Source organism: Vitis riparia, chromosome 13, assembly GCF_004353265.1.
Source record: "Vitis riparia cultivar Riparia Gloire de Montpellier isolate 1030 chromosome 13, EGFV_Vit.rip_1.0, whole genome shotgun sequence".
In the NCBI taxonomy this organism is placed as follows: domain Eukaryota; kingdom Viridiplantae; phylum Streptophyta; class Magnoliopsida; order Vitales; family Vitaceae; genus Vitis; species Vitis riparia.
This window is the reverse complement of record NC_048443.1, coordinates 24,306,091-24,427,986: the sequence shown is the minus strand read 5'-3', so window position 1 is coordinate 24,427,986 and position 121,896 is coordinate 24,306,091. Positions and strand designations below refer to the sequence as shown.

Genomic DNA, 121,896 nt, shown 5'->3' with positions numbered 1-121,896 from the left:
GGCACGTGGTGTAGATCGAGAATACTTAGACGTGGCTCACATCCGTTGGGCCTTCAGACTTCTTAGGTGAACTAGAAAAATGTTCCAAAGGGATGAAAAAGCTCCAGCGAAATAAAGCACTTTTAGTTTATTGGTAATTATTTATTATTTATTTTATTTTATTTATTATTTTGTGAGAGCTCTAAAGGCGACCAACCTGGTGTCACACTACGTCTCACATCACTCTTTCTCTTTCCTCTTTCTCTCTCTAAACCCCAAACCCTCGAAAGATCTTCGTTTTCAGGAGATCTAAACCAGGTACGCAAATCGAAATCGCCTACTGCCTTCTATACAACGCAGAATAGTGGGTTTCTTTCTAGATTTTGTACTCTTTTCACATGATCGTTGGTTTTTTTTTTTTTTTTTTAAATTGATTTGTGTAGTTAGGTTTTCCTGTGGGTCTTGAATTAGGGTTTATTATGTTGGGTGGATTTACTTTCCAGAGGACACTGTTTTGATGGACTGGGTGTGAGCTCAGATACTTCTGCTATGGATGAGAGTAAAGATGTGGGTGGGAGTAGGGTTTTGGAGTCTGCAGTGACTGTGAGTGCACCAGGGCGTGGTGAGATCCTGGTGGAGGATTTGGGGGATGAAACCCTAATTGAGGATTCTTTCTCTGAGGGAGGGGGGGAGGAGGGTAATGGTGAGGATATAATGGTGGAGGTGGTGGGTTCCGATGTTTTTGTTGATGGGGTTGGTGGGAATTCGAATGATGAATCGGGTTGGGGTGGATTGGTTGTCGAGCCAGGGTTGGAGAAAGATATGAAGTTTTTGGATGGTGGAGGTGCAGCTCATGATTTAGCTTCACAGGAAGTTGGGGACTTGGATAGTGAGGTTTGGGATCGGGGAATAGGAACTGGGGTTGGTGAGTCTTCTGCGGTTGCAAGTTCACTTGGTGGAGAAGCCCAGGTTGCTGTTGCAGAGGAAGTTCTGGCAGGGGTGGTGGGTGAGGAGGATATGGAGGGAGGCAGGGAATTGGTTGATGGTAGTGTTAGTGTAGCTGGTGGTGAGGGTGATAAAGCCCAGAATCTAGGAACTGGAACTGAGGCCGAAGGTTCCTTAGCAGTTCAGGAATCAGCTGGTGAAGATACCAAAGTTGTCGAGAAGGAAGTTGCATTGAGGGTTAGTGAGGAGATAACTGACAGAGGATTGGTTGGGAAGGGTGTGGAGAGAGTTATGGCACCTGTTGATGAAGGGGAGGAGGCAATTGATGGTTTGGTATCGCGAAAAGTAGGTGTTTTGGATAAAGTATGGAATCCTGGCATTGAAACTGCTGTTGCATCTTCTTCAGTGATTGCAAAACCCTTGAGTGTGGGAGGCCAAGTTGTTGTTAATGAAGCTGCAGTGATGCCTCATGAGGAGGGTTTGAATCCTAAACATGAAGTTCGAGGTGCTGATGCTTTGGCAAGAGTTTTACCATGTTCAGAAACAAGTCTAATCTCCACTGGAGAGGGGGTTTCTGGAGGCACAGAAAAAGATGGTGGTGTTTGTGCAAGCTCTGTTCTCTCTGATGAACAAACCCAAGTCGTGGTTGGAGGGGAAATTTCAGAAGAGATATTGTGTTCCAAAGTTGAAGTTATGGAAACTGATGCTTTTCATGAGAGTTTACAATGTGCCGTAGAAGAACAGCAGTTGGAGGCCAAGATTGTGGTTGAGACCACTGAAAGTCACAGTGGTGCAACTGCAGATTTGATGTCCTTGTCTCAGTCGACTGAAGTTGGTGGTGGTGAAGCTGCTACGGTTGGCAACAGGGTTCTTTTAAACCCCAAAAATGGTGCTCCTAACACAAAAGGTTTGAGTGAAATTGTGCCTTCTTCAGAAAATGATCAAAATTTGAAGGTTGAGGCAGATCATGGAAGCACAGAAAATGTTGCCTGTAGTGGTGGAATTTGCCACATGAACACCAAGGAAGTTATGAATTCCAAAGATAGTGTTATGGGAGCTGATGCTTTTGATGGGAGTTTACAATATTCATCCAAAGATAAAAAATTGATGGACAAGACGGTGGAGAGTGGCACCAGAGACCATAATGACACATGTGTGAGTCCCGATGAAGGAACCCAGGTTGCTGAAAGAGGGAAAGCTTCACCTGTGCACAATGAGAAGATATTGGACTCAAAAATTGAAGTTGTGGGAAGTGATGATGCAGATGGGAAATGCTGTTCTCCTGAAAAAGATCAAGATATGGAGGTTGTTGGGGGGAGTGGGAACACCAATATTGATGTTGGTGTATGTGTAGATCCAGTATCCTCCAGAGACCAAATCCCAGTTGGTACTGAAATTTCACAGTTGAACAATAAAGAGATTTCCAGTTCTCCAATTGAAGTTTCAAATACTGATTCTTTGGATAGGATTTCAGCTTTTTCAGAAAATAATCAGAACTTGCAAGCTGAAACTGCTTCTGAAGGCATGGTAGACAATAGTGTAAGACTTGCTGATTCAGAAGCCTTGGATGGACATACCCTCCTTGCTAATGGAGAGGAAGTTGCAGCAATGGACATCAAGGAAGCAGCACCAAATGAAGTTGAATTGTCTGGGAATGATGCTTTGGTGGGGAATTTGTGTTTGGTCAAGGATCAGGAGCTAGTTGGTGCAAACGCTGAAAATTTTGTAGAGGCTGATGGTGACCTAGTGAATATTGCTGCAGAAGGTGATATTGCAGGAGTAGACCCCATGGATGTCTCAAATCCTGAAATAGATGCCCCGAACGGAAATTTAGCTTGTCCAGAATCTGTTCCATGTGCAGATCCTGAATCGAATGGTGAACAGACCTGTAAGATTGCTGTTGGTGAAGACACAGTTATAGGTGATGAGACTGTCTTGGACGTTCCAAAGACTGATGTCCTGGATGGTAATTTATCCTTCACAGAAAATCAGAACTCAAAGGTTGAGACAGATAGTGGAAGCACAGAAAAGAGGCTTTCCCAGGCAGATGCTGTATCCTTCTCTGAAGGAACTCAGGTTGCTCTTGGAGGGGAAGTTGCTGCCATGGATGCTGAGGCAGTTTTAGATTCCAAACCAGAAGATAGGGGAGTGAATGTTTTGGATGGGGATCTGTGTGGTCCAGATGAAGTTAATGCTCCGCAGGTGGACCCTGAATTCAGTTGCAAACAAAGCCTAGTTGTTCAAGGAGACTCTATAACAGTGGAGGATGTAAAAAATTCATATTCCAAAGCTGAAGTTCCTGAGTGTGATGCTTTGAACAAGGATTTATCACTTTCAGAAAAAGATCAAGAGTTGAAGACAGAGTCAGCACTTGGGAGCACAAAAATGGAGGCTGGCGCTCATGTAGGTCCATCTGGTCTTGGAACGGTTTCAGATAGTTTGGAAGAGCATACTTCTGTGCAACATGAGAAATTGGAGATGGTTGTCCAGTCAGATAAAATTTTGGCTCATGAGCTAGATGGAGATCAGAGTGTGAATCCATCTACTGTAGAAAAAATGTCTGACCAAGTGTCTTGTGTTACAGCTATTTCAAATTCAGTTGTTGAGGTAGCTGTTGGATCTCAAGGTGCAGTTAGCATTTTCTCTTTTCATGATGAGAGTGATACACTCTCCTCTTGCACTGCTGATATCATCTGTGATTTTCCAGGTGGAAATCAAGGACCAGAAGTTCATATTGTCAGCAATTATGATTCTTTACCTGATGGAGATGATAGTATGCATAGTCATGCCCATGATTTGGTAATTTCTCCTGAAATTGCAAAACAGGCTGTGGAAGCAAAAGACCAATCCTTTAATATAGATGAAGATAATATTATAGATTCTGATGTTCCTGATACTAAGGTTTCTGAATTTGGTGACAATGATGGCATTGTGGGCAGCTTGGTAGTAGATTTGGATGCTGGTCCCAGAAGGGATGGAAATTGGAATCTACATGGTGAAATTTCCAAGAAAAACATTCCTTCTCTGGATGAATCTCACCATGAAGAAGCTGATTTTCAAGGAACAGTGGACAACTTAGGTTTTGAGATGTCAGAATGCTTAGAAGAGTCCACAGCTTTTGATGATGCCCAGGTTATTTCAGATGTAGGGCAAGAAACTGAAGCTGAAGGACAAGTTACTGATGCTGAACAGGTTTGTTTACAAGGAGGGCAAGAAATAGGAGCTGAAGAACAGGGTACTGATAATGAGCAGCAGAAAAGCTTAGAGGAGAAAACGGTGAAACGTGCTACTCTGAAGCCTGGAAGCCTGATAAGAGGACATCAAGCTACTTATCAGCTGCCACCAGAAAGTGAAGGTGAATTTTCTGTCTCTGATTTAGTTGGGGTAAAGTTAGGAGCCATCCCTGGTGGCCTGGACAGATATTTGATCCTTCAGATGCATCAGAGAAGGCAATGAAATATCACAAAAAGGATTGCTTTTTGGTAGCCTATTTTGGGGATCGGACATTTGCTTGGAACGAGGCATCACTTTTAAAACCTTTTCGGACACATTTCTCTCAGATAGTGAAGCAAAGTAATTCTGAGGTGTTCCATAATGCTGTTGATTGTGCTTTAGATGAGGTCTCCAGACGGGTGGAGTTAGGGTTGGCTTGCTCTTGCATACCAAAAGATGACTATGACGAGATCAAATGTCAGATTGTTGAAAACACTGGGATCCGGCCTGAATCAAGTAGAAGAGATGGTGTGGACAAATCTGCAACTATGAGTTTGTTGGAACCTGATACATTTGTAGAGTACATAAAAGCATTAGCTCAGTTCCCTTCTGGTGGGGCTGATCAACTGGAACTTGTGATTGCTAAGGCTCAACTGTTAGCTTTTTCCCGTTTAAAGGGCTATCATAGGCTGCCTGAGTTTCAGTATTGTGGAGGACTGCAAGAAAATGATGCAGATATTTCATGCTTCAATGAAATGATGGAGCATGAAACTGATGTTTTGATGGGTGATGATGGGAAGTTCAAAATCCAAAACAGCTCTTCTCATAAACGCAAACACAATTTAAAGGATAGTGCATATCCTAGAAAAAAAGAAAGAAGCTTGTCAGAATTAATGAGTGGGATGGCATACTCCCCAGATGATGAAAACGATTCAGATGGGAAAGCTACAAGTAAACCGGTTTCATCTTCTGGAAGGAAAAGGAAAGTTGTTGATTCGTTTGGTAATGACTCGGAGGTGCAAGATAGGACTGAAAGTATTTTCGTTGCAAAAGTTTCTAATACTTCAGCTCCAAGTCCAAGGCAGTCTTTTAAGGTTGGTGACTGCATTCGGAGAGCTGCGAGCCAACTGACTGGCTCTCCTTCAATTTTGAAGTGTAGTGGTGAAAGACCTCAGAAGGTAGTAGATGGAAGCATTGGCAAACTTGGAGGGCCTGGATCTGATGTTTCATTAATGAGTCCTGAGGACCCTCAAAGGATGATCATTCCTATGGAATATCCATCTCTAGATGAGATGTTGTCGCAACTTCGCTTGGCTGCACGAGATCCAATGAAAGGTTACAGTTTCCTGGATACCATTGTAAGTTTCTTCTCCGAATTTAGGAATTCAATACTTCTAGGCCGGTATTCTGGAAGGGAGAGTTTGACCATGGACAAAGTAGCTGGTAATAGAAGAAAGAAATCATCCCAACCTATTGGATCTCCTGAAGAGTTTGAATTTGAAGATATGAATGACACTTATTGGACAGATAGGGTTATCCAGAACACTTCTGAAGAGCAACCAGAGCAACCAGAGCAACCACCTCGCAGTGCTCGAAAGAGAAAAGAACCTCAGTTTGGCAGCACTGACCCTGAAAAATCCCCTCAATTAGGACGTAGGTCATATTCTAGGAAGCGATATTCTGATGGCAATCATGAACTGGCAGTGGAGAAACCAGCCAACTATGTTGATGAGAAAGAGCGAGAATTGTTGCCAGCTGAACTTATACTGAACTTTCCTGAAGTAGATTCTGTTCCTTCAGAAATGATTCTGAATAAAATGTTCAGGCGTTTTGGGCCTCTGAAGGAATCTGAGACAGAAGTTGATAGGGTGACCAGCCGTGCTAGAGTGGTTTTTAAGAGGTGTTCTGATGCAGAAGTTGCTTTTAGTAGTGCTGGAATGATCAACATTTTTGGACCAACGCATGTTAATTACCAGCTCAATTATTCTCCCTCAACGCTATTTACACCTTTGCCCATTGCAATAGAACAAGACCAGGATGTTGAAAGTTGACGTCTCACTCTGGGAATTAATCTGGTGTAGATGTTTCAGGTGATTATTTGCACTTGGACTAAAGTTTATTGTTTCATTGATGTCAGAATTTTGTTGATTTGGGAATTATGGTTAAAACATATTAGATTACTATGGGAGATTCCAACATGGAAGAGTTGTTTTGATTGATAATTTATTAATGGTCCATTTTTTAAATTATACTAATGAGAATGCGAGTTGGCATGAGTTGGAAGGTATTAGAAATGGGAGCTGCAGAAAACATGTTGCAAAACTTTTATCACAGCATGGTTTTACTGTTGCATTATGCCATTGTTTTCACATATTTCACCTTGCAAAGAGAACCTAGCTTTTCCAGGTTGATGCTTATCTAGTTCTAATAGGCATTATGTGGTGAACTATAGGATAGGGGGTTGAACTATGTGCTGTCATGATGGCTTTTTGGTACTTTTGTAGTGCATCAGACATAACCTTTCATTTCTTTTTTTGTTTTTTTCTTTTCATTGTTTTGCTTAATTTTGATCTATATGATTTTATATTTATCCTCTGTTGGCTGAAACTGTAGGTGAGAGCCAATGGTATAAGATAGTGGCAAGATACAACGCCAGATGATGAAAGCTATAGCAGCATGCAACTGACTGAGCTGCTGAAGAAGGTAACAGCATTTTTGTTCATCTTGTTATGTATTTATTTATTTTGTTGTTCTTTCTGTTTCATATTTAACCAAGAAGCATGATGTTACATCATGTCATGAAATCTCACTTGTATGCTTAGTGCCTTGTATACTAATGGCAATGTACTATGTAGTTTCTAAATTCAACCGTGGAAGCATGATTCCTAATACTGTTGGTGCTAAATAGCATGCATGTCGTCTAAGGATATTAATATGTATGTTTTAATCATAGTGAAGTTCCACTTTGTCCTTCAGCTGGTTTTTTCAAGCATAAGCTATTTAACATTGGAAATGAAAACATTTGTTGATGAATGAGGATTACATTCAAGTAAGGCCCTTTATTAGTTTTTTCATGTGATATGTCTTTATGAGCATTACAATCATGCAAGAAGGTAGCACCGAACTTCCTCACCTGGCATGGATAGGTTTTCTCTTTCTTCACTCTTTTGGAGTGCTTGATATTTCACAGAGGGAGAGAGAGAGAGGGCATCGGATTATTACCAAGCTCTACTGGTTGATTTCACTTCAGAAATGGGGAAAACTATGGAATATACAAAAGATCATAACCATTAGTGCTTCAAGGCTCAATGTGGTTATTAGACAGAAATGGGAGCAGGGAGGGGGCAGAATTTTAAAGATGGCTCCATTCCATAAACATTTTTATACATGTTCCCTTTTCCTTTTCTTTGTTCTAGATGTGAAAGAAATGGAGAGCAGGGCTAATAGTTAATTCAAAGATACTATTAGACAGAATGATAAGACATAGTTAAAAAACTTGAAAGGTGTATGTGAAGTTTACGCAGCCATAACATGTTCCAGTTTTTATTGCTGTTATATGCACGTCACTGAATCTTCAGCACACAGGGCCAACTGTTTATTTATAAATGATGTGTCTACGAAATAAATTTTACATTGTTAAAGTAATACTACTCTCTGTGTGGTCATGTCTTTTAAGCATCGAGCCCTTTGCTTAGCTTTCACAGGGACATTGGTGGTCATGTATGATAGATAATAGTAATAATAAATAATTGTTTACCATTTTGGTTTATATGTTATTCCAATTTCTTTCTCTGAGGTGAAATCAGAAGACTCCAGTTGTTATCTGTGGTGATTACTGTTACATAATCAGTACCTTTTGGAACTTGGCAGGTGTTGTATATTGGGCTCAAGGGTGGGGGCTGAGATGGGAGTTGTTGGATTTGTAAAATGATCGTAACCTTTGTATTCTACCTTTTGTGTTTCAGATTTAGGGTTGTAATTTTAGTTGTGGCAAAAACCAACCTGGTGGTTGGTACTCATCCTACTATCTATATGATATGAAAGGTTGTCTCGCAACTTTGAAACTGGCCATAATAATGCTCTTTTAGTTTCAAAATCTGGGAGGTGAAGTTCAGCATCCCCAATTCTTGGACGAGTTGTTGATGGGGTCTGTCTTAATTGTTCACTGTGGTGCCCCACAACCAAATGTCATTCATTCCTGTAATAGACCATTGAAACCCTGCATGCTTTCTCAAGTGGTATTTTGAATTTTTGAGGCTTGGGCTATATTTTATGCTCGATATTCATGCAACTCTACCTTCATCCACTCTTGTAACTTGCTGATTCTCTGTATGTCTCGATTTAATTAGGTTTTGGGGGCAGGGCCATGTTTCATCTGCAACCTCAAAATCTACCTGTAGAGAGGGAGGAGGGAGAAGGGAGGAACTGCACTTTGGGACTCATTTTTCATTTCACCTACAAAGTCAAATTTCATTCTATTGAATATTTAAAAACCTACTACTTTTAAAAATGAAAGAGAGAGAGTAGAAAATATCAAACATTTGTTATATTGCTACTTTTTATAATTAAAATAAAATGTTTTTTAATTTAATATTTGGATAAAAACAAGTAATTTTGTGTATTTTTAAATATTACAAAATATCCAAATGGGTTAGTAGAAAAATTTTAATGTTTGGTTATGTAATTAGTTAAAAAAAAAAAAAACCAGTAATTGGGTATTAATGAAGGTCTAGTTTGGATGAAACTTTCTATTCTTAAGTTTTAGTCTTTTGCCTTTCTAAAAAAAAGGTCCAAACAAGGCCTTAGTGAAGGGGATAAATTTTTGAATTAACAATTTCTTAAAGCAATTTAAAAATAAAAATAAAAAGAAAGAAAAAGGAAAAAAGGGCAAAAAGGGGAAGGAAGCCCGCAAAGTGGGTGTACAAATCCAAACTTTCCCGCTCAAACGTGCTTACGGACGGTTTCATTCATCAAGAGCAGCGATTCGTTCATCAACAATGCACCTAAGCCAACTGACTCGACTCTTATTATTGGCTACTATTTCGTGACGTGCATCTCAAAATATGTCTTCATTGGCCGGTCATGAACATACGTCACCGCCAATGCTAAACCCCATTTCTCCTTGCCTTTTTTCTATTACGGGAGAATAAAATCTTCTCCCTGGCTCTTGATCCCATATTAATACTAATTAATTAGTTAGGGAATTAATGTATTCTCAAAATTCAAAAATTTCCCTCTGCTTCTCTCCATTCTTCTTCTGTTCTTCTGTTTCATTCTGAAATTCTACCGTTTTACTTTCTCTCCATCATGTATGCGTGTAATGTTATCTGTCTGTTTGACTGAAATTTATGGAAATGGACGGTCTTGATGATCAGAAGAAGAATCTGGAAGAGGGAAAGATTCGATTTTCAGGTTTTCTCTCTATACTCGCATATGCAATTCATTTTTGAGTTTGATTGCATGGAATCGACAACGCTTTTATCTTGATTTTCTTTTCTTTTCTTTTTTTTTTTTTTTAGTTTTTTAAGAAACCCTTACTGGTTGCGGAGAAAACCAAGGGAAAATTGAAAGGGGAGAGACTTTCTCATGATTATGCGTCGTCTTTTCTTCTGCTTTTCTGAAAATTAAAATTTCCCCTCAACTAACTTGAAGTGATCGTAATAGGTTTAATTGAGTGGATGAACGATTTGGCATTCAAGATTTTGATTATTATTATTATCTTATTATTATTGTTATTATTTTGGTTTTTCTTATGTTTTCTTGGTGTCCAAACAAGGTTTTAGGGTTTCAGGATTCCTTTCACATGAATTGGCTGATGATTGATTCTTGCGGGGTGTATGTTGTGGGTGCTATTGTAGTCGAATTGTGTGTTTAATTCTTTGTTTCTGGTATTTTTGTAAATGAATGCACTGGATGACCATCTATGAATTAGTTGGTATGCTATTGTGTTGCAACTTATATGGTTTTAATCTGGATATATACGCAGGCCATGTAAAAGTAGAAAATTCAATGGCTAGAGTTTAATGCTATACTAGTTGAGTTGTGCAAACTCATTTTAGAATTTCTGGAAAGAAAGGTAGAAAATTTGATGTAGTATTTACTGCAAGTTTGCTAGTATTTATTGTCTTGGGTCATTCTATTTATCTAGTTTCAGGTCAACTCTCCTTAGAAAAGAACACTGGCACAAGCATTTATATGCATATCTTCTATTTCATTCATTTGCTCCCATTTGTGATCCACCACCACCATAATCATCATTTCTTTCTCATCAGTTTAGTTTTAAGGCTTGAATGATCGAGATTACTGATAGAAAGCTGAGCAAATTTGAAGCGAAATTAGTTGTAAGTTAAAATGCTTTGATGGGTTCCTCTTTACTTGCAGCAGGGAGTAATTTGAGTCTGACCCTGAATACCGTCAGGGGGATTAAAAAAATAGTTTATTTTTATAGGCATTAAAAAAATAAATAATAATATAAACAAGCAGATATGATGTCAAGTTGTCTTTTCTTTTTTCTTGGTGGGGGTGGGGGGGTTAGTTTGTTTTCTAGTTTGGTTGTCTCTGAATATTATTTTGTGCGAGGATCTTGAAGTCGATATATCAATATTGTTATTCTACTTGCTAAAAGCTTAGTTTGAGGGTTTCAGCTTAAATTGTTAGAATGATTCACAGTTAATTTTGGAGATGAAAATTCTTTATGCTTCCCTCTTTCTATTTTATATTGCTATATAACCAAGTTCTGCTTGAAATCAATTTGACAGTAACTTTGGAGAACCGATATGACAGTTTAGAGCTTTCCGACAAAAGGAATCCTCAGGAAGTAGAAAATGCTGCTGATATACCTGGGCAAAGCAAACAGGAGCCTTCACTCTCAGATTCTCTGGAACCAGAAAGACCAAGAGGAACTGGCAATTACAATTTGCGCAAAAGTTTAGCTTGGGATAGCGCCTTTTTCACTAGTAAAGGTCTGCCAATGTGTACTTAAAAAACCCATACTTAAATGCCTTCTATCAACACTATTTCATTGTATGTTAACTTTACAATTTCTTCTTTTGTACATGTTCAGGAGTTCTGGATCCTGAGAATGATGATTTTGAGCTGTTTGACACTGGGAATTCTCTGGAATTGGAGAATGCAGCTGACATATTTGGACAGAGAGAACACGAATATTTGCCATCTGATTCTTTGGAACCAGAAATTCCAAGTAGAGATGGAAAGTTTAATATGCGCCAAAGTTTAGCTTGGGATAGTGCCTTTTTCACAAGTGAAGGTTTGGTCTCATATGCTCAAGAGACCCATATTTTTAAGTGTCTATCAATGTTACCTTGTATATATCTTCCAAGTTACAGATTTATATCATAACTACTCTACATGTTCAGGAGTTCTGGATCCTGAGGAACTCTTTATGATAAACAAAGGATTCAAGAAGGCTAAAACACGTCTACTACCTGGGATTAAAGAAGAACTTCAGAGATCTGCCGAGTCGAATTCTACAATAGATAGTGATCGGTTCTCTTTAGAAAGCCTTGAGATTGATCTGTTTGAAGATATTAGAGCATCCATCCAGAAATCAAGTAAGGAATCCAATTTGGCGATTTCAAGCCACCAAATGGGATTAGGAGTAGGCCTGCAAAGTATTTGCTTTAAGTATACTGCTTTTTCAGTTCTTGAAAGAGGCACTTTTCCTGCATTCTTATTTGTATAAGTTTTAGTGTGGGTGTAGGTCAGGATTCTCCAAAGAGGTTTTCTGGTTTAAAAGGGTCCATTGGAATAGGAAACATTAAGATTTGATTAAATGCTTAGGCTCATTACCTTTATACATATCTCATTTATCAAATCCCATGTGGGGCCTGATAAGGCAAAAATTCATGTTTTTAGGTAATGCTTATTGTGATAACTAGTCAATATTGTTTAGTAGGACATGTTTGATCTTATATTTATTTCTATTTTTTCCTTTTGTGCATCTGCTATGGCTGAATTTATCCTCGATTGATGCTGTTTCAGCCTCAGAGAAATTGGATGCTGCCTGTCAAACTAGGGTAAGTGCTTGTCATGGTGGTCATTTTTGGAAACTGCCCCTATGTTCCTTGAGAGTGAACTTCTCTAAATTTGAAATTTCAGATGAAAACGACGCCAGCTATCACAAGGCAAACTATTAATGTGCATGGATCACAGAGAACTGCAAAGGAGATTTCAATTCATACACGAGTGCAGGCATGTAATAATTGAGCTGAATGAAATATTGTTTCTTTTATGTTATAGTGCATGCACTTCTCGGCTATGTATCATCTAGGCTGCTCAGATTTTAAATATGCATTTGTCCATTCACAAGCACAGAGGAGTTAGTAGAGTAAAATCAAATTATCACTTTTTTTTTTGTACTATTTCATGTACTTTTCATTTATGCATTTTTAATTAAATAAAGCAGGCTACTGGAAGCAGAGAGTCAATTCCCTTGCCTCTCAAGCCACCAAAGATGTTAGGCCAGAGTAACTCCATTTCAGCAGCTCCAACCAAAAGGGTTCCTTTGGGTGCAAACCATGTCGAAGTGGAAAATAGGAATGCTAAGACTACACTTGGTGAGAAGAATCCCCTTGAATATAGATCAATTTCAAAGACAATCAAAAGTCCTTTTGATTGGCTTTTAACTGAAATTTGCCTTAATGCATTACAGGGAAACGTTTGGTAGTGACCCGGCAACCATGTTTGGTCAACTCTTGCAGTATCATCCCTAGCTCTACACCCTCCCCAAGATCATCTTCAGGTTCTGCCACCGCTACCAACAAATCAACGGTTTCTTGTTCCCCATATGATAGGTCTGATAGTGCTTCATCTGATGCAACTGGTAAATCTCCCTCAAACTCTTTGAGAAGAAAAATTGATTCAAGGAGTATTAATCTGGCAACCTCTGTCTCTACCCTCAAAACGCCTCTTCGATGCTCAACAAAAACTAAAAATGATGTTAGAAATTCTGGTCACTCTTCTAGTCGGTTCTCTAGTTCATTGTCTGCACAGAAGCCTTCCTCTTGCACATCATCTACAAGCTCCTTTGATGGATGGTCATCGGAATCATCATCATCAACTGTCAACCAAAGATCCAATGGTTCAAAAGCAAGTCTGGATGGTGCTCCTTACCGAGGGTTTTCCTTTGACAATGACATCATTCAAGCATCAGATATTGAGAGCCATCCACCGAATCAATCCTCTGTTGGATCCAAAAGTCACAGAACAAGATTGCCCAATCAATACATCAAGAAATGTTCAATGGTTAATGGTCCTGTTTCTCCAAATGTTTCAGGAAACTCCAAACCTTCAAGTCTTCGAATGCCATCCCCAAAGATTGGGTTTTTTGATGTGGTTAGTTTTTGCTCTCTTTCCTTTTCTTTTTCGTTTTCATTTTAGGTTGATCAAATCTTATTTTGACTTCAGCTTTTGATCTCAATGTCTTTAATGTATGATTTATTAAACTACCATATTGATAGCTTGAATGTTGATTTTCACTCATGTCAGGAAAAATCTATGCCCGCTGGACTGAATGGGAGTTTCCAGTTTCATTCTGGTGCACAACGTACATTGGCTAAAAGCGGGACTAGAATCAGTAATCTCAGTGGGGCTGCCAATAGAGCAAGGCGGGGTAAGCTTCAGCCAGCAAGAATTTCAATAGGGACTCAGAATGTGAAGCGAGGTTCTCACCAAACTGAAGTTTCATGTCCTGATTCAGGAATGAATCCTGCATATCCTGTGCAGTTTCACAATGTTGAAGATGCTTCTAAGAAAGGGTCTGGCTTGTTGAGAACCACAAGAAGTCATCTTGGGATGACTCTAAAGAATCAGAATGTTTCATCTACCAAAGTTAGTAGAGAAAATTGCTCAAAAACTCCAGAAGTGGGCTCTAGTTCAAAGGCTGAAAATAAAGGGGCTCAAGCAGTTTTGAAGGATAGAATGAGAAGGGAGAGCAAGGGAACGGTCCATGTAAAAGCCAACAAGACTCTTGCCAAGGAAGGTAGACCCCATCATTCTCGTGAGAATATGAATCTCCAAAGAAAAGAGCACGAGGAGGTCAGCCAAAACTGTCCTCAAGATAATCAGTCTCTACTACACATGAATGAAAAGGAAAACTATTTTGAAGATCAAGTTGATGGTTTAAGCAGACAGGTCAGTGTCATTGATCTCAGCAGGGATGTGGTGGTTGAGCCTAGAGGGAATGTCTTGTTCCAACCTTATTGTCAATAATTCTGGAGCTTGTTATTAGCCCATTTCTCACGAATGGCTTCTTCATGGGGAAAAGGGCCCCCACCTTTCCCAGAGTAGGTCTTTTTATATTGTTGCTGAAACCTGTGCAGATGTTCAGAGATTGGAGTGAAAGTTCAAAAGGTAACAGGGTCTGTTCTGTTATTCAGTTTCACGTTGAAGCCTTTTTTTTAAGACATAGCATCAAACGCGATGTAATGTGATGCGATTTGATATGATTGTGTTGAATGTTATGTTACTTCTCAAATGGTAATGAATTCATTTCTTTTGTGCCTGTGGTCGTCTCACCTAAATTCCCTCCAAACTCAATCCCCCCAGCTCACTGGTGACAACCATTCTGGGACTGCGACCCACCATCCTCGAAATCATTCCTAGCGTCAAATGGCCGGAAATGACCATTTCCTTATAAAAGCCGGATCCGAAACCCTTAAACACTAGGTATTTGTATTACTTATTTGAATTTCTTCCCCTCCCTCACACTTCACAGAGAGTTCTAACATGGCTGTTTGCTGTGTCTTCGTAAACCCGGCCTCGGAATTGATTGCCTTGCTCCACTTGGTCTTGGTCTTTGGGCTTTCCATTAGCCCATTTTCATCCCAACTGAAAAATCCTAGCTTCATGAATCATCATGCTGATAATTTAAATTAACCTCTAGTTTGATTACTCCTAGAGTGTTAACTTTAGTCACTTAGTTTTTATTTCTTTTAATCCCAACTTCAATTTTTTTTCTAAAATATCACATTGTATTTGTTCTTATAAATTTGTTTGTTAAGCTTAAAATAAATTAAATTAATGGAAAATAAGTAAGAATCTACTTTAGCTTGAGCATCTCTTCCCCTTTTTCCTTTCTTTTTTTCTTTTTTTTTGGGATTGGTGCCATGCTTTGCCAATTTCCCACATCCTATTCATATGGAGGGAAGTATTTTTCTTTTTGTAAGAAAAAGCAAGTCTTGGGGTTGTTCTTTGGTCCCACTCTTCATTTTGGGTACCTACTCACATTTGACCCCATTAATAAAATGATATGTGTAAAGTATATATCATTAAAAAATTTACAAAAACTTATCAAACGGGTAAAGATGACTTGATGGTGAGAAATAATCACATGCATTTCATACATATCTAAATATTACAACTTTTTTATAATTTATTATTAAATATCAAATATAATTTGTTATTTAATGCATTACCTAACTCTATCTAAAAAAAGAAAATCTTACCTACTACTTTTATACTCTCATTATTCATATATAAAAAAAATGATAGTAATTTAATATGAAAATTATATAATTTCAACTACCAAATTACAAAATATGTAAGATGTATTTTGATGAATCAAATTTCAAGATCAAGTTTAAAACTTTTTGAGAGAGAAAATTTAAAATTTGTATTATATGAAGAAGATGAAGGATTTCAAGTGATTACAAGTGTCAAAGGTAATATTTGATATTTTTTTATCCAAATATAATTGTTGTAGGAAGAAATGTGATGTTAAATAATGATTTTAGAATTTTTTATGAGTTTATTATAAAATTTTGTTCTCAAATTGTTATTAATATTTTTATATATATATATTTTTTTGTTCATAGATTAAATTTGAAGATGAAGCTTTATATGTCTTGAAGGATGTCAAGTGATTACAAGTGTTAAAAGGTAACATTTGGTTTTTTTTCCATTTACATATAACTATTGTAGGTAGAAATGTCATGTTAAATGACATTTAAATATGTAATGATTTATAATATCTAGATTTTTTAATTTTTTTTCTGAGTTATTTTTAATCAAATTGAGAGCATTTAGTAATTTGTTATGAAATTGTCATCAATATTTTGTAAAAGATGGTACGAACTTTGTAAGAGATGGTACGAACTTTTTATGAGAGGGTACGAACTTTCTAAGAATGAGTACGAACTTTCTAAGAGTAGGTACGAACTTTCTAAGAGTTGGTACAAACTTTCTAAGAGAATGTACGAACTTTCTAAGGCAGGGTACTAACATTCTAAGACAGGGTACGAACTTTATAAGAGATGGTACGAACTTTCTAAAACTTTCTAATAATGAGTACGAACTTTCTAAGAGAGGGTACGAGCTTTCTAAGAAAGAGTATGAACTTTCTAAGAATGGGTACGAACTTTCTAAGAGAGGGTATGAACTTTCTAAGAGAGGGTACGAAGTTTCTAAGAGTGGGTACGAACTTTCTAAGACAGGGTACAAACTTTCTAAGACATGGTACGAACTTTCTAAAAGATGGTACGAACTTTCTAAGAGTGGGTGCAAACTTTCTAAGACAGTGTGTGAACTTTCTAAAAGAGGGTGCGAACTTTCTAAGAAAGGGTGCGAACTTTCTAAGAGAGGGTGCGAACTTTCTAAGAGATGGTACGAACTTTCTAAGAATGGGTACGAACTTTCTAAGAGAGGGTACGAACTTTCTAAGAGTAAGTACGGACTTTCTAAGAGAGGGTACGAACTTTCTAAGAGAGGGTATGAACTTTCTAAGAGTGGGTACGAACTTTCTAAGAGTGGGTATGAACTTTCTAAGAGATGGTACGAACTTTCTAAGAGAGGGTACGAACTTTCTAAGAGTGGGTACGAACTTTCTAAGAGATGGTACGAACTTACGAACTTTGTAAGAGAGAGTACAATCTTTCTAAGAGAGGGTACAGACTTTCTAAGAGAGAGTACGAACTTTGTGAGAGAGGGTACAAACTTTGTGAGAGAGGGTACGAACTTTGTGAGAGAGGGTACGAACTTTGTGAGAGGGGGTACGAACTTTGTGAGATGGGGTACGAACTTCCATAATTTCTTTAAGAGTAATTTTTTAAATTTCTTTTAATAGTAATTTCCATCATTTCTAAGCTTAATTAGTATCAATAAATAATATTATTGTATTTCCATGTGGAAATTTTTTTTGAAAAGTTTGAAAATTTGTAAAATTTTCAAGGGTAAAGAGAATGTGACGAAGGGTGCTAAGAATATGAGGAATCCTCACATTCTTTATACAATTCCTCACATTATTCGTACCTTCTACAATTACTTAGTGTTTTAATTTTTTAATTTTCTTAAAAGTAATATTCATCGTTTCTAAGCTTGATTAATATCAATAAACAATATTATTTATATTTTTAAGTGGAAAAAAAATCGAAAATTTATTCAATTTTAGGGTACGGAGAATGTGAGGTAAGGTATGAAGAATGTGAGGATTTCTCATAATCTTCATACCTTTTCTCACATTTTTCATATCCTCTCTAATTTTTTAGTGTTTTAATTTTTTAATTTTTTAGGATAATTTACATTATTTCCAATTTAAATTTTTTTTAATGCTTAATTTTTTTTTAACAATTCTATCAATAATAACTCAAAATAATATTATTAAACTATGTTATTGTTATTTCAAGTTAAAAAGTAAATCTAAAATTTTAAAAATATAAATAATTTAGGGTATGAAAAATATGAGAATGGTATGAAAAATGTGATAAATACATGTTTGGTACTTTTATCACATTTTTCATATTGATTTTTAGTTTTAAAATTTTTGAAATTACAAATTTATTTTCGAAAATACTATCATTAGTAACTTAAAAGAGTATTAGTAATTTATTTTATTGTAATTTAACTTTAAAAACCTTAAATTCAAAAAATGTAAAATTTGGAGAGTACGGAAAAAAATTAGGACGATATAATTACCTAAACTTTACATATGATTACCAAAATGTTGAATTTTTATGAAAATACTCATTTCATATTAAAATATTACCATATTCATTTTTATGTTGAATTTAAATGTTTAATAATTTGTTAAAAATAAAATAATGTAATTATGATATATGATGATTTTTTTTTGTTAATAAATATGTTTTCAAATTTTATATCATTTTATTTTTTATTTTTTTCTAATTCTATTTTTATCTAATATTTATTTTATTTAAACCCAAAATTGTTGAGAATGGAGGAAGAAAGAATGCCACAACCGGTTCTTCCCTTAACTAGTTAAGTGGAATTTTTATTTCAAATTTAAAATGGATGGCCAAGATGTAATCTTGGACATCCAATGGCTTGAAAAGCTTTTTGGGTAGGTACCGAAGAGGTACCTAGAATTTTCCTTTTCTTTTTGTAAGAAAAAGCAAGTCTCAATTTGGGGTTGTTCTTTGGTACCACTCTTCATTTTGGGTACCTACCCACATTTGACCCATTAATAAAATGATATCTGTAAAATACATATATTAAAAAATTTATAAAAACTTATCAAACTGGTAAAGATGACTTGTTGATGAGAAATAATCACATGCATTTCATACATATCTAAATATTACAACTTTTTTATAATTTATTATTAAATATCAAATATAATTTGTTATTTAATGAATTACCTAACTCTATTTAAAAAAAGAAAATCCTACCAACTACTCTTATACTCTTATTATTCATATATATAAAAAAGGATAGTAATTTAATATGAAAATTAAATAATTTCAACTACCAAATTACAAAATATGTAAAATGTATTTTGATGAATCAAATTTCAATATCAAGTTTAAAACTTTTTGAAAGAGAAAATTTAAAATTTGTATTATATGAAGAAAATGAAGGATTTCAAGTGATTACAAGTGTCAAAAGTAATATTTGATAATTTTTTTTATCCAAATATAATTTTTGTAGGAAGAAATGTGATGTTAAATAACGATTTTAGAATTTTTTATGAGTTTATTATAAAATTTTGTTATCAAATTGTTATTAATATTTTTAGATCATTTTTTTTTTTCATAGATTAAATTTGAAGATGAAATTTTATATGTCTTGAAGAAGACATTATACGAAGGATGTCAAGTGATTACAAGTGTTAAAATATAACATTTGATTTTTTTTTTCCATTTACATATAACTGTTGTAGGTAGAAATGTCATGTTAAATGACATTTAAATATGTAATGATTTATAACATTTAGATTTTTTAATTTTTTATGAGTTATTATTAATAAAATAGAGAGCATTTAGTCATTTGTCATGAAATTATCATCGATATTTTTATATTATTATTTTGTGTATTCATAGACTAAATTTGAAGATGAAGTTTTATATATTGAGAGGAGGTACGAAAATTGTGAGAGAGAGTACAAACTTTGTAAGAGAGTGTACGAATTTTATAAGAGATGTGACTACCCTTATAAAAGAGGGTACGAACTTTGTGAGAGATGGTACGAACTTTGTGAGAGATGATACGATCATTGTGAAAGAGGGTACGAACATTGTGAGAGGGTACGAACATTGTGAGAGATGGTACGAACTTTGTAAGAAATGGTACTAACTTTGTGAAAGATAATACGAACTTTGTGAAAGATAGTACGAACTTTGTGAGAGATGGTACGATGAGAGATTGTACAAACATTGTGAGATATGGTATGAACTTTGTAAAAGAAGGTACGAACTTTGAAAATATAATATTTTATATTTATAGTTATTTATATTAAATATCTTTAGAGAATTAGAGAAAAGTCCAAGAATTGTTTAGATAAGCCTAAAAGTGTTTTTAAAAATAAAAATTAAGGACATGTTGGGTAACTATTTTCAAAAATAATTTTTAAAAATTACATTTTCTCTAATATTTTTTAGAATAGAAGTATGTTTGAAAATTTAAAATATTTTAACCTATTTTTAATATTTTAAATATGTTTTAAAATAATTTTTATATCTCATGTTTTATTTTTAATCATTCCTTGTATTTGTATAATTATTTTTTAAAATAATTATTAGAAAACAAGTGAAAATAATAAAAATAATAATTTAAAAATATTATTTAAAAACATCCTATTTTTTATTATTAAAAACAAAAAATAAAAAATAAAAAACCTTTTTTTAATTTATTTTTTTTGTCAAACATGTTTTTTTTTTAATTTTTTTGTTCTAGAGAATAGAAAATTATTCTCGAAAACAATTATCAAACACGTCCTAAGTATTTAATAAAATTTAAGAAACATTTAAAAAAAAAAAATCACTTATAATGTTACAAAAAAATTTATAAAATTTTTCAAAGAAATATTTTATAAGTGATTATTCTAAAATATACTTTAGAAAAGAAAAAAAAAATATTTATGAACTTTGTAAGAGATGGTACACACTTTGTCAGAGATGGTACGAACTTTATTAGAGAGGGTACGAATATTGTAAGAGAGTGTACGAACATTGTAAGAGATGGTACGAATATTGTAAGAGATTGTACGAACTTTGTAAGAAATGGTACGAACTTTGTAAGAAATGGTACGAACATTGTAAGAGAGGGTACAAACTTTGTAAGAGATTATACGAACATTATAAGAGATGGTACGAACTTTGTAAAAGATTGTACGAACTTTGTAAGAGAGTGTACGAACTTTGTAAGAGAGGATACGAACTTTGTAAGAGAGGGTACGAGCTTTGTCGGAGATGGTACGAACTTTGTAAGAGAGGGTATGAACTTTGTCAGAAATGGTACGAACTTTGTCAGAAAGTGTACGAAACATTGTAAGAGATGGTACGAGCATTGTAAGAGATGGTACGAACTTTGTAAAAGATGGTACGAACTTTGTTAGAAATGGTACGAACTTTGTCAGAAAGTGTACGAACATTGTAAGAGAGTATAGAACATTATAAGAGATGGTACGAACTTTGTAAGAAATAGTACGAACTTTGTAAGAGAGAGTACGAACTTTATAAGAGAGTGTACGAAACTTTGTAAGAGAATGTATGAACTTTGTAAAAGATGGTACAAACTTTGAAAATATAATATTTTACAATTACGTAGTTTTTTAATTTTTTAATTTTCTTGAAAATAATTTTCATCATTTCTAAGCTTGATTAGTATCAATAAACAATATTATTTGTATTTTTAGGTGGAAAAAATAAAAATAAAAATTAAATTTTAGGATATGGAGAATATGAGGTAGGGTATGAAGAATGTGAGGATTTCTCATAATCTTCATACATTTTCTCACATTTTTCGTATCCTCTCTAATTTTTTAGTGTTTTAATTTTCTAATTTTTTTTAAGGATAATTTACATTATTTCCAATTTTAAAATTTTAAAATTCTTTTTTTTTTTTTAACAATTCTATCAATAATAACTCAAAATAATATTATTAAACTATGTTATTGTTATTTCAAGTTAAAAAGTAAATATGAAATTTAAAATATATAAATAATTTAGGGTACGAAAAATATGAGAACGGTACCAAAAATATGATAAATACATGTTTGGTACTTTCATCACATTTTTCATATTGATTTTTAGTTTTAAAATTTTTGAAATTGCAAATTTATTTTTGAAAATACTATCATTAGTAACTCAAAAGAGTATCAGTAATTTATTTTATTCTAATTTAACTTTTAAAACCTTAAATTCAAAAAATGTAAAATTTAAAGAGTACGAAAAAAAATTAAGACGATCTAATTACCTAAGCTTTACATATGATTATCAAAATGTTAAATTTTAATGAAAATACTTATTTCATATTAAAATATTATCATATTCATTTTTATGTTTTATTTAAATACAAATAAAATAATGTAATTATGATATGTGATGATTTTTTTTTTGTTAATAAATATGTTTTCAAATTTTATATCATTTTTATTTTTATTTTTTTCCAATTCTATTTTTATCTCATATTTATTTTATTTAAACGCAAAATTGTTGAGAAGGGAGGAAGAAAGAAGGCCACCCGGTTCTTCCCTTAATATTTCAAATTTAAAATGGATAACCAAGATGTAATCTTGAACATCGCTTAGAAAAACTTTTCGGTAGGTACCCAAGAGGTACCCTAGAATTTTCCCTCAATTTGATGAAAGAGAAAGCATTGAGAGCATAAATCTAATATCCCAAGCCATGACAAGGAAACCCAAGAAAACCTGTGGAAATGGCTCTACCACCAGACTACTTAACAGTTACGAAATCCCCCCATTTCAGCACTGGAGTCACGAGATCAGAATACTTGTTTATAAGATGCAACAACTGCAATCTTCAATTGATCATGGCAAAATAACAGTGGATACCAAATTAAGTGGTCCATTAAACAACAATGATTCTAAAGTTTCCAAAATTTTGTTCTATAAGACTAATAGCACTAAGATTTAAATCAACACCAAGGTAAATTCCATCACAAAATCATCACATCATTTCCATCAAGAATCAAGGAGGAAAGGAAGAGTGGACAGGGAAGATAGAGCTCAATCTCTCTATAAACCTAAGACCTAGGCTTTTCCTTTTTCTCTTTAAAGAGAGCCAGAAGGGACACACCAGATACCTTCACAACCTTGAATCGGACTCCAGGAATATCTCCCACAGCATGCCCCTTCCGTCCAAATCCTGCAATCAAGACCTCATCCTGTAACCAAAACAAATTATGTACCCATTAAGCAGTGAGTACAAATGATAAACACATTAATAAAGCTAAACTAGCTCTATAATCCTGAACAACCTTTGAACATCAATTTAACAATTCTATGAAATCATCGTGTGCCCGCACCCCTAGCCTCTCACAATTTAGAAAAGAATTAATAAAGAGGATCGGAGATTGCGGTTGGGTGCAGGCTACATCTTTGGGAAACTTCCCACTTCTATGTCTATAGAACTTACATTTTCCTCAATGTAGTTTAAGCAACCGTCATTGGGTACAAATGCAGCAATCTTCTTGCCATTTTTAATCAGCTGAACACGAGCACACTTTCGGATAGCAGAGTTTGGCTGCTTAGCCTCAATTCCACTGTACAAGGCCAGCAATAAGTCATTCAAATCCAAACTGATGCAGTCAATACTAATGAAAAATGAGAGGCAATATAAGTCTGTCCTTACATCTTTTCAAGGACGATGCCCTTTGCATGGGATGACCCAGCAAATGGCTTTTTCCACTCGTTCCCAAGGTTAGACTTCTTGTATGCCTTATCAGCCCACCTCTGCCTTATGCGGTGGGACTTCAGCTTGCGACCAGCTCCCATTCCACGAGTCTTCCTGCACAATGCTCACATCATTGGGATCATGAGTCCATTTGACCACACCAAAACACAAAACAAAAGACATGCAACTCTAAAATTGGAACCTACAAGAGATATACAATAAAATGGCAGTACAAGTTTATGACTATGCAACCAAATCACTCAAACAAATCTACTCCCCCTCCTCTCTCACACATAGAGATGCACATGTAAACCCTTTTTCCTACAAGGGAAATAATTCATCGAATCTTTCCATCAAATGAATACCCAAAAACTTAGAAAGACATAAGAGTCGATAGAAACTACATCTTCCATACCTTCCAAAGCTCTTAGTTGAATCGCAACAAGTTGATTCATGACAAATCCAATCAATCTACTAATCTTAGTAAAAACACTTACTCCTTTAAAGAACACCAAGATCATTAAAATCATTCAAGCAACCAGTTGCCCTTGTGTGGCAGAATTGTTTCTAGCTGATTATGTCAGTAAATAGCTTTCTTTGAAGCATGTCATCAATAAGCGAGAACAAATTTATTTTTCATGTTCATATTTCCACTGAAAGATCACTTCAAGATTGCCCAACTAAGAAATAAAGCTTGGGGAATGACAATGCAAGACAGTCCAAACTTTATTTTGCTTAGAAATGAAATCACAATTTCATAGTTCAAATTTCATCATGTGCAATCACCTCTCCAAGGAGCCCAAAACAATTATTTGGCATAATTATACTTCTTTTATTTGAAAAGACAAAAGGGCTTAAACAATAAATTTTAGGATTTTACTTTTAGCAAGAGACAACCAGTGTTAGTGAAAAATAAGAGAGAACTTAGTCACGCTACATTAAAACAATCTCAAATAAGAATATCCAAGCAACTCCATTGGGATTTGATTCGGAACACTATGTTTACCATTATATTTGGTTTCTGAGAAAACATAGTAAAGCAAAAATAGTATAGCTTCTTTAACACGGATTTTTCACGATTCCCTCCTGCTTCCCACCCTCCCACCCAACAAAAAGATAAAAAACATCAACTAATCCAAGCACAACTATGATTTTAGTTGAGGTCAGCTTTTTCATTTTTGGAGACGAAAACAGTAATCACGTAGATTTAAAAAAAAAACTTATTTCATTTTACTCGATTTTCACAGCAATGAAACAGTGGTTAATGAACAATAATAGAAAACAGACCCATCAGATAAAAACTGCTTTGTTTAGTTCCTGCTAAACGTAGGTAAAGCCCAAAAAGGAAAAATCAAACTACAAACCCCTAGAAGATTGAATTTTTCGGATCCGATGCTTACATTACCATCCACCCTAGCTAGTTAATTGAATTCATATTCCCATTTCATTTTCTCGCCAGTTTCTCAGAAACCAAACAGAGTGTAAGAGGTAGAGAAAAAAAAAAAAAGGATGAATTCAACACAAGAGATCAGCCATGAATCTCTGGACCATGTATCAGACAGAGAAAAAAAAAACAGAAAAAGTAAAAGTGTTCTTACCCCATGGCTGCTGAAAGACGAGACTCGGCTGATGAAACCCTAGCCCAGAACCCTAAAACTGTTCTTCAGGGGTAACGATGTATGGATAAATAAGGTACTGTTTGGCTGCAAAGACGGAAATAGTGTGATCTTTTCATCATATTACGACTCTGTCCCTGAGAAATTTACAGTCTCCTTGGTATCCACGTGGCAGCTGTTAGTGAAAAAATGTCATGGTAATCGTTGTGATCTACAGCTTACGACCCCATTGTTCAAGGTTTGACTGTTGACTAATTGCATAAATGTATCAGACATAGATTAAAAAAATAAGGTTTAATATATAAAAAATAAACGTAAAAGAAATTGACATCTAAGTAAAAAATATATATATATTATTTATATAATAAAAACCAACAAAAGTTTTTTATAAGATGATAATTCATTAAATTGCAATTGAATAACAATGTTTGTAAACAATTTGAGTTACTGTAAATCATCTTAGGATACGTTTGACAACTATTTTTAAGAACAACTTTCCATTCTTAAAAAAGAAAAATCCGTGAAAACTTATTTTTTGAAAATAAAAAGCTATTTTTTGTTTCAAGGTATTTTTAGAAAATATTTTTTAATTATTTTATATTATTTTTACTTATTTCATAAAAACTGTTTTAAAATATAATTATATAAATATGTATAATGATTAAAAATAAAATATTAAATATATAAATTATTTTTAAAATTTTTTGTTCTATAAAATATTAAAAAATTATTTTTAAAAATTATTTTATACCAAGCCCTTAGATTTTTATTTGTTATCTATCAAAACATTTATTTTACACTCAAACATATTATGAAATAAAATATCAAAAACTATATATCTTAATACAATAAACTAGATAGTGAGCTACTGCTTTAACATAAATAATTATTTAATATTTAATCATCAAAATATTTTAAAAATTAAATAAAATAAATAAATTTTTAGTCTAATATAATTAAAAAAAATGTTTAAAGTATTTTTTATATTTTAATAAAATAATATATTATATAATTAAAATTTAAAAAATAAATAATAATATTTGAGTTTAACTTCTAATGGATTGCTTATACCTTCAACACCCATTAATCATATTAATCCATTCAAAATAGTCGGTTGAAAATCTCTCAAAGAGCCATCCATATTGAACCAAAATCCAGTAAGTTTGAACCCATAACATTTTGATATTATGTTGAACAAATAAATTTTTCAAAAACTTATTTATTTCCCCTATTTGTTAATTTTCTCAAAAATTTATTTGTTTTCCCCATTTATTTCTTCTCTTCCTCGCAATTTTTTATATCTCTTCTTCACGCGCCATATATTGAACGTAGATCCTACAAATTTAATTTTATCGGGCATAAAGGAAGATGCTAAAAAGTATAATATATATTGAACAAAAAATGAATGATTTGACCTGATATCAAAATTTGATTTGAGAGCAGAAAAACTTGGACGGTTATAAGTTATGTTCAGAAAAGCAAGATCAAAATGATCTTATAAACACTAATCCATAAATAGCATTTCAAAGTTATTTTTCAGGTCTAAATATAAAAGCCCTTCTTCCCTTAAATTCTTTTTAAAAAAATGAAATTATTATTATTATTATTATTTTTAAAAATGACAAGGAGGCTAGTGGATATGATATTAGATAATATTCAATATTGCTTTTAACAGCGGAAAAACACAACCCAACAACAAATTTTGTTTATTGGAATAAAAGTGGGATTGAAAAAAAATAAAATAAAATGATGATCTACCAAATATTTAAATACAATTTAATTCAAGTAATGGTTGATTGAAGTTAAATAATAACAAGAACCAACCTGGATCGGGTCTAATTTTCTCTCCATATGTGGTTTGATTGAATTGAATGAGAGATTTTTTGTTACTAGGGGTGAGCCATGAGCAAAAAAATTGCATTAGAAAAGGAAGAAACTAAGGAAGAAAGAGAAGAAATGGTGATTAAATTAAGACAAAAGGATAAACAAATCATAGTGGTCTGATATCTGCTAGATTAGAACAACAAAAGAGAAGGGGGGACACGCCCAAATGTAGCTACATATAATCTTTGTAAACATTCATCTTCCACTACCCAACCAACACATAAATTGCGTATATAATCCCAGGTATATATCCCAAGATTGTCAGCAACAAGTCTATCCAGAACTCTATCTGCAAATCCACAAGAAGCGAATGAATATATATAAATCTCAAATGATAAAAAAGGGGAGGAAATGGGAAGAAAATATATAATTACTCCACAGCCATAGCGGAGGAAGACGCCGACAGGAGGGAGGAGGATGGCGAGGATGATTTCTAGGAATGTCTCTGAACCCATTATGATTGTAGCTTGTAGGTTAAAATGTCGGTCGGTTGGAATGGAATTGAGGATTTGAGATTGAAGGGGGATGGAGGGCATGGGAAGAAGACAGTTATTGAGGGAGGACAGGTGTTTGATAGTGAGGGGGTTCAGGAATCGGTGAGGACACGTAAGGGAGGTGTCTTGACACCTGCACGTCCTGCCTCCTGCTTTCTCTTCCTCTTGACTCGCGTTCTTTGAATTCTCCCTCAATCTTCACACATCATTTGGAAAATATTTGGCGGTCTCTGTCATGGGTCCATTTCCCACCAACCAGACAAATACCATTTTGTTTTTACTTATTTATTCTCCTTATCGCAAAAAATAAAAAAATAAAAAAGGCAAAATATACCAATCCTGTCGTGCCTTCATATCATGAAATAAATAAATAAAGATTAAAACTAAATATAAAATATAAAAATAAAATAATGGCTTCCTTAATTTATCATTTTTTTACTATTATTTTTTTCTTGTACACATGAAATTATTGGATCTATTGCTTCAAATCTTACTTTTTATTTTTGTTAGTTATAATAAGATAAGGTGTCTTATTAGAAATATTAGATTATTGAAGTATTATTAACCACTTTAAAGGGAGGTTAAGAGAAGATTTTTACAGACTTTTCTGCTTAAAGTGATCTGCAACTTATTTTACCCCTTATAAAAAAAAATTGTCTGATACCTTTGTTCATATCTCCTTGCTTATCAGAGTGCTCCTCCTTTCTCTAGACTTCCGCTGGATAAGTAATAGAGACCCTAAAGCATGACAGAGATGGAGATATGGTTCAGGTACCTAAGGTTTTTCACCAATATGATGAATTTGAGGGCATCTGAGAATGCATGAATGCTAAAATATTTGCCTAAAAAAGGTGATTACAGAAATCTAAAGATCAACATGTATATCAATTCATTGAGGTGAAACCTGGAAACTTCACCAGTAAGTTTTCCACCAATTGTTGCCAATTCTAAGGGCTGCATGGTTCTTTATGTCTGACGGAGAAATTATCTGGGGTAAAAAAAATTGATAGATTTAGAGGGATGGAAGCTGACACTCAAGCTGAGAAATTGTATTTTGGAACTCCAGGATGACTCTCTCATCTTGAAGCCAACCATATTTAATTGGACTGAATTACCTACAAGAAAGAGCACACCATGGAAGTTGCAAGCATCAAGTAAAAATCAAGTAATCGTTTCTGCTGAGTGCTGATATGCCTTTCAAGAGCCAACATGCAACTTATAACAAAGGGGAGAATTCAGAAAGCACACGATAATTTATTTCATTCCTTTTCTCCAACAATGGGCTTCATTTGTCTGTCAAGGCTGTAAGGGAAAAATTTTTGGAATCTAACTTCCACCACACCAACCACAAAATGTCCCAAGTTTCCAAATTATTTTTTGTCTACATTCCAAGAAACCTAATAGAGAGCGTTAGGTAACTCGAGACCCTGTTCCCAGAGAGCTACACAATTCAGAGGATGGATGATGGAATCATGGAACTGAAGAAAGAAAATACATGTGCTAAAAACAATTACCAGGACAAAAAACAGGAACCTATTCATTCCTCTCTCCAATATTTTACTGCATCAGTGACAATTTTTTTACCAAATTTGTGAGATTAAGCGCATGAAACCTACCACCTAATCAAGGCTGATAAACCTCTGGAAGCTGAAGACCCACACTTGAAGCAGATTTTCCAAGAATTCTCTTCATTTCATCTGATCTATCCACAGCAATGTTATAAGAGAGCAGTAACTCCTGCACAACCACCATCAGTTCAAAATTAGAAATTAAGGTTGAGGTGGCCACCGGTTCTTGGAATATTTCCTTTCACAAAAATCGCTTAAACTATTTATTATTAAATAACAAACAATCATGCACTTGTGAGAGACACATGGACAAAAAAACAAAGTGATAGCTATATTTATTGTTATGCAAAGGTAAGACAACCATGAATGGACTAAAAATATGGCAGTATGCCCATTTCTAAAATTTGCCATCCATTTGTAGCATTTCAATAATTTTAATACATTGAAACCAGACAATAAAAAACATAATTCTTAAATTAGGTACTTGGATGTCCTTTGATCTTGAGCAATGAAAGGTTGTAAGGGCCAATTTGGGGTAGGATCCAAGTCTTTTGAAATCTAAGTAGAGGTTGTCAAAGGTAGGGGAAGGTATAGTTCTAGAAAAGGGGTCGTGGGTTCTCTAGTTGGATTAATTTCCCCAAACTCTTTTGGCTTTCCTTTTCTTTTTTCTTTTTTCTTTTATATTTTTTTTGGATAAGTAAATGTAGTTGTATTAAGTCTTAGAACCAAATGGGTTTATTATAACTTTTGGTAGCTTTGTTAGGACTTTGTGAAGAGTGAAGTGTTGGGATTCTTTGAGCAAGGCCCTTTTGAAGGAAGTTTAAATACCACTTTCTTGGTCTTAATCCCTAAAAAAAGGGTAGAGTAGAAAATTTAAAGGATTTTAAGCTCATCAGTTTGGTGAGAGCCTGTACAAGTTAGAAGGAAAGATGTTGACAATCAAACTTAAGAAAGTTGTGGAAGAAGTGGTCTCTAATTCTAAAAGTGCCTTTCTAGAGGGTAGACAAATTTTAGGTGTCGTTCTTATTGCAAATGAGGCCATTGATTCAATGATGAAGAGCTTCTATAACATTTTTTTTTTTTTTTAATTTTTATTTTATTTAATGGAAACTTGACATTGAGAAGGACTATGACTATGGTACACCTGTCAACTTCTTTCAAAGTTCAAGGGGTTGAGGTAAAGGGATCCTCTTTCTCCCTATTTATTCGTTTTGGTGATGAATACTCTTAGTTATCCTTTAAAGAGAGTTAGGGAGGAGGGTTTCATCTTTGGTTTTAAAGTGGGAGATAAGGACAATGAGGGGGTGGAAGTGTCTCACATGTTGTTTGCCAACAGCATTCTTACTTTTTGTGATACAAAGATCAAATGTTACATCTTAGTTAGACTTTCAACATGGTTTGAGACAATTTTTGTGCTAAAAATCAACCTAGGAAAAAGTGAGTTAATTCCAATTAGGGGTATTACTAAGGTAGGGCAATTGTTTTGATAGTTGTATTAAGGTGTAGACTAGGGGATGCTCCCTCACATGTATCAGATCTCCCTTTGAGAGCTTCATACAAATCATCAACAATTTAGGATGTGGTGGAAGAGAGGTTTTACAAAAGACTTGCAATGTGGAAATGACAACAGCCTGTCAAAAAGAAAGAAAGAAAAAAAAAGGTTTAATAAAAAAAAATGCCCTGCCTAGCCTCCTAATTTATTTCATGTCCTTATTTTCATTCCAAGAAGGGTGAGTATGGGATTGGAAAATATTCAAAGGGATTTTCTGTGAGAAGGGGGAACACTTGAAAAAGTTCACTTAGTGAAATGGTCAAATATTTGTATGGAAAAGAAAGAAAGTGGGGTTGGGTATTCGTGACTTTTATGTTTTCCATAAGGCTCTTTTTAGGAAGTGGAATTAGAGGTTTGTATTGGCAAGGGAACCTCTATGGGAGCAGGTTATCACACGAAAATTCAGGAAAGAAGAGGGGAGATGATGTTCTCTAGAGGTGAATAGGGGTTTGGGGTAGGGTAATGGAAGGCAATAAGGAGAAGATGGAGATTTCGAAAGTAAAATCTATTTCTTTATGGGCAACAAAAGGAGAGTAAAATTTTGTAAGGATACATGGTGTACTGATACACCTTTGAGTACTTCTTTCCCTTCATTGAATGTATATGGTGTTGATACGTTCCTTTTGAGAATGCAAGGAAAATCAATAAAGAAGGGTGATGAACATAGGGTGACTTTGATGGTTTCAAAGAGTGGCAACTTCTCAATTAAATTCTATTACTCTTAGATGGTACCGAGATCATAGTCTTCTTCTGTGGATGTTATTTTGAATTCATGGGTTTCAACAAAAGTGAGCTTTTTTTTTTCCTAGGAAGTGGTTTGGAAACGAATTTCAACTGTGGATGAGTTAAAAAGGAAAGGATGGACTTTGCTGAATATATGTTCTATGAGCAAAGGAGAGGAAGAATCTGTTAAACTCTCTATCATTATGCCAAAGAAAGAATCCTATGGCAGCTAGTCTTCTCCTCATTTGGAAAAGTATGGTGCTAAATTCTTTAGTGTAAACAATACTTCTAAGTTGACATAGATCCTTTATCTGAAAGAGGCAGAAGAAAGCATGGAAAGTTGCTCCTTTGATTTTGTTTTGGACCACTTGGAAAGAGAGAAATTGAAGGTTTTTGACAATGTGGAGCTTTCAGATCAAGAACTAAAAAACCTATTTTATTTGTAATTTTTTGGAGAAAGTAAAAGGGGGTCATTGAGGAGTTGTCTATGTCTATGGTAGAGTTTGTTGATTGGTTAGGTTGCTAGTAAGGGGTGGGAGTGTTTTTTGTTACTCTCTTCTTGTTTTGCTTGCTTGTTAAATATATATATATATATATATATATATATATATATATATATATTGTGTGTGTGTTCTTCTCATATAGATAGGGTATGGCCCCTTTCCTTGGCACTCTTTTAATAGATGCCCAGTTTGCTTATCAAATAACAATAATTCTTAAATTTTTTAATCTGTTCAGCCAATATTGAAAGAGCAGATGCAATTTTTTATCCATCATGCCATAAGACTACAACATGTACCTCAAATGTGGTAAAGAGAATATCCTAAGATTGAATTCTCAAAGGATCAAACTTGGACCAAATGTATTCACTTTAAGTTCAACTGAGTTATAATGTAATGAATGAGATTTCACTTCAAAATCATGCAGGTCTCATTTGCAAAATCAGCAATCTGAAATCAAATCTACTAAACCATCTAAGAGTATCTGATCAAAGATCCACATGTTGAAAAGAATATCTAATAAGATAGCATACTCCCCTTGTAAGTAACAAAGTCCAATGCCCAAGAATTTTAAGGCTCTATTTGGTTCTTAGAATTTATGAAGGAAAATGAAATAGAAAAAGGATAGGAAAATAAAGTATAAGTTTAAACCCAATTAATTTTCCTCCACTACATCCCCAACTTTCTTCATTTCTTTCAAGCAAAAAATGAGGGGGGCTTTCACTTTTTGGAGTTTAGAATTTCCCCCTAATTTCCATCTTCTTTTCTCTTTCTTAGGATTTTCAATCACTACCAAACAACAAAACTTGGTAATTGATCCAAGTTTTCTTCCAATTGCTTCTTGTTACCAAGATGAAAACAGAACATAAAAATTTAGGAAAGAAAGAGAGCAATACCTTGTGATGGTGCACACTGTTAAGCAGATAAGTGTAATCATGGGCAACCTTTAATTTTTGTTGAATAGATGAGAGGTCCAGCAGTCCACGGTTCTTCTGAAACTCTTGTGTTATATGGTCTCTGAAGTGCCTTTTGTGGTCTTCCTTTCCAATGTGATTCTTGACAGCTTTGAGAAGTTGGCGATATACCTTAGTAGCTTGCAAGGCTTCAGAACCCATTTCCACAGTTTGTCCTTCTCTTGATCTATCTCTTTTTCACCTTTTCTGCAATGCAGTTTGTATTTAACAGAAGCACCTCTCACAAACTCAGTGAAAAAAAAGAAAAAAAAAAACAAAACTCCAATATTGTTTACAGATGAAAAACTAATATAGAAAAATCTTGAAGGCCACTGCACATCACAGGTGAAGAAACTGGAAGTTAGCCGTGATTAAAAGAATGGACTAGAGCAAGTAATCTAATATCCTAATCCCTTTAAACCTGGCTCAGGAGACAAGGATTTTATGCTAGCAAACAGGGGATTTGGGTGAGAAAAGTGGGAGGTTCCAGGTTTGAGTTCCAACAGGTACAAAGAAAAAAATTCTGTATATCTATATCTATACACACACACACACACACACACAAAACAGAACAAACAAAATCTTTTTCCTAATAAAAAATCTAGTGTCTAGAATCACAAAGATAATGTGATATCAGGAAAAAGACAAAAGAATAGCTTGCAAATAATGGAAGAAATCTCTAAAAGGATGTTATGTAGCTTACAGCTAGAGAAATCTCCTTTAGCAATGGGGCATGTAAAATGCACACGTACATTACTCACAGATCTCATATGAGAATTTGCAAAATTGGTGATAAATAACACTGGTTCTCAACTATTCATAGGAAATGATACAAATAAAGAAGTCTTCAAAATTGGATCTCTAAGGTCTGGGAAGCAACAGAATAGAGTAAACAAGAGAGTAGACATTCATAATAGCTAAGCCAATGACCAGATTTGTTCTCAAACAGGCACATGCACAAACAGCACACAGATAGAGAGAGATCCAAAGTCTCCAACATTACACTGATTTTTTTTTATTTTTTTTTTGATAGACGAAGACAACTTGAATTGATAAGACGCAAAAACAGGGGGCCAACATTACACTGATTTGGGCATAGCAAATCATACACTTGTGTCGAAATGTGCATTGTGCCAGAAATTTTGACCATGTGGCATGACAAGGGCTCTTAAGAGACTTATGTTGATCATGTGGTTCCATTAATGAAACTCAAATTACTCATCAAACAAGTAAAAGGCTTAGCCACCCATGGAGGACATAGCTAAACCAAGACAAATAAAATTACAGCTTATCAATTCTTTGGTTTACAAATTTTGAAGTACATTCCCTGCATTTTGAAGCAGAAAGCTAAGTACTATCCCATCTAAAGAACCAAATAAAAGAAAAAAAAGAAGAGTCTTAAGATTCTAAACATCCAATTTAATAAAAAAACACGCCCACACATAAATTTTGCTAATAAATTTTTTTATAATGAATTATAAATCCAAGCACTAGCATCACATCAACATTTCCTACTAAAATATGGCATTATGCAGGAAACAAACAACTAAAAGTAAGATTGAAATACTTTTAACCGCAAGCAAACACACGAATCCTCATCACCATACCACCCATACTTTCAAATTAAGAGCAGATTGTGCTATCATCCAGTGATATAATTATAAGTTATAACTGTTGTGTCTCTAAAAAATGCCTTTTTCTTTATTCAGTTTCTTATATGCAAATACTTCTCATTCTGTGTCCAATGCTCATTGGTGGGTTGATAACATGAAGAATATGCACATTTACTTGGATACGAACTTTCGTGTTCTGGTGAATACAAAAGTTCGTGTTTACTACAAGACGAACCTCGTCTTGTAGGCAAGACAAGATCTCAAACTCGTCCACTTCAATAACTATGTACCGCAGCACAAAACTGCACCATCACATACCTAGTAATAAAATTAAATTAACTGCAACAAAACTAACTTCAAAATATTTTCATATTATTAAATCTTTATGTTACAACGTGATCTATAAGCAACATTTCTTAGACAACTTGTAAGTAAAAATCAGTGACTGGAAAATAAAGGAAGATATCTGAAATCAAGTTTTTGTCTCCTAGGTCTTTCATTGTTTGGAACATGGGAAAACCAAGACCTCCAGTCAAAAGAAAATTTTCTATGACAACCATTATGCTCAATTGATTTAAGCTTTCCATTAATTTTCTTGGAAACCAAATAATCTAACATTAATTTATTTTCCCCACTTTTCTCATGGACTCCAAATGTAGGGTAGGGTTTCTAAGCTACTTATGTCCGAGTTTGGGATGGATTGGCAGCAACTTGGAGCAGTGGTTGAAGATTTACTCTGGTTCTAGCAGATTTTAATAATTCAATCTAGAGGACTTTGGTTCTGCCCAAGGAACCAGGTACAGTAAATCTACCAAGCCCAACCTGAGCTCAAACCTGGATCAATATTTGAGCTCAGCTCGAGTTAGATTAGGCTTAGGCTAATCCAGTTAGGTGTAGAATCTAGTAGAGGTTGGCAACGCAACTTTTCTTTTATCCTTTATTTTCCTTACTTTTTCCATCAAATTTCCTCTTATTTTCAAAGCAACCAAACAATGTCAAAATCTGTTTTTGGTTGAAGTTGGACCCCATTTGTCATCATGGGACTTATCGACAACAAGACAAGGAAGTCATATAATCAATATGGATGCTGAAGATCTTACTATTCATGCCATTTCAACATAATTAAAGCTATTTAATGCACTCAAAGGAAAATCAGAGCGTCAGCAATCTTCACATGAGGCAAGTGGCCCTAAGAAACAACTGCCATGATTTCGTTTTACCAGCAGAAAAACAACTGCAGTGTCTCATTGATGCTGAAATTGAGTTCAAGGACAACAAGATTAAGATGTAGCTACATTGTGCACCGTACTAAGCTATTCATAAATCAAACAGTTTTAAATATAAGATTTTTTGCTTAGAGTCATAAACCTTCGTCAAATTTAGACCACAATAGATTAATTTTTCGATAGAATTATTAATCCAGTATGTAAAATATTGATTATTTATGAACTGGCTTTGCTTTAGTTTCTGATTCAACATTACTTTTTCTACTAGCTTCGAGTCGCTTTGACACACTATTCAAACATTGAGCAAATTGAGCAATAATTTACTCTTTCCAGGAAGTAGTCAAATTAAAATGTGGACTTTTTATAGCCATGATTTTAGGTAAAAATGCATAAGAAGTTAAAGCGTACACATTGAATTGTTAAACAAATGGGTTATCTCTTATGGGGCTATAGATTTATTCTATTCTTTTGGTCAATCGTATAAACTAAGAATTATAAGAAATCAATCAAACATAGCTAAACGTTCATTCAGAACTTCAATGGTTTATTAGGACGATCTTCTTTACTGCAAAGACTTTCCACCATCCTCTAACCTGCTAATATTACCGTTAAAATTAACCGAAGTGATGACCGACAATATAGAAACTCAATAATTCAGAAAAATTTTCTGTTGATTGTCAAACTGTTTGCTCCTCATTTCAACTCCAGTTTTCCCTCCCATTTATATGCTTGAGAAGAAGGGAAAATAAATCGGAAACTAAAGAACACTGTAGATGATTAAGGTGTTGTTACCTGGTTTTGGTTGAAGGAGCGAGCGATGGAGATCAAGGACATACAAAATCCTGCACCGGGTGAGAGATTGAGAGAGGATGAAGGTGTGGGATGGAGCCTGGGAATGTAGGGTTTATATAGAGGACATGATAAGAAATATGCAAAATAGTGAAGGAAAAATTTGTATTTTCAATGTAAACGGACCCTGCAAGGAGGGGCGGAATAACATTAAACCGTCAAAAACCTCCCATACCCAACCCATTGCGATTGATATGCGCTCGGCCTAATTATTTGCAAAGCTGGAATGAGGAGGGCTAAAATGTCGTGTTGGGCTTGGGCTGTTGGGTTGATCCAACAACTTTGAAGTCCAAATTAAAACTGAAAAAATCTTACTAAGCAGACTTTGGATGAGAGAACTGCCAGCCTTGTGAGTCACGCCCACCTATACACATAAATTATAATAATGAATCACTCCATGAACACGTGGGGAACCGAATATATTGTAGAGGGTGAACCGTAGAGTAACGCTTGCGGTGGGGTTGTTAATATTCAAAGCCCTGGCGTCTCTCACACGAGCTCTGCTCTCGAACCTCCTCCTTTCCTGTCAAAACACGTGACTTCAACTTCCACTACATCTTTCAAGTTAAGATTCTCGGCTTTCCTCCATTTTTTCTGTCACCAAAACCCCTAATTTCTCCATTCACTGAATTTTCCACTTGTTTTTTTTGTCTTCATCCGTTTTTCTGTTTCACGAAATTCAATTCGCAATACAGACTATTGGAATCGGCGAGGACGATATCGATTCGAGGCCATGTTGCGCCAGAGATCCAGGAAAGGCCCGTTGCCTCCGGCTCAGGAGGTATTTGTCGCTGTTTGTATAAATGGGTTTCTTTTTTCTCCCCAATTTGTTGATCGCGATTTTTAGATTTGAAACTGTTGGGTTGCATTATCTATTTGGTTAATTCGTCGGCTTCTCGTTACTTTTGTTATGCATTTTTGTAAACGAGTAACGTGGAGTCGTCTGTATGGTTGCCCAGAAAATTAAGGAAGCGAAGAACACGAAATGATATTTTTTTTGTTTTTTTTTTGTTGGGGTACATTTTCTGCTCTTTCTTTCATAAGAGAATAAAGCGAGTCAGCTTGTTTACTTTTTAACTTTGGTTTCTTTGAGTTCTTTCGGGCTTACTCGATCACGAGGTTTGTGGGCATTGATGTGATTGGCAGGAATCAGAGATTAGTCTGCTTCCCCCAGAGTCTTCTGAGTATGAAAAAGGGAAAATGAAAAGGAGGAGGAAAGGACTAATTTGGCTTATTACATCCTTTTTTAGTGTTACTTTTATTGGAAACAAATAAAGAAAAATAAAGGGTCAGTTTTGTTCTGTTTTTAAGTATTTGTTGTCATCCAAAATGCGAAGTAAATGATCATGGATTGGAAGTTTGTTCATCATCTTTGCAAACTGTTTTCTTCATTGCGTGGCATATTACTTGGGGATGCTGAAAAAAGGCTTTTGTTTTCTGTTCATTTAATTTTTTTAAATAAATTTGGAAATTCTTGTCTGAAAATGAAGCTAAACTCGATATAAATTTTAGTTTTTTTTTCCTCTTATTTTCCTATGATTTCCAGAAACGAAACAGAGCTTAGATCAAATGTGGGGATGTTGAAGCTGAAAGTTAATATCAATTGTTTTGGAGACCCTGTCAATTTAAAATAATCTAGTTTGAACTTAGGGGTCTTTTTTTTTTTTCATAGGCAAGTCTTGGGTTTATTATAAGTAATGGAACTATCTGAACTTTCTTGTTACTCCCTTTTTTTGAGGTTTTGTTTCTGGTCATAGTGGTTTTTATCTGATTAGGAAGAAGATCTCTGGCCGCCTTACAATTTTTTTTTGTCTGTTAAATGCAGCATATTGATAAATTAGAGAAAACTGTGAATGATGGTGATTACTATGGAGCTCAACAGATGTACAAGTCAATTAGTTCAAGGTATTGGTTGTGATATTTCTTAACTATCTATTTCCTTTTTATTTCTACTTATATTTCATTTTCTGTTTAATAACTTTTTATTGGGGGTAGGGAATTATTCTGAAGTCTTGGTAGTTGGTAAATATGGTATTTCCTTTTTTAGTTGATGATCCTCAATAGATTTAATTGAGGGGTTGTACTTTAATTTCTAGATTGGGGCTGTAATTGAGGGTTGTTTCTTTTTGTTTCCTCACATGTTTACTTCTTGTGTATTATGATCACCTCTTGTTGATTGACATTTTTAATATATATATATATAATGCTTATTTGTCTATCAAAAAATGGATCACAATTCTCTATCACTTAAGTAAGATAATGCATGTGTAGGGCTGCAGCCCATGTACAGTCGTAGTAGATGTGGTATGCCTGTACATACTGTTGTCAATGTAGCAATAATGCTAATCGCCAACAATTAAGGGGAGGGATTAGTTTTGTGTGTTTGCCTCGCTATTTGGCAAATCCTTTTGAATTGCATTGTATATGTCCTGTGCACCTTAGTGCATAATTCCTTTTAGAATTTTAAAATATATTCTTGCTTATGAAAAAAAGCCAATGCAAATTGCCAGATAAATAATGTGAGCTCAAAGAATTTTATACATTTGTTTTCTTGAGAGGTCTTTATTTGTCACAATCATTTGAACTGACTCTATTGTTTTTGAATTTGTGCATGCTGATGAAATATGAATAACCACAGATATGCATCTGCTGAAAGGTACTATGAGGCCTTGGATATCCTTGAGTCAGGTGCTTGCATCCAGTTGGAAAAAGGACAGGTTATACTATTTGTAGTTAAAAATTTCCCATGTTATTGAATGAGGTTGTGTTGAAGTTGCTAATAACCATGCTATACCTATTTTTTACTTTTTCTTGGAATGTTCCTGGGTCCTTTTGCAATTTCTCTCTAAGCTTACATGTGTTAAAATAGATGATGTTACTTGCTAGATAGCATGCTTGTTATAGTATGCCAAGTTATTTTTATCTTTTTCTTCATATATTTTTCCTTTCTTCGCAAAAAGAAAAGCAGTTGGATTATACCTATCAAAAAAAAAAAAAAGGATTATGTGAACTTGAAAGTTTGATTTACAATACGGACTATTAAGGAATTGGATGACTACATGTGGGTACCCCTGATTTTGTTACCCTGGTTTGACTAGCTGCAGATTGGATGCTAAATTATTAATATTGAATTCAAATAATTACCAACAACAATATAAGGCACAAAGTTTTGTCTCATCGAAATGGATCGTCGATTGGGGTCCCAGATTCACAGGCTATAAGGACCCTGGCTGCTTTTAAAGTTGAAATCTTTTTAATGTTAATTTGTGGAGGAAAAAAATATTATGGATTCCACTATAAATCTACATGGTAATTACTAGCTTGTTGCCAAGTTTAATTATATCTTGCTGTCAGTTGAGATACAATTTTTATACCAGCTAGATGTAGACCTCAAATGAGCTACGTCAGGCTTGGTATATGTGAAATTTCGAGTAGCTCTGGCCCAAAGCTCAATCTTTTATATTGAAAGATAGACCTGTGCATGACTGGCTTTGACCTTGCTTCAATTCTTTTGTATTACTTTTCGTCGGTACTAATAAATTGATTTATCTTTTTCAAGTGAGTTTTGATTACTGAGTTGTCTCCAAAGAAATATTTCATGAAATTGTTCTAGATCTCCTTATTTCCTTCTGAAATGCTCTCTCTTGATATACTGCATTTACAATATTTTCAGGTCACTTGTGGGGCAGAGCTTGCTATATTATTTGTAGAGACACTAGTTAAAGGGAAATTTCCATATGATGACAACACTCTTGGTCAGTCTTCTCTTCTGATGTAGTTTGTGTGTGTGTGTTTATTTAAATGTTTGTTCAATATCTTTGTTTGTATGATTGATCTTGAAAGGAAAAAAAACAAGGATTTTTGAGAACTCAGCTCTCTTCCATTTTTCAACTTTGTTTTGTTAGTTGTCAGAAGAATGTCATTTTTTCATATTTTGGAGTCCTATGCTTATGATTTCAAATTATATTGCTTTCTTTCTTGAATTATTTGTTTATTTATTTATTATCATTATCATTTTTTTTTTCTGGAACTAGAATGGCTTTCTCAAATTTTCACTTTTTTTTTTCTTCCTTTTTCCAGGAACTAAACATTGGAGTTTTATATTCAGTAAATGACAGTATAGATAACTTTCAAGAAAAATATTGCATGGTCCTGTCAATTTCACTAGATAAAAATAAAAACACTGGGCAAAGCCTAAAAGACAGTGGTAAAGCAACTAACACAACTTCAAGAAAGACTTACTAGGAGTGTGTTAATGATTGAGAACCAGTTCGTTCTCATCCTTCATGTATCCTTTTTCTCTATTATCAATGCAATTATGTTTCCTAGTTAAAAAAAGAATGATTGAACATGACTTTAAAAATTGAGCATAGAAGAACCTTTGATAAAAGTTTGGTCTGAGTTCCATTTGTGTGATGTTGTCAAGCAAGTTCACTATGCGGTGCTTCTAGTTTATAGGATTTTGTAGTTCACTCTGTACCCTCTTAGTTTTTGCCACCCTGATCTTTGTACTGGTTTTTAGGCCTCGTGTGGGAGCTCCTTCTCTTTTGAATTATCCTTTTGCTACTTCTACATTTGATTTTCTTGGTGCTTGTCGGGACCTCCTTTTTGTTTCTATCAATTTTTTTATCTTCTTGAAGGATATCTCATCCTTTCTGTACTTGTCTCATTCAATGAGAAGAAGTGGAGTGTTTTTCTTTCTTAAAGAAGCTACTTCTATGCTTGGTTTTCTTGGTTCTTGTTGGGACCTCTTTTCTCTTTTAATCAGATTTTGTATCTTCTTGAAAGAAATCTCGTCCTCTGTACTTTTTCTTTCATTGAATGAAATGAAGTGTTTTTTGTTTTTGAGAGAAAGCTTGCTAGTGTTGCACTTGCTTGCACCAAGGTGTGTGGGCAATAGAGAAAATGCCTATCTTAGAAGGGAATGCATGCACCCACTGCCAAAGAGGTAAAATAATTGGTAGGAACACACAGAGCATGATATATTGAAAATGAGGGAACCAAATATTGCAACTTGTCTTTCCATCTCTGCAATTGAACCTTCATATGTCACTATCTTTCTCGGTGTTTTGTCTTCGAAAAGCGGAATGATCAGAAAGCATCTTTACAAGTAGTATTTTTCATTGGTATTGTGCAATGATATCTATGTGGATTATGCCTGTTTCTTCTTTTTTTTTGGAAGCTTTCTCAAGATAAGCTTTTGCCTGGTTCATCATATTGTCTCACTTTTGTTATTTCCTGGGAAGGCTATCCAATAGTGAGGATCCAATTGGTTATTGAATTGGCATTCATAGTTTTGTGCTAGGTATCATAGTTTGCTTCCTTCCAAAAAAATACAAATTGTTGAGTGGTGTTTGTTCTCTAAATATAAGTAAGGAGATGGAGGCTGACTTATCCTTGTTTTTCCCTATGGTCTTTTATTTGTTTCCTTATCCTTTAGAGTGATGCACCATCTATACAAGTAAAAACTTGGGAACTTAGCAGTTTGCTGACTGTTGTTTGTTAATTGCCCTCATATGTTCTCCATAACCATTTTTAGTTGTTTGTTGTATCCAAATTTTCTCTCTTTGTTATTGAGATTATGACAAAATATTTATGTTAGATCGTGTCAGGAAAATCTACAAAAATTTTCCTCAAATTTCTGTGCCGCAACAATTGGAGGATGATGATGACATGCAAAAACTTTCTGAAGCCCTTGGAGCTGCAAAAACACGTGTAGAAGTCTGTTCATCATTCTTGAAAGCTGCTATGAAGTGAGCGGTTCTCTCCTTATTTTCATCGTTGAATAAGTTCTTCACGGTGTTACACACAGAGAGGAAAACGCATATTATATTATATTATATTATATTATCATTCCTTATATTTTGTTAGCTTTGTCCAAGTTATATTGCTGTCCGTCTCCTGTAAAATTTAACAATAGGAATTTATTTGGTGGGTTTTCTGCTGTAGGTTTGTAATATCAAAATGAGGCAACTTCTTGTCTGGTCTAAAGTCAAATTGCATTTGTTCTAATATAAATGTGGAAGGTTATGGTGGTTGCATATTACTTTTATGGAATGTGATCATGATGTAGAAGGGGCATAATGCTTTTATGGCAAGTAATACTGCATCTTTTTTATTTGTTCATTTTTTTAATACATGTGCATGCACATGTGTCTATATTTGTTTATAGTGGGTGCTTATACTTAGAAGGTTACTTGCATTGATGGGGAGTTACCAAGAGGTGAGTGAAGTGGGTTTAGAGGAAAACTGTGCTTGGAGTTGTTGGTAGTGGATCCATAGGGCTTGGAATCTTGAGGGATACTGGCGAGTCTAAGAGATTACTTATGGTGGGATTAAAATTTTGTAGTGAGTTGCAGCCATTTAGGCCTTATATAGTGGTTGGGAGAATGCTAGCAAACTAGGTGACCATCAGTAGTCAGTTGCAATGTGCAGGTTCTAAGCACCAGGCCCATGGCTACATGCATGTTCGGTAGCAGAGTTGACAAGTCAGGCCCATACAACCTGTACGATGCCAGGATTGACACTTGTGCAAGGGACAAAAATTGCTTCTCCTTTCCTCTCAATCTGATTGAAGCCCTCCAAAACTAGCCACTGAGCCAAGAACCATCCAAATAGCTTGGTGACAGGAGGCTAGGCTCATCATCAGAGCATGCTGGTTTCATAACAAACCCCCTGAATCCCTTTCAGTTTGGCAGGTGTTAAAGCATTGAGTATATGGTGCCTTGTGTATCTTCAGGGTTCTGTGGGGAGTAGGGGTGGGTTGGGTTAGATACTCCTCAACCACCAAACGGTGGGCAGCCTACATGTCATAATTAAACTCTGCTATCACAATATTCATATATGTTTGAACATGCATGCACAGAACTATGTGCATTTTATGTTCCTTATTTAAGATTTGGACCTCGTAAAATCAATCTCTGAAACTTAATGATATGCTAGCTGAGTTGATATTCTACTGCCCTTTGCCTCTGCAAATGCACCCTAACTGCTTTTAATTCTTTTGTCTTTTAGGTGGTCTGCAGAATTTGGATTTCATAGGCAGGGCTCTCCTGAAATTCATGATATGCTAGCAGAATATTTATATTCTGAATCCCCTGAGTTGGTAGGTTTGTGAGCAAAAATTTAGACTTGAGCACCTGATTGCTGCCACATGTTTTTGATTTATAAGCTCTACATTTTATTTCCCTTGTTTTTCTGATTTATGTTCATGGAATGTTTCCTTGATCCCAATTTATACAATGAAGGAAAACAAGAATTCCTAATATATATAGGTATATAGATTGTGTGAGTGTGTGTGTTATATGCAAAACTGAGAAATATTATTTAGAAGAAAGAGTGATAAATGTGGAGCTGTCTAAAATAAGTTATCCACCAAAATAGTGCGAAGGGTTCTCATGGAAATAGGATGATTCGGTTGTGTATAACATTACATTTGAAGTTGGTCTATGTCAAACTTTTTAGCATTTGAAAAAATGTTTGAAACATATGTGTCCTGATATTTTGTTTGTAAATACTTTTTACAACTCCACATTTTTCTGTATCCCCACTGGAGATGATTAACTTGTTCCCTTGAAAACAATTTTATTTTTAGTCCATTATAATATACATAGTTGGTAGGGGGGATGTAGTTTAATGTCCTGTTTTTGTGGGATCTCATCATTCATTGGCACAATCAATATTGATATAATGCTGCTTTGCAGGATATGAGTAGGATATCGTTACATTTTGTTCGAGGAAACAACCCAGAGAAGTTTGCTTCTACTCTAGTAAATTTTATGGGCAAGGTTAGCCTCCCTCATACAAGTCTTTCTTTTTTCTGAATTCAGCCAAGAGCATGGAATTAGGTGCATAAAGTTTAATAATCCAATCTTTTCTCTTCAGAGCATTGTGCAATATCACTGTGAAACTATTTATTTTAATTAAAATAAGATTCTATGTTATTGAACATGTTTCATGTTGTACATTTGTGGAAGAGCATTTTATAAAATATTATATGATGTTCTTTGTATCTTAAGATATATTTCACTAGTATTATGTTGGTGAAAAAATTCTTATCATTAAAGTTAACATCATCATTTTACTGTTCACATCACATGATAGTTTTGGATTCTTTTCGCTTTCTTTTTACTAAGAAACTTTAGATTGTTAAATTGTTTTGCATTATGTCATCAATCATCAAATCCTAAGCACATGCATAATGCAGCAAGAATTATTTTAATTAATTAATTAGGTTTTTGGCCAAGGTCCATCTGCACTGCTTTAAATATAGTAATTTCTTTTTTCTTGGTTACTTATAAAATGTCTTGGCTAATATGCTTTTCGATGAAACAGTGCTATCCAGGTGAAGATGATTTGGCCATTGCACGAGCTGTCTTAATGTAAGTACACTTCAAAACTGGATGCCTCCCTATTTTATTTTTTAGATAAGATGCTCATTTTTTTCCCCTTCATTTTGGTTGTTAACATTCTGTTTTGCTGGGAACCCCCATTATCAATACGTTTCAAGTGTCCTAACACTCCAATATGATAAAATATGCTTTTTGGGGTTATTATTTGCTGCTTGATACAGTTGACTGTATAGAAAAACAGGAAGATGAGGAGAATGGATGTTTTGTTTTTCCCTTGTTTCCGCTCATTCTTCAATTAACCTTCTTGGAGGATTTCTGCTAAATATTGGTAAAAGATATTAAAATTTTGAATGTGAGCTAACTCTTGTGATTCTATTGAGCCATATATTTTTGTTCCCGTTTGTCTTTTTCTTTGATCCTAGGCTTAATAAAAATAGCCCCATACCATCTACAAACATGGTTTGCTCCTTATTAAACTTAATACACCTTACTACTCAATAATGTTAACCCCTAAAAAGAAATGTGGATTATTGTTTTTAAAACATATGGAGGGTTTAGATGTAAGTTCCTTGATATCATTCCTTTGACTACAAAAGTTGCTGATTAGTACTTGTCAAACGAAGGAGAGTAATGTCATGTAAGTTGTACAACTGTCTTTTCTTTTCTGATGAAAAGATATGTACTAATTATTTAAAAACAATCTAATGAATTTAATTCAGAAAAGCATTTTCAAAGGCTTTTGATTATGCCAGTAGTTGTTTTTAACTCTTTCCTTAATGTGGATTTCCTTTGTTCTTATTTTTTAACTTAATGTCTGGTTTCCAAATCTTCTTTCTTATTTTCGTAGATTGTTCACTTCAATTAGAAGTGTTCTTATTTCTATTACAAAGTGTTCTAATTTATATATTCAGACTTTTCCAAATTGTTGTTCTTGTTTTATAGGTCTGTAGTATTTCATGGATATGCTTATCAAAAACATGTTTCACTGATCATTGTTCATCAATCATGTTGTAGACTTTTAGCAATTTTGTTCTCAATAAGTCAATTTGATCCTGTTATTTGATCTTGAAAATTTTCCTGTCCTGTCAGGAATCTAATTCTGATCGCTATGCCTATTGTCTGAAGAAATTTTTATTTAGTTACTGGAACTGTGTACCGAAGAATGTAGAACTTGATTGTGATTTTTAAGTATAGAATTAAAATGCCTTCAAAGTTATATCGACAAGTTGAAATTTTTTATACTTTATTTTATTGCAATCTGTCATGTGGGAGCTTGTAATTTTCTTGCTGCTGGGAGAACCTATCATGATGCTCTGTCACAAGCATGTCAGAAGTATCAAGACAAGGGTTTTAGTTACTCAAGACACCCTTGTGCTTCAGCATAGATAATTTGAATAATCCTCAAATGTCCAGCAAAACCTAAAAAATTCCTCTCCCTTAACATTCTATCATAATGCTTTGCTCAGTATGATTTGTTAATATGTTACTTTGATAGCTCCCTATGATGGAAGCTTAAATAGGGGGGAAGTGTTTTACTTTGGCTTTCTACCTACCACAACCCTCCTTTATCCAGGTTCAGGACTGCTGAGTAAAGGTGAGGTGCCAAATGCAGTAAGTTTCCCAATTAATAAATAAATGAATAAATAAAGGAAGGAAGAAAGTAGGAAACTTGCAATTGGGAAACCTCTTGGAGCATGCTTTGTATACTTAATACAGGAGTAAAATTGCATTCTACAGGCTTCAGCTTTTGGTTAGTTAAATCCTTCTGCTTGTATCTTTTTAACTGCGCATGCAAATTCGGTTCAATGCAATCTTCCTCCCTTACAGGTATTTATCTCTAGGTAATCTGAGAGATGCCAACTATCTCATGGATGAGGTAAAGAAGCAAGTGGAATCTAAAGAGCTTGAATATCCGGAATCTGATCTGACCGAGTTCATTGATTATCTTTTGTTGACGTGAGTTTTGTTTTATTTCCTTTCTATCAGTCTTGTTAAATAACATTTTTTTTTTCAGAAATAAACATTTTGTTACCATGAAACAAGTAGAAAAAAGGATGAGAAATTTTACCTTCATAATAGCATCCACTACAAAACTCTTACCAAAAGTAGAAAAAAACCATCTCATCTTACAGGTCGTTGCACATCTAATTTCAGGGAGGTAGAAATTCACCCAGAAAAGACGTATTTTTTGCTCTCCTCTTTGCTAAAATATCTGCCATGGGATGAGCTGAACAAGGAATCCAACAAAAGAAGCACACCATGTCTGAAGCAAAATAGAAATTTAGGCCAAACGCTCCATCAAATTTCCATGAGCATTGTTCTTTCTTATTCACCCAAAATAGGACTACTGTTGAATCTCCCTCAACTAGAAGGTTGGAAAGACCTTCAGGTTTGGCCAACTTCAGGCCTTCTAACAAGGCTAGAATCTTGGCGGCCTCAATTGCTAGATCCACTCCAACATGTTTAGAGAATGCTATTATTAGTGTACCATGATGATCCATGAGCAGTCACTCAATTACTAGCTGTTCTGGATTTCCTAATGAACATCTATCAAAATTCAACTTGATGCAACCCACTAGAGGAGGAGTGCATCTGGAGAGAGTCTTCTCTGCCAATCTAGTAGATTAGCATACTAGGTTCCAACCTAGCAATATATTACTCAAAGGGTTGATCCCAGATGATGCCCACATTGACGCCTAAAGGGAACAGGAGAAATAGGTTGAATCTCTTCTGAGGAGATAAGATGTATGCCACAACTACAAGCGGGGGGAAATTGACATGGGTGCTGGGTTTTCATCATCCATTCTGGAGTTTTCTGATACCTGTATCATGTGACAAAAGTTTTGAAGGTGAATCCTCAAGGATTAACCATTTTAAATCTCTTAAAAAGAAAAAAAAAATGAAGAAACATCATGCACTCAAACCTGTTTTCTTTTATTCAATGCTTGAATCTCATTGTTGCTTCTGCCTCCAAGTCTTCTTGCTCCTAATGCCACCTTTAGTCCCCCAAATTGGCTAAACTGGTATCTTCCAATAATGCGACAAAAATTTGTTATCTCTACATTGAATAATTTGTTCCATACACTTAACTCTTTTATCCTGCTAAGGCATGTTTTCAGAAAGCTAGACCAGCTATAAATATAATATTTATTTTAATTGCTTTGATCTTCTTTTTGGTGCAGGCTGCAGAGAGATGCATTGCCTCTTTTTAATATGCTGAGACAGTCTTACAAGTCAAGCATAGATAGAGAACCTGCATTTAATGAGGTTTGCCATTTTCTCTTTTTCTTTTTTGGTTGGTTTAATTTTGCACCAGAGTTTTTCTTCTATTTCTCTTTTGTTGGATGAACCTGAGGTCTTCAAAATGAGCCAAGTTGAGCATCTGACTGCCCTTGGGCTATTATAAATTTCCTGCACTCTTACATTTTATTATTGCTGTCATATTTGGGTGGGTACTAACCCAAAAGTTGTGGTTTAGTTACTAGATGAAATTGCGGAAAAATTTTATGGAGTTCGGCGTAGAAATCCTATGCAAGGAATGTTTGGGGATTTCTTTAAGGTGATTATTTATTTACCAGACTGTCATGTTTTATTTCTTTCCTCTTTTAAAGTTAAGAAGAGTTTTAAGAAGTCCCAACAAAAAGACTAAAATATAAGATCTCTTTAAAGATTCTTGGAGAGTTAGTGCAGATAACAATTGTTTCATTTTGTTCCCCACCCCTAGTCCCCCATGGAATAGTAAGATCACCTTTTTAAATATTGGGAATTGAAATGCCTCTTACATGTGAAATTCTTACTTGGATTTAACATTTTCTATTGTGCAGTTGATGGCTTAATAGCATGTTGCGAGTCTCAGTTGGATCTCTTTCTACCTTGATGGAACCAACACTGTTCGAGTGTAATTTTATATTTTTGACATTGTAGAAGAATTTTGTCAAAGGTGGAGATGCTGACAATTCTATTATCACTTTTTGTAAGTGACAGGGAGGGGGCAAGGCTCTCCCTCCACTTTGAATGAAACTGTAACTCTAGTTACAATACACATTCTTTGACATGGGGTTGTACCACTGATTGATCTTCTGGTACTTATGAAAAGAAACTACTGGTTGATCTTCTGGTAATTAAAACTTGGGTTCTTTTATCTTTTGGATTTGGACAGCCTTCAGCTCGTGTATCCCAAACATGCTTCTTAACACACCTTTATATTATGTAGGGAAGGTGGTTGTGATCAAATATTGAACAATGAAGGGATATTGTCATTTTGATAATTGAAGCTGTAGATGAAATGTTATGGAGTGGGAAAAGGAAGCGTCCGAGTGTTTTCTCTGTGTCCTGCTTGATCCATTTTGACCATTTTGTATTGATTGGCCGTTGCTCGTTAAGCAAGTATGGGAAAATATAATTTCGGCTGATTCCATCCATCTAGACTCACATAGAGGCTGAGCAGGGTGGGATTATTTGGGATGACAAAAAAACCCGTGGGGACCCATTTTTAACAGACGTAGACATGGGATAAAAAAGGGTCTTGGTGGGATCCTTAGAGCAGGGATGGGGAATAATAATGGGGATTAGAGTTGGGATGAGAAAAATTTTAGAAATCCGCATCAGGGGATTCTATATTTATCAAAACGCATTTAGGCATATTTATGTATATATATGAACAAAGAATCCAACTATCCTAAGAATATGAGCTTGAGTGAGTACTGAGGCTCGAGAAAAAAATACTGGCTTCCTCAAATTTCAATTTTAAAATTATTTCAACATTCCATCATAAAAAGTCAACTACACTATAATATTCTTAATATTAAATCAACATATAAAATTCAAGTTCATAGCCTACTAGCCTTTGCATACAATCTTCCCATCAACCTTTGAAGATAACCTCTACTTTCAAGCTCCCATGCAAGTTTGATCCAAAATTTATCTTTTTCATTTCTTGAAAATTGTTAATATGATCATTATTTTCCAAAAAGAATAAAAAGTAGAAAGAAATTAATACTTTAGTAGAAAGAAAATTACCAACTGAAATTTCAATAATTTACAAAATAGTTTTAATCTAAAAACTTTAAAATATAAATATACAGTATAGATAAATATATATATATATATATATATATATATATATATATATATATATATATATTCGTAGATTTCCAAATATCTTGTGAGTGAGATTTTAATATTTATGAAACTTTGAAGAAAAAAATTTCTACTGGTTCATCAAGAAATTATTGATTTTACTACTTATTATGATTTGTGCATTGGCCCCACATTCAGGGTCTGCCCCTAAACAGTTATTAGTAAGTTAAATTCAACATAGTAGTTAATTGTTAGTCATCTCAGTGTATAGTTGAACCCAAGTGTATCTTTCAAAAATCAATCTTATAAAATGAAATTAAAATGCTGATTAGCAAAAGAGAGTATGTAACTTGGTCATTTTACATTACATTTATGATGGAGAAGCGGCGACAGCAATGATCTCACAGATGCATTCTCAGATGGAAGACAAGCGGTAAAGAAAGAGCAGCTACTCATCTATTAATATGAGCACTCCATTTGCTCTCAAGAAGTTGTGTGTGGTGTGGTCTACCACCTGCACAAAAAGATGAATCATATTGTAATTTTGTCTCTGATATAATGATATTTTTGTATACTAATAGGCTTTACAGTTTCTATCTGTTCTCAGTTTTTTTTTTCTTTGTTCTGTTCTTTGGTGTACTGTTGTTCTTTGTATGCTTTCGTGTATTTTTTTTTTTTTTATGATAAGTAAAGAGATTGTTTTAAAAAACCATCAAAGCAGTGGCTTAAATTTACAAGAAAGAAAAACACCCCTCACACCCTAGCTGAATGCCAAGGCCAGAGGAGCTCCCCTACCCACACCCTTAACGGGTTGCCATCCAACCAACAAAATCAACTAAGGTCGAAGAACCATCTTTTATAGACAATTTCATCTTTGACCAAAGAAAATAAACAAAAGAAAACTTCAGCCTTTGAATTGACAACTCTTCTTTCTCAAAAGCAACTTTGTTCCTTGCCTTCCAAACCGTCCAAAAGAGGCACAAAGGACTTGCTCTCCAAACACCCTTCCTCTTCTTTCCCACAAAAGTCCCATTCCACCCCAAAAGCATCTCCTTAACAGTGGCTGGCAGCACCCACTGCACCCCGAACATAGAGAAAAGCAACACCCAAAGAGTCCTTGCCTTTTCACAGCGGAGGAGAATGTGATCTTTGTACGCTTTCGTGTATTGAGGTTGCACCCTTTTTTTGGCTGCACATATATATTTTCTCTCAAAATTTCATTGAATTCTCTCAACTCAGTACTTCGAAATCCTTCCATGGACTGACATTGAGGATAGCTAGAGGGAATGGTGAACAGTTTGGGATTGTATATGAGCCTAAAAATTGGTCTAACTGGATCTATCAAATGTATATGTTGTGGCTAAAATTTTATTGGACGTTCAAAGCATCATCTGTCTTCAAAAATCATTCAAATAGCTAATTGTGCAATTGTTCTAACTTCCTGTACAATTGATCCATCTTAAGAACTAAAAGGGCTAGTCTGATATATAAATCCCAAAGTTCCATTGGTTGGCATATAATTTTTTTTTTTTTTTTTTTTCTGATCAAATCTGAGTTTTTGGATTGATCCTTTCAACCTCTATTTAAACCAAACTTTCCGAGAGAGAGGCATCCATGATAAAGAGTCCCTTTTGAGTGAGAGGATTTCTCTGAGAAAAAAAAGTAGATTCAGTTTTACTTTCTATTCCTTCTCTGGGTTCATCTTTTTTGTGGGGTATCAAGAGGAGGCTGAGATTGCACTAGATAATTCCAAGTGTGCTGAAGTTCAGAAAGCCCAAGACAAGCAGTCAGAGAGATGATTGGAATAATTGGACTGAATAAAACCTTGTATTCAATGTTTTCTTTATGGAGGATCATGTGATTGTTGGAGGCCCATGGTTTTTGACCTCTTTGGAGATCTTCCAAACATTAAATCCTAACATTTTTGTCTCTCATCTCTCCCCATTATCTCGTAATTTTACTTGGACCTCTGAATATTCTAGCAGAAAATGTGGTTTTAGTCGGCTATGTTGGAAGTCTTGGTTGTTGGAAGTGTTGGATGACTAAGGACTGCATGTGACTGAATATACTTACTTCTGTGGGTGAAAGTCTTAAGTGTTTTTGTTCTTATAACTATGAGAGTTAAAAAGATCAACTGTTATTGATGAATGGTTGCTTAAACTGTTTGGGAGAGTGTTGTCCCATTTGCATGTTTAAACTGTTAGAGAGAATGTTTTTGTTTCATCATTGCTTGTGTTGTCTATTGTTTGATGAAAAACTAAGAGGACAAAAACAGGAAAAAAATTAGGGGAGTGATAGACTTAGCTTGTTAACAATCTCTTTAGTTTAGAAGACACCTATTCACCCCCCAAGTGTAATCCATAACCGAGATTCACATTTAATATATATATATATATATATATATATATATATATATAGTGCACTAAAACACATCTCCTACAACTAAAGGTGACTTACTTACAGATATTAACTATCTTTGACTCCAAGGACCAAGAAACTAGAAAAATAATACAGGAGCAGTAAGGTTGTATAGGTTGTATTACATGGCAATTACCTCAAAATGATGGTTAAGTGCATCTCTCTCCCAGGAAGTTATATCACTGATAACAAACTAGTTTATTTTAGAGGCAGTTCACTTCCTAAAGAACAAAAGCAAGGGAGATAAGGTTCATTTTTTGATGTGAAAATAGGCATGAGCAAGTCAAGGACACGGTGGAATGGTTGACTCTCCTTATTAGTTTTGTGGGAATGTTTTCCAGATAGGACTTCAGAAATTTTAATTTGAACCAGTTTTGGCGGTCTGCTGCACAAATGTAACAGGAAACTAGCTGCTTCTCCTTATCTTGATGTCAGGTCAACTTGTTCCACAAATTATGACTTTTCACATTCGTAAAACTGCCCTAGTCTTAATCCTAACTGGTGGTGGAACTCTGCACTCACTCAAGTTGCTAACTAAAGTTCTAAATGGGATAAACTTATTAACAGGCTCTTTACCTATGTTAAAAGGGAAGAGACGATTGTGCCATTCAAAGGTTGGGCATATGGTAGAATCAGGTTTCCTCAAGAGCATAACCAATCAGTCTCATTTAATCAAACTAAATTTGACATCATGCTTGGGGTATGATAATAACCTCTACTTTGAATTCCTTCTGATTTTCCCAACAGATGGCAATAGAAAAATAGAGATGGAACAATGAACTCTTCTTGAGGAACTAGAAGCAATCTGATTTGAGGACAAAATGAGGAGAAGTCATTCAAGATGGTTCTTTCAGGTGCTAAAAGTTCGATAGGTAAACCACCAAGAAGGAGTGATTAGATTAAAGTAAAAGGCGCCACAAAGGATAAGAAGTGAACCAAAAAAGAGTGGGGTTGAGGAGGTGAGAAAGGTGTGATGACACATTCTATAGGAGAACATGACCTCGGATAGAGCTAAATTGCTAAGATTCATTTATTCGATGCCTAAATAGCTGGAATGAAAAGCTTTGTTAAGCTGACATTTACCACTGAGTTGTTTTTATTTTTCGGGAGAAATTATAAATAAATACCGCAAAGTCTAACATGTCATGAAGCAGATGTACAGGATGCATTGAGTGAAGACAGAAATAAATTCCAGAGTAGCTTTGCAAATGCACCAAAGGAATTTGAAATTTACAAAAAGTGGAGACAGAGGATGAGAGAAGCTCACATTGGTGTCGCTGAGTTCTAGATTGTAGAAGTCCATTGTATCAGCCTTAAACAAAGGACCAGCATGCCATGTTCCACGATTCAGTTTTAGAAACTTAGGACCTGAAATTCTGAAAATGCGCACATCCTCAACAGCAGGAGGCACATAGAAGTGACCACGGCGTGACTTCACAATATTCATGCCTGCATCACCGTTAATTTCATCTGGGTCCAGGATGGATGGCTTAGCAACTCCAAGATACCAAACATGGCCACCAATCGAACCAAGGCACTGGGTCACACTTGCATGATGTGTAATCGAAGAAAACTTGAGTGGTTGGTCTTCAAGATGCATAATGTAGAACCTGTGAACATTCATGAAAGCAATATCATAGACATTCAAGATGCATAACACAGGACACATTAATATTCTTAAATGCAGTGCACTATTGTATACTACTTAAAATCAAAACTGATTAAAACAATTCAAGCTAAACATACTGGACCAAATTCTGATACCTATCTACTCCATCATAGCCTTGAACTCGGTCACGGATTCTTTTGGGTTATCAAGTAATCATCATCAAAACATCAATATTGAAAGTTTCTCTCCATTCCAAAAGTAAAAGGGTTTAGATTTCTGAGAGTAGTTTCATGAAACTGGAAGAACTGAATACCCGTGGACTGTGAAGCTTCATTTCAATTCTACTAAACCCACAATCTGGTTATGTTGATTTATATAGCCATGGATTAGAATTGAATTTAAAATCCATAAACCACATAGTAGAAGAAAGCCACAGAAAAATCAAGAGTGGAGTCCCCATTTGTACTTCCAAATCAAATCCAGTCCAGTACTACCAAATGAAGCCTAAGGTCGAACCCCATCAAAATTCCCTAAATTTTTTCCCCCGAACTCGGTCTTGAATAAACGTCTAAACATTCAGATGAAAAATTCAGAAAATTCATTACGATCACCCAAAAATAAACTAAGAATAGTTCAAAATACCCAAAAACAAAAGGGAAAAAAAGGGAAAAAGAAGAAGAAAAAGACAGGTTTTTTGAATTCAAAAGAAAAATAAAAGGTCAGCGTTTGATTCACAAGCTAGAAGACCATGATTTGGGTGGACACGCAGTCTGGTACTGACAGTGTATTAATCAATGACACTAAAAAGTAAACCCCTTAGAGAGATGATGAAGACCTGGGAATGCCTCGACTGAGGTCTAACTGCGCATCCTGAGGTCCGAACTTCTCACCGTCCGGCGAAACCCCGATCACCTGCCCAAATTCCTTGAAAGTCTCCGGAGTTGCTTCGATTGGCGTCAGCTTCAGCTTCGACGGCGGCGTATTTGGTGCGCCGGCAGTATCCATTTCCAGATGTATACTGAACAGCTCATTCCTCCCGCGCAATTCTTGATATATGGAAGAGATTAGCCGTCACCGTCCCAAAGGATTGGCCAGGAACGAACGATTGTGATTCTACGTCATACAAAAACGGCACCGTTTTAAGGATAACCGAATCAACAAATATCGCTTTTTATGCTTACCCTTGGTCGGACAATGGTCATATAAAAGATATATAGAGATAAGATTAAGAAGGGATTAAATTCACGTCACACTTTCACATATCAATAGTTTGAAAGCTTTTAGGCCAATGACAATATATATGATCAAGAATTATTTAATTTCATATATTAATTTTTAAAAATTTTAATTAAAATATTTTAAATAAAACAACAAAATTTTATATATATGTAAAATAAATAAATAAATAAATAAATTTGAGTTAAGTTCAACATCGTAGTCAACAATTGCAACTTTAAATTTAAGTTTAAACTTGTAATTGGTGACTACGATTTTAAAATCAAATTCAAAACTTATAATTACAAACTACAACTTTAAAATTAAGTTTGAAACCATAGTTAGTGACTATGATTTTAAAATCAAATTTAAAATTGAAGTTACCAATTATAGTTTAAAACTGTAATTGGTGCATGATTTTGACTATTTAAAAAAAAAATTATAACTATCAACTAAGATTTTGTGATGTAAATACTTTGTGTAGGGAAAATGCACTAGATTGATAATTATTTTATTATTCAATTTTTTTATATGATTATTTTTTATCAAAACTATGATCACGTTGAGTAAATATTGAAAAACGCCAAAGATCATACCTGATTTGGAACTCAAGATGTTAATTAATAAGAAATTATTTTTTGAAAATATGATTTTTATGTATAAAATTATTTAAAAAATAAATAAAAGTCTCGTATTTTTATTAATACTAGTAAATGTACATGTGCCAAAGCACATAAGGGAATATGGAAAAAGTCCAAAAAAAAAATTAGTATGTGAATTTATTATTTCAAAATCAAATAATTGAAATAAATATGAAACCGAATTATATATAATATAATAATATATATATATATATATATATTATGAATTATATATAAATAAGATCACACTTTTTTGCACCAAATTTTATGATAATAAAATTATTTTTTAACCAATTTTCTTATATTAAAAAAATAAATACTACCTAAGTCATTAGCCATAACATTTACCATTTTTAATTTAAACACATCATTTATTTCTTTTACACTAAATTTGTAAATTTTTTTGAGTTAATTATTTTATATACAGTTTAAATACATTTTTTCTTTAATATCAAACCTTTTTGATAAAAAAAATCAAAACAAAAATGACTTAATTTGAACAAGAAATTTGTGGATTAAAAAAAAACTTATAAAAAAAAAGGAAAAATCTCAAATGTATAGTAACCAAAGAGTTGAAGAGAAATTTGAAAAGAATGGAGAATGATGAAAGAATAGAAAAATTTTCAAACTTTAAAGATGAAAAATGAAATGGTCACAAGAAATTCGAAAAGTTTTCAAACTTTTAATAATTTTTATATCATTAATTAATATTAATAGAGTTTAAAGAGAATAAAATTGACAATGGATGAGAAATTTGAAAAGTTTTCAAACTTTTAATGATAAATTTTTATAACATTGATTATAATAATAGTGTGGTTTTAAAGATAATACATCTTATAACTTTAAGACATTTTTTGAATGAAAAAAGTAAAAAATAAATAAAAAATTAATGATTGGTTTTCAAAGAAAAAAAATGTTAAATTTGAAAAATTCTTATGAAAAAACCAGGGACTTATATTATGTTCTTAAAAATTATATTTTTAAATTGTTTTTAAAAACTATTATATATTTTGTAAAACTTATTATTATTTTTTGTTTGTAAATATATAAAATATAACCAGATTAAATTAAATAATTTCATATCAATATATATATATATATATATAATTATTCAATCAAATGAAAAATAAGTTTTGTTGTACAAATATTTAAAAGAAAAAAGAATTAAAATCTCAATATAAAATTTTTCATTATTTTGGTAAATTTTATCTCAAAATTTTAATACTTTTAAAACAATGTAGTAATTTTCTTAATAAATTTAAATTTGTTTAAATAAATAATGTAAATGAGTGATGAAACTTTTTATTCAATAATTATATATAATATAATAAGTGTTATTATTAATTCACTATTATTTAATTAAATATAAAAGTTTAAAAGATTTAAATATCTCAAAATAAATGGAAATCACTTATAAAAAGTAAAAAGTTTTATGTAATTTTTTTTAAATTAATTTATTTCATTGAAGAAATGAAAGATAGGTCAGGATAAGAAGAAAAAATTAATAATAAATATAAGTATTAAATGTATTTTATTTATTTTCTCAAAACACTCAAATATGATTTATAGTGCATTTTGTAGTGATTATAGAAAACGTTTCTAACATTTTTAATACTTAAAATTTGAAAAAATTTCAAGTGTTATAAAGATTAGAAATACTTTTTAAAATCACTACCAAACGCGCTATTAAAATACTTTAAATTTGTTATCAAGAAAAAAAAAACTCTAATTAATGGGAGAGTTTCAAACAAACTTTAATTGTTTTTCATCTCAATTCTGAATCAAAAATCAAAAAACATTTTACGATGATTTTTTACTATAATCAGACTTCCCTATATACATATTATAAATAAATCAGAATAAATGACTGAAACTAATAGATATCGTATTAGTGGATCATGAGACGCTTTGTCAAATAGGACGGAGGATGAAGTGACTGTGTTGGAGGGGATGCCAAAGATGAATGCCGAATTTTAGAGGTTTCCTACAAACATTAATATTTTCCTTTATAGTTTTTTGAGAGCAATTTTCAGGATTGAATTTGAATGCAAAATTAAAATGAAGTATTGAATTTAAATATAAAATTAAAATGAAGTTACGAACATATTGATTTCTGTCGTGTCAAGCAATTAAAACCTTGAATAACTTCCTATTAAAATTGTTGATGGAATAAAAATTGGAGGCAAATGAAAAGTCCCATTACCTTTTAGGTTCGTGATGGTAATTTTAAGAATGGTTTCTGTTACGTTAAGTAATTAGAACCGTAACTAAATGAAAAGATTAAATCATCATTTAAGTGGATTATTAATATTGATAAAGGTATTTCAAGAAATAAAATTTAATATTTTCCTTTATAGTTTATTGAGAGTAGATTTCAAGATTGAATTGAAATATAAAATCAAAATGAAGTTATGAATATACATATTTTTGTTATGTCAAGTAATTAAAACCTTAGATTAAGTTCCTATTAAAACAGTTGATGAAATAGAAATTGGAGGTAAATGAAAATATTACAATTTTCATTACTTTTTAGGTTTGTGTTGCCAATTACAAGAATAAGTTCTGTTAATCCTAAGAAAATGAAAAAAAATTAATTTTTCATTTAAGTTGATTATGAGCATAGAAAAGATTAATTTTTGAAAAACTTTTTAGGTTTGTGATGGTAATTTTAAGAAGGGAGAATTATGTTTTAGGGGTAGATGGGGCCCCAAATTAACAAAAGGTCTGTGTAACTCTTCAAATTAAGCCCAAGACTCAATGAAAGTATGGAAATTGAGTTGAAGGATATTATCCTTCAGTATTTCCAAAAATGCCCTTTGTTGATTTTGAGAAAAAAATTAATATTTTTGAAAAATACTTTTATTTAATTTAATATTTTTAAAAATATTTTGATTTAATTTAATATTTTTAAAAAATACTTTTATGTATTTAATATTTTGAAAATACTTTTATTTAATTTAATATTTTTAAAATATTTTTATTTAATTTAATATTTAAAAAAATACTTTTATGTAATTTAATATTTTAAAAAATACTTTTATTTAATTTAATATTTTTAAAAATAAATTTATTTAATTAATATTTACAAAATTATTTAATTTAATATTTTTAAAATATTTTTATTTAATTTAATATTTTTGAAAAAAAAATTTAATTTAATATTTTTGAAAAAAAATTTATTTTAATATTTTTGAAAACCACTTTTATTTAATTTAGTATTTTTGAAAAAAAAATTATTGAAAAAAAATTATTTAACTTAATTTTATAAAATATTTTATATGTGTTCTTAAAGGGTATATTTGTCCGTTACTATTTCATATCCTTCAACTCAATTTGAAGAGTTATATGGACCTTTTGTTAATTTTTGGGCCCAGCTGGACCCAAAACACAACGTCAAATAATTAAAAGAAAATATTAAATTATTATTTAAGTTGATTATTAATATTGATAAGGGTATTTTAGAAAATAATCGGGAAAAATCGTAATTTTATAGGTAGTATAGATGTTATAAAATACTCTATCTTTAAAAAATAATATTATTTAAATAAAAAAAAGGCCTTTATAAAGGGGTTGAGTTGGGTAAGTTTTTAACCGGGGACCAAACGCAGCGGAAGCTGTACCAGGTGCATGGTCCAAAAACGGCGCCGTTTTAGCTTTCTCCCCACGCACAACCCCTCCCCTCTGCCTCGACGTCTCTGAAACAAGAACTACACTGAACCCCATAGCCCAGTTCACCCTCCATATGTCGAAAGCCTAACCCTAACCCTATGCAATGGATCCAACACCACCAGAGTCATCGCCCCCACCGCTGCCGCCAGCGCCGCTCCCGCCACAAGAGCTCATCCAAACCATAACAACGATTCTCGCCTCCAACAACATGCCGCTCCAAGCACTGAACACATACATTCCCCACCTGACACCGCCGCTGGTCCTCTCAATCCTCGCCTCCAAAACCCTAATTTCTCGCCCAAATATTCTCATTTCCTTCTTCAAATGGGCCCAAACCAACCTCCCCACATTCCCACACAACTCTCTCCCTTCTCTACTCTCCCTTCTCCCCTCCCTCTTCTCCCACCGCAAATTCTCCGACGCCAAATCACTTCTTCTCGGCTTCATAGCCACGGACCGCCGCCACGATCTCCACCTCTCGATTCTCCGCCTCACGAGCCCCTCCAAAGCTCTCTTGGACACTGCCATTGGCGCCTACGTTCAATCGGGCCAGCCCCACCACGCCTTCCAAATTTTCAAGAAAATGAAGCGCCTCCGCCTCCGCCCCAATCTCCTCACTTGTAATACTCTGCTCAATTCATTGGTAAGGTACCCTTCGTCGCATTCGGTTTCGTTTTCTAGGGAAGCATTCAATGATGCCATTAAACTCGGGATAGTCCCAAATGTAAATACTTTTAACATAGTGATATATGGGTATTGCTTGGAGAATAAATTTAAGGATGCTGTGGAGTTTCTGAATGTGATGGGGAAATATAATTGTTCGCCTGATAATGTGACTTATAACACTATATTGGATGCGTTGTGCAAGAAGGGGCGGTTGGGTGATGCCCGGGATCTGTTGATGGATATGAAGAGTAGAGGTTTATTGCCGAATAGGAACACATATAATATTTTGGTTTATGGTTATTGTAAGATGGGGTGGTTGAAGGAGGCAGCAAATGTGATTGAGTTGATGACGCAAAACAATTTGTTGCCAGATGTTTGGACTTACAACATGTTGATTAATGGGTTGTGTAATGAAGGGAGGATTGAAGAAGCTTTTAAGCTTAGAGATGAGATGGAGAATTTGAAATTGTTGCCTGATGTGGTGTCATATAACACATTGATTAATGGGTGTCTTGAGTGGAGCAAAATTTCAGAGGCATTTAAATTGCTTGAGGAAATGAGCGAGAAAGGAGTCAAACCAAATGCTGTTACCCATAATATAATGGTTAAGTGGTATTGCAAGGAAGGGAAGATGGTTGATGCGAGTAATACTATTACGAAGATGGAAGAAAGTGGGTTTTCCCCAGATTGTGTTACTTACAATACTTTGATCAATGGGTATTGTAAAGCAGGCAACATGGGGGAAGCATTCAGGACGATGGATGAGATGGGTAGGAAAAATATGAAAATGGATAGTGTTACTCTTAATACCATTCTCCGAACTCTCTGCAGGGAGAAGAAGCTTGAAGAGGCCTACAAGTTGCTTAGTAGTGCCCGTAAAAGGGGTTATTTTATTGATGAGGTAAGCTATGGCACTTTGATTGTGGGATATTTTAAGGATGGAAATGTGGATAGAGCATTGAAGCTTTGGGATGAGATGAAGGAGAAGGAGATTATTCCTAGTACTGTGACATATAACTGTATAATTGGAGGGCTTTGTCAATGTGGAAAAACTGAGCAAGCGATTTCCAAATTGAATGAGCTTCTAGAGAGTGGTTTACTGCCTGATGAAACCACATACAACACAATTCTTCATGGGTACTGCAGGGAAGGGGATGTTGAAAAAGCATTTCAGTTTCACAACAAAATGGTTGAAAATTCATTCAAGCCGGATGTGTTTACTTGCAATATTCTTCTTCGTGGGCTTTGTATGGAGGGGATGCTAGAAAAGGCTCTTAAGCTCTTCAATACATGGGTCTCAAAAGGGAAGGCCATTGATACAGTAACCTACAACACATTGATAACAAGCTTATGCAAAGAAGGGAGACTTGATGATGCCTTCAATTTTCTCTCAGAAATGGAAGAAAAGGAACTAGGACCTGATCATTATACATACAATGCTATTATTACTGCCCTAACTGATTCAGGTAGGATTAGGGAAGCTGAGGAGTTTATGTCAAAAATGCTTGAGAAAGGAAATTTACCTGATCAGGTTTTGCAATTGGACAAGAATGAAACAGTGGTGACGAGTGAAACTTCAGAGGAATCTGATTCAAGTTCTGTTGCTTACTCTGAATGGATCAAGGAGTTGTGTACTGAAGGGAAATACAAGGATGCAATGCGCATTTTTGGAGAATCAAAGCAGAAGGGCATTACTGTGGATAAATCCACATATATAAATTTGATGGATGGGCTTATCAAACGAAGAAAAAGCATATCAAAGGAAGCCCGATGATACTGACTCCTTGGGTTCTCTTCCTGGCAATGTCAAATGGTCCTGGTATCATCATGTTTCACATGTATTTGACAGCATCTAATCCAGGGTTTCAGGTATGAATTTTCCTCTTTGAAATGGAATAAGATTGTTTGTGCTTTGGTCTTTTCCTAATAATGCATTTCTTAATTATTTTTAGCAATTGGAAGATGTAGTTGGCTAGCACTGTTATTTCTCCCTTTTCATATAACTCTCTAATTTCTGGTGCTTAAGCATACCAGTGATCTGTTGTGGGTTCTGAAAATGTTTGATTGAGGGAGATAGAGATGTGTAATACATGCCACACAGAAGTCACATATTTGCATGCTTGTAAACTGTGACACTGATAATGTGAAAGGTGAGAATATGCACTGGCACTTTATATTTGACCAAGGGAATCTCTGAAATATTGGATTTGGGAGTGTCACAGGATTTTGAAGGATCCAGAAAGCTTGGTTCAGGGTCTGATAGATCCTTTGCTCAAAGATTCATTTGATCAGTTTATGGGTTGTTTGGGGGTGGTCAGTCGTTCCTTTATGGAGTAAGTTGCTGGAGGAGGGGCTAGGATGGTTAGGGGCCTTAGGTCCTTTATTTTGGTTTGTGTTTAGTTTTTCTCCTTGCTATATGGTACTCTGCAATTAATTCCTGTGTACCTGTGTATTATTCCTGTCTTTTAATACTTCTTATTCTCCTATCAGAAAAGAAGAAACAAAAAATTGGGAGAAGCAGATATGTTTGTACCTACACAATCAGGAAAAATGGATTCTAAGCTTCATAAATTGATGACTTCCTATTCTAAGTACCCCAGAATTTGTCTGCATGTGTAGTGCTAGTGGAGCTGTTGCTGTTTTTAGTGTGTTGAGTTTTCAATAACATCAGAAGTATTATCCATTTATCCATCTTTAGACACACATACAAACATCCACATGCATACTTAGCATGTCTGTAAGACTTATTTACTTCTACAAGTGCTTTTAAAATTTGATGAAGGTAATGTTTTTATTGCTGTCTCATGTTTTCTTAGAAACGAAGGAACTCATTATATTTGTCACTTTTATCAATTGGATATTTGTTTACTTGGTTAAGTCTTGGAAGTCTTGAACATGAATCTCTTATTTTATCCTTCACTGCATGCTATGACTAGTTTTCTTTTATAAGTATTTTCAAATTTTGATCAGGTCAAGGCAACGTTTTTCTTACTGTCTCATGTTTTCTTACAAAAGAATGAGGTTATTATATATGTTATTTTTGTCTGCAGGCCTTAATATGCATGATGTCCTGTGTTTTACAATTCATCACCTTCAAAGTTAGCATGCTGGAGGAATTTCATATGATGTCTATGGCAGTTGAATTATATTCTTCATGAAAAAGTGAAATTTCTGTGGACCTCTTCTCTCTCTTATAATGAGCAAACTCATGGATTTCCCTTGTCATTGTCGGTGGGGCACAAAAGGGTGCAACCTTGCGCTTGCTATCTAGCGATCAGTCCCTAGAAAATTTGTTGTATGGGATCTTCTGAATGAATGAAGAAGCCCATGATGGATCAACACTGCATGGACCTTGGTAAGGCACAAGAAAAATAAAATTTCTTTGTTCATATCATTAGTTTAGTCCCACCATGAACTATAGGCTATGTTGTAACTTGTCTGGAGTTTTTAGTGAATAACATGATACTGCTAAGAGCATTAGGAATTTAGGCAGCCTATTAAAGAACTTTGTGAATGACATAATACTGTTAAGAGCATTAGGCCTATTATAAAATTCAAAATAGTAATGTAAAATTTTCTTTAAATTTACTTGTGTTATATGGTAGTAATTTCTATCAGAATGTTATATAATAGTAACAACATTCTTCAAACATACTGTTGTCATGCCTTGGGATACTAATTTTTCAATCTTTTTTCTAAAATTATTTTTTGTTTTTAAATTTAGTTGCCTTTCACGCGATTCTAATGTTTGTACCTGTATTAATATGCATCATAATCTGGAATCCACTGTTGCTTCTTTTTCTAATCCCTCAATGTTAGGGCCCAAGGTTGGTCATTCTCATTTCCCTGGAAGGTGTTGTAATCTTCGATAGGAATGATTTTTTTATTCCTTACTATAGTTTTTGTTGATTGAAAAATGTTAGGATAGCATCCATGACTGTATAAATGTCTTGGCCTCATTGTTGAAGGTGGTGGATATGCTCTGAAGGAAACCATCTCTGCAACACTGGTTGTGAGGACGGTTTTTGTTGTTGCTACTAATTTGATGGACTAGAGATTCTAAATCCTGCTGGGGCAGTTCTTCTGGCAGAAGTTGACTGGAATCTTTTAAGTATCGTAGCTTGATAGTTGATGCTTGTTTATTTGAAACTACATCCAGTTCATTCATTTTTGATTTCAAGGATAGACATAGGAATGTGATTTATTGATTATTTTCTGATCTCACATTTTTTTTTCGTTTTTCTTCTTGAGAATTTGACTTTCTTTGATTTGCACTGTGCTGATTGCTGAAGGTTTGATAACAATAACTTTTATCTAAATTGCTAAAGTGGGCAAAAATGCAGTTCTATTTTCATCCAACAAATTAGACAGGCAAAAAAGATCATACACATGAGGATTTCATTCGATGTGGTCCTTTGAAGTATGAGGTGTGGCTTTACCAAATTGTAAATGTTGCTAGTGACTTGGGATGCTCCTTCTGTTGGGTTCCATGTTTATCTAATCATGTTGCAAATCAGGCAGCTGAAAAAGGAGCCAAACAACTTGTCTCTTTTATAGGGGTTCTTGACTACCTTCCATCTTCTCCAAGTTTACTATTACCTTAAGTTTGCAAATTAGGTAGTGCTATCCCTGGTTTGTAATTGTTGCCACATCTTTCCCTAGAGTTCTACTATTACCTCTTTTACTTTGAGCAGATCATGTGTTTTCATAGAAGGATATCTCATCCATTGTTGTACTTTGTAATTTCAATGAATTTTTATGTGTTTCTGATTAAAAGGATTTTTTGAGTCATTTTATGTCAAATGGGAGGGTTGTTCAGTTAAAACTGCTAAGGGGCTCAGGATCTCGGTGGGAATGTTGGTAAAGCATAAAATTTCTTTTGTTTCAGTAAGCTTATATATCATACTTATGAATGACAGGGTCCCCGTGTTTGTGCATGTGCATTCACATGCATTTGAATTTCCTTTTTCCTTTTCATTTGAGCATGGACTTCTCCAAAATGGTCTGCTAATGGGAACCTTTTGGCCTGGCTCAGGGGAAGAATTGAATGGTGGATGCTGCTGATATTCCCAGTGATGATGTACTTTCTCAAGATCTTCCTTTAACTGTTTACCTTGTTTTCTGACAGGTAATTTATGTGCATTTTATCCTGTATACTTCTAAATCCAAATGAATATCCTTTGGGTCTTTATTGGATGTCTATTCATAAATAAGTCAAAAGTAACATTCTTTCAGATCAAAGTTGGGCAACCTTGGCTATTGTTTACGTCTATAACAGTTAAATATTTGTCATACAGTTTCCTTCTTGAGGAAAAAATTGTCGCATTGTTGCCTGGCATCCTTATCTTTTTTAACATTGTTTCTTATCCTTATTATAGAAAAATGACTTTTTCCCTGCATCTGTCATAGAAATAATATTTTATGGTAGAAATGATTAAACAGAATCCAGATATGAAAATCTTAGAATCAAAATTTAGAATAACCGGTTTTTATATAGAAATTGAGTTCACTATATCATTAACAAATTGGCAGGCTCTCAGTACCATAAAATGGCAAAACTGGAGATGAAAAATGCTAATGGATTCTCAACTTCATAAAACGTTCTTTGATATTTCCCTTTCCATATATGTTAGGACTCTAAAACTAGAGATTCATTAGACTTTTTGTGTAAGCATACTGGCACTAAAACTAAAGAATGCTATGATCATCTCAATGTGTTACAAACTACATGCTGAACCTGGAGAGATAATAAGGTGAAGTAAAAAGATCCAAAGGGGTGTTGCATATACAAATGATCAACCCTCTAGGCCTCAAACTTGCAAATAAAACTTCTAATAGCAATGATCCAGGTTTTGAACATATGACTAGTGCTGTTGTCCCATCAAAAAACACCACCTTTGATAAAATTGAGGATTTCCACAATAGATCCATTAGAAAGATCATCTTATCATCTGCTAAGAATTGAAGAAAGACATGAATAATTCTTATTCTTGTCTTGGCAGCTAATGCCCCTCTGAAAGTTTTGTAAGGAAATCCCATGGTTTATGCCTTTTTGATATAATCTATTTTTGTTTTCCTCCATTTGGTTGTTTTATGATCATATAAAAGGATAAATTGTTGTCCACCATTAGTAGCTCGGGGTGAAAAGATTAAGTGTTCCCAGTCCTTTCATTTGATAAAAATCCTTGCTGGTATAAATATACCCCTCCATCACATTGCTGCCACTCTGGTGCCTATGAAATTTAACCAACCTGCACTTTTTGGTCTCAGAAACCTCCTCCTATTTCTCTCCCATATCTAATTCCTACTTCTTTTGCATTTGAATTTCTTTCTTTTTTTTTGGGTCATTTTTCATTTAATCTTCAACTCCTTACTGGTGATGGGATAAAAGAATTCATGAATACAATTTCTATTAAACCTTTGGATAAAGATCATGCATGAGTTTCTTTATCATTGAAGAGTAATTTTTTTGAAAAGAACGGTCTCTTTATCATTGAACAGTAATATGTTGAAGTTTTTATATCTGAATTGATTAAGTTTATTTTCTTTAACAATTCTGATACAATAGTAAAACCAAAATTGAAAACATGAGAGTGGTTATACATGCAACTAAAAATGCAGAAGTCATTATTGTTTTCTTTTTAGCTCTTTTGTTTTTTTTTTTGATAGGTGCAGTGCGCAATCATTGTTATTAGATTGTCATTGTTTACAATCTGAACCCTAAGGGAATCTGAATCTTGAATCGCAAAAATTGAATGTAAAGGTGCCTATGTGGTTTTAGGAAAAAAGCATGGAGGGCTATGGTGAATATAAAAAGTTATGGCATTTGAGGTGACTTTTTCTCCTCCCTCTTTCTCTCTCTCTCTCTCTCTCTCTTCTCTAAATTTTTGTATTGGAAAACCCTGTATTTGATCTTGTGTATATGAAAAGTCTTATGATTCATGATTTGGAGATTGCATACCATGAAACCTTATAATATGTATTGAGAACATCTAAATGGAATGAATAATGTTTACTAATTTGCTTGTTCATTGGTTGGGTTAACAATGATAAAATCTTGCATAGCAATCATGGAAATGGAGTTGTTGGTTGATAGGCAGAAGTTTTGTTAGGTCAGAGAGCAAAATGACAATGGTTATTCTCAAGTGTCAAGACTTTCTAGGAGCTGGGGAAGTTTCTCTTAGGCCAGTAGGTTTGCGTCAACATGATGTAGTATATGAGCTAATATTGGTCTTACATACATTTTATTATACAATGTAATTGGTGACAATATTGTTGCTTTGTCTCTTAGATTAATGCTCCTTCTTGATTATGCCCCATTATAGCAACGAATGTGACAGGGTTTGTAGGGTCTGTTCAGACGACCCATGTTGAAAATTCTTGCTTGTCCAGTCCGTTTCCACTCCAGGCCAGAGTTGAAAGGTCTTCATCAACATCATCTTACATGTGCAAAGAAGAAATATGAATGGAAATTTACATAAAACTAAAATATTACTTTATTGGGTCTTAAAAGGGGCTCAAAACTTAGATGATTTTGTTCACATTTATTAATAGGGAAGGCTAAGCCGTGCAGTACATCTCGAGAGTTCTAGACTTTGTTAAGAGTCAAGACCAACACTAGCATTAATCTGTTATTAGTGGCTTAAATTCATCACTTTAAGACAAGCTTTTTCTTTATTAAAATATTTGTGTCCCCACCATGCTTTACAAAAATGACCTGCCTTTTAACCCATCCCATCCTTTTCTTTTTCCTTCTTACTCCCTCTTGTTTTGTTTGAATTTGAGATAGGGTGGCTTCCCAGTGCATTGATATTTCCACACAAACTGAGGTTAAATGGGTACTAGGGAAATATACAAGAGGCTAAATCATTTTCCTCTTTATATTTATCAAAAAACCAAAAATTATAGTCTAATTCTGTATCCCCATGACAAGTAATCAATAAGTTTTTTTCCTTCTTATTACTTTTGCAAGTAAGATACATTTATAGTTTGTGCATTGATGTAGACACTTTATTTGGGTATTATATATATGGAGTGCCCTTAATTAGGAGTCACCACCTATATGACTCCTTTTGAGAATAAAGAGAAAGGAGGGTATCTTAGTATGAAACCAATAACAGAATATCTTGACCCTTGAGTTGGGGTTAGGAGTAGTGGAGTCCAACCTCACCTTGTTTTACATGTTCCAAACAGTTCCAAGCATTCACATCTACTTTGCATGCACTCTGCAAAAAAAGGGAATATATGCATATGATGGGGGGTACCCTTATTATCTTTGACCAATCTCATTTAACCACCGCAGCATTTTGGTTTGGATTTGTTTAGTTTTCATGCATCCGCACTCATGTATGAATAAATCCATTTGGGTTGTACTGGGTCTCTTCCTTTAGAATATCTAAATATCCCTAATCACTGTAGACTTCTACTAGAGACTGATGGTTTAACACCCTTGCTCTCTTACAACTTCTGGTCTCATTGTGCTCCTCTTGTTCTAGGCTCAAATGTGTCTGAGAAGTTGAGGGCCATGGCCTTTGCAGGATGGAAACTTAGAATTTAGTTAGGGTTGGTTTGTGGGGTGGAATGATTTTGTCAAGCTAAGAGAAGGCGAGAGACTTTGAAGCTAATTGTGTGATTAGGACAGGTTGATTAGTTGGAGGGTTTAGACCCACAAATTTTCAGGACAAAAATGATTGTGATTACAGAAAATTGTCATGTTGGGGAACAATTTCTCAAATTTATGCAAATGTTTCAAAAACAACAGCTCATTTCTACGCGGGTGTCGGGGTGTCCCCACACTCGTTATAGATATATCATATATGCCGGAGCTACCTCTTAACGCGTAAGTCCTCCAACCTATGTCATATGCGCATAGAATTTGTTTTGGAGGCATCTTTCCCTAATAAGAAATAGCACTTCGGCTCACTCAATGACGGGTGGACTTTTCGTTTTTTGTTAATGAAAATGGTGGCCAGCTTGGCCGAAGCCCAATCTACTACCCCATTTTTCTACTCTCTCCTTTTGTTATAGTGCTCTTGTGAATCCACCCACGTACAAACAATGGAAATGGAGACGTCCGTGTCACCCTGAATTTGTATGGATTTAGGTGCCCATTCCATGCAGTCCAGTTAATTAAACTTTGTTTGCTAATGCCTAAATGCATGTCATGGGTTTCAATCATGTCACTCTCTTTATGTCTTGTACATGAATAATTTTTTTTTGGGATAATATATAGAATTTCATTATGGTTGCTGCTGCCTGCTATTCAGTTGAGCCTTCAGTAGAATTCTTTTGCTTTTTGCTCATTTTTCTGGGCTCATAAAGGGGTGGGTCCTCCACCTCAATTGATGCCTTGGTTTTAGATCAACTGAATACTGCCAATTCTCAACCTCAATAAGATTGCTTAATGTAGTTGCTTTCTTTTATTCTTCTAAAATGCTGCTTCCCTAATTTTGATGCAAGGAAAAATACTCCTAGGGAGTAGGAGGTCTTCCTTTTGCTCCTCACATTCCATGTTCCAAACTTTGCATTGTCTGCTTTCCTACTTTTTAAACCCTTTTCTCTCTCCATAAACTTAGTACTTATTATTTAATTAATAATTTAAGTTGTTTACTTAAAACTTATTACTTGATTTTTGTTTTAATTATTATAGTTTTTCGGTATAGCTAACTTAATTTTTTAAAAATTATTTAACATACCCATACCCATACCCTCGTTAATTTTAATTAATGTTTCCATGCCTTAATTTTAAGCATCATATTTGTTTATTTATATTATGTAAAAATAACTATAAAATATTTATTATAAAAAATGAGTTATAGATGTGAAGCTATGGACATAAAGGAAACTCTTAGATGTGGGCAATTTGATAAAAGAGATTTATGATTTCGAATAAGGTAATTATTTTGATTTAATATTTAGAATTAAAGTTGTGATATAAATTATTTTATCTTATATGTTTAATTCGTGTTTAATGATGTAAAGAGTTTATTTTTCATTTAGACCCACTAAGGTTTGATGTAAATACACTTGATTATCATGAATTTCAAATTTCGTTTATTAATACCCTTATAAATTTATTTTGCTTATCAAATTTATATTTTTAGAGAGATTTTAAGTAAAAATATTTTAGATAAAAGTATTAACAATTCGTGTATTTGCATTAAAATCTACTGTGCTTTAGTGTATTTACATTAAACCTACGGGGTCTCAATGAAATTAATTCGTGATATTAATTAAGTTATTAAATCATATCGTTATATTGATTTAAAGCGGGTAAAAAAATAGTGTCAAGTCATGTATATAAAATTGTGATTTTAAAATAATTGTTTTATTTATTTTGAGACTTCCATTTTAAATTTTTTGTTTGATAATCCATAAGAATATGCCCCAAGTTGACGGGGACTTAGCATAGATTGGAAATTTCCATACGGGTGAATCAAAGCCCCAAGTTGACGGGGATTGAGTGTTGGTTGGAAATTCCAGACTCGACCTTGTAGGACTTGACTTAAATGAGATCATGTGGCATTTTGACGGGAGGGTTTATGATCTTTTAACTTATTCTATCCACCAAGTCCAAGTACAATGTTATGATTTTTTTTTTTTTTTTTGAATTTATTTGGGTTAATTTTAGCGAGACTCTCCCAGAATTGGTGGGGAAATACGTTTCAAATTTTATCAATTTCCCCATAAATTTATTTTATATATAAAATTTATTTTTTAAAAGAGATTTGTGTGAAATAATTTTCTCAAATTATATATAAAATACATAAATATTAATTGATGAATTTTAAGATTGATGATGACTTAGTATATTTACATTAAACCTTATAAGACATGAATAGAATTAACTTATTTTTATTATAATTAAAAGTTGGCAATCAATTAAAATTGATCACATCTCTTTTTTTTTTTTTTTTTAGTTTTATTTTTTAAAACTTTGGAGATGGTTTAGGTCATGTTAGGTAATTGTTTTTGAAAACAATTTTAAAAAATTGCTCTATGATGTTTTGTATAACAAAAACCAATTTGAAAAATTGAAATGTTTTTAATCTATTTTTAATATTTTTTAAAATAATTTTTATATTCAATATTTTATTTTTAATCAGTATAATTATTTTCTAAAATAATTCTCATAAAACAAGTGAAAACAATAAAAAAATAATTAAAATATTTTTTAAAAATACTTTATTTTCTATTTTAAAAAAAACAATTTCTAATTACCAAACTTGTATATTTTTTTTTAATCTTTTATTTATTTTCTAATCATCATTTTATTTATTAAAAAATTCAACCGTAGGCATGTACCACAATGTTTCCTATTCTATAAACACTGTTTTAAGTTTTTTAAGGTAATATATATAAAGAAGAGAGAAGGGAGAGCAAAAACTTGGGAGATATTTCAGATCTAAAATTCTAGGTGCTTTGAGGATCAAGCCTTCTTAAATAGCAAAAAAGATGAGATAAAACACTGTTTGCCTTTTGACTAACTGTTATGAATAGTAATCTTTGTGCATGAATAGTGAATAGTGAATAGTGAATATATATATATATATATATATATATATTGGTTGTTAAATGTATTTTTTTAATATAAAATTATTTTTAAAAATAATTATTGAATTGGCTTCTTATTTTTTATTTTAAAAATGAAAATAATATTTTTTTTTTTATAAAACATAAAAAATTAAAAAATTCACCTTAAAAGTATACTAATTTTTGTATAATATTATTTTTTATAAGAGTTTATATTTATTAATATTCTTTATTTTAACAAATGTGGTCACAACTCATTCTTTATTTATTAAAAGTATACATCATTCAAATTAACGGTCACAACTCACAAATGTGGGTTTTGGCCTTCCACTCCTATTTTCGCGGTTGTACCGACAGTTTCTAGGAAACAATCGTCTTCAACCTTTATTTATTTACTTATTTTTCTTAAAAAATATTTCCTCATGTCTAATTTTGTCTACTTCCCCTAGTCACTGTAGTTGACTCCAGGCCAATGGAAAAATTGACATGGATATTAAGGTCTGGTATCTTAAGATTTTTCATGAGATTAATTAGTATGAACTCTGCTCAAATTTCAAATTCATTTGAGATCGGTGAAGGTGTATGGAAAATGGCTGGACGTCTAGAAGGGATTCGGTTGAGCGGTAACGGAAAGAGAAGACTTGATGAACCCGTCCAGTGGGAGATGGACTTGGGCAGGCAAAGAGGGAAGAAGAATGAGGAGGAAAAAATCCAATAAAAAAAAAAAAAAAAAAAAAAAATGGTCCGACGACTTTCCCCACAATCCATGTTAAATGAGCATAATTTTCCAAGACGAAGAAAATTAGGGTATTTAGGAGTAGAAATTCATGCGATCATCCTTTCAGAAAAAAAAAGTCACAATCTGTTGCGACTTTACAAAATTTTATGGTTCTAGATTTTCATTTTCATATTTCCCACGAGCCCCACGGCCCCCACCAGTTTCTCACCCAACTCTCACCCCCCACCTCCACCTCGTTGTCTCATTTTGTGGCAGCATTCGCCACGTCATATTCCCCCGCCAATAGTCGGCAACCATATATAATATATATGTATAATGTTGTTTCGGATTGGCCAGATGGCTATGGTTTTTGCTGCATCGTTGAATATTCCCTCTCGTGATTTTGACTTAATTGCGGGCATCTTAGGATTTTTAATCAACTTTTCTTTTATTTAAATAAATAAATAATGCCAGCTAAAAAGCTATTTGCTGTCTTTCTAAACATATATTCCACCCCTCAAGCCTTTTGGAAATATAAATCTTTTAGTCTTTCTCTTTAATTTAATTTAATTAATTAAATTAAGTGATGGAAAAGAAGGTGAGCGTTTGCATGATAACGGTTTTCAATAATAATTTCATATTTTTTAAAATAAAAAATTAAAAATATGTTTGATAATTATAAATCTGTTTTATATTTTTTATTTTTATAAATAAAAAATAAAATATTTTTAGATAATATTTTTTTTTATTTTTTTAAAGAAATATTTAAAAAAATACATATATAAATATATATAATGATTAAAAATAAAATTTTATAATTTTTTAATATACTTTTATTTTATAAAATATTAGATAATAATTTTAAAAATTATTTTTCAAAATTGGGTACCAAGGCCTATAAGAATGTTTCTTTTTTTTTACTAGCATGAGAGATAAGTACGGACTTAAATATGATATTAGGTCAATCTTTTTTTTTTTTTTTTTAATTTTATTTCTTATTTTAAGAAATAATATACAAAATAATTTAAAATAAAATAAAAGAAAAGTTACAGCAAGTATTAAATATTTAAAAATAATAATGTCATCATAAAGTGTGATATGACGCTGTGTGACGTCACTCTCTCATCCGTCTTCCCGGGCTTTTCTTCCTATTTATGTTGGACATGTTCTCCGCTTTTGCTTTGAGCTAACTCAACCAGAGAGTTCCTCCGCCGTCGCCACCACAGCCTACCGCCTACCGCCTACCGCCTACCGCCACCTCCATCACTTCTACCACTTCCTCCTCTTCTAGAAATGGAAAGCGCTGAGAACAACAAAGCACCGGGGGCTACTGTTTCACCTCCTCTTCCGTTTTCTCCAACTTCTTCTTCTAATTCAGGTCTCCCCCGGTCTCCTCCTGCCCTTGTCGTTCTCAGCCCTTGTGCTGCCTGCAAAATACTCCGCCGGCGATGCGCCGATAAATGTGTTTTGGCTCCATACTTTCCTCCCACCGAGCCCCTCAAATTCACCATTGCCCACAGAGTCTTCGGAGCTAGCAACATTATCAAGCTCTTGCAGGTATATTTACATCTCTCTTATCTCTCTCTCTCTCTATCTATCTATATATGCATATCTCACACATGTGGAGCTTCATTTTGGGTTCCATTAGATCTGTTTTGGTTGTGTTCAATTCATTCCTAGATCGAGGGAGGTCTGTATCTTCAAGAATAAATTTTCTAAAATATAGTAAAGGATTAATTCTTTTTTTAAAAAATTGAATGGTTTGAAAAGGAGAATTTGCCCATACAAATATAAAGTTAGCACCACTTTCTTCACAATGGGCTTCTTTTTTATCACCTGTGAGAAAAAGAGGGCGTGCGTCCTTTATTCAAGACATTTTTCAACGTGAGTTTGGTATACTCTCTAGCAGCCATGGAAAAGCTTAAGTTGTATCTTTTGACTATACACAACTATCGCCATAAATGTGTATACAAGTGGCAGCAGTTGTTCTAGCTATTGTAGCTCAGTTTGAAAGGTCTGCCTCCTTCTGTTTGGCCAAGAAAATTTTCCACAAGTCCTAATCAAAAGTGTGTTCATTGAACAGCATTCCCTTACTTTTTAACAAACATGCACTTTTTTTTTTTATATGACATAGTGGATTCCGCGCAATCTTTTCAATTATTTATGCTAAGTGACAAGAAAAAAAATTGTTTCATGTTTCAGGATCTCCCGGAATCCCAGAGAGCGGATGCTGTGAGCAGCATGGTGTATGAAGCAAATGCGAGAATTCGGGACCCCGTGTATGGATGTGCTGGCGCAATTTGTCACCTTCAGAAACAAGTGAGTGAGCTGCAGGCACAATTGGCTAAGGCCCAAGCGGATGTCATCAACATGCAATGCCAGCAAGACAACTTAGTGGCCATACTTTGCATGGACTTTCAGCAGCAGCAGCAGCAGCAGCCACAATATCAGCAACAACAACCATTTGAGTTCAATGGGAGCTTCTTCCTTGAGGATGGCAATCTTGTCATGGAGCCTCTGTGGACATGATCATAAAAAGTGATCCTGAGAGAAAGTTCAGAGTATGACTCCAAAGTGGGGATAATGAGATGATGTAGAATATACTTAAAAACAAATTAGAATAAGAAAAAGATGGGACAACATGTTGTTTCATTAGTCATATTGATGGGGAAAGGTGGTTGAAAAAAAAGGGAAATGGGTTAATGTGCCTTACCTGCATTCTTCCTACCTATAATCTTCCCCAAAGACCATCTCATTAGGAAAAGAAATTAAAGAGCAAGATCAGCAGAAAAATAAACTCGATGGGATTTGAAAAAGAAAAAGACAAGAGAGTAGAAATGGAGCTGTCTTTATTATTAAGTACTTCTGCCTTAAATGAAAATGCAACTTTTTGGTGAACTAATTTCATCTTGTAACCAGAAAAATGTAATTTTCATGGGTTCCTTGACCAAACTGTAGATGTGTTGAGGTTTCCCTTTGATTTTTATTATCATGGAGACAAAGTTGCAACTTATGGTTTGAGTAATTATACTACTTTTTTGAGGAATAGACTGATGATCTTTTGTAGTGGATGCATGCCTAATCACTTGATCCATTCAAAGATGTGATAAAAGGCAATTTAGTGGAAGCCGGTAGTACTAGTACTACTACTATATCGACATATTCCATGACCATACAAACAAGGTGTACGTGCTAATTAATTCAAATGAATGATCATCATGCATGAGTCGCAAATGGAATGATTCCAAATTCTCTTTCAAGAATACTACATGAGTTTTCTTTTATGGGAAAGTGCTAAGTCATTAAATTTGAGTTCCAGGGCTTCCTAAGAAATAAACTTTTTCTATTGATTTTCCTTTACTTCCCTACTTATCCATTGAGAAATTAAACAGATTGCCTTTCAAAAGGGTACTTCCCAAATTCAGAAATATTGAAGTTTGGCAAAATGTTTTGACCAAAATGTAAGTACAAGCCCAAGGACCGTCTGAAAAACTCAAGTAATTAATAGCAATTGGGTCAATGGCCATTGCTCCAGCAATCTATTTGGAGGTGAAAAAAAAAAAAGAAAAAAAAAACCTTGTTTGCTAATTAATAGCAACTGGGTCAATGGCTCTTCCTAAAAATGAAAATAGGAAATATGAGGTTTGTTTTGGTAAATGTTTTTCAAAACAGTTTTTGCAAATCTATGATGTATTATAAAAGGAAAGTCTGTTTTTAATAATTTTAAAAATAATTTTATGTCTAATATTTATTTTTAATAATTCTAAATTATTGTATAATTATTTTTAAAAATGATTATTAGAAAACAAGTGAAAACAATGAAAAATTATTAATAAATATTTTTTAAAAACACCTTATTTTTTATTCTTAAGAACGAAAAATAGAAAAACAGTTTTTAATTATCAAATATGTTTTTTAATTTTTTATTCTGAAGAATAGAAAACCGTTGTAAAAAATAATTATCAAATAGGTTTATAGCGTTTTCAAAAACATCTTTTAATTATTTTAAGATATTTTTCTTTATTTTTTTAAGTATTATTTTAAAAAATAATTATATAGATATGAATCACGATTAAAAATAAAATAATACATATAAAAATTATTTTTTAAAACATATTTAAAAACATAAAAAAACATATTAAAAACATTTCAATCGACAAACACTTCTAACGGTTTTCAAAATGCTTTTATTTTTTGGGTGTTCATCATATAGGACAACTGCCCTAGCAGCCGCAGGCCCTTAACAGACAACCCCTTAGGACAGTGACATGGTAGACATAGAGAGTGCCTTTTGAAGTAGCTCACAAGTCCTCCGGCGGACCCCTTTGGACATAGTGGTGGGGGCTTCACACTCTGAAACCACAAAAATAAAAAATAAAAATAAAAATAGTAAAGAAGATAGAGAGCTCACAGAAAGAGTGAGAAATGGCTATAGTCAACGCATCTATGATGAGAATGGACCGCCAATACAGTCGACACCCAAACTAGTCCTACATGAAACGCAAATTTAACGCGTTTTCTCTGCCAACGATGCATTGTATCACGTGCACTCCGCGTGCCTCCCTATATTCATATCCTCACATTATATCACCAACCTCAGTGTCGGCAAATCATTGGTCCAATGTTATTTTATTGTATTTCTACCATGGACACAGAATATATCTTTTGACAAACTTGCCTCCCATCTAATCCCACATTATAAAAATTCGAAAGTCAAATGCCAAATTGTGACCCATATCAATCATTTTGTCACTATTGTGATAAAGCTTTCTTTGCATAGAATCTTATATTGTTCTTTAATATGAGAAGACAAGGTAAAGCTTGTAGGGAGATACCCAGACAAATGCAAATAGTTCTTCTCACATTTACAAATATGTAAATTGTGGAGAGATGATTAGCTCCAATGTACGACCTCCCACCAAATCTAGTTATGATACCATTTTTGTAAAAGTTTGGACTTCTAGGATTTTGATTCAATATGTGCTATAAGAGTAATGGGTATAAAACACATTTATGAGAGTAATGAGTGTGAAACCAAAATATAATGATTCTTAGTGTGTCCTACATATCATGTTTATTTGTAGCATATTGTCATTACTTTTCGGTTTGTTCCTTTCCTTTTCAAAGCCCCAAGAACAAGTAATATTTGAAAGGAAAATGTACTTTATTAATTCCAAAAAGTTGGAGATAAGTAGCATGAAAAAGAGAAATTTAAAGATTTTAATTTATTTTCTAATGCTATATTTTACTTTGTTACGATGATTTTAACTCGGGATATTCCATGGGATAATCCATTAGCATGAATTATGATATTACATCATTTCTGCGTTTACGATTCAATTTAAAAAAAAAAAAATGAAGATTCAAACAAAAGATAGTGATAAATATGTACGATTGATTCAAAATTTGAGTCAAAGATTAGATTATATTAGATTAGATTAGATGTGGAATATGTAGCAGGTAGCCTTGGAAGTCTTTTGATACTTTATATGATGAAGATTTTTCTTAAGCGAAATAATTAGGACACCATTCTTTACATATTGCTTGTCAATTAACTACTATAACTAGCTCTGTAGCTAATCACATCTCAATTTGATAGGGAGACATGGCCATGTGATGTGGTTCACACAATTCCACGATTGCTTTCCATTGTTGTTATTTTTCATGAGATGAAATGATTAAAATTGAAGAACCTAATCCATTAACGGAAAGATGATAAAAACTCTGACCAACTCTATTTAAAACGTGCAAGCATAGATTGTCTCATTTGCCTTTCCAAATTAGAGTGACAAGAACCAAAATGTTTGATTCGACTGGATAATGGAGGTTGCTAATTATTCTTTTATATCTCAAAGAGTCAAGCATTTTGATGATTAATACGGGGAATATATGTATGACAAAGACAATCGACCATGATGTTTTCGCATACAAAGAATTTATACTTATTCCCTACGTGTACAATGTAGCTTCCTACCAATGACAACAAATAAATGTAAGATATAGAGGTATTGTTGCATTAGCACTCATACGCCTGCATGGCATCTTGGAAGCTCAGTTATTATAATGCTACATGTTGTAATCAATTAGACATAAAATTTTCAATTCAAATTTTAATTTTAATTAATTAATTTATTTATTTTTTCCGAAGTTCTTAATGTATGAAAAGTCAATCAGTGGCCATAGAAAAATGGAAGGTGGGATGCTAAATTGATTCACACAAACGTGACATGCCTCCAAATGCTCGAACTGGGAGTGAGAAAAGAGGTACAGATAAAGGAAATTTTCAAAATTCAAAGACTGCGCGGATGCATGCAGCTATGAAGGAATTAGTATAATATGTGGGTTGGGGAAAAGAAGTGAATCAAAAGCTAAGGTTTCAACATCAGTCTTAGTCATTTTTAATGTTATGGGCCGTTTGGAGATGAGACCTTTTCAAACAAACGTGGTTTTGTTCCCATTACCAAAATTTCAACCATGCACCATTAATTCTTATATTGTTTATGACTTCATACTAATTATAAGTCTAATCTTGAGAGCGATTTTCATTTGTTTTTTAAAGAAGGAAAGAACATGAAGAAGAACCAACATTTGTTCTTATCAATGACGCTTGTTTTTCTTCCTCTTTAACGTAAAGTTTAATGCAGCAGTGGACAACAGCTAGCTTAGACTTCTTCCTTAATGCATGCAATTTTTTTCTGCAGGTATAAAAGCCGCTCACACGTACCCTTTATTTCAAAGAGTTCATACCAAAAGGTTGTACCTGAAGATATGATCTTCCTCTTTCATCATCATGGTCAGAAAAGATGCACCGCAAGGGATTCAAACACTATCTTAAACATTAAATGGAGAATCTAATGCTACCAAAGTCAAATCAAAATGGACAAAAATTATGTGATTGATTAATAAATGAAGCTTCTCGGGGTTGTTAATTACCAATATGTCCGGCCAGGAAAAACTTCAATTTTGGATCTTGTAGGCATTGAATCATGATGGGTTCAGATCGATCTCTTGTAGTATATGATTTTGGGCGCTTAGTGGGGTGGGCATGACGGAAAAGATAATTGTATTGAGGAAATGAAGAAGTTTGGGGAATTGACCAGGAAAAGATGCATATATGAATGCAACTTGGTTTCCCATTTATGGTTATTTACAAAGATTTATGGTGGTTACGTGTGAATTGGTTACAGTACTGTTTTTATTAAGGCGATAGTCAATGTAAAAGAGTAGTGAAATACGGCAAAAAGGCCAGCAAGAAGAGACACTTGAAGCTGTCGTGTGGACTGCGGAGTCTAGCTTCATGAAAGAATGACTTCAGCCAATTTCGTATATATATATATATATATATATATATATATATATATATACGTCTTGAAGACTCTGAGATATTGGAGAGACTCGACTCAGACTCAGTCCGGGCTCTGATGGATGTGGAACGAGTTTAACCAGTTTTTCTTCATCCCCTTTGACGGTTCATTTTCCTTGTATAGCAAGGAATAAGAATGACAATGATCCCACACCAATTTTCAGGTGACTAACAGAGTCATTTCTCAATTCTCATTGAAGGTGGTTTCATTCTCAATGTGAATCCGTCTTCCGACGGTTGTTTGAAGAATGAAGAGATTGACCATCACTCATCCTTTATCATTTATTTCTTTTCTTCGTGTGTTTGTCATATTTTAATATTATATGCCGGTTGATTACTATGTTTGGTTCTCCGAAAATACCAAAAAAGAAAAAAATGTTAAAAAAAATAACTTTATCATTTTGGTTTTATAATAATAATAATAATAAAATTAAAGTTAATTAAAAATTTATGGATTTTTAAAATTTTTAATCTTTATACAATAAAAGAAAATAAATGAAACGAGTTTGAAAAACTATATAAAAATAATTCATTAACTTTAAATTTATTTATTTATTTTTATTTTTCCTTTTATTTTCTTTCCCTCACATATTTCCTTAAATATTTTTAGAAACCAAATATTGATAAACCTCATAGCCAACACCCAACACCAACATCAGTAATCATACCCCAAGAACTCTAAATTACAGAAGTAACAACCACACCTCAAGACTTGCAACAATAAGAACAAACTAATGTTAATGATTAGTTAGTTTATTATCAAAAATTAAGAATTGTTAGAGCAACAACTACAGTTGGATTAATAAGTATATATATGTAAAAGACTCTAAAACAATATGGATTAATAATAGATACTCTTATGGTTGCTTTCTATCAAAAACTGAAAACCCTTTTATGGTATCAAAGCCAGGCATAACCCTTCCCTTTGTGACATCCATAAAGATACTATATTCTCTCTTACCAAGAAGAAACTCCAGCATTCTTGAAGAACAACAACTGCATCCATAGCTTCTTCAAAGCAAAACTCACTAGACATCATATCTCCACAACCATCCAACACAGCGCCTGGAATACACATGCTTTAACCACCCTCTTCTTATTAAATTCGACAAAGACAACTATATTCTTTGGCATACTTAGATGGAAAATGTAATCTAGGCCATTGGGTTTGAAGAGCATATTAAAGGGCTAAAAGAATGTTCACCCATGATGACAAGAACATGAGAAATGAATCAAGAATTTCTCAATTGGAGCCGTATGATCCTAAGTTGGATCTGTTTGTCTCTTACCTTAGAGACATAGGACAAATTATTGGGCATCAAACGTGTCATGTAGCATGGACTGCACTAAAGAAGATCTTTTCCACTTCATCTAAAGCAAAGATAATGCAACTTAAACTAGTGTTTCAAACAACTCGAAAAGGATCACTCTCCATGATGGAATATATCCTCAAATTAAAATCTCTTACAAACACTCTTATAACCATTGGAGAACCAGTACTATAGGGAGACCAAGTTTTAGAACTTCTTGGTGGTCTTGGAACTGAATATGATCCAATAGTGGCCTCTCTAACTGCACATGAAGATGACATCAATCTTTATTCTGTTCATAGCATTCTCCTCATGCATGAACAAAGAATCAATGAGCAAACATCCATAGCAGAAGATGAAGTCTTTACTGCACACATAGCTACTCAAAACCAATCGAGAAGATACAACAATGGAAAACATAACTCTTCCTTCTCTAACTAGAATCATTCCCAGAATGCACAAAAGTGAGGGAGAACTACTGTTAGATGTCCTTAAGATCCATGCACTGGCAGATGCAACCAAGATGCTTGGTTCATAAATTCTAGCAACAAACCACAATGCGAACTTTATGGTAAGATAGGTCATATAGTGATAACATGTAATCACCGGTTTGATGTAAACTTCCAAGGTTCAGATTCTTCATCAACAATAAAAACATCATTCAATATCCTTTCTAGAAACAACAACATTTAGGCCATGGTAGCTGTACCTTCCACAGACTCAATAGATTTTTGGTTTTTAGACATTGGAGCAACTCATCACCTTGCCCACACCTCAATAAATCTTTCAAACAATGCTCTTTATCAAAGCAATGACAAGGTTACTATTAACAATGGTAAGCAGTTACCTATCTCCCACATTGGCTCTAAATTCTTCCATACACCTCATAAAACTTTTCAACCGCAGCATGTATTTCAAGTTCCCCAACTTATAACAAACCTAGTTAGTGTATCTAAATCTGCACTGATAATAATTCAATTCTTGAATTTAATCCTTTTTCCTTTGTTGTTAGTGACAAAACTACCAAGAAGATCCTTCTTTAGGGTTTTCTTGAACGTGGCCTATATAGATTTCCCAATTCCAACCACGGTCCCTCCTTAGTTGCTTCCACATTCAGCTGCTTAGCCATATTGCTTGGTCCAATATTGATCCTGTTTTGTAGTACCAAAGACTTGGCCACCCTACTGTACCAATACTAGAGCAAATTCTGTCTTCATGTAATATTTCTAGTTCCCTTAATAAAAACCATGTTTATGGAGCTTGTTAATGTGCAAAAAGCCATAAACGTCCTTTTCACTCTCCACATCCCGTGCACAACATCCTTTTGCACTCATACACAATAATGTATGGGGACCAACCCCTACCATTGCCACAATTGGTGCAAAATACTTTATGCTCTTTGTGGATGACTTTTCTCACTTCTTTTAGTTTTATCCATTACAATCTAAAGACCAAGTTTTCTCCATGTTTATAAAATTCAAAAATTTGGTAGAAAAAAAATTCATCACTTCCATTAAAAGCTTCTAAACTGATGATGGGGGAGAATTTACTACTCAAACCTTTTCTAAAAAAAAATGGCATTGAGCACAAATGCTCTTGTCCATATACCCTTGAGCAAAACAAGAGATCAGAACAAAAATTATGACACATTGTGGAAACCGGGTTAGCTCTTCTTACCACAACGTCCTCACTTTTTAAGTTCTGGGTATATGTTTTTTCAAACAATAGTAACACTCATAAATTGTATGCCTAGACCTCTACTTGATTACAAATCTCTATTTCACATACTACTCCATAAAATACCGGATTATCAGTCATTTCGTGTTTTTGGCTACCTTTGTTACTCATAGTTACGTCCATACAACTCTCATAAACTCTTAACTCGATCCACTCCTTGCATTTTTATTGGATGCAGTTCAATTCACAAAGGCTACCGATGCCTCAATTCATCAACAAGGCGAATCTACATTACTCATCATGTAGTTTCTGATGAGTCAATATTCCCATTTTCCAACCCTTTACCTACTTTCTCATTTTCACCTCAGTCTGCATCTTTTCCAACTCCAGTATACTTGCACCACCCTCTTCTACATTCACTCATGTATCATCACCTACTCCCACTGATAATCCATCCATCTCAACTCTTGCCACTCAACCTCCTCCACCAAACTCATCTACATTCCATTCTCATTTTCTGATTCAATAGCTCCTAGTTTCATTGTCATTAAACCAACCAATTGTCATCTAATGCTTACACGATCTAAAGTTGGCATCATCCAGAAGAAAGATTTCCTTACTACGTTACATACTGAATCATAGACAGACAACTAAGCCCTTAAAGATCAAAATTGGCGTGTTGCTACGCAAGTTGAGTATGCAACTCTATCGAAGAATGCTACATGGACTCTTGTCCTCCATCTCATGGCAACATTAGGATGCAAGTGGGTATTTAAACTTAAGCACAAACCTGATGGCAACATTGAACGTCACAAAGCCCATCTTGTTGCCAAAGGCTTCAATTAGACACTAGACATTGATTATTTTGAGACTTTCAACCCTATAATGAAACCATCCATAATAAGGATTGTCCTCTCTCTTTCCATCTCTTCAGCTTGGCCTATAAGACAACTTAATATCCACAATGCACTTCTGAATGGAGACCTCTAGGAGCAGGTTTTTATGGTCCCTTGGGTTTTGAAGATCCTCAGTTATCACATCATGTTTGTCGTCTAAACAAGGCTCCATATGGCCTTAAACAAGCACCTAGAGCTTGGTTCACAAAGCTCAACAATTTTCTCCTCATCAATAGCTTCTAGTGTTCTCGAGCTGACACTTTCTTATTCTTTTGACATTTAGCTACTGATGTGATCCTTCTACTTCTTTATGTCGATGACATTCTCATCATAGGTAGCAAAACTTTTCAAGTTTCCTCTTTTATTACCCAACTCAACTTAGAATTTGCCCTTAGAGACCTTGAACGTCTCAATTACTTCCTAGGTCTGGAAGTCACATATCTTCCCAAAGCCATGCATCTCAATCAACATCGATACATCCATAACCTCCTATGTAGAATTGGCATGGTAGATACTAAACTAGCACACACTCTAAGAGCTTTAGGCAAGACCCTATGCATCACAAATGGTGATTTTTTTCCTGATAACCATCTTTACTACAACATAGTTGGTGCCCTCCAATATGTAACTTTCATATGTCCTGATATCTCATTTGTCGTTAACAAAGCCTGCCAATTCATGGCCAATCCTACCAGTATTCATTGGCTGGCAGTTAAAAGAATTTTACGCTATCTCAAGGGCACCCTACTCATGGTTCCTTATCCATGCGACTACTTCTCTTAATCACCATGGTTATACGAATGCAGACTAGACTTCTTGTCTAAATGACAGATGCAACACCAGTGGATATTATTTGTTTCTAGGACCCAATCTAATTTCATGGTCCTTTACAAAGTAGAAGGTAGTTTCCCGCAGTAGTGCCGAATCTGAGTATTGAGCCCTTACCTCAATCTCTCACAGCTAAAATCACACAGGTTCAATCTCTCTTAAAAGAACTCTGCATTCCTCAAGCAATTTCTCCCTTAATTTGGTGTGACAACAAAAGTGCAGTTGCTCTAGCTGCCAACTCGGTCTTCCATGCCCACTCAAAACACATTGAGATAAATCTTCAGTTTAGTCGTGACAAAGTTCTTAATAAAGACCTTGATATTCAATACATTCCCTCTACTAATCAAGTTGTCGATATCTTCACCAAACATCTTCCAAGCTTACAGTTCTCTATCTTTTGTGCTAAACTCTCTATTGTCCCATGCTCTGTAAGCTTGCGGGAGGATGATAAACCTCACAACCAACAACTAAACATGACATTACTAGCATCAATAATTGAACCCTAGCTAAGAACTACATATTACCAGAAGCAGCAACCACACCTCAAGACTTGTAACAATTTGAACAAACTACTGTTAATGATTAGTTAATATGTTATCAAGAATAGTTAAAGTAACAATTACAATTGGATTAGTTAGTATTTATATGTAAAAGACTCCAAAACACCACCACCCCTCATACTTGGGGATTCGTGAGATGAATTTTTAGAAAGGGTATTTTAAATATTCTATGCATGTATTAGTTTGTCCTAATATTTGCATCTTACATAGAGTTATTAGGATGATTTTTTTTTAGAGTGGAAAAACGGAGGAGAATTGAATTATTGTAAGGTGTGAGATCACCTTATATATAATTTTTGTTATAGTAGAAATTCTATAGTGAAAAGTGGATGTATCTTTCTTATTGAGAGAGTGAACCATAAAAATATTACGTGTCCTTTGTTTATTTTCTATTTCTTGTGTGCTATTACTTTCCTAAATAGGGATTTACTCTTAACATTGTGTATTCTTTTTACAAGTGGCGATGGTGCTGTATATGAGAGGGTATTAAAGAGGATGATAGCAAATATTCTAAAATTTTAGTTTGTCTTTAATTCTTTTATTATTTATACTTTAAATATATTTTTACTTTTAATTACTCTAGTATCAATGGAAATATGTAACTCTAAGGATGAGTGTTTAAGAGTATGATATCTTAAGCAATCAAGATGCTCTAAAATTTTAGTTTGTTTTTAATTATCTAATTATTTATATTTTAAATATATTTAATTTACTTTTAATTACTACGATAATCAACAGAGTTTATTTAGAAAATGGATAACTAAAAGATAAAGGATGATATGAGTTTATAATAAGCATCGAGTTAATAAGATATTAAATGTAAATTATTGTACACCATTGACTATGATTGAAAAGTATCATGTTCCAAAATTCTAGTTTGTTTATATATATATATATATATATATTCATATTATTTTGACTTAATGATCCTGAGGTCAATGGAGTTTGTATATGAATGTATGACTGAAGCAAAGGAATCAAAGGATGATGGCCGGGCGTTTTATAATAAATATTGTTGAATTTCATCATACGTGATCTCTGGCAGTGTGTTTGAGACTCTCTTATGTTCTCATCAAGTAATCTAAGCATGAATCAATGAAAACTATAAGGAAGGTGTGGAGGTATTTACAGGAACATAAGATCATTTGTTTGTATATGATCATATTGTTACAATTCAAAGACTGCGCGTATGCATGCATGCATGCATGCAGCTATAAATTAATATAAACATATGATCATGGACCACTACCATTACCAAATTTTCTACCACCATGGATTCTTATATTATTTATGACTGTAAGCTAATTATACCATTTTTTAATCTAATCTTGAGGCTGATTTTCTTTGAAAAAAAACATAAAGAAAAACTGACACTTGTTCTTATTATCAATGACGCTTGTTTTTCTTCCTCTTTAACATAAAGTTTAATGCAGCAGTGGACAACAGCTAGCTTAGATGATTTCATAATTTGATTAGATAACAACTTCTTCCTCATACTCTAAATTTAATACATTCAATTTTCTTCTGTAGGTATAAAAGCCGCTCCCACGTACCCTTCATTTCAAAGAGTTCATACTAAAAGCTTGTCCCTGAAGATATAATCTTCCTCTTTCATTATCATGGTCGGAAAAGATGCACCGCAAAGAAAATATGGGGAATCTAATGCTGCCAAAGTCATTTAAAATTGACAAATGATTTATAAATGAAGCTTCTCGGGGTTGTTAATTACCACTATGTTCGGTCGGGATAAAACTTCAATTTTGGACCTTGTAGCCATTGAGTCATTATGTGTCCACATCCACCTCTCCTAATGTATGGTTTTTGGCACTGAGTGGGGTGGGCATGATGGAAAAGATAAATGTATTGAGGAAATGAAGAAGTTTAGGAAATTGACTGGAAAAAGATGCAGTCATAATAAAGGGAATTATGAGAAGGCAAATGAGGATGGTGGCATGAATGCAACTTGGTTTCCCATTTATGGTTATTTTCAAGGATTTACGGTCGTTACGTGTGAATTGGTTAGTGTTTTTATTAAGGCAATGGTCAATGAAAAAGATTAATGAAATTCGGCAGAAAAACCAGCAGGAAGAGAGACTTGCAGCTGTCGTGTGAACTGTGGAGTCTAGCTTCTTGAAAGAATGACTTCAGCCAATTTTATATATATATATGTCATGAAGACTCTGAGATATTGGAGAGACTGGGACTCAGACTCAGTCCGGGCTCTGATGGATGTGGAACGAGTTTAACCAGTTTTTCTTCATCCCCTTTGACGGTTCATTTTCCTTGTATAGCAGGAAATAAGAATGATAATGATCCCACCAATTTTCAGGTGACTAACAAAGTCATTTCTCAATTCTCATTGAAGGTGGTTTCATACCGGAAAAAAGTGATTCCATTTACCCCGTTATCATGATTCGGGATTTCATCTGTTGACTAAGATAAAGTCAAAATAATCATAAGTAATATAGAGTCCATTTTTTTGCACTTAACCTTTTCCGTGGATTCCATCATCCAAAAAAAAAAAAAAAAAAAAGAGAACATAGAAGAGAAATGTTTTTATCCTTTTTAGTATAATTTGTAGAATTGGACATCCGTATATGTCTACCACTAATTCAATGGTTGTTTGAAGAAGAATGAAGTGATCGACCATCATTCATCCTTTATCATTTCTTTATTTTCTCAGTATCATTATGTTATTTTAATTATTATATGTCAATTGATTACTTTTAGACTATGTTTGATTTTTGAAAAATAGTAAGAAAAAAAATAAAATAATAAATAATATTGTTTTCTCATGTTTGATTTTATTATAAAAAACAATATATATATAATTAAAATTAATTGAAAATTTATATATTTTTAAATTATTTTAATCTTTATATAATAAAAAAAATAAATTAAATAAGTTTGAAGAGTGCTGATTTATTGAATTTAAATTCATTTTTTCTTTTTTTCCTGTTTTTCTTTTCTATTTTTTCCCCTTACCTTCAAATTTAGCCTTAATTTCTGTTATAAAAAGAAATTATATTGCTCCAAAGTTTCTGTAATTGCATGAACTTCTCCTTTTCCCATTTGGTCCAATTGAAACAATTTTACTAATTGAGGGTGAAGGCATTTCTACATTTTTGCTTGCCTTGCAGCTTTTAGGACTATACCTATAAACTTTGGGCCACTAGCATTACTATGGGCCTGGGTTCGGCCTTGGGCTTAAAAGTTATTGGGATTTTTAAAATATAAATATTTCACAATTAGGAGTTACGTGCAAGGATGATATTATCTCATAATTAGAAGTTATAGACTAATGTTTCATAGTTAAAAACTATGTATGAATATTATCAAAGTTTGAAACATCGGTAAATACGGATATATCAATACTTAGATGTTACAAATATATAAAAAATATCAGTGAATATTTTGATAAAATATTGATAAGAGAAAAATTATTCAAAATTCATGAAAATATTTGGAGAAACTCCAAAAAAATGATAAAATAAATAAAAATACACATATTAAAATTATTTTTTAAGTGTAATTCATATAGATATGGTTAAAAAGAAAAATATTGGTAAACAAGGATATCTTGCTATTAATAATTTATTATTTATCTAATCAAAATAATTTAATTTATAAAATATTTGAACTTAATTATTATTATTTTTTATATTTTAGTATCTTTTGAATAAATTTATATTTTAATATTTTAAAATAAAAACATTCAAAATTAAACAAAATTAAAAGGATAAATATAAAAAATTTAAAAGTGAAGTGATAGTAATTTTTTAAATAGAATTAATGAGATAATGATAATACACTAAATATTACAATTATGATTTATTTAATTCAAATGCATTCAATAATATAAAATAAATGATATTGCATATATGAATTTTTAATATTTTATATTTTTTATATTTAATTATCTTATAAATGATATTAAAAATACTTGTTAAGAAAATTATAATGGTGGTTTTTTTTTATATTTATTAATTAATTAAATAAATTTTTAAATAAGATAATTAGAATTAATTAATTTATTTTTTAATAATAAACTTTAACTAATTTATTATGTATATATATATATTAACAAAAGAAAAGATGACCCAGTGGTAACCAAGCTTGAACCCAAGCCTTTTGGCCGGATCTTAATCTTGGGAGTAGCAAGACTAAAAGAAATTGAAATTTATGGGCAAACTGAATGCTGTAGGCAAAACAAATTTGATCGTTGGATGCCTTTATAAAATTATAAGAAATCTGTATTATCTTATAATCGTATAACCAGAAGTTATGAGAGGCAATATTTCATACCTTGAAGTTATGTGGGCATATATATATATATATAAGTAGTATATATAATGTTTCACAACAAAACATTATAAGTAAATATTTAATGTTGAAATATGTGATGTTTATGATCTATAGTAGTATTTATTTATTTTTATTTTTTGTAATATGATAAAATAATTCTCACTTCTTCATAGATGTAAGCATAATAGGTCAAATCACATTAAAACATCATATAACTAATTTATATGAATGTTTTTATATTCATATTCTTATATTAATGTTTTGGAATTATGAATAATAATGGTTGTTAGGTTCATATCGTGTTGAGTTAAGACATATTATGTTCAAATACTTTTGTTCTCTTTTTAGGGAAGTAACATAGTTTGGTGAAAATTTACTTAAATTGAATGTAACTCGTTGAATAATTGAGTTAAAATAACTTGATACGAACACAAGTTGTTTGTTATTCAACTTACACAATATAACACATTTAATTTATTTAGTAAATGGGTTAGATAGATTTATATGAATTGAAATGAATAACGTGTAGTCAACTTATAATAAATGTTGCATTGGTAAGATTTTGAGTATCGAATTATTATATACTGATTTTTTTTCCCCACTTGAAATGATTTAGATGGATTAGACGCACACGAAATAATGATTAGAACAAAAGATCACATCATATGCTTATCAAATGATTGAATCATTGAGGAAATTTAATCATTTAGAAATATGAGTATTCAAAATCAAATTTGGACGATTTGAAGAAGTCGAGATATTTGAGATATTTATAACAAAAAAAGGTGACATGCTTGTATATAGGAGATTCAATCATTTAGAAATATTTGGGTATTCAAATTCAAATTTGGCCTACTTGAAGATGTTGGGATATTGACAACAACAAAATATCACATGCTTGTATGTAGGCGATTCAATCATTTAGGAATATTTAAATATTTAAATTCAAATTTTGCCGACATGATAAATTCAAAAAGCTTATCCTAATTTCATGCATGGTAGAAATTGAATTTATGTCTTGCTTGAAGGCTACGTTTCATGAAAACTTTTGATGCTTCATAGAAAAATGTGTTCTTTCTTCTTTAGCATTAATCACTTTGTGTATAATCAACATGTGGATCCCATTCTAATGATGACAAACAATAGACTTGCTAGGGTTTTCTTTTCTTTTATCCTTTTTATTTATTTATTTATTTATTTTTATTTATGAAATTAACCCTTTAATGAAACTTTTATAAGATTATTTTTGTCAATTTATTTTTAAAAGAAATTTTAAATTCCAAATATATCCTCTTTTAATAATTTTAAATCCGTATAAAACAAATTGAAGAAGAGCAACACCAAGATGATAAAAAATCTAACCAGATATTTTTCAAGTTTTGTTTACTTTTTTTTCCCCCTTTGAATAATCTTCTATATAAGAGTTTCTCACATTTCTTTCCCATTTTTAATGAAATTTATAAAATTTTGTTGGTATTGTTTTACACTATAATTATTATATGATATTTTGTTTTATTAGTATTTCACTTATTTTGATGTTTTATATAGTTAATACTTATTGTTGATGATTTGATATTATCTTATTTTTGTTATTATTATTAGTCTAAGTGGGTATTTGATAAACTAACATAATAACTTAAAGTGATTTAATAACTTTAAATAAGTTGTTAACTAAATTAAGTATGTTTGGTAAAATAATTTAATGATATGACTTAAAGTTAAAAATAATTTTAAGTAATAAGTAAAATCGATTAACTTATTTGTAAATCCATATTTTTAATATATCTTTTTACCCTCATTTATTTTAACAACCTGCTTTACCTTAATTATAATTTAGGAGGATAAATATGTTAATTTGATGATTTAAAATATGTTTTAAGTTAATTTTATCAAACAATCTTAATATTTAAAGTAAAAATTAAGTTTTAAGTTAACAATTTAAGTATAATTTAACTTAAAGTCCACTTAAGTCATTAATAAATAAACATTAAAATTTATCGAACACCCCATAAATTTAAGATGTTTTGTGTTTTATTGTGTTACATATTTGTAATTTGTGTTTTATTTATTTATTTTGTGATTTGAAATATGATTTTGTTTACTTTTTTTTTTTTTTGATGAATAATTCTATGTGACGATCATAGGATTTGAAACCTTAATCTTGGATATTGATGATTTTCATACATTATACATTTAGAAGGTTAAAAAAATAATTATTTTGGTAATGTCTTTGGTTGATTATTATTTTGATTTTTTTTAAAAAAATTTATTAATAATTTAGTATGAATAATTTTACTTAGTTTGATGTTGGTTATAGATGAATCAACTATCAACTTGACTAGAAATGATGATTCTAAAATGAGAATAAGCAACAAGATATTTAATGAATGTTTATGTCAAAATGATAAAAAAAAAAAAAACCTTTTTAGCACTAAAAAGTGTTGAATTGTGAAGTGTGAATCAGTTTTGTTGCACTTCACTCAAGATGTTGGGGCTTAAGCGAACAAGTTAGCTTGCAAGGGTTGAAGGGAGTAGCAACCCTAGAGAATTTCTTTTTTTAAAATGTAATCATTGACAAATTTGCTTCTATTATATATTTAACCCTTTTATGTTTAATTTTTTTTTTTTTTTAAAGAATGCGAATGATTTTCGAGAGTATTCATTTTGATAAGTGGATTGTTGAGTGTTGGTACACTTCATAGACGTAATGACACATTGATTGTCAAACATGTTAAAAGCCTTATATTTTTCTTTATTTTTTGCCACGTGTGATTTGGTTAACAAAAAACTACTTTAACATATAATTCCTAAGCATCAACTCATAAGTCAAATAAAAATTTTAAATTTCTACTTCTGCTTCTAATAAAAGTAGAAATAAGAAGCTATCCCAAATGAAAACCTTAATTTATTCTTGAGAAGCCTAAAATTATTTCTTAAGTTCAATAATCATAGTTATATTTGGATAACAATAATTATTAAACTTAAAAGTTATTTTGTGTTATATTGGAATACTATTTTAAACAAAACCTTAACATTATATTTGGTTCTCGAAAAATTTGAGGAAAAATATAAGGAGAAGAAAATGGAAGGTAAATGTAGAAGGAAATAAAAAATGTAGGAAAATATAAAATAAATTTAAAATTAATAAATTATTTTTATAGGTTACTTTAAATTCATTTTACTTATTTTAGTTTTTTAATATAAAGGTTAAGTAATTTTAAAATATCTAATTTTTAACTAATTTTTAATTATATTTTTGATATTTTTTTTTATAAAATAACCAAATAAGAGAAAATCTATTTTTATTTTTTTTAACCAAACATAATTTAAGATAATGTTTGTTTTCTTGGACTGACAGAATATTTAATTATTCCAAAAACAATAAAGCTATGTATAGGGCACTGGGTCTACGTATATAGGCCCAACAGGATTCATTCCTAGCTAGTCTACACCAAAGTTGATTCTATTCTTCAGGCACATCACATGTTCTGGGCAACCTCATATTACTATTGGGCTTTGACTTCATCAAGAAAAAAAATGAAAAAGAGGGGCCATGCGGCTTATGGGCTTGGGCCCAGTATGGCCTTCGGCCACAAAGTCTTGATTCCTATCAAGAAACAGACAGAAAAGGAGACTTGACATCGGCCGATTTCAAAGACGAAAAAGAAATTCAAAATATGTTAGCTTATATTATTTGGATCTTTGATCTTCTTTATTAGGGGAGGAGAAATGAGATTCATGCATGCAATGATTTGGAGCACTTTTCCTAAATTGCACTTGAAAGAAACCAAATAAGCCATTTCAATTCAATACATTTTTTTGTTGACTTTCAATTGATCATATTCATGTGAGACACCTTGTAGAAATATTTTTAATTTTAGCTAAAATAAGCCAATTCCATTAAAAATATTGTCCACATTTGAATTGACTCAATTCATATAAGATAAATGTTGAAATACACGTCTTATATCCTGTTGACGATAACTTTTGCTTTTGGTTTTAATGAGAAGTTTTTTAGTCTAAGGTTTCACTCCTTAAATTAATATGATGATAGAATAATTTTGAGTAGAATATAAAGTTAAAAATTATGTTATTAGAAGATCAAACTTTTGGTTTTAATTCTCAAACAAAAATATTTCATTTGGGAAGCGTATGATGAGATTTAGGTTCTTAAATGAGAATACAAACAAATAGAATAAATGTATAACGAGAACACTTAATTTATCCAGTCTTTTCGCTACCTACCGAAAAAGAGCGGTTTATATTTATCCATGATGGGATCTTATGGGACCGGTGGAAGGATGGTGTCGGCTTAGTGGTCTGCTAGCATTATTCATACTACGAGGTAATTTCACAACATTCTCGTGGTTCTTAGTCCTGGGCTTTCTCTATTTAAAGAGAATGATGTATGCTTGTGTGCTCAACCACTTAATTGATTATTCTCTCTATCCGAAGATGGAATACACGGACCCAACCACAACTGGTTCAACCATTGGTCCCTCCTCTTCTTCAAGGCTTGCTGCTTCTCTTCCAACAGCCGTTAAGGGTCCATGTGCTGCCTGCAAGATCCTTCGGCGTCGGTGCACCGACAAATGCATGTTAGCTCCATATTTTCCACCCACTGAAACCCTCAAATTCATCATTGCCGATAAAGTTTTTGGAGCAGGCAACATCGTCAAGTCCTTGCAGGTAAATCCCCTACACCATATCCCATATGTGGAGCTTGTCTTCCACCTATATCTAGTACCTATTTAGGGTGCTGTCTTTGTCTTGGAAACAGGCCTTTTCTTTCTATTTCTACATTCTCTTTCTATTTAATGACATTTAGGTCCCGATTTGATAATGCATGGCTAGGTGACACTACAATTGATCTTGCACCCTCTGCATGCCATAGGCCTTTTCATACGAAAAAAATTTACAGTAACCATTACAAAAATCTTCAGGAACTTCCGGAGTCGATGAGAGCAGATGCAGTGAGCAGCATGGTTTATGAAGCAAAAGCTAGAATTCGCGATCCGGTCTATGGGTGTGCTGGTGCAATTAATCAGCTCCAAAAAGAACTGCGAGATCTCCAAACAGAATTGGCTGCCACACAAGCCGATCTCGCTATCATTCGGTGCCAGCAACAGCAACTAAATGACAGTATGAGCTTCCCCGATCAAAGCAATTTAGGCTCACCCTGGGAATCTTACTGGAATTAGATTAAATCTTAAGAGCAAGTGCGGGATATTCTAATGGATTGAAACTATCGACTTCAGCATAAAGAGCAGGTTGCAGTACTATTGTGCTTTTATATATAGAAAGAACTTTTACTCTATTTGTACTTTTTGTGTTCATGCAAGAAGATGGTGCTTATTTTTGGGAGGGGGTAGCATAGGATATTATTTTCTAGGTATATGATATTTATAATTAATGATTGGTTATTCGTTGAAACAAAGGATGAGGCATTCTCGCTTCCGCCTCGTCCACACGCCTGCTCTCGCGAGTGCTTCCCTCTAGCACGGAACGCTCCCTACCCATGCATTTTTATATCATTTCAATGTCAATGTATGGTTTGGAATATTTTCTATATTTTTACATATTTATTGGACTGCTCTTACATGACCAAATGAACAGTTAGTTGTTTTGCTTCCTTAATTTACTCAATATTCCTTGGACCGCTCTCACTCTTCCTTTTTTTTGTTCTTTCACTATGAAAAGCACCTAATTTCGAAAATCTCTAGATCTTCCAATTGGCATCCGTCCACCTGTCCCTTTTTATTGAAAAATTGTAAAGAAGACCTTGGTAAGCCTTAGAATTAAGTGGAGTGTTCTTTTGTCCAAATCATAGGCATGGATTTTAAGGCTTTATCTAGTTGTATGAAACTTGAACAAATAATTATACAAAGAACCATATATGATTCTATAACTCCAAAATTTTTCTTTTACTATAGGAAAGCAAATAAGTAAAAAAAGCATAAATGAAAATCAAACGAGAAACAAGACACATTAGATCACAAGTTTTAAAATAGTTCAGCAATATGCCATTGTCCATCGCGGGAAGAGGGATATCAATTACCATCTTCAATTCAAGCTCTCAAATCCCAAAATTCCAGTTGCGTCTAAAAGGGTGGGCTCGATCACTCTTTTAATTATAATCTCCTTCTATATTTTTTATTTTTATTTTTTATTGTATATATAATAATATTTCATGTAGGGAACCAATAGAAGATGTCGAAAGAGGATATTTTCTTTTAAATGGTTATCAATATATCAAAGACTTAGAAAATGGTTCAAATTAAAATACTTTCCAGTCTCCGTCATGAATCAAATTCTCAAGTTTTAGACGCCTTCACATATGCTTTTATGAAGGTACTTGGTTTTACTTCTTTATAGGTGAGAGTACTTGGCCTTCTATCTTAAATGATGTAAAAAATGGACAATGTTCAAGCAATGCTTGAACTTTACCTACGAATATTTAGTCAATATATAAATTGCATTCTCCTTTGTATGGATCTTAGATAATAATAATTCGCCTAATGAAATCCACTCCTCGATTTTATGATATTTCACATCAACTTGTTTAATCCCAACATAAAAAACATAATTGTTTGCCAAATGAATGATATATTTAACTATCATAATGTAGTAATATAATTTCCTACTTGAACTGTTCCATAATTCACCCTTTGTAATCATATCCTTAATAGAATGGATTATAATATCAATATATTTGGTCATCTCATGGAACATATGATTTTTACTCAAATGTATGACACTTTGGCTATCACAATACATAACAATCAATTCCTATTGTAAGTCTAAAATGTCAACCAAACTCATGAAGACTTATTTCAATTTCTAATATATCAATTTCTTCCTTCTAATAAAATTCTTTCATTCATAATCAAGCTTTATACTTTTCTCTTTCCTTTTTTGAAATGACTTATTTTTTCCATAATCTCATTTACATTCAATTGGTTTTTTGTAAAGTAATGAAAGACATAGAGAAGAAGAAGAATTTTAGTAGGAGATTTTGAGATAGATGAGTTTTGGTTGAAGTGTGGAAGGGTGGAAGAGAGATTGAAATTAAGGCCTTTCCACCTTGGGAGGATAAGAGAGAGAGAGATATTATGTGGGAAGAACACTTGACATTGGGGTTGACAACTGAAATGTAGGCTACTAAAACCTCCAAATAAGAAAGACACAACTTTGTGCTCATATATGATGCATGCCCAACTTAATTAGTCTTTAAAAATATATTAGTTTATGGTTATGATGAGAAATTGATGAAAAATATTTGTGCTTATTTGACAATATTTATGAAAACAATTCTAAAAAACAATTTTTGATGATAGTTCTCAAAATTAAGTTCTGTTGAGGAAATGTTTTTGAAAATAATTCTAAAAAATAATTTTTGATTATAGTTTCTAGAAACTATTTTCTAATGTTTTATTAAACAAAAGTATGTTTGATAACTTGAAATATTCTTAACCTATTTTGTATATTTTTAATTATTTAAAAAATTATTTTTATCATAATGCTTTATTTTTAATCATATTCTCCATATTCGTATAATATTTTTTAAAACAACTTAAATATATTATTAGAAAACACCTTATTTTTTTTTAAGAACTTAAAATAGTTTTCTATTTGTTGGTCACTAAAGATATTTTCCTATTTATTTGTTCTTAAAAACAAAAGGTTGTTTTTGAAAATAATTTCCAAACATACTGTGTCTTTAATTGTTTTAAGAACAAATTTTTGTTCAAAAACTCAAATATCAAAAATTGGTTTTTCATTTTATTCTTAAAAAATATACTATATACTTATGTACAATACAAAAGTTTTCATGATATTCTCCATATTTCCAATAGTTATTTACAACATTCTACAAAAATAAAAAAAAGGAAAAAGAAGAACAATTGAAACATCACAAATTTATTAAAAAAATAATTTATTTTTAGAATAAATTTTGAAAATTTATTTCTCCATTAAAAGGTTATCAAAAATATTTTGCAAGTTAGAAAATAGTTTATTTTTTATTATTTTATTTTATTTTTTTATTGTAAAGAACAAAAAAATGTTTTCAAGAACAATTACCAAATCCTTTACATCATATTAGAAATAAATATGTTGGACAAGATGACATTTTAATATAATAGAACCATATAATAGAAAAAATTGATACCTATTTGTATTAAAATATCTTGTGATGTTTATAAATATTATGGAAATAGCTAAGAAGTCTATTCTTAGCTTCGTTCATGTTTTTCTTTATTCATTTCATTTTTAGTTTATGTATTAGGTACCATATATAAAAGTGAAATTACCATATACCCAAGAGTATTAAGAATATGGTTTTTCTTTTTTCAGAACCTAAAATTCTTATATTATTTCTAATCAAATTTAATAAATTAAATTGAAAAATATAGATATAAAACACAAAACACATCCTTTTGGACTTGGGCCAGTAAAATTTCAGCCCGGCCGCAGTCCAATATTCATTGCACCTAAATTTGAACCTTTGGTGCATATAAGCCCATGGGCCCAAGTTCTCCCTGGAAGCAGCCAACTGAGCCAAGTTGTAAGGAGCATGAACTGCGCTGCTCGACAAAGAAAACCTTAAATAAAAACTGTAAGGTAAACTGCTGGTCTACGTTGGAATTTAAAAAACGGAACGATTTTCACTCTCGTCTCACATCAAAACACTTTTCAAAATTTTTATATTTTTTAATTATATTTTTTTATTACAGGAAGAGTTCGTTTGACAGTAATTTTAAGAAATGTTTATAATATTTTTAATATTTAAATTTTTTTATTATTCAAGTGTTTAAAAAACTAGAGATATTTTTTATAATTACTACCAAACGCACTTTAATACTCTAATAAAATCATATTCTTGGGATTATCACGTCCTTATATTATATATGTATAACTTATAAACCTAAAACATTGAATGTGGTAAAAAATAGTAAGTAGAAACCTAAAAGACTCTAAAAAAAAAATGATATAATTATAAATTATAGAAGATAGAAAAAATCATGTAAAAACTTAATGCCCTAAAAGATAAAAGAAGTTTTAAGTATCCGGTGATTCCGAGAAAAAGTTGAATTGAGAAAAATAAAAATCGTAAAAAGTTACTCAATATTGTATTATAAATTTTTGTTTACTATTTTTTGTGTACTTCACCAATATTTTTTTTTTTTTTATTTCTTTGGGCCTTTAAAGATTTCTAAAAATCTTGTTATTTTATGAATCTAATGAGATTATTAACTTAGATTAGGGATGACAATGAACCAAGTTTTTTTTTAGTACCCTTCCGGCCCTACCCATGATGGGATAGAGTTGAGATAAATATAAATAGGTTTGGGAATTCTTTTAAAAATCGGGATGAGTTTGGGTATATGACTTTGTCTCATCCTGTCTTGTACCGGTTATATATAATATTAAATAAAAAATGTTTTAATTGTTTTTTCATTTTCAACTTTTTCAATATATAAAAAATATTAATTTTTATTAAAATAAATCATAAATATTTATTTAGTTATAAATTATATTTATTTTAAATGAAATTTAACAATTTAAAAGTAAAAAAATTCAAAAAAATTTAAAAATTTTGAAAAAAAAAAAAAAACACGAGCTGGGTGCACTTGAGAATTTTCTATACTTGCCCCGCCCTACCTTGACTGTTTACTTATTTATTGTTAGTGGGGATGAAAATTGATTTAAATAAATGGGATGAAGTTGAGATATGAGTAACTCGTCCAGAACCCACCTGTTATCATCCTAATTTAGTTGGTTTTATTATTTAAATGTGGTTATCAATTTATCAAACAGGTTATATTTTCAATGGATGTCAATTTTTTTTTCATAATGAGAATTATTTTTACCTTTTGGTCCAAATAATATTCTAACACTTTAAAGTTTATTTTATAGTTGTTAAAGCAAAGTATCCCGTGAGAATAATAAGTATTTGAATCTTAAAATTATTTAGAATATGTTTGATTACATTTTTTTTAATGATTCTCAAAAATCAATATTTGGAAAGGTTTTTTTTTTTTTTTTAAATTATTTTATTTTAAAAAAACTCTATTATTTTTAAGAACAAAATATTGTTTAAAATTTTAATAAAAAAAATAGCCTTATCCTAAGTTTAAGAATAAGATGATATTGCAAAAAAACAAGTGAAATTTATTTCTAGAACTACTTTATTTTCCATGTTTTCTTAGATTGAAAAACATAATTCAAAAAATTAAGTGAAAACATATAAAACTTGTTATGTAAATTCTTGGATGGAAAAAAAATTATTAAATATAGTTTTTTAAAATTTGAAAATTTTAAAGAATAAAAACCATTTTAAAAATCAATAGACAAACAAAACCATATGTGTGAGTGTTTAACTAGGTTGACAATTTTAGACAAAATTGCTAAGTGCATCCTAACTTGGTTTTTCCAATCCTCCTTTACACTATTTGCCTAATAAAGATCAAGTTGTTGAATTTTTCAAGAGTCCAAGGTATGTAGTTGAGGTTGAAATTGGATGGAATTGAATCAACCATATTATTTAAGTGTTGTTTTTCTTGAAATATTTTATGAGTTATGAAGGCTTCGAAAGCATTGTTTTACTAAGAGTTCAAAATGCTCTGCTCCAGGATTAATCCAGATTACACTTTCTTGATGATATCTTATTTGTTGGATTAAGGGTTTCCTTCATTTAAAAACCCAAAACTTGCTTCCTTTGCTGTGAGAGAACACCAAGGAGACACAATAGTAGTCCCATTTTGGTTCTATTCTCCTTTCCTAATTTAAGGTATTTGGTTGCCTAGAAAATCCAACATTCTTATTGTGATTCAAACGTTTTTCAACAAATTTTCTTGAGAAAAAAATGGGTTGATTCATTCCTTCATTCATCTCTCATTTTTTAAACTATTGGGTTTGGGTAAAAACCCATTTTCTTCTTGTATGGATTTAAGAAGAGGTCGAGATTGAATTAGTGTGGACTCCAAGTGTGTTCTAGAAGAAGACGTGAAACTGAAAGTGGAAAGGTACTAGTCAAGTGATCTAAGAAGGATAAATAGGCTTGAGTTAGGTAAAACATCGTATTCAATTTTTGTTCTTCATAGTAAATATTTTCGATTAGTTGTAGGCTCGTGTTTTTTTTAAATATATTTTTGGAGGTTTTCCAAGTAAAATATGGTGTTATTGTCATTTTTTACTCTCATTCTATTCTTTGATTTATTTTCAGTTTTTGATATTATTAGTTACTTGGACATATATGTTGAATGAAAAAAAAATGGAGCTAAAATAAGTGTGATTATCCATTGAATATGTTTTTTTGGTTTATTTTGATATAGATATTCAATAGAGATAAAAAATTGTGTTAATGAGAAATTATTCTTATGAACTGTGTTGGAGAGTGTTGAAGCATTTGCATGTGACTTACATTTGAAAATTGTTGGGAGAGTGTTGTTGTATTCATATTTACTTGTGAATTTTATACTTTGTTAAACGATTGTAGAAAGAAAAGTTTATAGATATTGATAAATTCTAAGGTTAGATAATATGTGTTGAGAGACCTTTTGAATTGTTCAACAACATCTATTCAACCACACCCCCCCTCCCACATCCCCACCCTCCTTGTCGGCACCTTTTTTCTAAGTGTAGTCCATATTTTAGATTCACTTTCAATATGTTCATCTAGGTGTAGTCTATCTTTTAAATTCACTTTCAATATATTCATGTTAGTCCTCAAAGAAGACTTAAAAGCCAATTAAGTCTAATCACCTACTCAAAATTTCAAACCAAAGGAATATTAAGATCAATAACATGCTCAACGATGCCCTTTATAGGTGTAGTCCATCTTTTAGATTCACTTTCAATATGTTCATCGTAATCCTCGATGAAAACTTACAAACCAATTAAGTCCAATCACATGGTCAAAATTTCAAACCAAAGGGGTCTTAAGAAGACTTCCAAGGATTCTACCCAACTCGTATACTACATTTACCTTACAACATGAATCACATGCTCATAACTTTAAGATCACATGCATTTAGTTCACACATGTATGTTTAGAGTTAAATTTCATATTTTGAATTTGAACTTAGATTTGACTTGTGGACTCAGATCTCATAGGACTTGTATCATGTTATGTTTTATATGTTGTGATTTTATGAGAAACACTTTTATAGATGATTAAATAGTTGGTATTTGGGTATAAATAAAAAATTTATTCAAAATAATCTTTATTTTAATTGCAAAAAAAAAAGGTACTAAATTCTATTTTTAAAATTATTTCATATGATTTTTTACCATTTTGAAAGTAATTTTAAAAAAATTGGTAAATGACTAATCTTTATAAGAAAAATATTTTGAAGTATGATATAATTGCACTTTTTATTAAGATATAGAATAGTAAATATGCGGTCCAAATAATTAATATTGAATGATCATATAATCACACTTTTGTTAGTCACGATCGAAGATAGTTAATTAGAGGTAAAAAAAAAAAAGAAAAAGGCAAAAAGAAAAAATCTCAATCACATGTATGCCGTCCAAATAAAAATTAATATTGAATGATCATATAATCACACTTTTGTTAGTCACGATCGCAGATAGTTAATTAGAGGTAAAAAAGAAAAAAGGAAAAGACAAAAAGAAAAAATCTCAATCACATGTATGCCGTCCAAACAAAAGTTAATATTGAATGACCATATAATCACACTTTTGTTAGGCACGATCGAAGAAAAGATTAGTTAATTAGAAGTAAAAAAAACACAAAAAGAAAAAAAACCCAATCACATGTATGATAATCGTCTAGTCCATTGAGAAAATTGTCAATGCACATGCTGATGCAAATTGTCACAGAATTTGACAAAATATGAATGCCAAATTGTCAATTTGCAATCGATCATTCTTTTGAGAATGATAATGGTGCATATTTTCTTTCTATAACATGATGTAAATGTGAGCTATGTGGTCTTACATAATTAGCAAAGTCCAGCTAAAAAACTGCCATGGACTCCAATTTCTTGAGAAAAATAGTACAGCTACCTACCTACTAATACATGAATGAATCAACTTTTGAAACTTCACTCTAGTACATTAACCAAAAGTTAAGAATCATTACTATTAAGTTTCAAGATTATCTAATTACGAAAATGAAATGGAGCAAATTCTTCAGTGGCATGTCTTCCAAAGTTGAAAGAAAATATTGTACATCCTACATCATGGATGAATTAAGCACTTAAAAAAACAACCTATTAAAATAACATTTTAAAAAATCATTAGGTTAATTATTAAATATAGGTTTTGGAAAAAGTGTGTTTTCATGTACTCATAAAAAAAATCACAAAATAGGAATCCAAATTTATAAAATATGAATTTCAAGCAATTATATATATATATATATATATATATATATATATATATATATATATATATAAATTAGTATTTCATATATTTTTTGGTCAAATATACTATCTTTGATTATTCAGGTATTACTTTTTACCATTATAGATACTATTTTTAATTAATGAGTGTATAAAATTTTAATTATTTTTAAAAAGTTCCTATTTTGTGATTATTTTCATATAGGTGAGTAAAAATGGATTAACTTTTTCCTAGGGCTTTTGGCACTATTATATTCCTAGGTGACATTGCCCTCTGAGACAGGTTTTTCCTACAACCAAAATTTCCACAACCCTATTAGTTTAACAATTTTTTTTATGCATAATTAAAAATGCCATGCAACTCTCTTTTAATTCAAAACAATAAAAATTATATATCATTCATCTAGAAGTTATTCCCCTAGCACCTTCGGTTTTTATGAGTATGGTATACTTAATATTCGAGGTGTTCTCATGATCAACTAGTTTAGTTTGCTCTTTGAATATAAATCAAAGAAATTCTTCTTATATTGTTTATAATTTTCAAATTTTAGATTTAATTTAGAAAGTTTTTAAAACTTACAATTTGATTTAGTTTCTAAAAGTTAATTAGAATATTTTATTTTGTGTGATTAATTTGGTTTTCATATTTAAGTAATTGGGTTGTGCTAGAATATTTTCATATTTTTACGGTTAAGAGTTTTTTATTTCCTTAGATGTAAGTATTTACAAATAAGAGATTATATCATATTTGAACAACAGTAATGGAAGACATTTTAATTCTTTTCAATTATTTATCTTCTTTTACTTATTTGTGTGTTTTTTTTAACCCTATTATTTCAACAAATTGATATTTGAACCATATGAAAAAAATGACAAATGAAATATATCCCTTTCAAGTATCTTAATAAAGACAATTATAATAATTGGAATATTAAGATGAAAACTTTGTTTGATTCACAAATTGTATCAAAAGTCGTAGAAAAAAAATGACAAAAAGTCATGAGATGAAACCACCATATCTCTAAAAAGAGATTTTTTTTTTTCTAAAGATACGAGGAGGAAAGATGAGAAAACCCTTTCCATTATCCACCAAGTAGAGGATGAAAGCACATTTGAGAATATTTTTAGTAGACTCACCTACAAGGAAGCTTGGAAGATATTATAAAACATATACAAATGACTTGATAAGTTATGAAAAATTCATCTTCAAACTCTTAAAGGAGAACTTACAAGTTTGAATATGAAAGAATTGGAATCAATTTATGTTATTTTTCTAGATTATTAACTATTGTGAATTTATTAAAAGGAGTTTCATCAATGCCCAAGCATTGACTTTCACAAGACATTTAGTCCCGTTGTCAAGCCTACCATGGTATGCCTCATCCTTATTCTAACACTTTCCTTTGGGCGGTCTTTTTGTTAATTGGACATTAACAATGCCTTTCTATATGGGCATCTCACTGAGGATATCTTCATGGCTCAAACCCTTAGGTTTCTTGACCAACAACATTTGTCTCATGTTTGTCGCCTTCACAAAGCTCTATATGGTCTCAAACAAGCTTCGAAAGCTTTATATCATGAATTGCATTAGTTTGTTCTCTATCTAGGTTTCGTTAATTCCCATGTCAGCACCTTCTTTTTTGTTTATAACAATTCTGGACTTATTACATATCTTTTTGTCTATGTTGATGATTTGACATTGATAGGTTTTAATGATGGTTTTTTCGTTGATATTGTTTCTTAGTTAGCATAGAAATTCTCTCTCAAAGATCTTGGTTAGTTGTCATATTTCCTTAGTGTTGAAGTTATTCCTACAAAGGCTGGTCAATTTCTATCATAACACAAAGACATTCAAGAAGTTATGGAAAAGACCAAGATGACCTTTCCAAAACCTATTCACTTACTCATGTCTACTTCTCAAGTTCCTACTCTTCATGATGGTATGGTCGTAATTGATCCCTTTGAATATCGATCTATGGTCTATAGTCTCCAATATTTCTCCCTTACTCACCCAGACATAGCCTTCTCGGTTAACAGATTGTCGCAATTTATGCATCATCCCATCGCCATGCATTGGTCTATAGTTAAGCATCTACTTTGTTATTTGGTTGGTATACTTCATCATGGTCTCTTACTACGTAAGAATTCTTCACTTCGTCTTCATGGTTTTTTTTATGTTGACTGAGCAGGTAACTCAGATGATAGATCTTCAATTAGTGATCATGTTGTCTTCTTTGGCAGCAACCCCACTTCCTGGTCTTCAAAGATGCAAAAGTCAATCACTCGATCAACCACTGAAGTTGAATATCGATTAAGTCATATGGATGCTACTAAAGTCATATGGATTAAGTCTCTTTTCATAGAGCTTAGCTTTCTCATTCCATCAACCCCTCCTATATACTATGACAATATGTGGGCGACTTACCTCTATGCAAACCCTGTTTTTCACTAATGAACTTCCACTTTGTTTGGGACAAAGTACAAAGCGGGTAAGCTCTAGGTATCACATGTTTCCGATCTTGATCAATTAACTGATGCTCTAATTAAGCCTTTTTGGTTGACTTTTTAAGTATTAAGATTATTTGATAAAAATAACTCATAATTTATTTTAAATTATTAAATTAATATATTTACCCTCATTAGTTTTAACTAATATTTATTATCATTATTTTTAATTAATATTTATTTATATTAATTGATTCGTTCCCAATTGGTGTTTTAGCTGATTTATGTCTAGCTGGTGCTCTTTGATTGAGAGAGTAATCAACAAAATTTATAACTTATATCACCATGCATTAGGATAGCTTAGCTAATATAGCATAGTGGCTCTAGGATCGTTCACTGGGAAGAGTTTTCAACTCACAACTGATACCAATTCAAAGTAAATTGGTGCTTTTTCATTTCAAGGTTAGCTTAAGAAATAAAACACAAACTTTGTTTAAATGAGGTTTTGTTTAAAGCTAACTAAAAAGAAAGTAATGGAAATTACTTATAAAGAAAAACATTCCTTGGAGGTTTAGGTTCACAGGGGAGGTTCCTTATGCAAAAACAGAGCTCCGGTCATTTGGTTCATTTCCTCGCATTAGAGAATTAACATATAGTTAATTCTCTAACCGGTGCTGTATAGAGGTATCCTTTAAATGGATTTCAACTCTAAATCTCTCTCACTGATGCAACTTGCAATGGCTCGTGCCTCTCACCTAGCATTTGTCATTCAAGGTGATCTTTAACTTTGGACTTCCCTTCTCAAGCTCACAAGAGATAACTAATGGATGTCTCCTTGGAGTCCAAAAGCTTACCAAGTGTTGACAATTCTAGAAAATCCTACCTCCAAGTCACTTCCCAAAAGCTCGCAAGAGATAAATAAGTGCATCTCCATGGACGGAGATCACGTGGCTTACCAAGTGTTGGCTCAAGTGACTTGAAGGTGTTTTAAGTTAACTAAAAACATAGAAATCATTAAAGGATCACACTTTCTCTTCATTAAAGACTGAAACCACAAAGTTACTAATTCTTGCACTTGGAACCTTTCCCGGCAACCTTAACTCCAAGGAACTAAAAGTCTAGCCACTCATTCTCTGAGGAAACTTCCTCAGAGCTTGTTTGGCTAGTAAGAAAACTAACTAGAAAACAATTATATGAAGGGAAAAACAGAGCAAGTGCTCTGTGAAATATATATCTTTCTTCCGTCGATTACATAATAGATATCTTTGTAAAGAAAATTACAAACTATATATATGAGGTTATTCACCCTTTGTACTTACTTAAAGACTAAGGAATCCTATGATAGGTGGATTACAAGGAGACTTTGGGGATTTAGACATCAAATATCTAAAGCAAAATATCCCAAAATATCTCAAAATGTCGGTCGGAAATATCAGGAAGCTTCAGGAGAACACTGCTGCACTGTATACTGAGAGAAAAACTCTGCGGGTAAGCGCTATCAGAGGATCCGGATATGTCTGACCGGAGAAGTTGAAACGTCCTCCTTTCCCATCCGGCTGTGAGATATCCGGATGTAGAATGTTGGCGCACGGAATTCCGGATGTGAAAATGTCGGCGCACGGAATTCTTCCCTAGGTGGACTGAGTTATGCTGCGCAAGGGGGACTGTTTGCGTGTGCAAGGTGTAGGGACCCCTCTCCCGGATGACACGGAGTGTGCAAGGCTATCTGGATCAACTCCATCCGGATTTCCCAAGAGGACATGCGCCGCAATGCTATCCGGACTTCCTAAGAGGAAAATACGGCGCAATGCTATCCAGCGTAGCTTCATCCGGACGATAGCATATACTATTCGGATATGTTGTCCGGATGGAAACATTGACTAAAGTGAGTGAGCGAGCCTTGGTACAGCCCACGTTCCGCCGCCCTCCGATGGTGTGTCCGGACGCCCTGTCCGGACATCTTTGCCATGGATTCCAAAGAACTCTCCTCAATTTACGGATTGCTTTGGTGATAAAAAAGCTATCAAAACACCAAAACTTAACACAATTTGATTAGAATTGATTGCAAGGGTCCTTAATATGTTAATTGGGTTAAAAGGTGATAACTACTACTCAAAAGTGTTTATAAGAGTTAATTACTAGTTATAAAATAACACTTTTTGAGTAGTAATCATTAATCTTAAGTAATAAACTGTTTTTTAAACATCCATATTTAAAGTATTATAAATATATAAGATAACTATAAAATACTTATGATAAAAAATGAGTCATGAATACAAAGTCATTATTGTGAAATACACTCTTATCAGGTAACTGGAAATTGACTTAATATGTCAAGTGTTTAAAAAAAAAAAAAAATTTTTAAGATATGAAATTAAATTATTTTACCAAACATATTTAATCTATTTTATTTAATAATATAAATTAAGTTATTAAGTGATATTAAATCATTAAGTTGATTTTTTAAACACTCTCAAAATCTCAACAATTTTAACTGTGGAATACCTTGCAATATCATGTTTCTTGTTTACAAAACTGTTTCACAACCACTACTGATCAATTCAACGCGGTACAATTACAATTGCAAAATCGTCTTTTCGGGAATTTCCCTAGTCCAATAGAGCAGATGTAGTAAGCACTAAGCAGCAAGGCATATCCGTATATGAAGCTAATGCGAGAATTTGTGATCCAGTCTATGAATGTGCTGGTGCAATTGGTCACCTTCAGAATTAGCTATGGCACAAGCGGAGCTCCTTCTCATACGATGCCAACATTAACAATAAATAAACCATAAGAATACAGGCATCTTTGACGACAAAAATTTCAGCTCCATTTTGGAACCTCATTGGCAATGAAGAAATCTCAAGGAGTTGGTAAGTTGAAATTAATTTTTTTTATATGAATATTAAATAATATATATATATATATATATATAATAGTTAATGTAGCAAAAAGAAATCATTTTTTGTTACATTTTTCTTTTCTTTGTACATGGAACCAAATTTAGTAAGAAAACTTGAGATCTATGATTTGAGGTCTAATATAAGGCTTAGATTTAGGAGGTGTTTGGTAAAACTCAATATTTATTACTCAATGACTTAAATTGATTTTAAGTTAAATTATTCTTAAATTATTAACTTAAAACTTATTATTTAATTCTTACTTTAACTATTAAGGTTGTTTAATAAAATTAACATAAAATTTATCCTAAATCATCAAATTGATATATTTATCCTTATAAATTATAACTATGGCAAAGGAGGTTGAGTAATAATGGAGGTCGTGGAGTTACAAAGGAGATTGTGAAGGTAATTAGGGTAAAAAGGTTAAATAAAGATGTGAACTTAAGATTAAATTAATTGTTTTTACTTATTACTTAAAATTATTTTTTATTTTAGGTTACATCATTAACTCATTTTATCGAATATACTTAATTTATTTAATAACTGAAATTAATTTATTAAGTCACTTTAAATTATAAGTTAGCTTACCAAACACCTACTTGTTTTTACAAGACTTTAAGTTCATAACTTCTTAATTAAGTCTCATGCTCCAAGGTTATTACATTGAGGCCCTTGCTTCCAAACGCCCGAATTGTGCCTTAAAACTAAGGCCACTTTGTTTCTATTTTGGTCTGTTTGGATTGTCTTTTGGGAAAGCCAAAATACTTTTCCAAGTTAAATATAAACCTTTTCGTATTGTTTGAAAAGTTTTTATAATAGTGCTTATGACTTTTAAAACAACTTAATATAGAAACAAACATAAGGTAACTTCTTTGAGAAAACATTATTTTGACTTATTTGGAAAGTTCTATAAACTTCAATGAAACTTATAAATCACTTTTATCCCTTTATTTTTAAAAGAAAATTTTAAAATTCTAAATATATGATCTTAATAGTAAATCATTTGATCTCCTTTTCATTTGTTTGGTGCAAAGTAAGAAACAAATCAAAGAAGTGTAGCATCAAGAGAATAACAAATCTACCCTTACCAGATGTTTTTCAATTTTTGTTTACTTTTTTTTTGTTCTTAAATAATCTTTAATACAAAAAAAATTCTCATATTCTTTTTCATTATTTTAATAAAATTTCTAAGGTTTTTTTATTTATTACAATCTTACACTTTGATTGTCATATGATATTATTATTATTATTTATTAAAATTAAATTATAGAATATGAATATGTGAATTTTGGGTGAGTTAAATTTATTGTAAGATAAATATCTATTAGGTACAAAATGAAATTTAAATCTTTTATATAATCCAATGGGTCAAGAAAATATTCTCAAAATGATAAAATGATAATTACAAAATAATAAGACATTTAATACATATTTTTGTCAAATTAATTAACACACAAAAGGCTTTTTTGGCATTAGAAATTAAACGCTTTTAAAATACAATTTAAAACATGTTAAAAAAAAATAATCACTTGTATTTGTGTTTCTATTTCTAATAAAAATACAAATAAGAAGTTATCCAAATGAAGCTTATAGTTAAAAGAAGCCCAAACTTATGTCTTAAGTTTAATAATTATCATTATTTCTGGATAATTTGAGTTACAAAGATGATAAAAAAATATTGTTGGAAAATCACAAATCTTACAAAATGATTATAGAATCTGATCAATTGAACAATATATTGTTAGAATTTCATGATAAATTTAATGGATAATAATATCAGAAGATATACCTGAATCCATTGAATTTATATACTTGAGTTTTGTCTTCCACGTCTGAAACGAATATTACAGTCTTGAAATCACTCACTGATGAGATGTGAATAATTAGTAATTTTTCTATCTCCTCTCGTTTAGACTTGGGACCATAACCCTATTTATACACAATATTATTTTATTTTATTTATTAGTCCATCATTAATAAATAAATAAAATAAAATTAGTCTCTACACATTGCAAAGCTTATACAATCCATATATATAGAGAGATACTTTGAAGGTCCATCATTAACTTAATTGATCACATTTAATTAAGCCCAAAAATAAGATAACTTAATGTACAATGTATTAATATGTAGACCCATAATTACTAAATTATCCAACAATCTCCCACTTGGGCCATATATGTCATTAAACAATGGAACAATACAAAAATGAGCTCAGTATTTGCTATCTTAATTGTATCTCAAAACAATATGGTCCATCAATTATACCAATATAGAACGAAAACGATCTTCGTTACATGTTTCGTAACTAGACCCATCAATGATCACCACATTAATACAATCAATGACATAGATCAAGTATGGATGTGTAGCATGGAAATTTCATGTAATGTGATCCCATATCATGCCTATTTCCAACTAGTCCAACTATATAACTCAGAAGAGTTCAACACACTTTCAAACTTTATGCAAAATTGCAATTGAAAGAATATAACTTTATTTCACAGTTTTCAATAAGCAAAACAAGAATAATACTTAAGTCTGATTAGAAAAACATGTCATTAAATAATGAACATCAATCAACAAACTCCCACCATACAAGCATATCACCAAGATGAACCACATCCATATGAGCCACATGCTCATGAAACACTTAGGTGGTACACCTTTGGTAAGTGGATCCGCAATCATGAAGTTTGTACTAGTATGTTCAATAGACACCCAAAAACCTTGAACTATCTCCTTAACAACCAAAAACTTCAAGTCAATATGCTTTGATTTTGATGAGCTTCTGTTGTTATTAGAATATAATTCTGCAACTTTATTATTACATTTTATTCTTAATGGTTTCTCAATGCCATCAACAATACACAATCCAGTGATAAAATTCTGCAACCATATTGCTTGGTTTTATGCCTCATAACAAGTTACAAATTTTGCTTCCATGGTGGAAGTAGCTATGAGTGATTGCTTAACACTCTTCCATGAGACAACTCTTTCAACCAACATAAAAATGTAGCCAAAAGTAGATCTTTTGCTATCAATGCAGTCAACAATGTCATAGTCGGAATACCCTATGATCTCTAAATGATCAGATCTCTGATATGTGAGTATGAAATCTTTTGTTCTCTACAGATAATGCTTGACCCATTTTGCTGCCTTCTAATGGATCATTCTTGGGTTGCTTAAATATCTGCCAAGCATAGCAACTACATATGCAATATACAGACGCGTACAAACTTGAGCATACATGAGACTCCCTACTACTGATGCATAAAAAATGTTTTCCATATTTTTTTTTCTCAATTTCGTTCTTTGGGCATTGAAGCAAATTGAATTTATCACCCTTAGCAATGAGGATATCTTCTGGTGCACAATCCTTCATGCCAAATCTACTAAGCCTTTTATCAATATATGCTTTTTGTGATAAGCCGAGAATACCACGAGAATGATCTTGATAAATTTGTATGCCCAACACAAAGGATGCATTACCAAGATCTTTCATTTCAAAATTATTTGAAAGAAATCTCTTAGTTTCATGCAAAAGGCTTATATCACTGTTTGCTAGCAAAATATCATCCACATTTAACACCAGAAGAATAAATTTACTCTCATTGATTTTTTGATAAATACATTGATCAACAGTGTTTTCCTTAAAACTAAAAGAGGTAATCACTGGATTAAACTTTCGATACCATTGACAAGATGTTTGCTTTAAACCATAGATGGATTTCTTTAATTTGCATACCAAATGTTTTGATTCTTTGGATTTGAAATTCTCTGGTTGCACCATGTATATGGTTTCTTCAATGTCATCTTGAGAAATGCAATCTTCACATTCATCTGATGTAACTCCAAATCATAATGAACTACAAGTGCCATAATGATTCTAAAAGAGTCTTTCGTTGAAATTGGAGAGAAAGTCTCTTTATAATCAATGTCTTCCTTTTGAGTGAAACCTTTGGCGACTAGACGTGCTTTATATATTGTTTTTTGAATCCTGCTTGGTTTTATAAATCCATTTACAACCAATTGGTTTTACTCCTTCAAGAAATTTGACAAGATCCCAAACATCATTGTCTTTCATTGATTTCATCTCATTTTTCATGGCTTCTATCCATTTCTGGAAGTTTACACTTTGTTTGGCTTGACTGAAAGATGTTGGATCATCTTCTAGTCCCATATCAAACTCATGTTCTTAAAGATACACAATATAATCATCTGGAATTGTCATTCTCCTATCCCTAGTGGATCTCCTTAATGGTACTTCCAATTGACGTTGTTGTTGTTCATTTTCATGAGTAGGAGTGAGTTCTTCATTATGAGTAGGAGGTAACTCCGGAATGTCTAGATTTTTTGGATTTGCATCATGAATAATGTCAGACATAGTTACTTTTACATTTTTAGTTGCAACTGTACAAATAATTACATATTTATCTTCAAAGACAAAACTCTTGAGTTTAGTACTCCCACCATATTCAACATCCTCAATGAATTTAGCATTGCCCGTCTTAAAAAAGGATTTGATCGAGGGATCATAAAACTTAAAACCCCTTGACCTTTTTAACTACCCAACAAAGTAACAACTTACTATTCTTGAGTCTAGTTTTATTTCATTAGGCTTATATGGCCTTGCATCAACTAAACAACCCCAAACATGAAGATGCCCAATACTAGGCTTTTTTTAGTCCATAGCTCATATGGGGTTTTAGCTACTGCCTTGCTTGGAACTTGATTAAGGATATAAACTGCAATTTTTATGTCTTCTCCCCAAATGATTATGGTAAGGAAGAATGATTTATCATGCTTCTTACCATATCCTTTAGGGTTCGATTTCGTCTCTCAACTACACCATTTTGACTTGGAGTCCTTAGCATGGTGTATTGAGGAACAATGCCACATTCATGTAAGTATCTTGCAAAAGGTCCTAGATGTTGTTCACGTAATCTATCATATCTACCATAGTACTCACCACCATGGTTAGATTTAATGGCTTTAATTTTCTTTCCAAGTTGATTTTCAATTTTAGCTTTATAAGATTTGAAAACATCTAATGATTGAGACTTCTCATGAATCAAATATAGGTACCCATAACGAGAATAATCGTCTATGAAAGTAATAAAATATTGTTGACCATTCCAAGAAGCCATAGGGAATGGACCACAAATATCAATATGAACTAATTCCAAGACACCTGAACTCTTGTTGACACCAATTCTTTTGACGTTTGTTTGCTTTCTCTTAATGTATTCAATGCATATTTTCAAATCTAAAAAAGTTAAGGGAATCAAGAATTCATTCTGACTCAAGTCTTTAAGTCCTTTGTTTAGAAATATGTCTTAAACGCTTGTACCACAACATGGAAGAATTCTCATAAGTTAATTTACACTTTATACCATAATTACTTGCATGAAATGATTCATTAATATGTGAGATATTAATATCCAATTTATATAGATTATCAACCAAAGAACCTATACCAATCATATTTGAATATTGAAAAAGACTCATTTTTCCATTTCCAAATGAACAAGAGTAGCTGGATTTGTCCAAACGTGAAACAAATACCAAATTTCGTCTAAATGACGCTATATAAAAAGTATCATCTAAATCCAAATGACAACTAGATTCTAATTGCAATCTAAATAATCCAATCACCTCAATAGGAGCTTTGTTGCCATTTCCCATATATATGAATCTTTTAGCATCAATTGACACTCGACTCCTTAGACAACCTTGCAATGTCACACTTATGTGAGTAGTTGCACTTGTATCTATCCACCAAATGTGATTTGGTATTAAAGCCAAGTTAACTTCAGAACAAACAAAGTTCATAAGTTTACCATTTTTGACAAGCCATTTTGCATACTTAGGACAATCCTTCTTCACATGTCCACCTTTCTTACAAAAGAAACAAATGATGATCTTATCTTGTTTTTGTTGCAACTTAGGCTGTGAGGTCTCACTATCTACAACTCATTTTCCTTTATTGCTATTGCTCATTTTTCTTTTCTTGTTGGTAGCATTGTCATGAGATGTAGTAGCTAAGTAAGCACTTTCTATCTTTTCTTGTTTCAATCTCTCTTTCTCTTGCACACATTGAGCATTTAGCTCATTAAGAGTCTATTTTTCCTTTTGAGTATTATAACTTATCTTAAAAGGACTAAATTGTGCAGGGAAAGAGATCAAGACTAGGTGCACAAGGATGTCATCAGACAACTCTAACTTTACTGTCCTGAGTTGATTAACAAGATTAAACATTTCCATAATGTACTCTCTTATGTTCTCTTTGCCTTTGTACCACATTGAAACAAGCTTAGACAAAATGTTGCTTGTTTCTACCTTTTTAGATCCAACGAATCAGTCTGCTATTTGGCTTAGGAAACTCTTAGCATTTTTCTCCTCAAACATTGCACCCTTGATGGTATCTGGAATAGAATGCTTCATGATCATAAGACTCATGCGGTTAGAAAGCTCCCATTTTTCAAAGTTAGTCCTTTGTTCCGTAGTACTATCATTAGTAAGGGTAGGAGGTTGTTAAGTCCGGATCGCATAGTCTAAATCCATAAACCCAAGTAAAATAGTAATATGTTCTTTCCATTTTTCGAAGTTAGTGCCATTAAGCACTGGAATGTTGTTTATGTTGGTAGATATAACAAAAACATTAACTGTATGCATAATAAAATAATAAGATCACAATATACAACAATGTCGTTTACTTTAAGCATGTAAGAATTAACTACATGTATATATATGACATAAAAGCAATAAGATGAGCCCTTATAATATACCTAACACAACATTGATATTTAGTCTTTGGACAAAAATAACAATTTGTAAATGGTAATATTATAAAAAGTAGTCAATAAATATTGATAACAAATCTTGCCAATAATATGCCTATCTTTGGATCGACTTATTGCATGCATGAACATCACCAAAATATCACATATTTAGTACCATAAGTGTCTAAAATCTAGCCAAAATAACCTTCCTTTGGGCCGATTATTTTATGCATAGATTTAGATGCTACTCATAGAATTTCATAATAAAATCCACATACTTCAAAATAAATAAATTTACATAATAGAGGTCACTTTGGTGACATATAATTTCAATTTAATTTATATTGAAATATTGGATTTTAAACCTGCAAAGTTTTATTTTGGTCAACGGTCAACTTGATCGATCAAACGGGTCGATCAAACTAGTCAGTCAAAGGTCCAATTGGATCGATCAAAGGAGTCAGTCAAAGGTCTGACCCTACCCAACACTTGACCAACTTAAATGGACTTGAGTCTAACAATCCAAATGACCCAATATAATGACTTATGCCCAATGTCCAAATGACCTTATTAAAAGACTTAGGCCCCAATGTCCAAATGACCCTATTAAAAGACTTGACCCAATGTTCCAATTACCTTATTAATTAAAAGACTTAACAAAAGTAACAAGATAATGATGAAAAATAGGTCATTATCACCCAATCACTTCATCTTTATCCCGAAGATTTTTTTTAAGCACTTATATTTTATCTCGAAAAATATGCAAACAATTCGAGAGAAAATATTTTTTTGATAAAAAAAAAAAATATTTATTGAAAAAATAATTTATAAAAATAATTTACAATAAAAAATATGGGGAATCTGGATCAAATAAAATTTTCCTTACAACCAAACACACAAAAAATGGTGAATGAATGAATGAAAATCAAATTAAAAAAAAAAAAAACCTCCATCCACCATGAAACAACTTTAATTAAAACCTAATAGATTTAATAAGAGTAACTCTGATACCACTTGTTGGAAAATCACAAATCATACATAATAATTATAGAATTTGATCAGCTGAATAATATATATGCTAGAATTTCATATTAAATTTATAGGATAATAATATTGGAAGACATACCTGAATCCATTGAAATTATATACTTAGGTTTTGCCTTTCACGTCAGAAATGAGTATTATACCCTTAAAATCACTTACTAATGGGATGTGAATAATTAACAATTTTTCTATTTCTCTCATTTAAACTAGGGACCATAACCCTATTTATACCTCTTATTATTTTATTTTATTTATTGACCCATTATTAATAAATAAAATGAAATTGGTCTCTACACATTGCAAAACCTATACAGTCCATATATTATATATATAAATACTTTGAAGGTCCATCATTAACTTAATTGTTCGCATTTAATTAAGCCCAAAAATAAGATAACTTAATGTATAGTGTGTTAATATGTAGGTTTATAATTACTAAAATATCCAACAAATATTATCATTATTACTTTTTATATAAAAATCCTATTTTAACTTTTATGTTAAATAAAGATACTATTATACTTAAAATATATTTGATAATGATTTTAGAAAATATTTTTAGTTTAAAAAATATTTTTGAAAAAAATGAAGTTTTTAATAAATTTATAAAACACTTTTAAGAATTTAAAAAATTACTAAAAATCTTTTTTTGAAAAAATTTCTGATAGGTAATTCTTCTAAAAACACTTCTTTAAAAAAAATGTTTCTACTAAAACTACTTCAAGTGAAAATATTCTCACTCTAATATCATTTTGTAAAAATTATGACTTTAATTTGGGTTTTCAAATTTTATTAATTTAGAGTTAAAAAAACTATTTCAAACAATAACTTCAATGTATTTGATCAAGGTTTATGATCATGACAATCACAAAAATGTTCCTCAAATTTATTACAATAATAAAATCCTTCCTTGAAAATAAATTATTATTATTATTATTATTACTTCAATGTGAACTTTAGTGGAGAATATTAACATGTTGAAAGTCCCAAAAGATGTTAGTAGTGTTATTGTGAGAAACCTCTTCTGAAATCTATAATTTATCTAAGCATGAAAAGAATTTTCAATGTGGAAATTATTCTGAAAACAAAAAGGGCAGTGGGTTTGTGTATACAAATTATTCTGAAAATGATAAAGCTGCCAAAATGGCAGTGGGTCCATGTATATAGGCCCCAACTACAACTGGGCCTGACGTCACAAAAAGAAAAAAGGAAAAAAAAAAAAAGAGTGGCCAGGAGGCGAGCTGATTTCAAAGAAGAAAAGGAAGTTCAAAATTTGTTGGCTTGAATTCATTGGATACTCTATTTTCACTATTGGAAGGAGGATATATGGACTAGAAATTTAGAAATGACATTCATATCATGCATGGAAGAGGCTTGTGAGAGTGCTCCTCCTATTGCAGTTGAAATAAGTCATTTCAATTTAGAATATTGTTACTTCAAGAAATGACATTATCTAGAATTCGTTTTAAATTAAGAATATTATTCAACTTTCAATTCACTAGTTTCAGATAAGATAAATATTGAAATATTCACATTTTTACCCAAATTTAGGATGTATATTTTGTTATTACATTCCATATACTGTGTGTGATAATTTTTTATTTTTTATTATTAAGATTTTTTCATTGGTAATATTATTATGATAAATTTTTTATTAACATGAAATATATAAATAAAAAGATAATTTATATATATATATATATATATATTGGTATTCGACTTGTATCTTTTAAGTCATAAGTTATTTAAAAAAGTATTTTAAAGGATATTTGATAAAACTTAATATTTATTATATAATTATTTAAGTTGACTTTAAGTTAAATAATACTTAAGTTGTTGACTTAAATCTTATTACTTAATTTTTATTTTAAGTATTAAGTTTATTTGATAAAATTAATTTTAAAGTTATTCTAAATCATTAAATGGATATGTTTATTATTGTAATTATAATTAGGGTAAAAAAGATTGAATAATAGTGGCGGTCATGGAGTAGTAAAGAAGATTGTGAAAGTAAGTAGGGCAAATAGAAGTAAATAGGTAAAATAAAGATATAAACTTAAAAACAAGTTAATTGTTTTTATTTATTATTTAAAATTGGTTTTGACTTTAAACCATACAATTAAGTTATTTTATCAAACATATTTAATTTACTTAATAATTTAAATTAAGTTGTTAAGTCACTTTAACTTATTAAGTTAATTTATTAAACATACACTTAATCGGTATAAAACTTCAATTAAGTTTAAGAAGTAGTTTTTCCTTTCTTGAATGTTAATTTAGACAAGGTACAAGGGAAGTTACTTTTTTTTTTTCCATGTGAAATAAAATACCTATTTATTACAGGATAAATTATATTAAACATTATAAGTTTGATAGACATTACCAAGAAAAAAAATAGAGACGAAAAGTGAAAGCAAGTAAAAGAAAATAAAAATTAGGTTTAGGGATTGTAAAATTTTTTCACATGCATGCTTTTCTTAATTTCTTTTAATTTTTTTTATATATAAAAAATGAAAATCCATGAATTTTAAGATCATTTTTATTAAACATAAAACAAAACAAGAGTTGAATTCTTTTTTTTTTTTTAAATTTATTTATTTATTTATATGATACTCTTCATGGTTTAGCTTGAGCCTTCATTTGGATTCTACTAAATTCTAGGGGGAAAAAGCAATTTTTTTTAATTTTTTTTGTGTTATTTACTTAAAAAAAACTAAGCACATTTATCGAGATGAAAATTTTCAACCTCCACATCAAGCTTTAAGGATTTTCTGACTTGAAGTTCGAGTCACTATCCAAGTCAAGCCCCATTTTTAGAAACGATGGAGACTTACTGACCAAGAACAGATATCCCGACGACCAAAAAGAAAATAAATAAATCACCAACACTTAGCACATTAATTTGATCCAAAGCCAGTTAATCCAATCAAAACAATCACCGCTAATCACGTCCCCACAATTTAAGCAAAAGTGAATGCTCCAAAATCTGATGTAAGACCACGTACATTTTAACTTCTTTTACCTGGGTTTTCTTTTTGTCCAAACACGATACCAATAACCCAAATTCTAATCACATGCCATACTGGTTTTTCTCTCTTTCTTTCCTGTTTTGTCCATAGAAACAACAAAAGATCCAATTTCAGATGACAGCCTGCTGAACACCATCTGTTAAGCACGCTATAGTTGAATTTGATACATCAGATACCCCAAATTAAATTAAAAGACTGAAGCCTAAAAGGTCAAGAATCTACGCTTTCTAACAGTGGTAATGCTATCATGTACCTGTACATTTATCTGCTAATTACCAAATATATTTAAAAGAAAAAAAAGAAGAAACACATTGACAATGGACTTCAGGATGTAATTAAATTTCTTGGGAGGAATAGGAATGGGAAATTCATAAGATATGATGTGAGAAGGCACATCAGCATACTCGTTTGAATTATTGTGCTTATGAAAATTAGTACGCTTTTAGCTTTCAAAGAAGAATAATTCTTCATTTGTAAAGTACATAATTAAGTCATAAAAGGCTAGTTATTACTGGAATTGTATTTGATGCCGGTGGGGCATGGTAATTTGAATCATCGTCTCTTATGAAACTTACAAGATAAATGCATGTCCAATGAAAAAAATGTTATCACGTGGCTTATGGAAAAACAGTAGATTAGTCAGGGTGTGCGTTTTGTAGTCTGCTAGCCTTATTCATATTAAGAACTAGGTCATTGCACAACATTCTCGTGGTATTATTAGTCCTGGGCTTTCTCTATTTAAAGAGAATGATGTATGCTTGTGTGCTCAACCACTCGATTATTCTCTCTATTTGAAGATGGAATACACCGACCCAACTACAACTGGGTCAACCATTCCCTCTTCTTCTTCAAGCATTGCTCCTTCTCTTCCAACAGCTGTTCAACGTCCATGTGCTGCCTGCAAGATCCTTCGGCGTCGGTGCACCGACAGATGTGTGTTAGCTCCATATTTTCCACCCACTGAACCCTTCAATTTCATCATTGTTCATAGGGTTTTTGGAGCTAGCAACATCATCAAGTCCTTGCAGGTAATCCCCCTACACTATATGCCATATGTGGAGCTTAGCTTCTATGTCTAATACATATAATTAGGAGGGTATCTGCTTGCCAAAAGTAGTCAAAGATGGGGGGGAAACTAGAAGTTTTTAGTCAAAGATGGGAGGGAAACTAGAAGTTTTTCTTGTTTATGCCAATATTTTATGCCAATTTCCAGTAACCATTACAAAAATATTCAGGACCTCCCGGAGTCAAGAAGAGCAGATGCAGTGAGCAGCATGATTTATGAAGCAAATGCTAGAATGCGTGATCCGGTCTATGGGTGTGCTGGTGCAATTAGTCAGCTCCATAAACAACTGTGTGATCTCCAAACAGAATTGGCTGCCACACAAGCCGAGCTCGCTCTCGTTCAATGCCAGCAACAGCAACTAAATGAGAGTGTAATCTTCCTCGATGACAGCAATTCAGCCTCAGCTTGGGAACCTCACTGGAATTAGACTATATCTTAAGAGCAAGTGCGGGATATTCCAATGGATTGCAAATATCGACTTCAGCATAAAGAGCAGGTCGCAGTACTATTGTGCTTTTATAGAAAGAATTTTTATTGTATTTTTTTGTGTTTGTACTTCTTGTGTTCATGAAAGATGATGATGCTTATTGATTTTAGGAGAGGGTAGTATAGGATACTATTTTCTAGGGATAATTAATGACCAGGATAAGATTTTGTATGTCACTATGAAAAGAACCTAATTTCCAAAATTTCTCCCCATCACATCTATTCATCTCTCTTTTCTTACTGAGAAATTGTAGAGAAGGCTTTGGTTAGCCTTAGAATTAAGTGGAGCACTACTCTTCTCTTCAAATCACAAGCATGCACAAAGCACAAAATTTAAGCCTTTATCCAATTGTACAAGACTTAAACAAAATAATTATACAAAGAAACATATATAGTTCTATAAATCTAAAACTTTAACATATATAGCTCTATAAATGCAAAAGTTTTCTTTCACTTTATCATGTGAAAACAAATAAGTAATGTATTCAGTTACAACTACTCAACCAACATGTCAGCTTATTATAGAATTGGTTGTTACAAAGCTGACATTACTAATGTATAAATTGCTCATTTGTTCATAGCTTATAAAAAAAATCAATGAGAGATCAATCATAATTTTTTTTTCTTTTGATTCAATTGCTGTCATTCACATGGTATCAATGCTTCTCTAGGAACTTCTAATCTGCACATGTTTCCACCATGGCTAATCAAGCTTCAAACTCTGATCGAGTATCTCTAATTGTTTTCAATCATACACTCTTTGTCAAATTAGATTGCTCAAACTTTCTCTTATGGTGACAACATGTTCTAGCAACTGTGCGAGGTTACAATTTGCATTGCTTTCTTGATTCTTTTCTCTCATCTCCTTTGATGTATAATTCTCAACATGATATAGATAAAGGAATATTGAATCAAAATTTTCTTCCATGGGAACAACAAGATCATTAATTGTTGGTGCCTTGGCTTCTTGGATCAATGACTGAAAGTTTGCTCACTCAAATGGTTGGAGCTGACTCTGCATAAAAAATTTCGTTGAAGTTTGAAGTCTTCTTTGCATCACTAACTAAAGCTAAGGTCACTTAGTTCAGAACTGAGTTAAAAAACACTACAAAAATGATTTGCCTATGAATGATTATTTGCTAAAAATCAAGCAATCAGTTGATTCTCTGACTTCAGTAGATTATTTTGTTAAGCCTATTGATCAAATAGAGACAATCTTCGATGTTCTTCCACCAGATTATGAACTGGTTCTACTATTAGTAACTTCGAGACCTGAGACTCAATCTGTAGAATAGATGGAAGTTTTATTGTTAGCTCAAAAAGCTCAATTTGAAAAGTGAATCAAGGAAGGTGATCTACCTTTTTCTACTAATTTAGCTCACAAGAAACAAGCTGGTCATGGTGGCTATCATTCAAATTCTTCAAACTTCTTTAACTCTATCACTTCTCAAGGATTTGAAAGAGGTCATTCTTTTAGTCCTTATCGAGGTGGAGGTTATTCTAGTCATGACTCAAGTCATGGTTCTTTTGGAGGTCATGGTCAAGGAACAAGTGGGAGAAATGTTAGTAAACGACAGTGTCAGCTCTGTGGTAAGTTTGATCATGTTGTCTTTGACTGCTGGTATAGATTTGATGAGAATTTCACCCCACAAATAAATCAGTCCCAATCTTCATCTGGTTCTAATCAAGCTTATATGATTGCTATGC

The 121,896-nt window shown here is 32.5% G+C and overlaps 10 protein-coding genes across 17 annotated transcripts; 7 read left to right on the top strand and 3 right to left on the bottom strand.

Annotated features, from left to right (window-relative positions):
- Positions 1-200: 200 nt before the first annotated feature.
- Positions 201-8,423, top strand: LOC117928538. Its single transcript, XM_034848421.1, is given in 5 exon segments — positions 201-3,550; positions 3,632-4,300; positions 4,303-6,227; positions 6,751-6,840; positions 8,008-8,423. Coding segments are annotated over 3 exon segments (5,577 nt in total). The 5' UTR covers positions 201-528; the 3' UTR covers positions 6,189-6,227; positions 6,751-6,840; positions 8,008-8,423.
- Positions 8,424-8,853: 430 nt separating this feature from the next.
- LOC117928539 lies at positions 8,854-14,659 on the top strand. The gene is made up of 9 exons (XM_034848422.1): positions 8,854-9,549; positions 10,896-11,099; positions 11,201-11,404; positions 11,514-11,708; positions 12,139-12,173; positions 12,256-12,348; positions 12,563-12,713; positions 12,809-13,491; positions 13,645-14,659. Exons 1-9 carry the CDS (start codon positions 9,486-9,488, stop codon positions 14,365-14,367), a joined length of 2,352 nt encoding a protein of 783 aa, XP_034704313.1. The 5' UTR covers positions 8,854-9,485; the 3' UTR covers positions 14,368-14,659.
- A 7,685-nt stretch (positions 14,660-22,344) lies between these two features.
- LOC117928601 (40S ribosomal protein S23-like) lies at positions 22,345-24,943 on the bottom strand. Its single transcript, XM_034848521.1, has 4 exons — positions 24,842-24,943; positions 23,202-23,357; positions 22,986-23,112; positions 22,345-22,734 (listed from the first exon to the last, which is right to left on the bottom strand). The coding sequence occupies exons 1-4, from the start codon at positions 24,844-24,846 to the stop codon at positions 22,594-22,596; spliced, it is 429 nt and encodes a 142-aa protein (XP_034704412.1). The 5' UTR covers positions 24,847-24,943; the 3' UTR covers positions 22,345-22,593.
- Positions 24,944-26,807: 1,864 nt separating this feature from the next.
- Positions 26,808-36,312, bottom strand: LOC117928602. 4 transcript variants are annotated; one of them, XR_004653584.1, is made up of 6 exons: positions 36,165-36,312; positions 32,477-32,740; positions 28,854-28,974; positions 28,155-28,225; positions 27,118-27,975; positions 26,808-27,032 (listed from the first exon to the last, which is right to left on the bottom strand). XR_004653584.1 is itself a non-coding variant. In XM_034848523.1 (4 exons), exons 2-3 carry the CDS (start codon positions 32,693-32,695, stop codon positions 28,861-28,863), a joined length of 333 nt encoding a protein of 110 aa, XP_034704414.1. In that variant the 5' UTR covers positions 32,696-32,740; positions 36,165-36,312; the 3' UTR covers positions 28,227-28,352; positions 28,854-28,860. The 4 variants fall into 4 exon arrangements, 1 of the variants encoding a protein (XP_034704414.1); XR_004653582.1 differs by having other exon boundaries at positions 26,810-27,032; positions 28,353-28,974; positions 36,165-36,308; XR_004653583.1 differs by lacking the exon at positions 28,155-28,225 and having other exon boundaries at positions 36,165-36,311.
- Positions 36,313-36,668: 356 nt separating this feature from the next.
- LOC117928768 (Golgi to ER traffic protein 4 homolog) lies at positions 36,669-48,870 on the top strand. 4 transcript variants are annotated; one of them, XR_004653659.1, is made up of 14 exons: positions 36,675-36,785; positions 36,917-37,002; positions 38,047-38,126; positions 38,860-38,938; positions 39,895-39,976; positions 41,824-41,974; positions 43,236-43,326; positions 43,925-44,008; positions 44,556-44,602; positions 46,400-46,528; positions 47,755-47,839; positions 48,051-48,131; positions 48,397-48,689; positions 48,786-48,870. XR_004653659.1 is itself a non-coding variant. In XM_034848776.1 (13 exons), exons 2-13 carry the CDS (start codon positions 36,955-36,957, stop codon positions 48,406-48,408), a joined length of 969 nt encoding a protein of 322 aa, XP_034704667.1. In that variant the 5' UTR covers positions 36,675-36,785; positions 36,917-36,954; the 3' UTR covers positions 48,409-48,840. The 4 variants fall into 4 exon arrangements, 3 of the variants coding, with proteins under 3 accessions (XP_034704665.1, XP_034704667.1, XP_034704666.1); XM_034848776.1 differs by having other exon boundaries at positions 48,397-48,840; XM_034848774.1 differs by lacking the exons at positions 47,755-47,839; positions 48,051-48,131; positions 48,397-48,689; positions 48,786-48,870 and adding an exon at positions 46,727-47,700 and having other exon boundaries at positions 36,669-36,785.
- A 1,052-nt stretch (positions 48,871-49,922) lies between these two features.
- Positions 49,923-54,785, bottom strand: LOC117927461. The gene is made up of 3 exons (XM_034846944.1): positions 54,514-54,785; positions 53,337-53,679; positions 49,923-50,165 (listed from the first exon to the last, which is right to left on the bottom strand). Exons 1-3 carry the CDS (start codon positions 54,681-54,683, stop codon positions 50,100-50,102), a joined length of 579 nt encoding a protein of 192 aa, XP_034702835.1. The 5' UTR covers positions 54,684-54,785; the 3' UTR covers positions 49,923-50,099.
- A 4,358-nt stretch (positions 54,786-59,143) lies between these two features.
- On the top strand, positions 59,144-66,900 carry LOC117929094 (pentatricopeptide repeat-containing protein At2g16880). 2 transcript variants are annotated; one of them, XM_034849305.1, is made up of 4 exons: positions 59,144-61,738; positions 62,920-63,224; positions 64,905-64,997; positions 66,651-66,900. In XM_034849305.1, exon 1 carries the CDS (start codon positions 59,307-59,309, stop codon positions 61,641-61,643), a length of 2,337 nt encoding a protein of 778 aa, XP_034705196.1. In that variant the 5' UTR covers positions 59,144-59,306; the 3' UTR covers positions 61,644-61,738; positions 62,920-63,224; positions 64,905-64,997; positions 66,651-66,900. The 2 variants fall into 2 exon arrangements, with proteins under 2 accessions (XP_034705196.1, XP_034705195.1); XM_034849304.1 differs by having other exon boundaries at positions 66,539-66,900.
- A 6,426-nt stretch (positions 66,901-73,326) lies between these two features.
- Positions 73,327-75,185, top strand: LOC117928987 (LOB domain-containing protein 1-like). Its single transcript, XM_034849159.1, has 2 exons — positions 73,327-73,676; positions 74,322-75,185. Exons 1-2 carry the CDS (start codon positions 73,413-73,415, stop codon positions 74,646-74,648), a joined length of 591 nt encoding a protein of 196 aa, XP_034705050.1. The 5' UTR covers positions 73,327-73,412; the 3' UTR covers positions 74,649-75,185.
- An 18,328-nt stretch (positions 75,186-93,513) lies between these two features.
- On the top strand, positions 93,514-94,259 carry LOC117928447 (LOB domain-containing protein 1-like). Its single transcript, XM_034848327.1, has 2 exons — positions 93,514-93,747; positions 94,002-94,259. Exons 1-2 carry the CDS (start codon positions 93,514-93,516, stop codon positions 94,257-94,259), a joined length of 492 nt encoding a protein of 163 aa, XP_034704218.1.
- A 25,175-nt stretch (positions 94,260-119,434) lies between these two features.
- On the top strand, positions 119,435-120,130 carry LOC117928446 (LOB domain-containing protein 1-like). Its single transcript, XM_034848326.1, has 2 exons — positions 119,435-119,665; positions 119,873-120,130. Exons 1-2 carry the CDS (start codon positions 119,435-119,437, stop codon positions 120,128-120,130), a joined length of 489 nt encoding a protein of 162 aa, XP_034704217.1.
- Positions 120,131-121,896: the final 1,766 nt, after the last annotated feature.

Excerpts from the sequence above, each read along its gene's own strand:
- LOC117928539 (XM_034848422.1), top strand. The coding sequence starts at position 9,486 with ATGGAAATGGACGGTCTTGATGATCAGAAGAAGAATCTGGAAGAGGGA. Across the intron at positions 11,405-11,513 it reads TGCCTTTTTCACAAGTGAAG|GAGTTCTGGATCCTGAGGAA; the intron begins GTTTGGTCTCAT and ends CTACATGTTCAG. Across the intron at positions 11,709-12,138 it reads AGCATCCATCCAGAAATCAA|CCTCAGAGAAATTGGATGCT; the intron begins GTAAGGAATCCA and ends ATGCTGTTTCAG.
- LOC117928768 (XM_034848774.1), top strand. The coding sequence starts at position 36,955 with ATGTTGCGCCAGAGATCCAGGAAAGGCCCGTTGCCTCCGGCTCAGGAG. Across the intron at positions 38,127-38,859 it reads TACAAGTCAATTAGTTCAAG|ATATGCATCTGCTGAAAGGT; the intron begins GTATTGGTTGTG and ends GAATAACCACAG. Across the intron at positions 43,327-43,924 it reads ATTCTGAATCCCCTGAGTTG|GATATGAGTAGGATATCGTT; the intron begins GTAGGTTTGTGA and ends GCTGCTTTGCAG.
- LOC117928602 (XM_034848523.1), bottom strand. The coding sequence starts at position 32,695 with ATGGGTTCTGAAGCCTTGCAAGCTACTAAGGTATATCGCCAACTTCTC. Across the intron at positions 28,975-32,476 it reads ACAGTGTGCACCATCACAAG|GAGTTACTGCTCTCTTATAA; the intron begins GTATTGCTCTCT and ends GTGGTTGTGCAG.
- LOC117928446 (XM_034848326.1), top strand. The coding sequence starts at position 119,435 with ATGGAATACACCGACCCAACTACAACTGGGTCAACCATTCCCTCTTCT. Across the intron at positions 119,666-119,872 it reads ACATCATCAAGTCCTTGCAG|GACCTCCCGGAGTCAAGAAG; the intron begins GTAATCCCCCTA and ends AAAAATATTCAG.
- LOC117928447 (XM_034848327.1), top strand. The coding sequence starts at position 93,514 with ATGGAATACACGGACCCAACCACAACTGGTTCAACCATTGGTCCCTCC. Across the intron at positions 93,748-94,001 it reads ACATCGTCAAGTCCTTGCAG|GAACTTCCGGAGTCGATGAG; the intron begins GTAAATCCCCTA and ends AAAAATCTTCAG.
- LOC117929094 (XM_034849305.1), top strand. The coding sequence starts at position 59,307 with ATGGATCCAACACCACCAGAGTCATCGCCCCCACCGCTGCCGCCAGCG.
- LOC117928601 (XM_034848521.1), bottom strand. Across the intron at positions 23,113-23,201 it reads GGCATCGTCCTTGAAAAGAT|TGGAATTGAGGCTAAGCAGC; the intron begins GTAAGGACAGAC and ends GGCCTTGTACAG. Across the intron at positions 22,735-22,985 it reads TAAACTACATTGAGGAAAAT|GATGAGGTCTTGATTGCAGG; the intron begins GTAAGTTCTATA and ends TTTTGGTTACAG.
- LOC117927461 (XM_034846944.1), bottom strand. The coding sequence starts at position 54,683 with ATGGATACTGCCGGCGCACCAAATACGCCGCCGTCGAAGCTGAAGCTG. Across the intron at positions 53,680-54,513 it reads CTCAGTCGAGGCATTCCCAG|GTTCTACATTATGCATCTTG; the intron begins GTCTTCATCATC and ends GAATGTTCACAG. Across the intron at positions 50,166-53,336 it reads TAGAACTCAGCGACACCAAT|GTGGTAGACCACACCACACA; the intron begins GTGAGCTTCTCT and ends CTTTTTGTGCAG.
- LOC117928987 (XM_034849159.1), top strand. The coding sequence starts at position 73,413 with ATGGAAAGCGCTGAGAACAACAAAGCACCGGGGGCTACTGTTTCACCT. Across the intron at positions 73,677-74,321 it reads ACATTATCAAGCTCTTGCAG|GATCTCCCGGAATCCCAGAG; the intron begins GTATATTTACAT and ends TTCATGTTTCAG.